Raw genomic sequence first — 144,179 nt, forward strand, 5'->3', positions numbered from 1 at the left:
GCTTTCATTTAAACACCTCATGTGAAGGGAAATGGAGTCAAAGTTGGACTTTTTGAACATGCTCGTTCTCTTCTACCAGCAGAGAGCTGCCATGAACTTCATGAATGTGAGTATCACTGAATAAAAGATAAGCTAGTGCTGCAAGCAGCTAGCTAGCAGCAGCTCTTTGGTAACTGAGACAGAGGCTGTTTGTTTATTGTCCTGTTGACAGTTGAGTGTTGTTGCCTCCATCTTGTTTTTCTGGATCAAAAAAAGTCGTTCCCTTCTCAGTAAAGTTCAGTTTTTATTTTACCTTTCAAGGCATGAAAACCCAAAGTCATGTTTTTGAAAAAATAAGAGGATGCCCTTTAAACCCTGTGCATCAGTATGTGCAGATACTACACATGTTTATATGTGCCAACTCATGTGCAGTCAGGCTACGTGCAATCACATCAGCATTTTAAAGTAAACGTGCAATTTACATCACTACTTCATAATCATGTGCAATACTGAGGCACATTATGAACGTTAACTGGGAAGGTCTTTTTTTTTTATCTTGGTTTGTTTTTTGACTCCAAAGGATTGTAAGATCTTCCAAGATTCCTTAAAGCTGCTCGGGTCTCATATTATTATATTAGGCATAGATGATCGAACACATCAGGTCCCTGTTTGTTGATACCTGCAGTCCATTCAGTTTAAAATGACGGGTGATAACCCTGACCGGGTGAAGTTTCTAAAAAATAGCCGTTGGTGAAGATGAAGAGCACGGCTTGTATCTCTGCTTCTTAATGATCTGCTGGTTTATTGAAGCGATCCACCAGCGGCTGACGTATTGATCCCGCTGCAGAGGGACACGGCCTTCGACTTCACATGAAATCTTGCTAATAGGCGGTGAGGGGATTCAGCCCAGGGTCTCGCTTAATGGATACGAGGAAATGTCGCTGAAGAAAGGCGATCAATGAGGCGGTCGATGGGAATTAGATCTAACCGGGATCGCTCTGATGTAAGAGGCAGCAGAAACCAACCAACAGACGCTTCATCCTCAGCAGTCACATTTTAACAGACTCTGGATTATTTATGCGATTCATTCAATTTGTTAAATCCGTCAGTATTTAAATTCACAATCAGTCCGACGTTAACGATGCCTGTTGACATCTTCAAGGGGGAAACACAAACGGAAATCTTAATGTTTTGTTCATGATTTGTGAAGTTCAGTTTTAGCAGAAAATGCCTGAATTAGCAATAAATACAATAAATCTTTCAGAGCATCTTTATCCATTAATACGTTTTCAAAAATATTATGTAATCATCCCATGAAATAAAGATCTCCTCTCCTCATATTCACCTTTCATGTTGCCAGTCTGTGAAACTGAGTAGCTTTACATGATTTCCAGCTAAAAATAAACTCCTTATTTATCTTTTATACTGGCGTCAGTAAAAACCCTCATTTCAGCCTTTGCCTGAAACGCTTTGTTTCAGCTGCTATATCCCCCCCCCCACACACGTGCCCACTTTTTTCTGATTGGCCAGCTCTCTGGAAGCCTTCCAAGGGGGCAGAACGCTGCAGGGCTGCCAGGCTGCCGGGGGAGGGCTGCTCTCCAGTACTAGGAGAAGAGAGCATTGTTCTTTAACCGGGGCTCTTGTTGTACATAAATGATCAAAACATAAGAGAGAGCTTTACACCAGCAAAAACATTTTACTCGTCTATGTCTCTCTTGATAAATGGCAGATGGAAAAAGACGTGAATGCGATTTGCTCCCTTGGGAGCCACAGAACGTTCCAGTGACTCATGCTTTGGTAATGTAGTTCAATGCTCTGCACCAACTGTCTGCAGGGGGACAGAGGGGACTCCCACTACACAAGCACACACGCATGAATGCACAAACACAGGCACAAGCAAACACACAATAGAGATGTTCATGCAGTAAGGTCTTTAGCATGGCCTTTCATTCAACAGCTGACTTAAGCAGAGGATGGTGTAGATGATGCACACTGTCATATCTATCATGCAAAAATTGGGACATATCTGAGCAAACAAAGGTCTTTAAAGGGAACATATTCAAAGCAGGAAACAGACTTTAGAAACTGTAAAACCCTGTAGCAATTTAAAAAATAAAGATAAAAATGAGCCATGCAATGTAACACGGGAGAATTAAGAAAGTGATCTGTCTGTGTTTCTGGATTTTTCTTCTGAATCGTTGCTCTGCATGGTTTTGTCGGTGTGACTTTGAACTCACCACAGAGTGCGGTTTGGCCTCATGTTTCTTGCGATAAATTCTGACTATAGCGATGTGATTGTTGCAAATCCTTTCATTTGAATAACGATGTAACTGCACTTACCTGCCCAGCCCTATAGCCCACCCCGACCTATGTTTCAATTTTGTTCTTCTTAAGGAAGGTAATTATGATTCCAAAGAGGTGGAGAATCTCAAGTCCCTGGGGTCCCACCTCCGTCAGCTCCTGGACCTGCACAAGAAACACAACTGCAGACTTTCAGTCTTTGAGAAGGTGTGTCTTTTATGAAAAACCCATTTTACGATATACAAGTGTGTAAGAGATGTTACAGGAAGACTCATGATGAGCTACGACTATTCATATCTACTTCTAACAGTAAAGTAGTCATGGTGTAATGTTTAACTGTATAAAGTCACAAAGTGACATTTGTTCCCAATTAACATTGTTTACGTTACTTTCATTAATGTCATAAGTGCCACTGTGGGGATGCGATAAGTTATATTGGCACGAATTAGTATGGTGATATATTTCTCTATCCATATTTAGTACCACTTTTAGTTTACAAGTTTTATTTAAGAAAGGGAGATAATCCATGAATTAAACTGTATTGGAATATATCTTTGCTGCCTCGTCCATCTTATATGTTTATCACTGATGTTTTTCCGACTGCATTTTACAGCTGTTTTTGGCTTAAATCGTTCTAATTGAACTGACTTTGACAGGGAAGTTTACAGAGTGTGGCGTTCTTCATGCTGGACAAAGAGCCGGCTCCAGAGCTGATCGCCGCCACAGTGGAGAGCAGCATCCTGCCTCGTGACGAGCTTCTTCTACAGTATATCAAGGTAAAACAACAACACTGCTGGAACATTAACCCCTGTGCCCTCCTCAAATGTATTTACATTTTTCTGCTGTGAAGTTAGACAACTTCTGACTTGCTCAGAACTACCAAACATTTAATTATTTTCAGGATTGTAACCCTTTAAATGCTAGGTTATGAGTTGAATAGTGATTAGAGTCTTGGATATGTCAAAGACTAGCAACAAAGTTGATTGATTGCATTAGTTTTTTTTCATTCTCCCTCTGGACAACTTCATGGCCAAAATGTACACGCAAAATCTGCAATAAAATCATCAATATTTTCTTTTGTATAAATTGCTGTTTTTTCTGCTTTTGACAGAGGGAAAGACTCGTGCAAGAGTTCTCCCTCGCCCCCGGTCTCAGGTGTCGGTGAGAGACAGGGTGCTTTGGGAGAAATCTCACGCGAGAGTTCTCCCTCGCCCCCGGTCTCAGGGGGCACGAGTGTTCTCCCTCGCCCCTCGCCCCCGGTCTCAGGTGTCGGTGAGAGACAGGGTGCTTTGGGAGAAATCTTGCGCGACAAAAAATAGAAAGAGGAATGGAAACCACAAAAAATGTATATAATTGTATATATTCTTATTATAATAATACAAAATTAATAAGTAAGGTCAGGTTATAGCAATGATTATAATATTCTTCCACAACATCATCATTTTTATTGTCACCATCATTATCACTACCAGCAACAACATGCACACAAATGAAGAAGTAGAGGACACGCGCTTCACATATTTTGCTCAAGTGCTCAAGCCTTGTGACAATGTTCCATCCCATGTGCAGATAAGCACAAATAACAGCTGCGCATTCTGTTGAACTAACAACAGATGTCTCTGCAAGCATGGAGGGTTCACCAGAGTTCTCCATTTTTCAAAAGCATCTCCAATATTGATCCTAGTTTGAGCACGTTTCTGCTCGTGGAGCTTATTAGAAACATGCAGAGGCTTTTTAGGTCGGGTACAATCACTTCTATCTGAACCACTTCTCTTGCCCGCTTCCATCGCTGCAACACCTGTTGGTTTGACCTGATAACTGCTCTCATATCTGGCAAAACGAGGGGCGTCCAAAACGGCCGTGTGGGGGTGTCTTAAAAACCGCCTACCTTCTCTGGTCCAAACAAATCCAGAGCATTCAGGACCAGAATCTAAAGTTAGAAGGAGGACATACTGGCTGCTGCATTGTTGTCAGCATTTTTCCTTAATGTCTGATCATATATTATCGTCATCTTGTGATTTAATTCAGTAGATATCTAATTGGTCCTTCAGTGACACCCCATTCAAAACATTTTTTTTTGTATGACTCCCTGAAATGTTGTACTCTATAAAAGGAGCCTTACCACCCAGAGTACTATTTCCTAAATGTTTTGTCAAACACACAAACTGTAAGTAATCATATTTAACTCTACTATCATTCTTACACATTCCTGGAAAAGCCAGCTGCTAATACAGGCTAATATGAAGAGTTTGTATTTACTATTATTCAGTCTGTCTGCGCTCTTACTGCCCTTTAGATTCTGCTCCGCCCGTTCACAGTGAGGGAGACCCAGCTGTTTGTTAGCATCGCTGTGGCCTCGGCCCCCACAGGAAGGCAGACCTGGGGTCAGCCTGTGAAGACGCACAGTATCAGGACCTTACATAATGGTCCCATTATGATACATGTTGTTCCGCAGTAGACTCAGCACTCTGGCTGCTATTTTTAGCACAGAGGGCGTGATGTGGGCTACAATTGATATATGTGCTGTGCACTGCTGTCACAGTCTTGGTGGTGACAGTGATGGCTGCCGAGTAAGAGGAGGATTTTATTTAGTCTCAGAAATTGTAGTTTTGCTTTTTATGTTTATTGTAAAACATGTCTGCAGAGGCTGCTGGGAGTCATACATACGACTCTTTGTTGACTCTTTCCACAGGCTTAGAAAAAAAGCCTGCAAGAGAACCGCTAACAGCTGACGATCTGTATCCGATTCATCAGGATTTACTGTGTTTGTGCTGGTTTGGTTGGAGTGGGCCTAACTATATTGCATGGTGACTATTTTTTTAAAGTTTCGCTAAAACCTTCAGGCATTCAAACTAAATCTGTGTGAATAACAAAATGTGGTTTCTCTTCATACTTTTGGAGCTTTCCTTTTGCTCTGCTGTCCCATTTACACTTATATATGGTCTCAGCTACGTAAGGCCCAAAAACTACCCGTCTACTTCCCCCTTACAGCAATTTTCAGGAAGTCAGGACAACAAAACAATAAAAATCAACAGTCAGGACAAACAAAGAGAAGTCTGCAAAAAATAATAAATTAGGGCCCGACCGATATGAGATTTTTGGGTCCGATACCGATTTCAGGGAGAAAAAACTTTCCAATATCAATATATCGGCCAATATCTTTCTTAGCTCTATCTGCAATCTTTATGGATAGATGAATAGATATACACACACGTCTCTGTTGTTTTTTTTCTGACACTGAGAGACTGAAAGCTCCCCATCTGCTGACATTCACTCCAAGACAAGTGAAGGACTTTACAGATGGCCATACATTTCACTGAATTCATGCATACATTTGAATTCTCATTGTGTGTGGGTGATGCAGTCAGTTGCCAGGGAGTGTACTCTGACCGGCCTGTGGTATGTCTGACCCACATGCATAATGACCTCGAGAGCTGTGATGATGATGATGATGATGGTGATGATGATGCAGGTCTGATGCACTCAGCTGTGACAGGCTGACGTGCATCCTCTTTGTCATCTGCATAAAAACACAAGAGAGGTTTTAGAGTGTAGTCACAATAAACTGCATATGTCAAGAACGAGATGTAGTACCTTCTCTTCATTATAAACGTCAGCACAACAAAACCCTCAGAAGTGAGTCATCGGTCATCATGGGAATCAGTGTTCATAGTAACGTCTCATATGCATGGAGTGTGTCATGTCTTAATGCTTAAAGATAGAATTGAATACGTAAATGAAGGTTGAATAAATGTGCAACAGTTGAATGACATGAGCTTCCTTCTCACAAAAGATACGTTTCTGTGCAGCTCTCTTTCTCAAGTATGCAATCCCACTACCTACTACTGGGCAGCTGTGGTTCATTTGTGGTCATGAGGACGCATGTCTCAGCACTTTATACTGGTATATTGGTTGCACCAGTATAGAGGACACAGACTACTTTTTAGATAATGAAAAACAGGTATTAAAAGTGTATAAATCTGTTCAACTTTACATATAATTTTAGCTTCTTTTTAGCTCGTTTCAGATTTTTTCAGAGCCCAACATTCATGTTTTGGTGTTATCTCACTACTCCAATGAAGTTCGCATGTTATTGCTTAAAAGCTAAAAAAAACAAAAAACAAATAGCAGAATGGCCGAGTGAGAGTCCAGCTGTGTTTAGCATTTAGCAGCATATTTCCCATCAGGACTTAAATGAGACCCATCAGAGAGAACGGAGGAAATGAATATTGGACTTAAATTTATCAGGATGCCAGAAACGACACTCCAAATTAATACTAATGTTGTTGTGCGTCTGCTGGATGTGTAATGAAACAATCGCTTTCCATCTCACTCACCAGTAAAACTTTATAAAAGGGTAATTTGTCGGTGATGTGTCTGCTCCCTGAACAATAAAGCAACATTTTTAACTCACGTGTTTGGACATAATTCAAGCATTTGGTAGTAGTTAATAGATGCCGGCTGTGTGTTAGCAGCATATATTTGTAACACACACTGACAGTCACAAGTAAAGAAAATGTCAATACCTCAGTTGCCTCTGCCTCTCTCTCACACAAATGTAAACGACCACATGACCTACACAAAGAGCCTGGAGGCAGCGCTAAAACACAAACGTTATTGGCACACTGGTCAGTCACCTCCCACACAAGCCCATATCTGGGTCATTGCTCGATGAACGATCCGTCATGAAACTCAATACGTGCTGATGGGTCACATTAAATGGTGGCTGATGTAGGCGGGAGGCTGCGTTAAAGGTGCATGCAGTGTAAAGGTTATCTAAAGGTGGGCTGCTAAATGAATTGAAGTTATTAGGTCTGTTCCAAGAAGCAGCACGCTCCAAGCTCAGGCCTGCTTTACAACTTTGTCTAAAAGGTAGAACAGCAGGGTAGAAGCTGTTATTGAGTAACCTTTTCTATGAACTTGTGCTCTACCAAGCTAGACATTTATTCTGCACAGTGGCTCCACTAATGAAGCAGGAGGTTAGAGTGTCTGCCTCATGATTCTCCAGAGATTTGTTCCTGCAGAGTGGAGAATATTATTCATTTATTGGTCAGACAATACTCTGCAGAAAGTAACTTCAGGAGAGGAGGCATGGCTGCTGTTTGCATTCAACAATTTTAAAGATTTAAGAAACGTGTGAATGCAATGTTATACAAGGCTCAAGGCCCTGTAAAATATAAAGTGGAAAGAGTTCAAAGCACAATACGAGGAGATAACCCAAATGTTTGAGGCTCTACACAAACAACTTGTAAGACTTTTGTAATATTTTGCATGTTTGAAAGCGACCTAAGGGGAAGACTTAATCCTTAACAGGAGTGATGTTTGGATTCATCAAATTAAAGGTGTTCTTATTTTTGCATATTGATGTTTGTAATGCTGTTTTTTTATAACTGGGTAACTTCCTATTTAGGAATGGTGCTCTATATATACAACTGTCTTGCCTAGCAGCAAATTAAAGTATGCATCATCTTGTTTGGATTTGACTGCTCATTGAGGCTTTTTAAAAGTAGTAAAGGGGGTATATAAACATTGAGACTGAATCCTTTGGAGTTTTACAAGCTGGGATAGGTGAGCAAAGTTTGGACTTCTCAAGACAGGTATAAGTTAACAAAAAGTGATTTAATTAAATGAACATTAGAACCAATATGCAAAAAAGTAGAACAAAAATCTGACATCTTCTCACAATTACATTCGGAGAACCCCAGGGCATCATCCTAGGTCCCTTATTGTTTACTCTTTATCTTCTGTATATTTAATTTGCAACTGTGCCGTAAAGCTTCACCTGTATGTATTCACCAGTCAAATAGCATTTAAACTGAGTTTCATTGTATTACACCAGCAGTTCCCTGTCACCAGCAGGGGGCGCTATATGGATTACAATGAGCATCATAACTCTCCAGAGTGTTGAGCGGTGATGCACGCAGGTTACTTTCCCGTTGAGTGACCATCTTGTCTTCATTATATATCTTTTCCACAAGTGTTTGATAACTTCATTGGAGGGATCAATGCAAAAACATTTGTACATCGAAGTCTATATTTACAGACCACACATAGATCAAACACATATGTCTGTATTGGATTTTCTCTCTTCCTAATATCAATATTAGATTATCTAATCTAATCTAATATCGGTATCAGCCCCAAATATCCAATATCGGTCGGGCCCTAGTGCATATCAGTCTTTTTTAAAGAAGCTATACATGTACACTGTGGCTTTAAATCGACCTTCTTCAAATGATCATTGTTTCCTTTGATTTGTTTTTGTCTTTTATTGGTTTATTTGAAAATGATTCTTAATCTTTAAATAGACTCTGTCCTGACACATTTTCGGAAACTCATGGAGATCTGACATCTTTCGTTCTTTTTCTTTGCCGTTCACTTTTTTCATCCTGTCTGATGCCTCTGTGCTAAGCAGAATGATTTCTACATCTAGTGTGAAGATGCTGCTGCTTCTCTAAACCCCTGACTTCATTACTATTGATTGTTTTTTTCACTGAGCCAACCCTCGAAGCTGAGCTCATTTTCACATGTGCACTACTCTTCGTGCATCTCTCTGCATAACAGCCGAAATGTGTGAAATGTCAATGACACTGTTTGGGATTTCAATGACGGCTGAAAACATTTGTCCTCAGGCGGCTGCACCTTCATTTAAACACAAAATCATACAATAGAAAGGTAATTTAATCCACACAGGGATCTTTTAAAACTGTCAAATATAACAGGAAAAAAAATCAATTAAAAGGAATCATCTCTTGTTTTCTTATTTGCCAAGCAATTATTTTTTCTTGTTTTCTACTGTGAAGTCAATGAAACATCCAACAGAGGGCGATAAACATTGTTAAAATGCTTTATTGTACGTCATGTTCTCCAATATCCAGAAGACTTACGGCCATATTGGACAATTGCACACCTCCAAATTTATGTCCTCTGCTGTTCTGGGCCAGTGTGGGCATGGAGCATATTCAGCTCAGAGCAGATGATGCAGGAACATTAAGTCCTGTTTCAGACCTGCAGATAACACTACTTTTTCAAACGGAGGTGGACGATCTGTTTAAGTGGCATCTCTGTCACGTTTGTTGTAATTCTATTTACTTTCCACGTCAGCTGACAAAAATAAATGCACTGCAAACAAAGACGGATTGACATTTCCTCTCCACATTTATACCATGCTACAGTGTATAGACATCCTAACCCCAGCTTTCGCTAAAGTCACATCAAAGTGACCGTAAATGAATATTTAACTGCAGCTGCTGCAGGAATTAAAAATGCATTTGCATGCGGAATAACATTGCCGTTGCATTTTTCAGTAATGAAGAATTTTGCCCAGTCATCTAATATCAAGCACATACTACATCTAACTCTACTCCCTCTAGTCCCATGCAGCTTGGAGTGGCCGTTATTACTATTTCATTAAGTGCTCTTAGGGGCATTTTGTGTCTCAAATGGACAGTAAGAGGACTGAGAGAGAGAGCGAGAGAGAGAGAGAGAGAGCACAATTCTGAGCAAATTGCACGCACCCAACCAGGTTAGCTACAGGGGGGGCCCATCAATCAATCCATCCATCCATCTATCCATCGTCTTTATATTATCTTCACATTCAGACCTAACCGAAACCTCCTCGCTGTAAGGTAACAGCGCTAACCACTGAACCAATATGCAGCCCTACATAGGCCTATTTTTCTTTACCCACATTTAAAATATACATTTAAAGATCTCAGCACATTTTGTCCATTTCTTGGTTGTGTGGACTTACTAGCATGACTTCTTTATATGTATGCTTCAAATCTAATTTATGTTCGGACTTTGTGTCCCCAGAAGAAAAGAAAAGTAAACCAACCTGCTCCACTACCTCCTGTCCCCTTGCATAATCTTCACCCTCTCTTTCTATCCGTCACCTTTCCTTAGCTCATCTCTTCCCTCCGTTTCATCATCTTCATCCCCCTCTCCATTTATCTTAACATTCCTCGTCCTTTCTCCTCCCCTCTCTGTGTGTTCATCTCTCACTTTTCCCCTTCTTCTGTCAGGCCTGTCAGGAGTACATCCCACAGGTTGTTACACTCACCGGCCGTCGCGTTGAATGCTAATGGAGCCGGGATGCGTGCCACAGTGACCTGAGCAGAGATGGCTTGAAAGGAGCCGGAGGAGGAGGAAGGATGTAGAGAGGACTAAAGAGATACAGAGAGATCAGAGAGAGAAAACATGGAGTGCAAAGAACCTCAGGGTTTTTTTTTTAACGGGAGGGATAGAAGGGGGGTGATGGAGGGATGTGACGTGAGCGAGCGGGAGTATGGAAACTGATCATTGCAGGCAGAGCTCTCTCTCTCTCTCCCTCTCTCTCGCTCTCTCCAGGCTCTGCCAGAGAGAAACAAACATCCACATACTCATACACTGACATGCAGCACAGAGAGCCGCTGCTGCTGCTGCTCGCTCCTCCTCTCTCCCTCATATACACACCGTCTCACACTCCAGCTAATTACACACACACTCACACTCTCGCCTTGCAGCTGACACAAGGAGAACCCAGAGGAGGACAACCACAAACACACACGCACGGGGCACAGGAATGTAAGTGAGGAGCTTTCATCTGGAAACATCTGGCTGGTGGACTCCTCCCTCGTCTTCCCCCCCGGTGACTGGACTCTGCAGCAGGTGAGCGGCGTGTTGATTTCATGATGTGTCGCAGTGACCACTACATGCTGGAACATGTGACATTCTTGTCCGGTCTTTCGCCGCGATCTTCTCCTTGTGAGCGTCCTCCCTGCACTACTGGGGGACGATGAGGGAGATCTGATAACAGTGTGTAGGAATAGATTTTTTTTTCTTCAATTGGTGAGGAGGTTATGACGGCTGAATCTTGTGTGAAGGTGCACCGCAGTTACAACACCAGGAAGAGAGAGGAAAGGAAAAAGGATGATTGTGTTGCAGAGCGCAGCAGGAACACGCTGCACACATCCCCACTGTATCACAGATGGCATCACTGTGTTGGAATTCTCTGCAGATTTAACACCAATAAGAATCCCGTTCAGCTCTCTGATTCTCCTCTGTCTGTGCTGAAACATTAAATAAGACGTCGCAGAGCGTTTGTAGTTTGTAGCTCAGGCGGCAGATCAAAGTTTATGCGAGGGAGGCGGATTCCCACGCACCCAGCATGTGAGCACAGCAGCCCCGGTGCACGGTGCTCGTTGTGTTGACGGTAGATTTCTCTTTTCTTTTTCTTTTTCTGAAGCCCATGCAAAAGTAATGATTTGGTCTTAATAATTAACGCAGCTTTTGTTTTTGTGATGGCCTTTTTTCTTGTGCGGTTAGCGTGGCACCACATGCACATGGATGCACACTTGCACGAGTTCAAACATTTAAACGTCACAAAAAAAAAAAAAGAACATCATTGTATATTCATTGCACGCTCATCCTTTCTCCACATGCATGAACACGTCCACTTGTTGATCTTAGGGATTCAGTTGAGAGGAGTTGGAGAAAATGCTTCCATGGCGATGTAACACTCACCCACACAGATGCCAGACCGACACCTACACAGACATCCAATTTCACACACGCTCGTTATGTACAAACAAGATTGAATGCAACATGTGTAATTGTTCACAGCAGAGTCATATGGTTGTACCAATCAATAGAGCTCTGATGGTGACTTTTTTTGTTTATGTGGTTAGTTATCATGTCAGTCTATATTCCTGTTCAATCTTTGGTTTTACCAAACAAAAAATATCCCTCAGCAGGGTGTCATTAGGGTGTTCTCTGACTCATGCTGCTCATCAGTACCAATTCTTGTCGACACTACTTTCCATTTTTTGGTTGCATGCTTCTCCGTCCCAAAAATTGGAAACGCAATCTGATTTGGTCTTCACCCTGCGCGACTCCTCGAGCGTTGATGGCTTCTCAAAAGCCGTTTTCACATATGCACTCCGGATAATATCTAGATAATTACAGGAGGACCGCTCCGGAGATTCTCCCGACCTAGCCGTTCACATATGCTCCTCAAAAGGGGGGGGGAGACTATCCCTGTCAGAGGGGAGGGGGGTCGGGGGATTTCCCGACGTAAGACGTGATGTAGAAAAACAACGCGGAAGTAGCGGCCGAAGCAACAGAGTCCGCTACACAACATTATAATGAGAATATTTGCCTTTACATCAATGCTATGTGTCGTCCAATGGAATGACAACATCCACAAAAGAGAGGAGAACAACATACTGAGGAACAGAAAACAGAATGCAGCCGTTTAATTACGTGCACCGAGATCGTAGTGGTCGCGTGCAGACACTACGGCACGAGGCAGTCACTGCATACAAACATCATTCTGTTCCCATTGGCTCGAGTTGAAATCTCCGGTGTATATGCTGCCGTGTTCAGACATCAGCTCACTCTGACTTTCTGCGGAAAAAATGCTAGGGGTCTGGCCGGAGAAATTCGGGGTAAAGTCTACGCGAAAAATGCGGCTGTTTGTGTTCACACATAGCCTAAAGCCCCTCCGGGGAGCCAAATCTCTGACATTTCTTAGGAGATTTCTGTATGTGTGAAAAGGGTTAAACTGAGGAGGAACTAGAGCCACCCTTGGATCTGTCTCCTGCTGCCTGAGCCGGTCGAGCTCAGCGCACTCACCGCTCTGAATATGTAAGCGCCTATTATACAACATTATGGCTGCAACCACATGACCAATCAGACAACATTTTGTAATTTAGACAGATGTTTCCAAACATCCCAACTTGAGCCAATAATTGTATGATTGGTCGACCGTTACTGCCTGAGAATTAAAGGTGAAAAATGGCTTACCGGGTACAACACAACGGGCCGAGTTCTCCGGTCTTTTCAGGTCACAGCTTTATGAAAGGATCGTACCATTATAGTGCATAATGTATGTCTCCTCATGCAGTGAGTGACTCGATCAGGAGATTTGACCAGAGAGGTTTTGATAAAGCAGCGTGGTGAGGAGGCAGATGTTTCATTATGGAGAGCTGTGTGTTAATGACGCTGTTCTTTTCTTTACCATATAAAGACACTTTGAGTCTGCAGGGCAGCTCTTATACTTCACTGATGGTCCACAGAACTGTAGCGGAACATCAGGCTTCATGATCAAACATAGTTTTATATCACGTCATCTCTTTAGTCCATAATGATCGCTCGGTCTCTCTCTGCTGAGCGCAGGATGACCTCTCTCTGCTGTGAGGTCCAGATCATGTTCTTTTATCATCATATAATGGGTTTTTTTAAAGGATGAGTTGGGTGAACGAGGGTCGGCTATTTTAAAGAAATATGACATTAAGTTACCGTAAATACTGCATGGATGACTTTGGTTTCTCGATGCCTTTAACTGAGATGAATTAGGTTTGAGGGAATGTATTCCAATCTGCAGAGAAACATTTTGACGTCTCTTAAAGATTGAGTTATGTTGATGTGTCTTAAAAAAAGAGAGCAGAGAAGGTGCCACTACACAGTTTACAGGAGTTGCAGGTTTTGGTAATTAAGTCTTAAGTCTTGCTCTGGTATCAAAACAGGTTCACGTTTAAATTCTGGTATAATGACAGCCACAGGAGAATATGAAATGATAACAAGAACCCAGACACATAACAGTCCATACGAAGAACACATTAATGTGAACACACAATTTATGATTAAATAACAAGGTGAAGTGATAGAGTCAAAGTTACTGTAAAGGTAGATTTAAGGTGCTAAAGTCATTCGATTGCACAGTCCTTTAGAGGTTTTGTCCAGGTCTGATAGTTGTGTAGAAAACGATGTAGTGAAGTTGTTCTGCAGAAACACTGACGCCTGACGTCTGATGCTGTTGCTCATGAAACACGAGATGTTGGACTCAATGTTCAAATGCAGATTCAGCTTGAACTGAACAGTGTTGTCAACATCAGGATGAAGCGAGGTGATGAATGAAGAGCAGCACCAGCTCAGCTCTGAAAGCCAGAATCAGACTTTTAGTTCACACAAAGACCTTTCTCTTCACTTGCTGAAAATACTTCACATGATATGCCACTCCATCCTCAACAGGTGAAAAGTCCGTACACCTCTATCTTACCATGCACAGATAACCCTGTGTATGTGACTGAGCTGTGAGTTTTATAATAGAACATATTCCCACTGCAGCCATGTTGCCGTGACGATTGAACCGTTATGAGACAATAAGCGTGGAGCTCGAAGAGAGAGTACACGTTAGTGTTTGTAAAGTTGGAATAGTTCCTGCTAGTTTTACCAAAGGCTTATAAAAATGGGATTAAGGATGGTGTCACACTAGAGACCAGGGCCCAGATATGAGTACGCTTGACCCCGAAGTCCAGTTCATTGGCTCAGTGTGAACACAAACGTACCGTGCCAGAGTCCGCTTGAGTACGGCCCGTGGGAGTTGTGAACGCAAACGTGCTCAAACAAGGAAGTGGACCGCTATGTGACTTAATTCTGAACGGCTCGTGTCGCCTTTAAAACCATCTTATCTGCGCAGCACAGGTCCATTTTGTTCTCTGAGCTGCACTGTGGATGTGGAGGTAGGAAGAGGGTCGTTGTTGGAGTCCCAGAAATAACAAGCACATCTTCAGTTAGCAGGACGGAGTCAGCCTGCGATTGGTTACCATGTTGGCGGATTTGCATTCTGCCACCTGCTGTACCTTCCTGTGAACATGCTCAATCGTTATGTGAAGGCAGATCGGCGAGGGAGAGGGGGAGCAATCGTGCTGGGATACAGTGCGAAGAAATGGTGGAGCCCGTTGCAGTTTACATGAGGTGACAGGCGGTGGCGGAGTACACCCTGGACTGGACTGGTCACCGGTCAATCAAAGGGCTGACATGTAGAGACTAACAACCACTAAAACCACGAGCAGTTTAGCCCCTTATTGTCTTTGTCCTGTTGGAGGAAGTCGGAGTTCCATGCATGCTCGAGGAGAACGTGCAAACTCCACACAGAAAGCTCCTGTCCCACCCATTCAAACCACCGACCTTGCTCCTGTGAGGGGACAGTGCTAACCTGCACCACTGTATACCCCCCATCACAAATCAAACCTACATGCACATAAGTCTGGAACTTAATCCTTATCCAGGCTCCCGTATGTTTCATAAATCTCTACATGCATTAGCAGAACACATGTAAATCCTGTCTGCCAATAAATCCATATAATCCACCGTCTCCCCTTGTGAAACATTTTTTTACAATGTGATTTTAACAGTCTGTTGTTCCCATCTTTCAAAAGGTCTCAATCCATTTCAGATGAAGGTTGATTTTGTGGCCCGGCTCTGTTGAACATTAGCTGACAAACGTGAATGTCAATGCCTTAAATGTCAAGTCCCCGCAACAATATCGGGAAATAAAACGACCAAGAGACAAAGTGGACATTTGGGCTGTCAGGTTGAGAAGACGAGTAGGAAAATCAGAGAAATATGACGTTTTTATGGGTCCAAAATATGTCCTCTTTGTAAATATGTTTATATTAATACATCTGCAGGACTAATTCACTTTGAACGACTCAGAAACAGACGAGTGTCTCCAGCTCAATCAGCCTCATTTACGCTCCATTAAACCTGGAGTCCTAAACGTGTGCAGCTGTTAACGGGACAGGTGTTGTGATGTGTGTGTGTCTTTTGTTGTTTTGCAGTGTGTGTCGCCCCGCTGAGTGCTGCTGCTGCTGCTGCTGCTGTTCGGGGAATGCTCGGCGGACGCGGAGACGAGGTGTGAACACGATGAGCAGCCTGCAGGACAAATGGGTCACACTGACCCCAGCTGAATTCGCCCTGCTGCAGGAGTACACTCAGTGTGAGTAAACAGGCTCTCTGTGTCTGTGAGGAGAAGGGTGTGTGTAATGATGTTACTCCTCGAGAGTCATTTACCAGGAGGGCTTAACGGTCGGGCTCTCTCTGGCAGCCATTACAGTCACTCAACACCAAATTGAAACTTTTAATATAACTTCTAATTCTTCAGCTGGTTATTATCAGAGAAAGGAGGATTACTGTCTGAGATGTTTTGATTTACTCGCTCTGCTCTAATAAGTGATGGTTTTAACCAAGCGGCAAAATGAAGCCAGTGAGGAAGTGCAACATCCTGCAGTTCCTCGAGTGTCCACTGGAGGCTGGCTCCAGGAACACCGGAAGTCACACGCACACCCATTCTAAAAAGCCTGTTTTTACAGCAGAAATAAACATGTTTACAGCCTGGTACAAAAAACAAATAGTTCTGATTAGTTATTGTCATCACTGGAACACACGGTACGGGGGGGGGGATTTTTTTAAGGGCTCCGTTTTGATTTTAAAAAAGATACCTGCTACCCATAGTTAGGGGTGTAGCTGACATGATTGACAGGTGTGCGTGATATAACGGTTCGTCAAGGGGCTTAAAACCCGCCTCAGCTCCAGCTCTCAGCCTGTCGTTAGGTCGACTGAATGTTAGGCTGAGACAGCATTTCCAACATGGCGGCGGCTGCTGCTGATGAGCCTCTGGAGCCCCCTGCAGGAACAGATGGGTGTCATCACTCAGGCTTCATCCATTAATATTTACAGTCTATGGTTTTAACCAGCAGCAGCAGGAGAGAAATCTGTGGACCCTTTCTTTTTTGCGTTACCGTAACGGCGTCATGTTTTCAGTTACTTTATGGTTCAACAAGTTTTCATTACCTTTTTATTTCAACTCAAAATATATATATCCCCATCAGAGAGTATTGCCTGTTCGAGAATCAGTGAAACCACAACTCGTCAAACTCTGAACATAGCCTGGCACCGAACAGTTAGGGAGCGCAGTGGAAGTTGCCATGGTGATCTAGCCAGGTTTATATTGAGCCGGCTTCCTGACACTGAAACTGAAACAGACCTGTCTGACTGATTTCTGGAGCTCTGCAGTGACCCTTTCTGGTTAGAAAGCAAAACAGGGGCGCCAGATGGCCTAGCGGTAATGACACACGCCTTTTGTACACAGGCATTAGTCGTGGGTTCGAATCCGGACTCTGCCCTTTGCTGCATGTTATCCCCCGCTTTCTCCCCCCAACACTTCAGCTGTCTTATCTCATAGTATGTCACAAAATGTTGGAGTTTTCCTCTCCTGATCACTGCATGCCCGTCTTGTCTTTTCCCTCAAAAAGGAAAGTGTCATGAGTTTTGACCTGATGCGAATCACCCCGTCAGTGTTTTAATGAAGGTCTTATTGTGGTCAGATATCTATCAGTGTTCCTCCTCACAGACGGAGACGTGCTCTCTCTGATAACATCAAATCACCGGGCAGAGCGTTCCTCTGTATATCTGCTGTAAACGGCTCTTTGATTCCTCCCTCTTCTTTGGTAAATCTGAGACATCTCTGGTGTTTAATGATAAAGACTTTGATATAGTAAAAGCCGCCCGCGCTGCATGTTCATGCATGCTGATGTAGAAAGCTTTGAGCCGCTCGAGCGTTTAATCTGTTTGGTGGCGTTTCAGCTCTGAATGATTCATTTCTCAGACCGACTCACGGCTCCTCGTTCCCCGGCAGACCGAGCTCTGGATGCCTGGAGTTTATGTTACGCTCCGAGATGTTGACACATTTCATCTTTTTTTTTTTTTTTTTTAAACGGTACCAGCGATGGAAAAAGTGACGCCGCCTGGCAGGCTAACTGAGGGATGCTGTGCGCCGTCCACACTCACAGTTCTGGACAGACTTTAGAAGTCAAACACTGGAGGTTACATCATGAAACAGTTGATAGGTGTTACACTTTATTTTTAAAACATAGCACTTTATGGATACATCTTCAGAGCTCTTTTCAGCCTCTAACATATTGGAAGCATTTAAACCGCTGCATCTTTAATTTGCTGCTCTGAGCTCCGAGTATGAAGCTGAATAATTAATGCTTTCAGCCGGGATCTTTTGTGTACCACTGTTTCACTCGTAATGACATTTCTCTCTCCAGTCGCTCTGTGCCCGCCCGGTTACAAACATTGTTTTCTTACCCTGAGGATCTCCGCTGATCTTTCTATAATGACTTCTCTATGGTGAAAACAGAAGTGTTCATGTGTTTCATCACTTTTAAAAGCAAACATGAAAATAAAAAACGTGGAAAGAACAGCAATGACACCAAGAGAACAAGCATTGAATAGACAGCCTGTTTAAGAGAATAGAACATAGATGACAGCATGAAACAGAGGTGATGTAATCACTAACGAGTGCAGTGCTGATCTATGTAACTGTGTAAACAAATCAGAATGTCTTGAGCTGTTTAAATCTGATCTTATAGTGTCAAAATTTCACGAGAGAAGGAAAAAACTTTTTTAAATTTTCATCTTTAAAGCCAGCAAAAAACAGCAGAGTGATCCCCGTCCCTCCGGTCACTCACTGAGGTTTACATCTCTTTAGTCTTTATCATGCTGCAGGAGACTCTGAGAGGACGTGCTCACAGTCTGTTGATGCACACACACACAAATGAATCTCCAGCTGACCTTTAACCTAAGGTGTTTGTCATCTGCCTGTCCAACAGGAAGCAGACCAACTCCACGTCCACGGGTAGAAGCCAACACAAGGTTCACCCTCGTTTTAGAACGAGCTTTATCCGCTCGGTGTTTCTCCTCACTGTGATTATATTTTCTCTTCTTTGCCGCTACGTCCACATCCGCCATATTAGCCAGTTTGGTTAGCGTCCAATCAGTGAATAGTATCCACTCCTAAACTCACCTGCTGCGCTGTCATTGGCGGGAGGAAACACACCGGCTCCCCGCCCAGAAACGTCCCGAGTCAACCAGAACAAAGCAGAACAGTAAAATCCAGTCAGAGGACAGAATCTCTGCAGACACGGTCAAAATGCTACTGACTGGGGCGCTGGTGGCGCAGGGGTTAGTGTGCACGCCCCATGCATGGAGGCTGTAGTCCTCCAATTGGGCGGCCCACTTGTGGCTCCATTCCTGCATGTCATACCCCACTCTCTCTCCCTGATTTCCATCTACTATCTCTCCATTAAAGGCACAAAAAAGCCCAAAAATAAATATTTAGAAAATGCTAATGACTGTATCTTTAACATATTGTAATTAATGGGAAGCGATATGAAAACACAGAAGTTAAGGGTTAAATGTATATATTTTGTGTTGTTGCTATGTCTCTCCTCATCGTTGGATCTAGAGTCCCTCGATACATTGTGGAGTCTTTTCCTCACAGCGTGTAGGATGATGCTCTCTTGGGTTTTATTTCCATTCATTCAGTCGGTGTGTGTGTTTTTTTTTTTTTTTTAAAAGAGACTGAGGTCAGATATCCAATAAACTCCCCGCTGCTCTCTCTGAATCACTTCAGAGCCAGAAAGTTGAGCTTCTTGTTTTTTTTGTCTTTTTTTTTTGTTGCAAATATTTCCTTTGTGGGAGGCTTGGAAGGAGTATGTTGAATTAAAGAAGAAAACGTTTCAAAGATGTGAGGCCAAACGATTAAGCTTGAAATGAAAACAACGTGGGATGAAAAAAAAGAAAGAAGAAGCGGAGATGCAAAGGAGGACTAAAGAGTCTTAGTGTGTGTGCATGTCTGCGTGCAGGCGTGTGTACACGCTCGACGGATCGGGATAATCATGTTTCAACGAGCTGCGGGCGTCTCTTTGTGCTGCTAAAGGTTATAAAATATCCCGTTCTGTGTGCGGCAACAATAGGCATCACCTTCCCTCCTCATTCCTCCCTCCTACTGTACACCTCTCCTCCTCCTCATTAAAGCGAGCTGTGCACACTTTCATAACATTTTTAATAGCTCTGTGGCACGTCAGGCCCTTAAGATCCGCCTCACAACAATTAAAACTCATCTTCATGCGAGCTCGTTGCTGTTGTGCTGCAGAGTGCAGCGGCTTCACCGAGGGGGAAATCCTTTTTACCTTTCAGAGTGAATCATTTAAAAATGTGAAATTAGCGCTGTCCTCCGATTACTGTGTGCTGCACGACGCTTCAATCATTTAGCCCGAGTGAGAAAAGAAAAAGTGTATTTCAATTTATGGGGGCCTGCTGAATGAGACGGGCAATCTGCAGACACATAATCACAGAGCAGACGTCGTGCTAATAAAGATGGTCAATAATGAAGACACACAAACACGTGCAGTTCGGTGTGAGGCGTTTGTTTCTACTCGCTGTTTGTGAAATTTCATCTTGAGAAAATGAAAGAAGCAGAGCCATCGGTGACCGAGGCGGGAGGATGCCACAAAACTACAAAAAGCTGATCAGAGGAGTTCAAATGCAAAGCTCAACAGACGCAAATGATCAGCAGCTCAGTCTGTAGGGACTGTAGAGGGTCACTGGTTCAAGTCCCGGTGTGAACCAAATCTGGACGTTGGTCTGATAGCACCAATACACCAAGTCAGATTCCTTGTATGTGTAAATGTATTTGGCAATAAAACCTGATTCTGATTCTGGTAGCTGGAGAGATGCCAGTTCACTTCATGAGCACTGCTGATGTATCGTTGAGCAAGGCACTGAACCCTCACAACCAGCTCTGACATCTCTCCATTATGTCCTGTTTGTGCATGTGTGTGTGTGTTTCAGCCTGTGTGTGTGTGGCATGTTCAACAACAGAGAGTATAAATGAATTTCCCCTCACAGGATTAATAATGTTTATTGTTTTCTTCTTCTGTCATTATTATCCTACAACACCTGCAGTTTGTAACCGTGAGGTTTGCAACTGTTTGCTTCACCTTGTTGTGTTAGAATAAACGGGGAGATACAGTATGTATGTGAACATGATGCATTGTAAAGACGCTCCATGTTGAAATCATTCTCCCATCACAAAGCCACTAACTGATCCTCGTCGTGCGTCCTCAGACTCCACCAAGAAGCTGAAGGATGTGCTGCAGGAGTTCCATGGAGACGGTGTGTTGGCTAAATACAATCCAGAGGAGGTATGTACAGTTTACACTCCGTTATACAACCCACAGTTTATAGTCTATTAAATACAGTCCTGACTGAAGCTCCCTCATAAAGCATCCCTCTCTGCCTATAAACAAAAAACCAAACGTGTTCATTTCCTTCCGCTAATCCGTCTGTTTTTGTTGCTTTCTGTTTCAAATCTTAAAATCATTTCTTTAATGTGAAGTGAGTCCCCGAGGTGCAGAACACACAGTATACTACTGCTGCCCTAAGAGGACATGCATCTATACATTTTATTTTACTCCAATTTCCTGTGAAATGGAGAACATCTTTTGTGATATCTCTGGATGCTGGTTTTCCTGTGATCATGAGTCAATCTCAAGCGTCAAGGTAAACTGAAATGTTTCAGTCGTTTTCACTCAAGATCTCAAGAAGTCAACTTATTATCACGGGGGAAAAAAACAGCACTTTTATTAAATCAGGTAGACGGCATCTGAGGCTCGCATGAAGGTCTGCAGGTCACACCTACACATTCACACACTGATGGTAACTGTCGCTATGTAGTATCATCCATCAGAAGTAACTAATCCACCTTAGCAGCGGGAGCAATTCGGGGTTCAGTGTCTTGCCCAAGGACACATCGGACATGTTACCCAGTGGGGGATCGAACCCTTAACCTTCTGGTTGAGAGACAACGACCGCTACCAACTGAGCCACATCCGCCCCCATAAGTGTGTGAGGTCACAGGAAAGCTAAGAATAATCCTGACTCGAACTCACAGTTGCACATATCTGTATGCACACAAATACAAGATTACCAAGTGTTTATTTATTTTATTTGAAAAGAGAACGAGAGAAAGAGAACAGTGTTTCCCACAGAATGACGCGATACCTTTTTGGTAAAACCGCTCTCTGAAATTTACTCGCCAAGCGGAAAATCTACCCACATTCGGCGCTTGGCGGGTGTTCATTTCAGAACCTGGGAGCAAGGCACTTCAATCGGTGCAGTGGCCCTTCTCGCTCTCTCTCTCTCTCTCTCTCTCTCTCTCTGAAGCTGATGTGATTCTGCTCTCTTGGTTTTGCTGTGTCTTATCTCTCCTTGCACACACCTGGACTCTCGCTCTCTCTCTCTCTCTCTCTCTCTCTCTCGTTTTATGAATAAATTAAAAATTAAATAAAAAACAGGTCAGATATATACTTGGGCGGCCCGCCCAGGTATTGCTATGTGTGGGGAACCACTGGAGAATGCATGTCAGCAGAAAGTCCCAGGAGCATCCTCCACGGTGTTAATTCTCTATTTTCATCCTCTGTGCATGAATGACTGTTGCATTCAGTCTGATTTGCCCCGACTCTGCCTTCAGCCCACATCAGCAAACATTACAAACCTTCAATGCAGTGACGATAAATCCGGAGTATTTCAAACTGAAAGCATTAACTCTAATTTAGAGAACTTAGAGAAATTTTTAAGAACTGTCATTAATCTCATGTTGAATGTAATGACGTTATAACATCTGTGATCATGTTGGGTTTCTTTCTTTCTACAATGCTGCCGGTTTAGAAGCAGGAAATCCTCTGCCAGGTAACACCTGTCTCCTGTCTCTTCTCTCTCTAACTTGTTGTCGGTGTGTTTTGCAGAGTGCTCGTGTTGTTTCTCCCTGAATAACTCGACTCTCTTTGTCGGCGGTAAAAATAAGTGTGAAATAAGAAACAGAATGACTGCCTTTCTGGAGGAGGGGCGACCATTTTCCATGGAGAGATTATTCCTCCAGAACATCTTCTCTGAGGTGTGTTTATGGGTGAAATGTGGGAAATTCAGCTCACAGCTCAAGTGAGACTTACAGTTAGAAAAACAGAGAGCGGAAAGGATGACAGCACATGAACGGTTTGCAAAAGATTAAAGCTGTAAAAAGTTGAAAACCTTTCTGAAACGGCTTCACCGCCCACAGCCTCGACGACACTTTGACACTTGGATTTTTAAAAAAGCAGAAATCTGCAATGTGGAATAGTCAAAAGATTTACCTCCAGTGGAAAAACAAACCAACTACTCTGTGAGGCTCTTTATTCCCTTGAGGACCTCGAAGGCAACACCTGCAGCTCATTCTCTGTTTCTGCTGTGATTTTGTTGATTTCAGGAGATTGACTACGAGGGCTTCAAGGTGTTCATGCAGACGTTCCTGGAGAGCGAGCTCCCCGAGGAGTTCTGTCAGCACCTCTTCATGTCGTTTAGCAACAAGGGACCAGAACCCAGTCCATCATCTTCTGACAAGCCAAGGGTGTCTGGTGAGTGTAGAGGGTGTCCTAAACACGGATTGTTTTCGGTCGTGTGCGTAGTTACTGTCGGCTGCTGCACGCCATTACCTTACTCCTGCAGCTTCTTTAAAAACCGCTTCTCAGATCTTCTCCTGCGCGTTACTTTCTTCAGTGAGTAAAAGCTGCATCATTTCTGTTTCTGTTGAATGCATCAGATAAAAACAGATTCCCTGCCAAGGCCGGCCCGGTGGTACAAAATGTAAATTGTAGTGCCGAGGCTGCCAATAGTCTTGGCAGTGCTTTTTGTTTGTTTACAACGTTTTGTACTGATGTCTCATGCTGGTGTGGTAATGGGTTACACATATTAAAAAGGTTTATGTAACACATCAGAGCAGTGCTGTTTGATTCAGATTTCTTCCTACTGTGACGGTTGGCTTCTCGTGCGTTTGACTGCCTGGATTCTCAGGGAGAAAATAACATCTCATTTAAGAACCTCTTGATTTAAAAACGACTTTTTGTGGTATCAATGAGCAGGGACTCATGGGGCTAAAAAAAAGGCCCTGGGCTTTTTCCAAAATTTAGGCCCACAGTCCATACACGATTTCAGGTTTAAATAACCACTTGCCAGCATTTCAAGATACTATACCACAAGCCTACTAGACTGAAGATATTCACAGATTATAACGTTTCACAATCAATGATCATTTCTGAGGTGTTTATTTATAACAAAACAAAAGTATTTCAGAACTCTCTCAAAGAAGGTAGTCTCCCTGTCATCTTTTGAGATGCAACTATCTTCAGCCTGAATTAACAAATGATTTAAAATATATATATATATAGCCTATATATGTTGTTAGGCAGTATACATAGCCAGTTGATTGTATAACATCAGATGCTTAAGAATTACCCTTAAATAATCTATTCAATATTTCGTCAATATCAAAACCCTAACCTTTAATAAATTAAACTGTCCAAGTATGAGGACAATGGCTGTGCCTAGGCTACTTTTAATTAGGCTCTGTCATTTTTTAGAAAAGAGGACAAAACACAGTATTTGTGTGTGTGAGAGGGAGAGAAAGAGAAAGAGGGCGAGAGAGATAGACTACTAATAGGCCTACGTTCCCTCCCCAAAACGCAATTATTTTTTGTGTCATCTTCCAATTTTTCTTATCAATATCAGAAGTGACACTGGAAACTAATTAAATAAAAAAATCACGAAATGACGGTGTTATTTTATTATTTTCCATATTGCGTTATTGGTTCGTTCGTGACATTTCACGCATTAACTTTGTCGGCCACAAACACGTCAGGTTGGACTGCCCTGAGTCGTGGTGAAAACTCGACGTTCATAGCAACATAACCCAAATAAATAGGTTAGCCTATTACAGCCTGCTTATGTACTGCTTCTGCAACTTACCAGCACCTCTCGCTCTTCTTCGCTCGTCTGTCCCTGCACCACCGGGGGATGCTCTGTCTCAACCTCCTCCTCTTGGCCGCCCTCCGCAGTCTTGCGTCGCTCAATAGGCCTATTAAATATCTCAGTAAGCTTTTTACATTTTGATGCCTCCGCCTCTAATGATTTGGCCCTCTCCTCTTTCAATTTCTCCCAGCCACCTTTCTCCGTACCTCTGTTGTTTTGACGTTAATATCCTTGATAATTTTTTTTTCTTCTGATGAGCCACATAGGCCACATAAAGGGACGGCCGTTCTGGACTTGGACAGAACGTCCCGTTGGTCGGTCCGCCCCTGTCAGTGAGTCCAGCAGAGCGAGAGCTGTTCTCTGTTAAGATCTGCACTCCTTGTCATTGTTCTACCTTTTAATCGTCTCACAGATATGAAGACACAGTGGTGTATTCAGTGGTGTAGTGGTGGAAGAAGAAGTGGGTATACTTAATTTCCCCCTTAAATGTTTTTAGGTGACCTGTCTATCGGAGGAAAAACTGCCTTTGTTATTAACAGTGACATGTGAGACTACTCTTGCTCAATCATTTAGTACATACTAGTCAATCGGAGACAGAGTAAGGATCCCTTCACCATCTCAGGAAGAAATTGCAGCAAACTACTGAATATTGTCAATCAATGGTGTGAATCAGAGGAGAAGTGGGTATACTCTATGGAGACTGAAAAATAAGTGGGTATACCCTGCACTACACCACTGCTTGCATTTACTACATAAAAATATGTATTGTGAGAACGCCGTTTGCAGGATTGGCCGTCATTTCCCTCTGAAATCACAAGCTGTTGTTATTTCATACTGCTCTAATCTGTGCAAGGCGAGGTGGAACAAGCCAGAAGAAGCATGCAGCACATACTGAAGACACATTAACGCCTCTGCAGAATATCTTCAGTTGTCCCAACAGAGCAGCCACCAGAGGGTAATCAGGTTCAGGAGTTTATTTTTAAAGTTATCATGTTGAAACCGCATTGAAGCCTTCCACCAAAGACTGTGACACTAACAATTAGTTAGCTAACATTAAAATAACTTTCAACATCGAGAATGCTGCCTCTCTCTCTCTCTCTCATGTCCACAGCACGGCCCGGTCGCCTGTTCACTGCAGGTTGTAGCTTTGGCAGCGGGCGGAGGCCATCTCCCGAGAGGTATGACGACTGTACGGCACTAGCTAAAAACTGCAGATACTGTTTGATACAACAGCTGAGGCCGAGAGGACGAGGATGGTCGCCCTGGCAAACCGTCCTGAACTGAATCCGCCCCTGCCTGAACCTGAGCCCGTAAACAGCTCATCACTGCGCATACAGAGGGCGCTCTATTACGCAACAATATAGACGCAAACACGGGTCAAGAAGTGGTGTTTTTAAGTCATTCTGTACTGGGAGCATTATTTGAGAAGGGGATAATTGTCCAATCGAGATACGCTTCCCCTGACATCATAAAGAACCGAGTACTAAAACTTTCTCCCCATAATTAATATAAAGTAATTTTGTTCTGGTAGCATTATTTGACAGAGGATAAGGATCGCCTCTGCTGTTGTTTCACGCTATAAGAGGTTGGCATTTTTTCAACATGGCAGCACAACTCGACAGAACACCGGCCATATCTAATAAAATATAAAATAATATCAAGAATTAAAAACAACAAGATCAGTTTGAAACACAGCGCAGCGTTTAAACATTTAATCCAGAGTAGTTTTTCTGTTTTTTTTTTAAGCAGACGCCCCCCCACCGCTGATCGATGCGTCTGTATGACTCATGTCAGGCGTCCTGACCCAGCAGGTTGTTGGGCTAACATGAGAGGCGGTGTGGAGGATGTGTTGACCTTTCCTCTGCGTCTCCCCGCAGGGCTGAAGCTGATCAAAAGCAACTCTACCCCTCTGAAGACCCCCGCGCTGCCCAGACCTCTGGATATGGTGCAGCTGAAGGACATCGTGTGTTACCTCTCGCTGCTGGAGGGCGGGCGGCCTGAGGACAAGCTGGAGTGTGAGTGTCGCTGAAATACCACGAGTCTTTGCTTCGTCTGCTGATGTGCAACAGGAGGTCTGACGTTTGGCAGAATGTGGAAGGAGAGATATGTCCTCAAGCCAGGTTTTTGAAACCCTTAAAAAACATAAATAAGAAGATTAAAAACGCGGTTTAACCTTGGAGGGTGATGAGCAGGTATCAGAAGTGAGACTTGAGCAGAAAGATTAAAAAAAAGGGAGGGAAGAAGGTAATACCGTTAATCTGTTACTTAGAAGCTGACCTTTCAGGTTTTAACAGCTGCAGCAGCCTTAAAGGGACAGTTCAGTATTTTTGAAGCGGGGTTGTATGAAGTGTTTGTCAATAGTATATTAGCCACCGCAGATGTCGGTCAGCTCAGCCCCTCTGATGAGAAAACGGCTAAAAGAGCTAAAAAAAAGAACGTTGGGCTAAATGTATGCTATATTGAAAAAATCACACTGGTTTACTTTTCCGCTGCTACGTTGCAACACAGCCCAAAAAGTTGATTTGAACTTCAATCGTCAGTCAATCCTTCCTTTTAGTCCTCTCGTTCCTGTTGTCCATCCTTCCTTGCCGCTGAGGTGGAGGTCGGAGCAGGCCGTGCATGAATGAGGACGGCGGTGTTTGTGAGGACGACCTAGTCTGATGTTGGCGGCCAGGCGTCGGGGACGTCGGGTGGTAGTAGTGCCCGATCACCTCGCTGAAGGTTAAATCATGCCTTCAGGAAGGCAAATAGCCAATCATAGTTTGGTATTTTGGTGCAGCATCTTGGGTGGCCAATCAGATTTAATTGGGGCCCCCGTCCCCGTCCACCGCTGGACGTGCCCCTGCTCCCGTCTGTGCGGGAAAATCTCCCACTCTGGGGTCGAGTGTAATAGATACACGGATGACCATGATGACGATATTCAGGATGTTTTTAATGCTGATTAGAACTCTCAAGAACAGCTGTCGATGTTGTGCTCTGCCCCTGGTCACTTCCTGTCAGCGCCTCTGGTCACTTCCTGTCAGCACCTGTGATTCCAATCAGACTTAAAGCTGTTTGTTTGCACTTCCTGATGTCAGTTCCTCCTCTTTACTTGTGTTGTACTTACTCTCTGATGTACGTCGCTTTGGATAAAAGCGTCTGATGAGTGAATTGGAGAAAAGGTTAAACTCAGTAAAATGTCAGGGGGGCGGGCTGTCCAGAAATCTAATAGAAGTTTTCAGGAGTGCATGGATGAAGGGGCTTTAGGAATTCAAAGTCTGGCCTGATGAATTAAATGTTCCTCTCTGCTGGTCGGTGATTTGAATCCTGTGTGTGGGTCTTTTTCCTCCCTCTCTCCAGAATTAATCAAAGTTGTTATTTCTTTGTTTTTCTGTGAACTTGCTGGTTCACCTGGAATTCAAATCCAAGGTTGGAAGCGCTCCATATCCTGCTACCTCTTCATTTAACAGGCCGAGTGTGAAATCTACCTTTTTGAACTTGGACTACACTTTCTCTATCGAAAGTTTTGATTTCCTTCAGAAGCGTTTCCAAAATAAATTAGATAAATGAATCCACTCGTGTGAAACACAAAAACAACTATTCTGTCCAGCTGCCGAGTCCAAGTATCTGCCACTGTGTGAATCATTATCTGTGAGAACACCTGCACAACACCTCTTTATCACACCGGGAAATTGATTGGCTCCACGCTCGTAAGGTGTTTGTAAAGGACACAAATGAATAAAGCATCTATTTGTCATCCCTCTTTTTGACTTCTCACTACTCTCTCTGTCAAACAGAGTTCTGAATATGTGATCGCACTTCAACTTCTTATCCGAACTAATAAGGTTTTCATTTGTCGAGCTTCTTCTCGCCTTCAGAAACATCGAGCTCTGAGAAATCCAGAGTGTGAGGTTAACATGACAGACTCGAACAAGCACAGAGTCTCGATCAGACAGCGTGTTCTTTACAGGCTCCATTAGAGGGACGGACATCAGGTTTTTCTATAAGCAATACTACAGATCCCAAAGTCTTGTATAAAGTAAATGAACTCGAGCTTGTATATTTCTTTTCTAGTCCTCTGACTTCTTCTCAAAGCACTTTTACACCGCAGGTCACACCTACACATTCACACACTGATGGCAAAGGCTGCTGAGTAAAGAGTCCATCAGAGGTTATTCAAGCAAGTTTCAGACGGGTTTGAAGTCAGTTATTCTTATTCTTCTGTCTTTTTAGAGGCGGTTGTCATCCAAACACCTTGAGCAAGGCATCTGACATATCCGTTTTGGACGCCCCTCGGTTTGCCAGATATGAGAGCAGTCATCAGGTCAAACCAACAGGTGTTGCAGCGATGGAAGCGGGCAAGAGAAGTGGTTCAGATAGAAGTGATTGTACCCGACCTAAAAAGCCTCTGCATGTTTCTAATAAGCTCCACGAGCAGAAACGTGCTCAAACTAGGATCAATGTTGGAGATGCTTTTGAAAAATGGAGAGAGGTTAGAACGCAGAAAGGTTTACAGACCGATGCAGAGCTGGATAAACACTGAAGCTTCAGTGTCCACCACATGGCGACCTGCGTGAGCATCGACTCTAGAGAGGAGGGGGCGGGGGGAGACAGCTCTCTATGATGTTTTGAATTTGGACTGCAGTACCCATTTTAAACACTAGGTGTCAGAGTTCCATACTGCTCCTTTAAGATATAAAAGATTTTTCAGCCGACATGGTTTCTGTTCTTTTCTAGATTCAAAGTTGCAGCTTGTCTTCATGTTGATCTTCTTCATCTCACTTCTTAAGAACGCCGTGTCTGTTCCCACATCTCTTAACTGCATTTATCACATCATTTATTCACAAGGTTACACAGCTTAATTGGACTTCAGGTTGTAGTTGTTTTTTCTTGTCCATGTGTTGAATTATTGATCCGACCGACGCTCATTAAATGAAGGAATGACTAAATAATTCAGCCAATGCTGCCTGCGTGTGAGCACATCATGGATTTAACTATAGAAGTCTTATTGAGCAGAGTGTCTCCTTCCTGTACTCTGCTGTTGTTTCTGTGGTGGAGGCCTCCCTCTGCTGGACAGTTCAGGAACTGCTCTGAATACAATACAGCCTTCTGTGCTGATTTTTCTCTTTCAACATAGCATGTTTCCTGAATGTCTGATCATACAGTAAGGTCACTTTATCATTTCACTCACTACACATCTCACTGATTGAACCTTTAAGAGTTTTTAAAAAGATTTAGTTTTTGAGCTTTTGCGTCGAGGCTATTTTCGACCGGACAATGGACAGAAGAATATACCAGGGAGAGATAGTGTGGAGCAGGAAAGGAGCCCAACCCAGGACCCCCTCACCTGGAGGACCTCAGCCTCTGCAACATCAGCACCCCCATACATATTATATTACTCAGTTTCCCCTTAAAGAGTAGTTTTAGGCTGTTTTCTCGAGATCACCACTTGAGATAACAAGGACAGTAGTCCCAGCAGAAAATGTTGACCTCCGTCTCACTGTCGCTGATTTACATGCAAATAATGAAATGCTGTTTTAACAATAGATGGATTACTTGACGAGTCCTGAGCCCTGGAAATGGCTGATCTCTTTCTAAATTGATTGGGTTTTTCTCACGCTTGATTTAAGATTTTTATTTTTCTCTCCTGAGTCTCAATCGCGGAAGGTTTTCTCCGTCCAACACGCAGCAGATTGAACTGCACTGCACAACAAACTCTTTCCATCTTTTGCACTTGAGTCCGTTTAACGGGGCGTCTGACCTTGAGTAACCACAATCACCTCCTGGTAACACCATCACCATAACTCCCCTCCTTCCCTTCTCTTTCGCTCCAAAACATCACACCCACACAGGAAACTGGCAATTAGCTCCTCGTTAGTGGGGCTGACGAGAAGCCATGTGACGTCCTCATGATGTCAGTAACTACCTTCTGCTGCACCTCCATTAGGTGGAGGTGGTGTGAGCACCTTTTGAGGCTGGTGATTATCATGGAAAGGTTTTTGTTTTTCTGTGGTTTACGATTCTTTTACGTTGAGACTTCATGAATCAATGGGATGAAAGAGGACGAGCCAATCACAGCTGATTTGTGGTGACACATTTGCATTGTTGCAGCATTCAGCATTCTCTGCAGAGATTGTGTGTTTGCTTTGTGTTTGCATCATGCAGTGAAGTACACAGTGACATTAACACAAAGAGAGGAGGGGTCGGGAGGGGGAGGGTTGGGGTTGTGCTGAATGGAGAGCTGTTGCCAATAACTGCTTTTAATGTCTACTTCAGAGCTTTGGGAGGGTGCAGAGCGCTGCCTGACATTTTGTCTTTGTCTCCACAGTTATGTTTCGACTCTACGACACGGATGGAAACGGCTCTCTGGACAGCTCGGTACGTTTTTCTCCTGTTTAAAGAAAACTTCCCCTCATTTGCAAAACTGCAAAAAATGTTTTCACACATGCACGCCTGGAAAAATTCCAGAAAATTGTTGGGCATGGCTTCCCCTGAAACCTTTCTGAGCTGCATTGATACAAGAACCAAACTCCTGAAATCGTTTTCAGGGTGAGTTGCATGTGTGAACGCAAACAGCCAAATATTTCACACAAACTTTTTACCCAGAATTTCTCCTGCCACGCCCAAGTTAAAGTCAGGGTTGGTAATTTCCTCCAGATCCACTTTTTAAGATTTTGGTAGAAATTGTCTTTAGGTCCTGACAGAAATGAATAACTCATGTTCTCTGAAAAAAGGAACGAAGAAAATCCGTCATCTGTAGCAGTTTGTAAGTCCGTAAAAAACTTCGACCAATGTCTGACACGAGGTACCAATCTGGTGAACCAATCAGACGCCTCCCTGTCTCCCTGCTCGCTCTCTACCTCTTGTGTTCACTAGCCCACACTCAGCGCGTCACCGATGACAGAGTTTATACTGTGAGTTTACTTACCGCTGAAGGAGACATGAGGCAGAGGGAAGGGGGGCGGGTGCAGACGGAGCACTGAGGGAATGCTACTTTCAAAATCATGCTAGTTTTTCAAAAATGACCAACCCTGCCTTTAAGTTTAAACGTGAAGTCGGGCTGAGCTGACGTGAAAACAACCAGTTGACTGACTTTCAGCTCTTTGTGTTTGCGTTCCTTATTTGTGCAGGTTGTACTTGAAACCATCGAGATAACAACATTAAACTGATGCACAATCAAACGACATCATTGTAAATGAGGGAAACCTCAATGATTTTCGAGGCTTAAATGATGGTTGATGATACAAATAAACAAAACCTGCAGGAGAGAAGAAAAATAGAGGACATTGGTAACAAACAGAATGTGCTTAATTTATTCAATGTACAGAATTATAGCTCTTATAAAAGTTACTCAGTATTATCTACAGCATTTATATTTGTCCAGTTTGTATTGAAATGCTGCTTCAACGTTTTTAATTCATGCGATCGCTGCCAACACCAACCGACACATGATAAAGATATGATGACAGAAAATAGATGAAAGAGAGAAATAAGTGTAGCCTGGGTTTATTTATGAATGAAGGAGCTGCAGTGCTTATGTATGCGTGTTCTATGTTATATAGGCGTGTGTGTGTGTGTGTGTGTGTGTGTGTGTGTGTGTGTGTGTGTGTGTGTGTTGGGGGGAGTTAACGAGGAGGGTGGGGTCTGAATTAGAGGGTTAAGAGGGCGACTGCGAGGTGAGAGTGGGCGGAGGAGGTTTTGAAATGAATCCCGTTATTAGTTTCACATTATTGTCTCGGAGGGCGGAGTGGACTGAAACAGAGGAGAGAGCGTACATAATGACGAGGTTTACATTTATACTTATCCATCCAACGTTTATAGGACTTGTTTAATAAAGAACCTTTCATTTGGTCAAAGATCTTACTGTAAGGACAGAAACATTCAAATCTAAAGTATAATCTAAAAAACAAACAACCCAGTGAAAAACAAAAGAACTAAAAAGAAAGAAGAAATAGTTTTGATAGGAACAAATGAGTTAATTGTTAATAATAAGGAATAAATGGTACAACAAAATATGACACAATAATACCAACTATGATACAGTGGTTTGATATTATACACTACGGTACGATATGAAATGTTACTGTAAGGTACAATAAGATAGAATTTGTTATGGTACGATAGATAAGGTACGACATGGTATGATTCGGTATGTTATTTTACGATATGATACTGTACAATACAGTACTGTACGGTCCACACACTCAATGAACTGCAGGATTTTGCACTTATGCACTGGCTTCATTTAACTAGACCCGGAGGTTGCCACTTGGTCTCGCCCTGCCTTCGTGGTCTTGGTCCTGGTCTTGATCCTAAATGTCTCGGTCTCGGAGAGAGCTCTGGTCTCGGGTATGTCTTGGTCTCGCTTGGTGTGGTCTTAACAACAACACTTCTTCATAGTTCAAGTGTTGCCCGAGCTTTTTTGACCTCTTGGAAAAAAAAAAGGTTGAACATTTTAGTTCAGAGTTCATGTTTGTGTTTTGCTCATTAGTTACCTCATTTCTCCTCTAGCACTTCAAAAAAGTCTGCTTCTTACCATATCACACCGATTTATTCCGACAAAAACACTCGTTCTGTTTTATTTGATCTCTTCTCTGTCCGTACGTTGTCTTTCACATCACGTTTTTCCTCGTTTGTGTGACATCTTGTAAAACATGAAAAGACGCTCCAGAGGATGTCAGAGTCTATGAGGTGTTTGTAAAACCTCCAAGAGTTCGTACTGAATCATTAAGAGACTTTAAACAAGGAGAAGAACTCCCAAATCCGTCCTGAAACTACACTGGGGGAATATTAAACAAAGCCAGGGTGCAGCATAGTGATTCGGTCTCTCGTGATAATAATGTCACCCTCCTCTGTCCCCCCAAAAAAAGCAACCATTGTAATTAAAGCCTCAGCCCCGGAGCTCTTCCCACGCTGCCTTTTGTTTCTCCTCTGAGCATCTCTAAGGACACGAGCGAACCAGCTATTACTCGCTGTTTATCGCTCTATTCACACCACACACATCCAGTGACATCAGCGAGTGCAGGGCTGCAATATCCACAAAGGTAAAGACAGTGTTTGTGAGCCTGTAATGACGAGTGTCTGCGCTGTCGCCACAGGAGCTCGAGCACATTATCTCCCAGATGATGCACGTGGCAGAGTACCTGGAATGGGACGTGACCGAGCTGAAACCAGTAAGAACTCACGCTGCAAACACGTCACAGAAATCAGTACTCAATGGAGTGTGGGGTAATTATTCTGTCACGCAAATTCATAGTCTCTCTCTCCAAGCAGTGGCATCTTTGCAACTTTATTTCTAAAGCAATTTGGACGTAATAACAGGGAATGCAAATTATTTAGAGATTTGTGAAATGTGTTTTTTTTTAAACCCACATGGATCCAGAAGCTTCTAAAATATAAAAGTGCAGGACTGAAAACGTCCACCTCTTCTTCTGTTCTGTGACGTCTGTTTTGTTCATACCTCAGATCCTGCAGGACATGATGCGAGAGATCGACTACGACCGCGACGGCACGGTGTCACTGGAGGAGTGGATCCAGGGAGGCATGACCACCATCCCTCTGCTGGTCCTGCTGGGCCTGGAGACGGTGAGTCCCCCTCAGAAACCCACACAAATAGAGCTACATGCATAGACTGTAAATATTACTGGAGGGAGCTTGAGTGATGTCAGCCATCAGTCACGGCAGGGGGGCTCTGGAGGCTCATCTGCAGCAGCCGCCATGCTGGAAATGCTGTCTCAGTCTAACTTTCAGTCAACCTAACGACAGGCTGAGAGCTGGAGCTGAGGCGGGATTTAAGCCCCTTGACGAACCATTATATCGCGCACACCTGTCAATCAGGTCAGCTACGCGCCTTAGTATGGATAACATGTATCGTTTACAAAATCAAAACGGAGCCATTTAAAAAAAAAAATTCACCCCATGTACAGTCGTGTGTATGTGACATCAGTTGTTCCTGGAGCCAGCCTCTAGTGGACAATCGACGAACTGCAGGATTTTGCACTTTCTCATTGGCTTCATTTTTCAAGACCGGAGGTTGCCGCTTGGCTACAAACAGTTTTTAATAATGGATCATTTTTTTAGTAATTTTCCAGGAAAAATGTCAAATAAATTCTGGTTTCAGAGTCATGCATGTACAGTGACGTTGTTCCTGCATATATCCTTGAAAAAAATCCAATTTGAAGTCCCCAAATTAGGAAGTTGTGATCAGAGGTTTTCCCTCATGCATACTGCAGCTGTGTGAGTCCCAACAGATGAAAGTCGCCTGCAGTTCATCAAATGTCCACTAGATGGAACCATTTGACCAGTTTCTGCAGAGATGCACACCAACATGTCAGATTTTATGAATGAGCATTACCTCGGTTTTACCAAATCAGGACAACAAAGCAAAAGGAAAAAGGATCATATGTGCACAGGACAGAGGAGCAGTGACTCAGACTGTGACTCTCATCGTCTGCTCTGTTTGTTGCTGCAGAACGTGAAAGATGACGGGCAGCACGTGTGGAGACTGAAGCACTTCAACAAGCCGGCGTACTGTAACCTGTGTCTGAACATGCTGATCGGCCTGGGGAAGCAGGGGCTCTGCTGCTCGTGTGAGTGATCCTCTGACCGTTCAATACACACATCCATTTATACACAGAGGGGCCGACCGAGCAATGAACTGGGCCAACGCTGTCTCCTCATGAGTTGTGTTGTAGACATTATGAATGTTTTTTTCTCTGATCAGATTTAAACACAAAGATGGAGATTTGTTTTTTTCTTGAAGCCAAAGTGGAACGTTTGTAGTTATTGTGAAAATGTCTGATTTTACAACATAATGCACCTTTACAGTTTCAAGTGAGGAAAAACAGGTGCAAGACAAATTTATTTATCAATCAATAATTATTAGTATAGCACCAATTTAAAAAAACAAAAGAGCAGGTTATAGACCTTACTCATTGTTCTGAAAAAATGGAATAAGGGGGAGATGGGATAATATGCTGGAAGGAGTTCTCCTTTGTGTTCCTCTCGTTCCTGTTGTCTACACTTCCTCTCCTCTGAGGTGGAGGTCGGAGCAGGCCGTGCATGAATGAGGACGGCTCAAAACTCAAAGCTAACCGAGTGTACTCGTCATATTTCTGGATCAAAAATATTAGCCTTTATTTTGTAGGCAAAATTCACCTGAAAAGTCCAGATAAAAAAATCTATTCAGGATATAAAACATAAAAACTGGGGGTCGTAGTCATAGGGAAGCATGGCCACAATGGTTTGAACATTTTTATTGATTAATATACTGCTTCTTTCTCTTCTTGTCTTGTGTTTTGACGTCTGCTTCCATTGAGAATGCCATTCTGAATTTCGTTGTAGACGACCATGATGACAATAAACTTCCTTATGATGAGCTGTGAGTCTAAATATCTGCCAATGGGGAAAGCACATTTTACTAGTTAAGGGTCTGAAAATGACCGCTTACCAAATATTGTTAGACGTCTCATCACATGACGCTCAGCGGGTAAAATGTGTTCCCTGCATTGGCAGATATTTTAACTTCTTACATGAAAGTCGGAGAGAGAGACGGAGAGAGAGGAGAGAGAGGGGGGAGGGAAGAGAAAAGGGGGAGGGGAGGTGGTACTTTGGTACGGTGGCCTTGAGAGGGAGAAGAGAGAATTGAGAAAGGTGTTGATGTGTGTGTTCATGTTGTGTAATGTTTCTGTTGTGGGATGAAGAGGGTTTGGGATCAAAGGTCAACTGTCGCTGATAGGAGGGGGGCAGGGGCGGGGGGGGGGGGCTGGTCCCACAACAGCAACTTGTGATTTTCAGGACCCAGCATTGAGATGATGATAAATACACCTGCTTAGATTTCATTGTTTGCAGTGAAGAGTCTGTCTCAAAGTTTCCAACTGCGTTTGTCTCCCCCCTTTCCCCAGTCTGCAAGTACACCGTCCACGAGCGCTGCGTGGCCCGCGCTCCGCCGTCCTGCATCAAAACCTACGTGAAGACCAAGAAAAACACAGAGGTGCGTCCAATTGGAGTGTTTACCAGTCGGCACGCTCGGATCAGCGATGCTGCACGGGGCTCAGGATGAGAGTTTTTCTTCTTCTAATGGAATTAAAAACAGCTCAATCTGCTGCTAAGCATTGCTAACTAGCAGAAAGCATCAGGTGTAAAGACACAGACAGCATCGTCTTTCTCTCGTTCTTACTTTGTGTCTTGTTTATTTTCCTTCCTCCTCCTGCTCTCTTTTTAATTGTCGTGTCACTTCTGCCATGTTGTAAATAAAATCTTGTTTTTCTAGCACCGTGTTCCCTCTTCTCACTTCTTCCCCCTCGCCGTGTGCCGCCTCTGCCTCTCTCCGCAGGTAATGCATCATTTCTGGGTGGAGGGGAACTGCCCCACCAAGTGTGACAAGTGTCACAAAACCGTTAAGTGTTACCAGGGCCTGACCGGGCTCCACTGTGTGTGGTGTCAAATCACGGTAAGAACACCACCCGAGGAGAAGCAGCCACCTCCTCGTTAGATCCCCACTGCCTTTTCTACTTTACTTTTTGTTTTAGCACCTCGGATACCCTCCGCCAATTTACACCCAGAAAGCGCTTGTTTGTGGCTGAGAGTTCATGAAACATAAAAACCTCAGATACAGACATATGTAGAGCAAATAAATCATATAAATAATGACATAAACATGGACTGTTTCTGTCACACGCTGCATGGTTAATAACCGTTCTTTTTTAAAATTTAATTCCAAAATATAATCTTTGTAAAGTCTAATTTTTTTAATTTATTTTTAATAACCTTTCTTACTTCTCCTCCAGCTCCATAACAAGTGTGCCTCCCACGTCAAACCAGAGTGTGACTGCGGCCCCCTGAAGGATCACATCCTGCCCCCGAACTCGATCTGCCCCATCATCCTGGTAAGACTTTCGCTCCTCGCCGGTCGGAGAGAGTCTGACCTTGTTTGACTCCGAGGATGCAATCATCAACCCCGTGTTCTCCCACTGAGCTCCGTTCAGCAGGAGAATGATTATTTCAAAAAAAAAAAAAAAAAATCCCGAGTCCATTTCAGAGGGAAACGTTGTGAAACCTCAAGAGTGCTCGTAAAGTTTCTCTAAAAACAAAGATGATCCTCTTTGTGTTGTTGATTATTTTGGCTTCCTCAGCTCTGGTTTTGTTTTAGTTTTGTTTCACATTAGACACACGGAAAAAAAAAAATACAAGCAGCATCAAGAGAAAGAGGAAGATATGCCCGCACACCCAGTTTTTCTTTGGGTGATGATTTTTTTTAAAATTAGGTCATATCCATTTATTTAGATTTGTATGCTGATCGGCTCATGTGGTCAAACATTCAAAACGACTCGAGATGAAACGTTTCTATAACAATCATTAGGTAAAGATTAATCGTGAGGCATTTAAAAATCCATTCAAAAGATTCAAATCGGTACTCTGAAAAATGAATCACAATAACATGGTGAGCGTCAGCAGCTGCAGAGCAAGATTTAGAAATTGAGGTGTGGAAGCATTTTGGCTTCCCCAAGACAGAAAACGAAAGAGGTGAGAAGATAACAGACGAGACAAAAACTGTGTGCAGATATTACCGATATTATCGTATCGTGAATTGAGTGAATCGTTACATCCTTAACAATCATCCTTCACATGATTGATTGATTGTATTTTATTTACCTGTTGTGCACAACCCCTCTTAGCTTTTAAAAGACCCCATACATACATACATACATACATACATACAGCTGCAGCGGTTCAAAGCACCATTACTAAGTTTAACGCTGCTTTTACAGCTCAGTCTTAAATAGTGTATTCTGCCTTTTCTCCTAGGTGTCTAGATCAAATCTTAAACCATAAAGGCTTCCTCTTCTAAAACACAACTCACGTTTTTCAATATGCAGAGTAAAAATACATCTAAAAATATTTAAATTCAATTAAAGAAAAAACTGTATTTGTCCACATGGGGGAATTTAAATGCACATAGGCCAATTATTAGACAATAATTGGACAAATTCAATTTTTTTATAATTTGGTGTTATGATTATTTTCTTCCTGTACGATTTGTAGGAGCTGTAGAATTATCCTATGAAACATATTTTTTTTTAAAGCTCCTCCAAGGGACTCACGGTTTGACCTTTAACCCCCCAGGAAAGGCAGACGACGCTGAGGAAAGACTCGCGCTCGAGTCAGACGAGCCGAGGGAAGATGCAGAGAGCGAACTCGGTCACAGTGGACGGTCAGGGTCTGCAGGTGAGGCTTGTGTGACCTCAGTGGTTACTCTTTGTTTTGGGGTTAATCTGAGCCACTCCAGTGTTAGTGGGAGGCTTTGTTTACATTCATGGTGGACCGGCAGTCATAATAATTGTTTTAGGATTCCCCCTGCGTTTCCTCTATCCTGTTTTAAAATGATCCTCTGCCGTCTGTATGTGGACATATGACGGTTCTCTGCAGGCCCTGATGGCGCTCAGTGCAACGCAGCAGAGCTCCGTTCAGTCTGATCCTCGCTCTGTCAGCCGGCACGCCAGCGATGGAAACCTGCCGCTGCTCGTCTGCGTCTGAGCCGGGGAGAGAAATATGATGAATCATGTCGCCCAGCACATCCATCTCTGCCCCCTCGTCGGCTAACCAGCATAATAATCAAGATTATTATTTATAATTACAGGAAGTAATGGATCACTCCGGACCGGACAGGGCGCTCGTTAATTCACCCTCGGCCTGCTGGGATAGCAGACAGGGGGAGTTAAGCGCTTCATCTGTGTCAGGGAGAGAGCGCAGGGCGAGTGAGTGCAGGGAGAGGGACGCAGCGTCAGAGCGTTGTTTATGTGGCTCTTTGTGAGATCTGCAGGCCGCAGTTTGAACGCCACGCAGAGGAAGCTGGGATATCAAACCGCCCGACAACGTGTGAGCAGAGACAAAAACATGTTAGATATGAAGAGTGAGTCAGAATCTGTCTTATTGCCAAATAGGTTTATAAGTTCAAGGACAATTTTAAGGTGTTTTTGTGCAGAAAAAATTAAAACAGAATAAAAATAAAATTATTAAACAGACGATCTAATACTGTTAAGGAAGAAGAGTAAGATAAGATCTGTCTCCCCCCGCCCCGCCCCCTCCTCTCTAGAGTCAATGCTCACACAGGTTGCCATGTGGTGGACACTGAAGCTTCAGTGTTTATCCAGCTCTGCATCGGTCTGTAAACCTTTCTGCGTTCTAACCTCTCTCCATTTTTTCAAAAGCATCTCCAATATTGATCCTAGTTTGAGCACGTTTCTGCTCGTGGAGCTTATTAGAAACATGCAGAGGCTTTTTAGGTCGGGTACAATCACAATCACTTTACACCGCTTCGATCGTTGCAACACCTGTTGGTTTGACCTGAGAACTGCTCTCATATCTGGAAAAACCGAGGGGCGTCCAAAACGGACATGTGGGGGTCGCCTTAAAACCGCCTACCTTCTCTGGTCCAAACAAATCCAGAGCATTCAGGACCAGAATCTAAAGTTAGAAGGAGGACATACTGGCTGCTGCATTGTTGTCAGAGAAGCCAGCACTTCAACATAGCATGTTTCCTTAATGTCTGATCATATAGTAAGGTCACTTTATCATCTCAGTCTCTACACATCTCACTGATTGGACCTTTAAATCCTAGTTTTTATTTAGTTTTATTTTATTTTATTTAGGATGTGAAACCAAAGCCTGATTGATTCATCTTGTTCTCTGTCCGCTCACAGTTTCTTATTTTTCTTGTCAAAAATAAACAAATGATTTGTGTTCATAAGCCACTGAAAATAGTCCTCAAAATCAACTCTTGTTACTCTTCTTTTGGTACCTTTGGCTAAAACTCAAAAAGTGCACGGCTGTGTTTGGAAAATGCCGCCTTTAAAAAAAATAACAGGAGAAATTTCTGGCATTGACTTGAGGCAGCGCTGAGTGACACAGACGTGTAGGGAAGTCAACACATTGATGTTCTGATTTTGTTTTAATGGGATTTTTGCCACAGAAGGAAAATTGAAGATCCTTTTCCTTTGAGTACAGTTTCTTATTAGATCCAATAATCACCTTTAAGGGAACATTCATGTGATTTATTTAGCTTAAGAAATACCTTTTTACCTTTATCACTGCTCTGCCTTATAATTAGATTTTATAATTAACTCAAGATTAAATCTGAGCTCAGGTAAAGAAGAGACGAGCGCCCACTCTTTGCCGTAGCCAGGTACCACTTGTGTGTCTCTGCCACCGAAACAGGAAAAAGTGCAAGATAAACCCGGCGGCTTGGAAGTGCCGTGCACACTCGATGAAGCGTCTGAGGGATCTGTGTTGAAAGTGAATTCCTGTGAAGCATCCTGCAGTCTCCAAACACCGACCGTTTGTTTTGACATCTCCCATTCAGATCACAACAATAGAGGGCACTCATCCTCTGCTCGTGTTTGTCAATCCGAAGAGCGGGGGGAAGCAGGGCGAGAGGTAAGTACACAATCTGTCTCAACATGCTACAAGAGGCCTCTGAAGCGCCCATCCTCAGCCGCTCCTCCGACCCGCAGAGGGGCTGCAGCGCCGCCGCCGAGCTGCGGGGCTTACGTAGTCAAATAAAAACACAATGACATGAACCTAAAGAACACACACACACACACACACACACACTCACTCTCTCCCTCTCTCTCTCCCTCTCTCTCTCTCTCTCTCCCTCTCTCTCTCTCCCTCTCTCTCTCCCTCTCTCTCTCTCTCTCCCTCTCTCCCTCTCTCTCTCTCCCTCTCTCTCTCCCCCCTCCCCTCTCTCTCCTGGCTGTCACGGCCCCCGACTCGTCCCCCGTTCTTTAACCCAGAGCTAATTGGCTTATTACTGAAACATATTCATTCACTCCTTATTACGCCGGCTCTCATTTGTTTAAATTATGAGATCAAAATACGACTTCAGCCAGTTGATATAATGAAATTGAAATTAAAATGAATTAGTCTTTCTAATGGTTTCACCTCGGGGGACGAGGGGCACGTCCCACCCCACTGCCCAGTCCACTGCAGAGTCACGCTCTGATTGGACGCTGGCTTATGACTATACAAAATGTCCCTTTTTTTTAAAAATATACTGTATAGTGACTTTATTCAAGGTTGATCTATTTTTCAGTGAGTGAGTCGGCCAACACAGGACAAGAAACAAAGTGTCAAAGTGACAGTGAAGATAGAATAGTCGTTTGTCCCTGGTGTGTTTCTGAAGTGACCCGTCTGCCTCTCTCTGTCCTGTAGGATCTACAGAAAGTTCCAGTACCTCCTGAACCCGAGGCAGGTGTACAACCTGGCCAAAAACGGACCCATGCCGGGGTACGTGGACAAACGTCTTTGAACTATTTTCAGGTGTCTATTCAAGGCTCCCGGTCATGTGACCGACGCTGAGGCCCGGAGGGATAAAAGAGTTTGGATGATGATGATGTTTAGGATGATGTGACGCTGATTACATTTCCCATGAGAAGCTGTAGATGATGACGACAATATAAATATAGTTTTTAAACCCTGGTCACTTCCTGCCGGCACCTCTGGTCACTTCCTGTCAGCACCTCTGGTCACTTCCTGTCAGCACCTCTGGACAAATGAACAGCTTTAAGTCTGATTGGACACACAGGTGCTGACAGGAAGTGAGCGGAGGTGCTGACAGGAAGTGACCAGAGGCAGAACACAACATCTACAGCTGTTCAAGAGCGTTATAATCAGCTCAGCATCAGAACAATCTGAATGGTTGATGAGTCATCGTCGTCACCAACAATGTCATTAAATTCGTCCAGGAGGTATTTAATGCTTATTAGGGACCAGTTAAAACACGACGACCCAGTACAGCAAGTAAAAAAAAACAAAGGAAATGAAACAGTAAATGACTGTCATTAAAATGTCTTAGTTCTGTTTGAAGACAGGTAGAAACATGTGAACCTGAACTTTAAAAGTGTTTATCTTTTTCCTGTTTTTAATATTTTTAACCAAAGATAACAAGTAACAACTTAAAAAAAAACAAAATAAAATGTATTTTTTCCGATGCACTTCTTCAGATATCTCGAGCACACTGAGATTTAGCTTCTAGCCACCTCAGACTTTTTTTTAATATATGTCGTAATGACCTTAGTTTTTTTTTTCTTTGTGTGTTGGCATCAAAACAAAAGAAAGACAAAGACAGACAGGAGGCGTACCATGATCTGGTTGCTCACATATAATAACCAGCTTCACATGCAAAGAGAGGCCTGCGGTATTAGAGCCTTCAGTCACTTCCCTCACTCACACAGACACACAAATGAGGTGAGTCCTCCACATAACCAATCGTGCAGACGACGGACTCATGCCGCAGGCTTCATATGCATAAGCCGTATGTGAACGGCGAGCCGGTGACCACGCAGATAGAGAGGGGTGAGCCCGTCGCCATACACACATGTGATCACGCATACAGACGAGGAGCCGGCGCCCGCTCTCTTATGGTCCACATCCACGATTAAGAGAATGAGTGCATCATTTACATGCAGCGGGGGGCGTCGAAACGTACAGGAATACCTCGCCGCCGTGCTGCATGGTTGTTTGGCTTTGATTAGATCTGAAAACAGAATCTTTGTGGCTTATAAAAAATAAATACACAGCGGCACACGCAGGGGACAAAAAAAACTCCACGGGGCTCAGATTGTGCCGACGCAGCTCCTACTTTTCAGAGCTTGACCTTCCGTCTGATGTTTTTTTTTTTGTTTTCTTGTCTTTGTTGCCGTCCCCACACGAGGCCTTTAAACATCACCTGGAGCTCCTCCCCAGAGCTGCACACACACACACACACACACACACACACACACACACACACACTGCGGTGCACATTAGCGAGCTGACCGGTCACCGTCGGACACTGCAGGCCGAGGCAGCCGCACGCACTGCTGTCAATTAGCTTGCCTCGCTAATGCAATCACTGCAAATTAAGTGTTTGTTTCTTGGTATTTAAACATCCCCGAAGTTGCCTTTCATGTTGGCGGCCGTCTGTTTTTGCGTTTAATAGGGTTTGTGGTCCCAGTTGGAGAGTAATTGAGCGAATCATTTACCCGCCATACGAGGCCGCGAGGCTGGCTCATTCAGTTAGCGCTCAGTTATTGTGAAGGAACGGAAGAAGTTGGACTGAACATTGCCTGTCATGATCCAATTAGCCGTCCAACAGGCAGGCTAGCTCGCTGATGAATAATTGTCAGTGCCACATGTGTTATTTGTTGGATTAGAAGGAGGTTTGCAGCGAGGCGACCGGCTCAAAGTCGCTCACAGTCTGTGACATGAACACACAACGCTTTCTCTTCTTGTCAGGAGAGGCTGCAGGGGGTTCGCCGATACGTCTTAATAACATCCAGATCTTTAAACGCCTCATCAAAATTCATTTCTGGAGCAGAAATAAAAAGACTGAGGGCTCATCCTTTGTTCAAAACTCAATAAAATACGACATTAAAAATCTTAATGAGCAGAAAACAGTTGAAAAACAAGAAGGAAAGCTGCTGAATGATGGTACACAAGGCTGCAGAATGTCATCTTCAGACCTTTTAAAAGAGATATTTTAACTCTTTCATCACCTCCAGAGGGCTAATGGATGGATTTTAATTAATTTTGTAAAATGTATTTTAATCTTAAATTTGAAATACTGCAAAAACTCAAATCTTACCAAATGTATTTGTCTAATATCTATTGAAAATATCTCATTAGACATACTATAAGTGACATTGTCCTGAAATGTCCAGATAAACATTTTATATCAAGATTTTACAAAAGAAGGATAAGGCTTGAAATGCTTCAAATTAGTGAAAAATATGTGCAAACATGTTACACTTAAATAAAGCATGAAATCAAGTTCATCCTCACCAGGCTCATCGGCAACACCCTGGCAACAAGAGAAACCAAAAATATGAAGGAAAGAGGTGAAAAATTACTCATTTTAAATCAAATAAAAACACATGAAAATCAATTAAAAAGGTGATAAAACGCACAACACTTCAAATGTAAATCTACACTTTTACACTGATTAATTAAAGGTCAGTTTACATGCAATGTGAAGCTCCGAGCTAACTGAAGAGCGCTAACATTAGCATGCTAACACAACATTTTTATTGCTTTCTAGAGTATATCTGCTGCTACTCGAGCAGGTACTCAACGGGAACCTCAAAGCTTTGTATAAGACACAGACAAAGATGTGACTGATATTTTTGACCTGGGATTGACATTCAAACACTCCAGTTGAGAAAGCAAAGTTGTTGTGTAGCAGCGGTGTGCAAAGATTGTGTTTCTGTCTGCAGGTTGAACTTCTTCAGGGACGTTCCAAACTTCAGAGTCTTGGCCTGTGGAGGAGACGGCACCGTGGGCTGGATCCTGGACTTCATAGGTACATTTTAAATTCCTAACTGTCATTTCATTTGATGTCAGACCTTCCTTGAGAAGGTTTGAGAAAAATGTATCTGACATGTCCGCCTGCAGAAATGTCCGGGCCGCTAAAAGCCCGATGAACGCACACTCCCAGGATTAGGTTAAAATCGACGGTTGCACATTCAATCAGTACTGTTGGCGCTAGCCTCCTGGCTAACATTAGCTTCCTCAGCCTGGCTCGTATCAGCCTTTGACGCCAAACGAAATAAGTCTGTTAAGAAGTTCTTCTTTCTTTCTTTTCTGGTGTCCTGACTTTGTACGGGTCCTGGAATGGCTATAGGCTAACTGATATCTGGTGTGACAGTTGATGTCACTGGGCCCACTTACATCAGTAACATTACAAAAATAAAGGCTTATATAATTTTAAGAAGACAGGGTTTCCATTTTAAAACAGGCTTTAAGAGGGAATTGTGAGTATTTAGTGGCAAAATGCAATTGATCATTGTTGCTTAAAATTAGGATGGACCAGTTTTTTTTTTTTGCTGACCTCCTTGGTCCATTTCCTTCCCGTTAACATAGAGGAGGCGGGGTTTATGACCTATACTGCAGCCAGGCAGCGGGGGGAGCTCTAAATCTTTTGGCTTCACTTGAGGCGAGGTTTTTTATTGTCCGTTCTTCATACAGTCGCTTCTCCCAAACCTCCATTGGTGTAGCTTCTCACTGCAGCCCTTGTCTTTGTGCAAGAACAAGAAAACAAAACTGAAACACTTTATTTCATTTTTTGCCAGTATTAAATCTGTTTCTATACATTTTTAAATCCAATATAACTCTTTTTGATGAGCCTGTAAAATTGTAAGTGTAAGGTTTGTATGTAAGCACTTTAATAATTGACATGCCTGCTTGTTCAGCAGGGGTAAAGTGCTTTGATGACATGAGTTAGAAAACAACAAACAAGTCATCATTTGAGAAAATAAAGAATCACCTGTGTGTCCTCCCGCGTCTGCTCGTGAAGACGTGCGTCTTGTTGTGGCGCTCTCAAAGATTGCCTCAATTTTTTATCAATCAAAAACAAAGAGAGGTAATAACTGCTGGACGAAACATGTCTCTGGAAATAGACGGTTCGACTCCACATTCATGATGTTCTGTAGTTGTTGTTTTTTGTTTTTTTTTACAAACAGGGCTGCAGAATGGGTTTGATTCTGTCTCTGCAATGATTTGTTGTTGTTGTGTTGTTTGGCCTTGTTTCATGTTGTGTTGTGATTTTTGTCCCGCTGCTCCAGATAAGGCCAACCTGGACAGGAACCCCCCCGTGTGCATACTTCCTCTGGGCACGGGCAACGACCTGGCAAGATGTCTGCGCTGGGGAGGAGGTACTGACAGAATTAGAAAAGAAACATGACTTCGTGTATGCAGTATTTCTCCAGATATAAGCACAAGTAGTTGTTTTTTTTGGTTACTTTTTTCTTTAATTTTTCCGTTCGAATGCTCATAAAGTGTGAAATAAGTGTGAAATAATCACATAAAGAGTCATTATTGATGTTTGTTTAGGAAAGGAAACAGGGGGGGGGGGGGGGTCTCCTGAGGTAAGATGTGACGTAAAAAAAAAAGTGCAGACACTCTATGCACCGTGCAGCAGCAGTATAGAAACGTCACTCCCCCTCCTATTGGCTCGAGGTGAATTCTCCTGATTATGTCCTGCTTCGTTCTCACATCAGCTCACTCACGGACAAACTACTAGAGGTCTGGCAGGAAAAACTCCGGGTAAAGTCAGAGAGAAAAAAATTGGCTGTTTGTGTTCACACATGCAACTCCTCCTGCAAATATCAGTATTTCAGGAGTTTTTCAGGAATTTTCTGCAAGTGTGAAGCACTATTCTTGTTGCAGCTATTTGCTTTCTGTTTGAAAGGTTTTTTTTATTTTTACAACCTCATGGTCTATATCTGATATTTAACAACAGGCCAAAGTCAGTCAGCGAAACTACTTTAGTGATGCACATTAAAGCAGGAAGTCCTGTATTTATACATTCTATATTGTCTGTGTTTTTTTTCCCTCTTGAGGCTACGAGGGCGAGAGCCTCCTGAAGATCATGCGGGACATCGAGAACAGCTCGGAGTTGATGCTGGATCGCTGGAAGATCGACGTCACGCCGACTGACAAGGACGAGCGAGGCGACCCGGTGCCTTACAGCATCGTCAACAACTACTTCTCCATCGGAGTGGTGAGTCTCCCCGTCCGTCTGTCTGTGGTCGTCTCTTTGCCAAGGGAAGATATTCAGTCTCAGGTTGACAAGCGGGGCAGTGATGCCTTCTTTTCTTGTTGATGATTTTAAGTTTGCTTTTGGCTTCGTTCCATTAATATTTACAGTCTATGGTGGAAACCTTTTGAACGTTTCTGATCAAGTGCTACAGTACTTTCTTTGGATCCTATCTGAGAGGAGGAGTCCACTGAATCATATATTTCTTTTATTCAATGAGTTCTTTTTGTAGCAAAAGGCTGCAACAAATACAAACGAGAAAAAACAGGTTTGCTGATTGCATGTTGTCTTGTGAAACCAAGACGCCTCTGACTACAAAAGAAAAAGATTGCACTCAGGAGCTCTGGGATTCTCACTTTTACAAGTGTCAAATATGGCCGACACCTTAATCAGCTTTTTGTTCACATTTTGAATAGTTAAATCTTCAAGCTGAAAGCAGTGAGTTCTAAATACTCTACAGTTTTTTAAGAAATCCACCAAGACAAATGATGTCAAGGTTACTCATTAGGTGCACTCAATGCAAACAACGATATGACAAGTCACACGTCAGGCAGTGCACTGAGACAACTTTTAAGACAGAGTTTGAGGGTTATGTAGGTGTAGGACTGTAAATATTATGCCTGAGTGACGTCACCCACCTTAACTTTCAGTCAACCTAACAACAGGCTGAGAGCTGGAGCTGAGGCGGCTTTTAAGCCTCCTGACAAACCGTTACACCGCACCAACTTGTCAATCAGGTCAGCTACATGCCATATTGTGAATAACTCTCATCCTTCATCAAATCAAAACAGATTAAAAAAATAAAAATTCACCCCCCGTACAGTGTGTACTGATCAGACAATAACTAATCAGACCTATTTGTTTTTTTTAACCAGACTCTAAACATGTTAATCTCTGCTGTAAAAACAGACTTTTTTGAATGGGTGTGTATGTGACTACTGGTCCTTCTGCAGCCAGCCTCTAGTGGACACTCGAGGAACTGCAGGATTTAGCACTTCCGCATCAGCTTCATTTTTTGTCTTCAGAAAGGTTGTCAATATAATGTCACCCTTACAAGTCATAAGAAGTACTCCCCTCAAAAGTGAGCTTTGCCTTTCTGAATCCTCTAATTCTTTCTTCTTTTTTTTGGTTTGCAAAAAATGCAAAAAAATCCTTCCCACACGAATGCGCTCTGAACCATGAACACAGAGAAAGAAGAAACCAAACCTGACTGTGGAAGCAGGATTTCAGCTCACAGCCGGAGAAAGAAGCATATAGCACCTTTTTTTTTTAAAAACCACACTAAAGTTAAGTTTAATTATCGGGACAATCGTCTCAGTCACAGGATGGAAAAGGTGCCAGTAAACAGCTTAACCTAAAAATAAACTTAAACAGAACAAAGATGCAATCTGCTCGTGTGCTGTGCACCGACTCACTGATTCGACTTTGCTAATATCTATTTTTATGAACAGGACACAGTGCTGGGGGTAACAGCATAACAAGTCAATTTGTTTGTTTTGATCACATTCGTGTTAGGCCTTTATTGAGATGTGCTCAAACCTGAAGTGTGTCTGATTGAGAAACAGGCCGGGTTATGTGTTTTCACGGGGTTACGCAGCTTCCAGCATCCCCCTCCCCCGTCCATCTCCACCATAATGACACTGATTTTACGTAGCTCATGTTAGCCATTACTGATAAATGTCAGGGGGGAAATATGGTAATTGACATTTGCAGGTGGTAGAGGAGGGAGCCTGTGGATGTTGTGAGTTTTCCTGCAGACTGTGGCAGGGACGTAAGTGATGCATGGCCTCTCAAATGTTAGTTGAATAACACCTCCAGCCGGGGCCCCTAATGGCCGCGTTAGAGGATGTTAAAGGACAGCTCTTGTTAACATTGTGATAGAGGAGAACAATGGCTGTCATCCGTCTGCAGGGATGAACATATGGGGACGTTGTTACAGTGTGACTCGGAGTGATGATCCTCGTGTTTAAGTGCATTAATTCCACGGAATAAATGTCAAAAAACAAGTTAGAACTATATTCTCCGTGTTATTTATTGTGACCGGGGAGGGGAGGCCGCTTGTCGACAGCTATGTCTCTTTAACTTTATTTAAAACCAAGTTTTTTTAAAGATTTATTTTTGGGCCTTTATTTGAGAGCTAGGACAGTGGATAGAGTCGGAAATCAGGGAGACAGAGAGTAGGGAATGACATGCAGGAAAGGAGCCACAGGTCGTATTTGAACCTGGGCCACCCACTTGGAAGACTACGGCCTCCATACATGGGGCGCGCACACAAACCACTGTGCCACCAGCGCCCCTAAAACCCAGTTTTTTATAGTGTAGACAGAATCTTTATACGTCTTCCCACTCCTTTTCGAACTTCTAAACTTGTTTGGTGTTTAAGATTGCAGATCGAGGAAGGCTCCGACTTGATGGCGAGCAGTAAAGTAATCCTATCGACGCCACACACTTGAATATTATGTAGACAAATAATCAACTGCGACAAGCTGCGAATCAGACCACACCCCCTCTGATCGTTGAAATGGGCAAATCAGGCCCAGAATCTTGTTTTTGGATGTTGATCAGTGCTCGACGTTTTCTCTGCCTCCCAGAACCCTGTTAGTGGAACATGATGGGAGGGGCGGGGCAAGGGAGGGATGAAGGAGGTGTGTCTGAGGAGAGCATTGTTTGATCTGAAAATCTGCTCTGAAAGTCACAGCAAGTCTCCAATGAAAAAATTTGTTTTTTTTCCACAACAAAGACGAGACATCGACGAGTTAAAAAGTTAAAAGTTGATATTTAAAATGCATCTAATTAGATGAGACAAGACAAAATGTTGGTGGTGGTCTGATTTTCCCCCCACTCTGCATCTTCAAAGGAGAGAGGAGAGGTGTGACCATTAAAATGAAACATCTTTGGCGTGTGTGTGTGTGTGTGCTGCATAAAGTCATTCTAACCCCCGTTGTCTTTGCACTGTTAGCGGGATTAGCGCCCTGCAGGCGTGATGATGACAAATGAAGTTGTTTGTGGGGGATTAAGAGGACTTTGAGCTCTCTATGGATTCAAGTGTGATATAATATTTTGTGACACATTTTTGCATCAGATTTTTTTTTTGCCAACGGAAAGCAAAAAAAAAAAATTACAATAAAGATTATGAGACAAGTCAAGCTGGTAATTACCTCAGAGATTATGCAGATGGAGAGCAGATTGTTTCTGTAATGACACCGACGAAAGCAAAGCATCAGCAGTAGCAGCCGCCACGGAGACGAAGCGTCAACACCAATGTATGGAGACGTCAAAGGACTTAACATTAGTGTGTTTGCAAATGTTTCCGTACTTCTCCGGCTGCAAAACTTATGTCCGCATTTCAAGAAGAGACGAGAACAGCAAAAGTTCATTTAAAAAAACGAGAATCCAGGTGATTCAAAAAAAAAAGATTCAGGATCATTTCTCGGTAAATTCTTCCACCCTAACCTTCTGCCACGGCCCCCGCAGGATTGAGAATTAATGTCGCCATCCCTTTGGGAGGATGTGGAAGTGACGTGAAGTGTAATGATCTCAATCAGGGCCAGGGGTGAGAGACAGAACTAATCACAGAGCGCACCCCGCTACCATAATGCAGTCAGTCGCCCTAATGACCCCGGCGCTCCTGTCAAAGCCATTATTCTCCCCCGTAGTGAAAGGCACATCAAAGCGCTGGGGCCCACTCATAATTGGACTAAACTTTGAGCTATGGGAGGACATTACACATGTCCTGTATTAATTTGGGTGCCAGAGTTTTACATTGGTAATTATTCGAAGGCAGCTAGGGGGAGAGAGAGAGTGAAAAACGCCCCGCTGCAGTGAGAGGGTCAAAGCCTGAAGAGGTGAATTTGTTCTACGTGTGTTGATACTTTGACTCACTCATCCTCTTTTAATTGGTTTTGCAACTTTTATCAAATGCAAGCAGCAACCTCCGGTCTTGAAAAATGAAGCGCAAAATCCTGCAGTTTCTCAAGTGTCCACTAGAGGCTGGCTGCAGGAACACAGGAAGTCACATACACACCCATTCAGAAAAGCCTGTTTTTACAGCAGAGATTAACATGTTTAGAGTCTGGTTAAAAAAAAAAACAAATAGGTCTGATTAGTTATTGTCTGTTTAGGGTGAATTTTTATTTTTTAAATTTGTTTTGATTTCATGAACGGAACCTGTTATCCATAGTTAGGCACCTAGCTGACATGATTGACAGGTGGGCGCGATGTAACGGTTTGACAGGAGGCTTAAAACCCGCCTCAGCTCCAGCTCTCAGCCTGTCGTTAGGTTGACTGAAAGTTAGGTTGAGACAGCATTTCCAACATGGCGGCTGCTGCCGATGAGCCCCCCTGCAGTAACAAATGGGTGACATCACTCAGGCTTCATCCATTAATATTTACGGTCTATGATCAAATGACACACCATATTTGCGGCATGGGTTCCAGTTTGACCTGTGGCTTCCTTCCCGCCTGTCATTCCGGCCTTGCATACAACACATTACAGTACGAATACAAAGGAAAAAAAGACCAGAGTATGTTCAAACAAACATCAGGTCATTGCAAAGTCCTTACACAGACACTCACTCTACTTGGAAATATATTGTGCTTTAAAAAAAAATGATGCACAAGTAGAGATGTGGTTATTACAAAAGGAAAAGATACAGTAGGACGGGGGGGCACTGAACAAAGGGTGTGTGTGTGTGTGTGTGAGAGCGTTGATGAGGGTAATATAATCATGTAAATACTTTCTATTCTTCCGGACGTGGATTTCTGCCCGTATCGGTGTGAGGCCTCTTTATTGATGCACTTAAAGCGCGCGCTGCTCGGCTGCAGAGTGACAAATTGCCGTACTCACTCGTGACTGCTTGAAATCGGTGTTTACTGTTGCCGAAGCCGCAGCTGCTCTTGTACAGATCTCAGATAATAGAGCTCAAACCAAAGGGGAGACAACCTCTGCTGCTCCCGCTCTCTTGTTTGCAGCTATTGTCCTGTTTGTAAGAGAATCAAGTTACTACACTCTCTCAGATACATCCATCATCTCGCCTCTCTGGCTCGCGTTGGAAGCGTGAGGTGAGTCTGCGGGGATCGGGAAGGATTCTTTTGGTCTTCTGCTTACAGCGTCTTGAAGAGACATCAAGAGAAGCTCCATTGATTTTTTTTTTTTCCTTCTTCCCCCTCCTCTCTTTTGGCTTTCCCCCTAAATGTGTGTTCAGAGAGCTAGCAGGGGGTCCTCCCTGTACGTGCAGTTTCAATAGTGCCACTCAAAACGGAGCGGGTCAAAACAGATTGCTTCAGTGGAAGTGGGGGGAAGAGGAACAAGCCCGAAAAGTTTACTCCCAACTTTGTCTCACTCTTTCCCTGAGATGTTCAGAGCCGGACGAGTTTGCTGACTTTGTCGAGAGTTTGGTCTCTCTTTTTCCTGCCAGCGTTTTTCCTGCTGACTCCGACTTAGAAGTGTAAATTAAAGGAAATTTCAGCGGCGTTAATCTGTGTCGTTCATTACTCCGAGACTCTGCAATCTGTTGACAAAGTCCTCTGCATACTTTACGACATAACGGACTTCATGCATATTGAGTTTAATTTATAATAAACACCTTGTATGAAAGGTGAGATTATACTTTTTGTTTTAATAAGGTTCTACAAAGACAAAAGTTTGTGTTCCTGTGATTTGTTTGAAGAGCTGAAATTATTAACATGATACAGAAAAGTTCAACTCACATCGATGCTCAAAATGTCAGCGCTCATGAAGAGACAAAACTTTGTTAAAATCTGAGCCGAGTAATGAGTTAGATCACCATAAAAACTCTACTTGGTTTTGATTGAATATAACTAACCAATAAGAATGATCTTTACCTCAGACTTATTTTCTGCTTGGTCACCGAACAATGTTATCTAATTATCTATTATCTAGTTATCTATTATTTTTGAATAATAGATGATCATTTTGTAACATTACGTCGCCTTTTTCTTTATTCTGACCGTTTGATTTCATATTTCGGTTTCCTTTAAAAAAATAAAATAAATCTTGGGGCACCGGTGGCCTGGTGGTTGTTTTGTGCGGCCCATGTGCAGAGGTTGTCGTCCTCAGCAGGCCCGTCTGCAGAAATGGCCGGGCTCCTGAAAGGCTGAAAGTTATAAAAAGACTGTTTTGAGATGCGAGCGTAAAGGTTCCAGTGCATTTTAAAAAAAGTGAAAATAGACATTTAAATAATTTATTGAAAGTTTTTAATCAATGTGAGCGGTAAACATGAGAGACTTCAGACTTGATTTAAAAGGTAGCCTGCTGGTCTGTGCACGTTCCCCATGTACAGAGGCTGTGGTCCTTTGGGAGGGCGGCCTGGGTTTTGGTCCAACCTGTGGCTCTTTTCCTGCATGTCGTTACCTCTCTCTCTCTCTCTCTCTCTCTCTCTCTCTCTCTCTCTCTCTCTCTCTCTCTCTCTCTCTCTCTCTCTCTCTCTCTCTCTCTCTCAGATATACAGAGCATAAAAACTTCCCGCTGCTTCTCCATGCTCGTAATTCAAAGTGCTTCACTCGAGACAGCAGAAATATCACAAGAAAGGGAAAGAGAAGAACATTAAAAAGAGGACATTACAAAATAATGAAATGACACATTTGAAAATCAAATGAAACAGTGACAAAAAATACGCTCTGACCGCAATCCTTGCGAACGTCGAGTCGTTTCATACTGATTGCAGGGCGCTCACGGCTCGAAAGAATGTACTTCCGGGCCCTGTAGCCAATCATTGCTACTCGGTAGGCGCCAACCCATCCTCGCGCCGGCCGCGATTGCGCAATATCGCCGCTCTGACAGCGCCGACATCACGAAGCAGGAATCAGGTTTCAGGCTTTACACACAAACGTTAACGCACATCCAAATGGTTAAGTACTCGGTGCTGGACAGAAAGCAAAATGGAAGACTTGAGTCTGCACACCAGAAGCTGCTCCAATTGGCTTTGAATGAAATCTATCACCACCCGTGACGTCTCGGGCCCGAGCCCTTCATGACGTGTCTGATGTGTTGGAGGTTTTGTGGAATGGTTCCTTGATTTCAAAGTGAGCCACAGCGGCTGAATTCACAGCGACCATGAAGGTTCAAAGTATTCTCTGTTTTATTGAAACAGTATTCATTGTTTAAGTTCACTCCGGGTGTACCTGACTGTGTAAACTCTCGCCTACAGGCTGAGTTGGCGTTGGCGTTGACGTACGTGGTGAGGCGTCGCTGTCGGTCACACCATGAACATATGTTACATGAACTGTTTCACGTTAGCGCCAACAAGGCTGCACTTGGTGCCGCGGGTCATGGGGAGGGGGAGGGGGAGGGGTAGGGGGGTCGAGGGTGACATATAGAGAAGCAGAGAGAGGGGGGAGGTTGGAACATCTCGGTTGCCGTGGTGTCTGCAGCATCCTGTAGGTTAGCTTGCGAGCTGTGATTACTCGAAATGTGTGTTTAATTAATTAGCCGGTGTGGAGACGGCGTGCTGTTCATCAGGGCGTCTGTCAATACGTCTCCATCCCGGCCTCAACCCACGGCGCCACCTCCTGCACGCCGCTGTTTTTCTCCTTATAGAAACGGGACTCTGGGGACATCAAGGTGTAGCAGCGCTGAGAGACAAGTTTGCAAAGTTAGCTAATGAGGAAGAGGCGGTCCTGGTTGTTATGAGACGATTCAGTTATTATCAGAGGACTTTGAGATGTGAGAGTGCGGCTAACGCTGACCTCCCAATGTGAGGTACAGTAAAATCCAGGTCCTGTTTTTTGGAAGTCTCTCATCAAAGTCCAGAACATGGCGTTTCTGTGCAGCTGTGTAGCTCTTTTAGTGCCGTCTGTTTTCACCACTTGAAACACGTTTTTTTGTGTGCGGGCCTCTCTTATTCTTAAGTGATGTGCATATAACGTATCTCTTTTTTCTAAAGACTGTGACCCAGCCTGGTCTGCTTCTCTATGTACTCCAGCAAGTTTTGTAAAGGGGCCATTTGAAAAACATGATGATTTGTCCAACACACTCTTAACATGAAGTCATGAAATGTTTTCCTGTGTTTTAAATAGTTTACCTGTTTTGTAACAGTGTTTGTCATGATGGATGTCGATCCTGCTGGCTGCAAAGGAATCTACCTACAGGTACTAATAAAGTGAACCTGAACCACACCAGCTGACCTGAAGATGTCCATCTTGTCTTTCAGGACGCCTCCATCGCACATCGTTTCCACGTGATGAGGGAGAAACACCCGGAGAAGTTCAACAGCAGGTATGTCTGTTTGCTCTGTAAGTAGGTGTGGTCGTGGTTATGTATTAACCCAACGACTCCTAAATGAGCCGTCCTCAGCGTCCATAAAAGCATAAAGTCAGCCAACAGAGGGTCCGATTAGTTCAGGTCAACTCGGGCTACCGCACACAACAGATAAGAACCAGGGCAAGGGGACGGAGATGTGATGAAGTGATGACAACTTCTTTCTATCTCTGTTCTCCTTTCTGACATTCTTTTTGTGTTCCTCCTTTTTGTCCTTTTTACCCTCCTTTTAACATTTTTTTAAGGAGCAGGAGGGCAACATTAAGGGGGGGAAAAGCGAATAATAGTCATACATTTAGGAGAATGAAGTTGTAATGGGGGGAACCTTACGAGACAAGGAGGGGATGAAAGACTTTTGAGTCTGTCTGTGGAGTCCTATAGACTGGAAACTTGAACGCTGAAGTTTCTTGTTGTTTCAAGAACACAGAAGCTGGAAGTGATTAATCTAGATCAGGGATGGGCAACAGCAAGGGCCACATTCATTTAATTCTCAAAATTGTAGTATACAAAACGATTACAGTCAATTGTGTCTCAAATTTAACTCGACATATACCAGTGATCAAATATTATTATGGACATATTTCTGGTTTTTCAGGATTTCATGGCAGATTTTTTTGTCATGTTTTCTTCATGGTTCCAATTCATGTGTAAAAATTGACCTGAGGGCCACGTTTAGGGTTGATGGGGGCCGCCAGTTGCCATCCCCTGATTTAGATCAATCCTGGGAATCCTCCAGAATTTAATCCTCGGGTAATGTGCATACATGTCGTCCTGTCTGTAGTCTTCATTTAAGTTCAAAATCACTGCAGTCTCTAAAGAAAGACGTCACTTTTCTCCCTTTCTGCACAAACAGAGTAAATGAAGAGCGACTGTGTGTCGTCTCCAGGATCACTGAATGTATTTGTTCTGCAGCTCCGCATGATGAATGAGCACGCTTCATATTCAGCATGTGTGATGATGCTGCGGAGATGCGTTCACCTTTGCAGATGAACAAATGTGGCATCTTTGTCTCCATCAATATTTAACGTCTCCCATATGTCTCCACTAACGCCAGGGAGTAATTGCAGGCCTAATTGAATTGTGCTTGGCTAGTTTGACATCCTGGATCAGTCAGACTGATGACACACAGCCTCCTAATAATCCCATTTGTACTCATTATCATATTTTACCCCGGTCTTAGTACAACATTTAGCCAACTATCAGTCTGCTGGTTGTTGCTCCTGCATGTAGAGAGAGCGACCAAATGATCGGATGTTGAGGAGTTGCATGAATATATGTAGGCCTTGTTGTTTTATGGAGGCTTTGCAGACGTGTAGGAGAAATAAAAACATAAAAGAGAGGCTGTGAAGTTAGCAAAGCTGATTTTTCTGATAACAAGAAGACAGGGTATGATGTTATTGTTATTGTTCACCAGAAAGTAGAAAAGTCAGCACACTGCATGTCTTTAAAAGGAAGAATGTGCAACTTTTTGATCCAGTAGATGTCGCCCTTAAAGCATGAAACCAAAACAAGCTGCTGTTTGGCCACACCTCCTCCATACTGAAGCCTCCACTCTCCTCCACTCGTCTTCAAACGATGGACTTTGGTGCAAGTGGTGGACAAAATTGTCCTTTACTCAAGCTGCAATCTCCTGTGTCCTGCGTTGTGGTGTTAGCATGCTAATGTTAGCACTCTGTAGTTAGCTCATAGCTTCACATTGTACATAAATTTACACAGAATGAGCGTGATCTAAAAACTCTTACTAACATCCAAATAATCAGTGAGTATGTTCTTCTCTCTAGTCCTTGACTAAAACAGCTTTTATTCACAAGGGGAGGAGCCGGCCGTCCCGTCCATGTAAACACGACTCTGACAACAACACAGCCAGCGGGACTCGAGCTTCTCACTCATTGTAGACAGTCAGGACTCATTGAGACATTTACTGTACACAGGATAGACTGGATTTATGATTTATTTATGTTGCACATTCTTCCTTTAATGTCTTTGCATCGGGGTAGAGCATTACAGTGAGTTCTTAACAGGCCATGATGACTTAGAAACTCTAAATTACACACTTGTCTGTATTATCTGATACATCATCTTTGTCTTCACTATAGCGGCAACCAGGTAATTATTCAAATGTAAGCACTCTTTATGAGTCATTATGGTTTTGGAAGTTTGACTTTACTTAGAAACTCTTTTGATATTCACTTTTTTAAAGGTCCCATATTATGCTTTTTCTGGTTTTATATGCTCTTTAGTGTGTTTTCCAAGTGTCCTGTGCATGTTTAGGCACATCTATGTGCAAAAATTCAAAGTCCACGGAAACGCGGCTTCTCCTACCTCCTCCTGTTAGCTGTAGCATTAGCCACATGTAACGCTCGGTTCTAGCCCCCCCTTGATAAAAATTTGTCAGTCCGACGTCTTTGTCAGTGTGAGATCACTGATCTAAGCCCATTGGCTCATTGTGGCAAGCCCTGCAGCTCATGTTGAAATTTCCAAGAAGCGTGCTGAGCAACTGACCAGTAATGACAGAGCGGATCGGCAGACCAATCAGAGCAGACTTGGCCCACGTGGGGTCTAACAGTGGGGGCTCAACAGAGCGTAGCTGACGGACTCAGAGCGTAGAGGGAGCAAGGAGGAGCAGTACATGAAAACAGACACTTTTTTCGGACTTTATCTATTGTGAACGTACAAAAGTAGGTACATAGATTAAATATACAAACCCCAAAAAGGGCATAATATGACCTCTTTAAGTAAAGAAGCATTTCAGAATAAAAGCACCTGAGGCAGAGGTGGGCATAAGCACTCTACAGTACAGGGGGCGCTATGCTCTCGCTCAGGTTGTCCACAGTCCATCTTTGCATGTAAGAGCGCAGTTTGAACGACAAGGGAAATTGAATTTACCAGAAGTTAAAGGTGCAGATATTTGTTTTTTTTAACTGACGTTTGCCAAACTCTGCGTGTTGACGATCCGCTCCCAGAGGACACACAGACCGCATCGCTGTTGTTTTACTCGTTTTTTTTTTTTTTTTTTTTAAAGCCGTTTGATGAAAAATTATAGATAAGAGATATTTAAAGAAAATGGTTCTGTCTGTTATTTGAACCCATGAATAATTCAGGAGGGGGAATGGGTTTAGGATCTCTCTATTACACACTATCCTTGCCGCTTCAATAATGCATGATTATAGTTTTTCAAGGTAGCAGAGATTTTGTTGGATTTGTCCAAAGGGGCTTGGTGTCCATTGGGAGTGTGTGGAGGACTTATCACCGAGTCATTTCCCTGCCGCTCCGGGCTCTTTCTCACCAACTTCACTGACAGTGGAAGAAAAGTGCAGCGTGTCTCAAGGCGGAGTCTTTTGATTTCACTCTCATCAAGTCGGCAATAAGAAGGCCTCTGTCTGGAATGAGGGAAATTATTAATGAACAATAGCAGTGTTTTCTGAGGAGATTTTAACAAGCTCTAATCAGACTGAACATATTTCAATATCAGTAAAAGCAGTGAGAACTCAAGCTTAGCCATGTTGGTACAAATAGACTTAAAGGGGACATATTATGAAAAATCCACTTGAACAGTGTTTTTGAACATATATTTGGTGAGTGTCTACAGACCCACAAAATGTGAAATAAACCCATCCAGTCCTTTGTTTGTGGTCTGCATAAGTCTTACAACACAGAGAAAAATGCTCAGTTTCTAATTTGCTCTCCTTGTGATGTCACAGTGAGATTCTGGTTAAAAAAAAAAAAAAATCCCCTCCCCTCCCCTCCCCTGATATCTCCACCCATGGACTCCACCCCCAGCCTAGAAAAAAACTTTTGGGCAGGTCCGCCATTTTTATTCTCGCTACAGAGGAGTGATGTCTGTGGGGAAAACTCAGGGGGGGCTCATTGCATTTAAAGAGACACACACACCAAAACGGAGCGTTCTGAGAGAGCTGGTTTATACAGGGTCACAAACCTCCTCTGGTGCTTGATTCATGTTATATTTTGACTAAAGCACAGCACAGATGTTTCATTTAGACCACAGGGGACTGTTTGAAAAGGTGGACAAGGGGGATAATATGTCCTCTTTAAAGAATAATTAGTAGCAATAGTTATAATTGTTTTTCTAAGTACTCAGAGACGCTTAACAAAGAACAACAACAAAACAAAACAACGAAGAAATAGTGTATGAGAAGGACAATGAGGGCAGAGTTTGTTAGTGACTGTAAGCGATGTTGAAGAGGTGAGTTTTTAGGGATTTCTTGGGTTTTATTCTGAAATCGACTGTTCCTTGTGTGACTTCCTGTCCGGGTCGTTCTATTCTGTCCAGCTTGACGCGTGCTTGCAGCGAGCTCCGTCGAAAACAGACGTGCAGCGTATTAGCGCACGAGCAAGCGCTCTGTAGTGCGCTGCGCTGACGGACTGCGGCGTGCACGGTCTCTGTGGAAATTGGCAGTTCCACCCCTCGTAAAAACGGTATAATATCTGAGACGCCTTAATTTTGAAACTCCGTCTGCGCTCTCTGGTCAGTTTCAAAGTCAAAAACGGATTCATCAACTTGCACGTTTTCTGTGCGACTTGGATTCAGAGACAAATGTCACATTTTGAATCATGAGGTTTTAATGTGACAGCAGTAATGTCTGCTCACTTCCTATATGCTCCAAATCTTTACATGAAGTCGCCGCGTTGACCTTAAAGAGGCTGAATATTTAATCAGCTTTAATTACAATCTAAATAGCATCATGTAGCTTTTCTTAATGATGAACTGAGGATGTTGTTGATGAAACACGGGGTCATACACTCCCCCCCCCCCTTCATTCGTTCCTCTCGTTCTATCCATCTTCTGTATTTGCACCTTGGGGTGATTACCCGGGTGGAGGTGTGAAGATTTGACACTCGGCAGATAGATTCATTTACTGCCACTGCCGGACCTGGAGGTGATAATGAGGTTGAGGATTAAAAGCAGACAATCAGTCGGCCCGTGACGAGGTCTACACGCCACCCCCTCCCCCATCGAGCGCCTTGTTAAAATACACTACTCCCCTTTTTTTTTCTCCTCGTTTTTTGCTGATCTCCCATGTAATTACAGGCTAATCTCTGACTCTGAGGGGAGCAGACGCAGAGAGACAGAGAGAGAGAGAGAGTGAGAGGGAGTGGGGTTAGAGAACGGAGAACTTTGTGCTTTCGGATTCTTACAAACTGTTTGTTGTTCCTGATCGGCAGAGTTGTAGATTTTATTTCTTGGCTTTCTGCCTTTATTGGATAGAGTTTGAAACCAGGGATAGAGAGTGGGGAATGACATGCGAGAAAAGAGCCACAGGCCCAACCTGAACCCAGGCCGCCGGTCCAGAGGTCCAAAGTGTCTGTACATGGTGCGGGACCCAACTGCCAGGCCAGCCACGCCCTGTTTGTTACCTTGTTTTTTCCACAGTCTGGGGCGATAGATGGTTTGGGTCTGACTGGCTCAATTCATAAACAGCACACTGTGTTTTTTCAGTCGATTTCAAGACGTCTAAAAGTGTAAGCATAATCAGAAGCATAGCTGAGTTGACCGACAGGTGGATGTGTTGAAGCTGTTTGTCAGGAAGCTAAAGGCCTCTACTCTAGCTCTTTGAATGTTTCTAGATCGACTGAGACAGCATTTTCAACCCGGCAACCGCCATCGTTCTGCTTCAAAAGTGTGCTGGGTGATGTCACTGAGACTGCGTCCATGTTTTATACGGTCCATGATCTCTACCTTCGTCAGGTTGATTCAATCCTGTTTTTCTTTTCTTTTCTTGAACAGGATTAAAGGGAGCTGGATTACATAATCCTTGGTAGAGGGAGAGTGGATTTTCATATCAGGATCTTGTTTATCTGGACTAAACCTTTTGAACAACCGGGCGCCAAAAAAATCAGTCGTGGACATTAAAGACTGCTTAATCAGAAGACCTCCGCTCTGCGAGGGAGATCATCAGATTCTAGTCCTTTCACCTGCAGGGTTAAATCTGCTCTGGCTGCACCGGCGATGTTTGTTTATTCTGTGGCATCAATCATGGCGCCTTGATGTTCCCATGATATTTACTCTGCATACACACGTCTATTTTTGGTCCTGAGACATCTAACACCGTCACGGCGCTCCCCACGAGCCGCTGTGCCCCCGCGCGGCCACAGGCTCTCGCTGTGCTGTGTAACCATCCCGAGTTAACCTTTCCTGAAGGCACAGGGAAGCCCAGGCATGGCGCTCTCTTTAGCATAATGAGTGTGTTCATCAAAGAGCTGCCACGTGCTGGATGGAGCCGCCGGATTCACCAACACACACACACACACACACACACACACACACACACACACACACACACACACACACACACACACACACATCAACACACACATGCTAATGTACGTGTGTGAGAGCTTCCTGCTGAGCTGGGAACAGGGCCACAGGTGACGGCACTCTAAATTACACATGCACACACACTCATTTACACACACACACACACACACACACAGATTCACATGCATGGTGGACGTCGGCAGCGGCCGCCCTCGGACCTCATTTGAGGATGAAATCGTTTCTGTGACCAAAGTGTCATCTATAATTAATGACCACTTGTGTGTAATTTAGAGAGATCTCACCTGTGGCCCTGTCCCCAGCACAGCGGGAAACACACACACACACACACACACACACACATGTACACACACAAGCCAAGCAGTTTAACTCAAATGAACTTAGACACACAAGGCTGTGCACAGATAGAGGCAGGGCGGAGCGATGTGAAAGACGGATGGTAACGAATTGACAAAGTAACCCTGACATTCATAAACTGAGGAGCATGTCCAACTGAAGATGAATTCAATTCTATCAGATTCACAGCACACAAGAGGGCTGAATTACTTCTATTTATATTTAATTACATACTCAAACAAACACCGTGTTTCGCCCGCATGGCTTATGAGGCCATACAGGCCAAATTGTCCCTCTTGGAGACCCTTAGAAAACAGACTGCGTCCTCTGTACAGGTGTGACGATGTTAAGAGGGTGCATTGGTAAAATAGGCAAAGGTCACAGCACGCTTCCATTCTGCTCGTTACATAGACAGAGACGCTTTGCAGAGCTTCCACTCCTGAGTTAAATAGCAAGGTAAATGGACCTGAGCTTGTGTGGCACTCTTCTAGTTTTCTGACTACTCAAAGTGTTTTACACCGACACATTCACACACTGATGGTAGAGGCTGCTGTGTAAAGTGTCCATCAGTATGAACTCATCACATTCATTCACATTCACACACCGCCGTCAAAGCAGCGGGAGCAACTTGTGTGGTTAAGTGTCTTTCCCAAGGACACATCGGACATGTGGCTGCAGGAGCTGGGGATTGAGAGATGACCAACTCATGTGATGATACTATTTAATCAAGGTAATCGGACACATCCTAAGTAACGTTTTGCTCTAGACTGTGAGCTCTCGATGGTCCTAAGTGCTGTTCTTAAACACTGCTGTTAACGACCCCATCTTGGCTACCTGCAGTGGGGGCCTTTGTGCATCACTGCTCGACTGTAAACTTCTGTATTTTTGCTGGTGGTGGTGTCAACATTTGACAAATATGTTAAACTCCCCATGTGTGGCGATGACGCATTTGACCTCCTCGCTGCTCCAGCTCGATCTGCGACTCATCTTGGTGTCCGTTGTCAATATGTTAACCAGCTAGCTAAGTTGGCGTCCTGGAGCCGTCCCACAATGCAAAGTAGATAAGCATGCATGGCATTTGCTTACCTACAGTGGGGACAGGAAGCTGGGACTTGATGGCGCAAGGACAGACCTGTGCTTTTGTTTTCTGTACAATATTGCAGCATGGACCTGAAATAACCCAAAAGGAGAAATGCAAATATGTAACGCTTCTTCATCTGATGTGGAACAAAGCAAACGAGCCACTGGTGTGAAAGCAACCGAAGATATACAAAAGCCCCCTCAGTCAGAGGCTTCAGTCTCAGACATACCTAAATAATCTCTCTTACTCAGGTAATTTATAATACATGTGAGATTCAGCCCTCTCAGTGAAATCAAAACAGATCACTGTTGACTCCTTTCTTCGCTCTCCAAAGTTCAAGGCTGAATTGGTGTTGCTCTCCCTGTGGAAACTACCAGACTAAAACTCAAACTAACTTCCTCTTGCTGATGTGTGACTGGAGGTGCCAGACCTCTGATAAACGCATTGTTCAAACACCTCCAGCCTTGTACACAAAATGAAATCACTAATTAACAGTACTCCTTTGTTAGCATCACAACAGGTTCCCAAAATGAATGATGATCTGCAGTCCCTGGCAGGTTGATGACATTTAAGAAAACATTAAAAAGCATACATGCAGCACAAAAACATAGACACAAGAACACATAAACATAACAAATAAAACAACACAAGTGTTAGTTAAAACATAACACATACGCATGGAAGCAATTGATAAAGCAGCACACAGACATAAAATAAAAATGTGTAACAAATCGCACATTTAAATACATGAGCATTTAAACACAGACAAAAAAGGTTGGGACTCCATGTTACACCTGAACTTTGCTTTTTTTGGAGGTTATTTTGGTTTTTAATCATCCAGCATTTCCAATATGGCGACCGCCTCCACAGAAACAAATGGGTGACATCACTGAGACTATTTATACAGTCTAGGGTTGTACCCCTTGGGGACCTTTGAATGTTAGAACAGCAGTATGTGGAAATGGCTCATTTCTGTGGTGCAACATTTCATTATTTAAAAAAAAAAAATATATATATATATATATATATTTATATATAGCTCTGCCCCCTGGTGTTTAAATCATGAATTACAAGTATTTTCATGTCCTGGTGCCCAAGTACCTCAGACAACTTTTAACACTGTTGTATTATGGTGTGTATATGATTTTACATTAATCTCTGTGCTTATGAAAATTAATTTGCAGTCCTGGCTTGAAAAGTATATTTGGCCAGCTTTATTATAAAAGCATCTGTATGTCATTTCAGCAGTTATCTGTGCGTCAGTGTTCCTAACGCTGTTGGATGTTTTAAGGCGGCATCAACAGGATTTAAAAAGATAAACCTTGTGCAGTGTAGTGCAACAGAAACAAATACATTTTTCAAACGGCTCTCTGCAGCTCTGAAGGCAACACCATGCAGCTCGGGTCGTTTCTCAAACCTGCCAGTGTGAGCCGCAGCGCTCCAGGCGGTGTCATGTTAAACAAAACAGTGCATTGATGCAATGCACAAAGAGTTGGTTATGTCAATGCGATATTTATCACCTCTGATCAAGAAGAAATTAGTGTGAAAATAAGGTCGTAGATCATTGTGGGTGAGATTAAGTGTCAGAGGGGAAGAAAAATCAATGGTTCTGGTTCCCTGCCGTTCAGTGTGGCCGGTGGAAAGAGCATCTGAAGCTGTGGCCTCAGGACAGCGACGCCGCGCTGAAGCTTATCGTGTCTGACATCCTTTAATATGGTGACCGACCAGCACACGGCTGATGAACGTGAGTGCATTGTACAGATTCAGGCAGTCTTTTTCTTTGTTATTCATCGTGTTGTCGACAGGTGTTTGTGTTTTTCTTTTACTCAACCGTACAGTTTGTATATGTCCCCTTCTTTCTCTCTGATTTGTTTGTGCAAATATGATACACCTCTGTGGCTCTGGGAACCTGAGCCAGTGTTTTCTTATGATGTCCGAGCAGTGACTTCTACAGCTCAGGTGATTGCCCACCGCTAATGTTAGTATTGCGGTGCAATTTGCATTGATACACTGCAGGTAGAAAACACAGCAGAGGCCGACACAGAGAAATGAAAACCTACAGCTTGCTGCTTCCCTTTCTGAAAATACAACTCTGCTCTGAAAAGGGAATCACCTTCTCAGCTGCACTGGAGCTTAAAGTCAGGCAACAGTTAAATAAAATGGGCACTTTTATTGCACTGACTGTAAAGAGAGGTTCTCTTAATCTACCTTATGAGTATCTTATTCAGACGGACTAATCATAGGTCAAGCTGGCCTCTGTTGAAGACGCTCCTCGCAGTCAGTCTGTCAGAGGAGTGGGTGTTTAGCTTCAGTCTGCAGATAACAAACGACAATCCAATCCGGCCAATCAGAAGCTCCTAATTACCTAATGAACAGGGACATGAGGTGATTTGTTGCCATGGAGCGCTTGTTAGGTTAAGTGGTGGAAATCGACAGGTCGGTCCGATGTGCCTCTTACTGTATCTGATCTTACTGCGTGCTCTAGTTTCATGACTTTTAGCTCCTGATGTCCCAAGAGCAGCTTTGGTTCTGCTGTTCGATAAAACAAACCCGGAGCTCTCTGTCAGACGGAGGGACCTGGGACTGTTACCTTGGGTTAGAAGAGATTTTTTGAATGCAAATCAAGTAATTATTTGACTCAAACGAGGTTGACTCGTAAAAAAGATACACGTCAGACTGGAGACTGCACTTTAAGAGTATTTGCCTTCATTTATAGGACAGCTGAGGAAATGTGGGGAAGAGAGAGAGGAGAAGATAGACATCACAGGCTGGGAGTCGAACCTGTGACTAATGCATAAAGGATATTAGCTTGTGGGGCGACTGCTACCAACTGAGCTAAACCAGTAACCTGAGGTCATTATTAAAATAATACTCTAAAGATTTAGTAATGCATTTATACAACGCTGACATTGGGCAGTTTTGAAGAATGTTTCTGAATTCACCTTGAAGAGATGTCATCTTTTAATTCTGCACATTATTATTGTTCTGCCCAAGACATTTTAAAGGTCACATGTTCTCCTCCTCTTCAACCAGTTTAAATAAGTCTCAGAGCTCCTCAAAACATGTGTGTGAAGTTTCTTGTTCTGAATCCACTCTGATCCTGTATTTGATCATGCCTATAAACCCCTCTATTTCAGCCCTGCTCAGAACAGGCTGTTTCTGTTTCTGTACCTTTAAATATGTAAATGAGCTGTGTCTGACCACGCCTGCTCTCTGGAAGGGCTTGGGTGAATCGGGCTTTCTCGCTCCATGTCCTATTGTTTACGGTGAGAAGGCAGACTCAGAGGGCAGAACAAACACCTAGCTGTGGGAGTGTCACCCACCTGGGGGAGGGGCTACTGCCCTTTGTGATGTCATGAAGGGAAAATCTCCAAACGGCCTGTTTGAGCACACATTTTCTGAAAAGTGGAGCAGGCAAAAGACGGAGAGGATGGACAGACTAGAGACACATAATAGTGTTAGAGAAACATGGTGAGGTGGATCTTGCAGAATATGTGACCTTTAAGATGCATAAAATGAAGCCAGGACGCTGCTGGATAACACACGTTTTCTTTCTCTAATGTTGGCATATTTTGAACTCGTACTTTTTTTTTGTCACATGGAGAGAATCCATCTCACTCATGTTGAGTCTCCTTCAAAACGTCCATGGTGATCAGTGGAAACATAACTTCTGAAACACAAGATCAAAACCAGCTTCAACTAAAGGGTCAAGCTATTCAAAACACTGCACGCACTTAAACTGGCGTCATTCTCGCTCTCTGAATCATTAACCACCCGTTTTGAATATGTTTTTCAAAGTAGCCACCTTCATTTGCTTGTTTGCAAAATTGCCCCGGGCACTCGTTTGTGTTCTCTTCTGACTCCTGAGCCTACAGACTGATGAAGATGAGGATGAAGATGGGTTACAACAAGCAGGGATGTGTTGTTGTGGAAGCCTCTCAGCATGGCCCCTGTCCCCCTCCTGCCCCCCCCCCCCCCCCCCTCTCTTATTGACCATGTTGCACATAATAAATCAGCTATGAGTTGGGCTACCTTGCAAGTACCCTAATGAAAGCTCATTTATAAAGTGGCTAAATGGTCCTGACAAAAGTCCTAATGAGGAAATCAATAATTCAGTGATTGTTACTCTTCTTACACTAATACGTCCCTCTTGTAGCGCTTTGACTCCAGCTAAGAGAAGCCCATTTGTTGTCGTGTTCAGTTCTGCGTGTCAGCAATGTTGTAGGTTATTTTTTTTTCTCTACTTGAAGCTGTGAGATAAATTGTCTGTTGTTGTCTGTTGGTTCTTGGAAAGATAGAAAGCCTTTTTTTTTTAAATAGGTGGTACTTTGTTTTGGTGCTTCAGTGCCTTGACGTTGCTTCACATGATGCAGATTTTATGCTGCCTACGCTTTCTCCCTCATCAGTGTTCTGTTTTTAAAGAGGACATATTATTCCCCTTCTCCACCTTTTCAAACAGTCCCCTGTGGTCTAAATGAAACATCTGTGCTGTGCTTTGGTCAAAATATAACATGAATCAAGCAGCAGAGGAGGTTTGTGACCCTGTATAAACCAGCTCTCTCAGAACGCTCCGTTTTGGTGTGTGTCTCTTTAAATGCGATGAGCCCCCCCTGAGTTTTCCCCGTAGACATCACTCCTCTGTAGCGAGAATAAAAATGGACGACCTGCTCAAAAGTTGCTGGGGGTGGAGATCATGGGTGGAGATACCAGGGGAGAGGAGGGGAATTGTTTACCAGAATCCCACTGTGACATCACAAGGAGAGCAAATTACAAAATACAAGTGGATTTTTCAGAATATGTCAACTTTTAAAATCTCTTAACCCTCTTCAGTCATCTTTCTTCTACATGTCTTCTTTATATGTCACTGTCCAAAGGTTGTACACAACATGCAAAAGTAAAATATTGTACAGTGGTTTACAATACAATTCAATGCGGTACATCACATGTAATGTGATACGCTATGATACACCAGGGTCGTATTATCTTCTTTGTTTTTTTAATTCTGCATTGAAGCAAATTGGTATCTATCTTTTTTGACCCTACTAACCAGTAATATGTATTAACCTAGCATGTTTTCTTCCGAGCGCTCTGCCTTATTTGTGTGGCCGCTCCAAGCGCTTTCAGAAAGGCGCTGTTGACGTCCCCGGCGCTCTTTTCCAAATGTGTAATTTTCCCCGTAGTTTTGCCTCCTACAGATCGTGTCTTGTACCCTCATCCTCTTTAATCTCTGTCTGATCGGGGAGATAAACGATCTCAAATATAAAATATGCAGTAAAAAGTAATGGAGCAGTGTCGGTCATACAGCGGCCGTTGTCAACAGCCTGTTGTCATAGAGACAGGACGGACGTGCAGCGCTTTCTTCATAGTCATGCAAGAGCTCCCGAGCGCACAGCCAGCGCTTTTCTACCCGGAAAAACGCTGGGTAGACACGGGGTCGTAGTTTCCACTTAATTCCAAATGACCTCTTTTCTTTTTGTAAACTTGGATTGTGCTGTCCCGTATACATCAGTTAGAACAATTTTCATACAAGACTAAACAGATTGCTGCATCACATAACACTATAAAATAATGAAGATCTTATAAATGGGATGCGACAAAGGATCAACACTCCAAAAGAAGTAATGGTATCAGTGGAGAGAGTTGATAATACAGCTTAGCAGTATGCAGACAGATGGTGACTCAGCCGTGCGAGGTCACTGATCATCAGCCTTAGCGATGGGAGTTTGTTCTGTAGGAAGCCGGAGAGCAGCACCCCAGTCCTCTGTTAATTACAGGGGCAGGTAGATTACCCTCTCACACCCCTCACTGGGCCCTAATGTCGGGCATGGGTACCCAGAGTCCACCTCGTGTGCTCCCTCAGATGCTTGTTAACCAGCTTCAGATTCATCATCGTGCCTCAATGTGTGATTAACGAGCCACATTATGAATTCTCTGAGAGATTAATGACTGCATGGTTTGGTCAGCGGTAAATATTCCAGGTGTATTTCCTGTGGAGTCCTTACAACTGATTTTATTTTCTTGGTGTTGTGATAACTTTTTCGACTTTTAACGTTTCTAAAACCAACAACTAGACTTTGATTTGAGACGTAAGAGAGAGGCAGCCATGGAGTGCATCGTTCAGTACTGTTAAAAGTCATGAGGAAGTGCAAAAGCCTGCAGTTCCTCGAGTGTCCACTAGAGGCTGGCTGCAGAAGCACAGGAAGCCACATACACACCCATTCAAAAATACATATATATTTATTTTTACAGCAGAAACTAACATCCCGCCTCAGCTCCAGCTCTCAGCCTGTCGTTAGGTTGACTGAAAGTTAGACTGAGACAGCATTTCCAGCATGGAGACCGCCATCGATGGGACTCCAAAGCGCCCAGCAGGAACAGACGGGTGACGTCACTCTGTGCTTACATTCCCTCAAATATTTACAACAGTTATTAAAGCCAGATAAATCCTTCATTTTATAGTTGTAACGGGACGTGTGTCTTGTAGCGCCATAAGATACATGACATGTTTATCATTGCCGTGGAAACACCAGATCGCTGAACTTGAAGAAAGCTGGAACTGCTACTGAAATCTGTATGTGCTGCTGTGATAGAAACGTCAGGCAAATTAAACTTGAATATATTAGCTTATAAACATATGACAGTCAACTCAGGGTTCGTTTTTATCGGGGGTTGGGTTGGGGAGTGGAGTGGAGTTTTTAAAATGAGTCACTCCTTTGATTCACCGTCAGCCTCGACATAATTTTTTGCAGTTGTTTTGATTAAGAGCCCCCTGGTGGTGGAAATTACATTTTTGCCTTTATTAAATAGCACAGCTGTAGAGAGACAAGAAATTCTGAGAGGAGAGAGTGGAGGGGGAGGGGGGGGGGGGGCAGCAAAGGTCCGAGGTCGGAATAGAAACCCATATCCGCTGCGATGAGGACTATGCCCTGTGTACATGGCGCGCGTCATAACCGCTAGGCTATCGCCGCAGCTAAACATGTGAATTTCCTCTGTTGCCATCAGGACGTCGTAATGTTTAACCTGGGAGATGCTCTAAATCGTTCATCGCCTCTTCCTTAACATTACTAAATGATCCTGAGGTTTTATATTTTTACTGACTTTTATCCTTTTACTCCCACAGATCAGTTTCTTTTTTTATCCTTTTATGACTGAACGTTTAATTGTTTTTATCCAGTCTGGTTGTTTACTAATCAGCGTTTAACATCGGGATCTGCTTTCAGGTCCTATTTCATATTTTCAGCTCTTTAGTATCATTTGTCTTCTGTATGTCACTGTGTTTTTTATTTCGGTTTATGTCCAAGCTGCTCCTAACCAATTGCCCCAAGAAGCATTAATAAAGTTGTTTAAATTGGATTGAAAGCATGAATCAAACGCCTTTTAAAAAAGAGCCTTTCTGTCTCTTTCTTCTCTTAAAAGCGCAGTGTGTAGGGGGCGAGAGACAAAGCAGGAGAGATGCTACGGCTGTACAGAGAGGTTCACATTTTGATGTGGAGAAAACACTCCTATGTTTCCTCTCTTCTCGGTCCCTTTGCAGTTCCTGTTGTCTTTTTTCTTTCAGAACAAAGAATAAGCTGTGGTACTTTGAGTTCGGCACTTCGGAGACCTTCTCAGCCACGTGTAAGAAGCTCCACGACTTTCTGGAGGTGGAGGTAAAAATCTAACCACATGTTTTTTTGAGCTTTTTCGAGCCGTGTAGAGAAGAAACAAAAGCAAAGGGAAGATTTCTCTTCTTTTATGACCTCTTATATTGAGATCCCATGCTGGCTTTTACAATCTGAAAACCTCATTTCACCATCTTCAAATACAAATTTGTAAGAATAACTGTGTCACATAAAAGCATTCTGGTCAACCCTCGATCCATTAATAGCTCAAATTTGTACTGGTTTCCACTCCACCCAGACAAAGTGTTGATGTGTGAAGGCTATCCGCGCACCTCCCCGCCCGTTTCTCACTGCACCTCAGTTCAACACACAGGTAATTAGCCCTACATGACCCTGCTGTGTGTGATATTGAGTGATAATGAAGATGGCGTCCGTACAGTTCATCTTCCCCCTTCTCAAAGCGATCGACACGGTGCAGAGGTCTTCATTAATTAGAGCTGGTTAAGTACCCACAGAGCCGGAGGGGGCAGGTGTAAAGATACATACTGGTATAAGAAGCATTTATTTAGAGTATCAGGCTTCGAGGGTATCACCGGTCACACAGCAGACGACTTTAGAGCTCCTTAATCTGATCAAGCTGACAGTAATGGTGGCTCCTAAAGCAGGTTTAGCCTCAGAGGGAGAAAGAGGTTCATGCTAAGATCTATAACAAAGGATCAGAAGGTCGGGACGGATTACTATTCAAACAGGCACAGAGAGAGAGGCTAAGGTTGTTAGAATAAAAAAAATTGTGTAGTTTGAACATACAAGGAGAAGGCTCAGATTGAGGAAAACGAATTAAAGGTTGGATTATGCACACACTAAGAGGAATATTTAGGCTCAAAGGAGTGACGTACAAACACATGTTCAAACTCATACAGGTTTAGGAATTATAGAGACAAAGATTTGGAATCTGGGGAAAGGAGGTTTTGGCCAAAGCTGGTTACACACTAGATGTTTTTATACGATTTTTGTGGCTAGGCTCAATTCAAGGGTTGGAGCGACCAAGCGGCAACCTCCGGTGTTGAAAATTGAAGCCAATGTGGAAGTGCAAACTCCTGCAGTTCCTCAAGTGTCCACTGGAGGCTGGCTGTGGAAGCACAGGAAGTCACATACACACCCATTCTAAAAAGTCTGTTTTTACAGCAGAGATTAACATGTTTACAGACTGGTTCAAAAAAACAAATACATCTGGTTAGCTCATGTCTCGATCGACGCACACTGTACGGGGGGTGAATGTTTTGATGACTCAACTGTTTTGATTTGATGAAGGATAAGAGTTATTCACAATACGGCATGTAGCTGACCTGATTGACAGGTGGGCGCGGTGTAACGGTTTGTCAAGAGGCTAAAAACCCGCCTCGGCTCCAGCTCTAAGCCTGTCGTTAGGTTGACTGAAAGTTAGGCTGAGACAGCATTTCGAGAGCGAAAGCATATTTGGCTGTGGGAGATTTAAAATAAACTTTATTGTCAGGACATAAAACATCGACAGGTTCAAGCTCAACTCAAAGAAGAGAAACAGATTTTCGGGTCTGGCTCAGACTGGCAAGCTAGTCTTTGTTCAGACAGAAAGACTGTTATAGGCTCAGATTCAAATAAAGAGACAAAACTCAGACTCAGACCAAACAGAGGTTCAGATTGAGGATCAGTGGAAGGTTCAGGCTAACTCAGAAAGCAAAGTTAAGATTCAGAGAACGGTTTTGACATATTCAGTCTTCTTCCTCTTCCTCCTCTCTAAAAGTGTGATGGCGTCACTCTGGACCTCAGCAGCATCTCTTTGGAAGGCATTGCCATCCTCAACATTCCCAGCATGCACGGCGGCTCCAACCTCTGGGGCGAGAGTAAGAAGCGGAGGGGAAACCGCAAGGGGGGGAAAAAGAGCCAAGACAAGAGGACGCCATTGTTGGACCCCAAAGAGCTCATGTTTGCTGTCCAAGGTATCGTAAACACCTTCCATTACTTTAAATACATTTATGGCTGTTTTACTGTTATTTGTCGGCATAATCTCTGCAGTAATCGAACCTAAAGGTCAATCAAGTCTGAAATCAGATCATGAAACATGTCATCTTTGGCCTAGAACATATGTGTTCCCAGAGGATAAATCCTGATCACCCTATTATTACCCTCTACCATTTTTTTTTAGTTTTCTGCTAAATTGCTTACAGTATATCTCATGCTAACACGATGGTGAAAATCATTAAAATTACATGTTTTTTTATCACCCTGTTAACATTATCAGTGCCACTTTGCAAAGCAGCAACCTCCGTTGTTGAAAAGTGAAGCTTTTACAGAAGTGCAAAAGAACTGCAGTTCCTCGACTGTCCACTGGAGGCTTCCTGCAAAAGCCACGGAAGTCGCAGAAATAAACATGTTTACAGTGTGGTTCAAAAGACGGTTTAGCTCTGAATAGCTCACTGTTTATTCATGCACACTGTACAGGGGGTTAATTATTTTATAACTCATCCATTTTGATCTTATCAAGGCTATGAGTTGTGCACAATTAGGGGCGTGGCTGATCTGACTGACAGGTGTGTGTCGTAGGCGATCGTCAGGGAGGCTTAAGTCCCGCCTCAGCTTCACCTTTCTGTCTGTCGCTAGATGGACTGAAAAGGTTGAGACAGCATTTCCAACATGGCGACCACCATCGTTGGGCTCCAAAACGCCACTTCAGAAACTGAGACTGAGGCGACATCCATGCTTTTTTTTCAGTCTATGGTCGATGCCCATAGAACAGTCGCAGACGCTGGCTCCTAACATGGAAACTTGTGTGGTTTGTGTTTAGCAGACTCAACACATTGTGGGAAAATGGTGAGTCATCCACAGCACTTTTGAGGCCCTGTGTATACTGCAGATCACATTTGGTGCACCCTAATGGACAATATTACTGTACATTAAACAGGTCTGACAGGGTAGGTGTCCTTGCTCCTATCAGGTAGATCAAAGACTAAACTTTAGACCAAACTTTCCCCAAGTGCATGAATATTTCACCGACGACAAGGTGAATCATAGCTAGCAGGTTTTGTTTGCAAAGAAGTGGTGCAATCATGTCACTGTTTGGCACTGTCACTGGTGTATTAATGGTCTGTGTAGGCTCCAGTGGACAGGTTCAGTTAATAAGAGCGGACTGAGGGGGGTGCTGGGCAAACCCCTGAATCCATTTACGTCAAAAGGAAGCCCGTCAATGGGAATATATGAATGAATTGAGCAGAATGAGTCGACTGTTCTGTGGTTACAGGTGAGGCGTTGTGAGCCACTCGAACGACTTAAAAGCAAAAGTTGGTGGAGGAAGATTAAACGTGCAAACACATCGACATTCCCAACTCTCCTGCTTCTGTTGTTTACTTTTTATTGGTAAAGAAAATCAGTGTGCTACAATTGTTGTTGTAAGTAGGTATTGTCATGACCGGCTCAAAGGTCGTTGGAAATAAAGGGAGAGACACTTAATTCAGCTGATTTATTTACAAGAAGATAAATTAAACTGCATAAAGTGAAAAGGTTTGGATGTGGGAGGAGTCAGTAGTGTAGGTGAGTGGGTGTGTGAAAAGTGAATTGTGCATGTGTTGGATGGAAACAGAAGATGAAGCAGCCAAACAAGGCGCCTGCTGAACGTCTCTCAGAGCAGACTAAGGCCTAGTACACATGTAGGCGGGTATTTTTGAAAATTTAGGTTTTTCTTCTTTTGTACTGAAAACGCACCTTCTGTAAAACTCCTTCCAGGGTAAAGATGTTCAGAATCTTTGTTTAAGGTGTTAATGTGTAGACCATGTTCTTATAACGTCAAGCTGTGCGCCGCTTTCTCCTCCGTTTGACGTCATCGTGCGACGCTGTCACTTTTGTCTACATGAGATTAGTGCGATGGCATACGTAACCAAGCTAGCGCTGGAGCTAACGTTCGCTAACTAAACGTGTTGACGAGCAGAGACGACCTGAAGGGCCTACGGAGGTCACTGCTGCGTCATACAACACTCTGACCACCAAAACTACCCCGACAACGTCTGCGGTTTTAAGACGAGACCCGGTCGGACTTCGGCTTGGTGAGACGACTTTGAGAATGAAATGGTCACTGCAGAGAAATAGCCAGAAAACAGCCGCCCAGATGTCAACTTTTTACGTGTTTCTGCGTTAACGCTGGTCACTCCTCTCTTCCTGTCTGAGAGCAGTCGAGTCAAACACCACTTTCAGCTCGTAAATCTTTAAACCACAATGCATGCTGGTATTTATTGCTTGGATTGTGACCATTGGTTGTAAACTGCTTTTCCCAATGCATTGTGGGATACTCTGAGGAGACTATAGAATTATGGAAATTATTAGGAAGTCAGGACAACAACAGAACAAACATCAACAGTCAGGACAAACAGAGAATACAAAATAAGAAAAATACAAAAAACAGGAATAAGAAAGATAGAACAGGCAGCTATCAAAATGCAGTTAAAGCTACAAAGCAGCACGAAGAGGGAGACGACACATCGGGTAAGATAATGCTCAGGAGTATTATAACTTTTCTGATGTGATGATGATGAAGGTACAGGTTGACACAGAGGACGGCGGCCTGCGAGGTAGATAGTTGATCCATTTAAAGCCAAACCTTGCTCCGATGAACACTCCATTAATCCCTGAATAAAAATCAATCCGTTTTCAGATTGTGGTTATTGAAAAAAAAAACACCGTCTGAACCAGGGAAGGCACTTAGTTTGAGAGGGGAGGCCACTCTGTGTCGGTGTGTCTGCTTATTGATGTGTGTGTTGTGTGTGTGTGTGTGTGTGTGTGTGTGTGTGTGTAGGGGGGGGATGCCCTTGTGCAAGGTGCCCCTCAAGGTGAGCAGCCTAACTTGTCAGATCAAGAGAACAACGTATTTAGAGGTAAACACAGGAGTGCATTAGCCCAGAGGGGGCACCGCCGAGCATGACGCACAGATCAAACTGTTCACAGGGATTATTCTGTGTGTGTGTGTGTGTGTGTGTGTGTGTGCGTGTGTGTGTGTTGTTGTTGTTGTGGGGTGTGGGTGTGTGTGTAGAGGGTGGGGAGGGAGGCTAGGGGATAAAAAAAAAAAAAAAAAAAAACCTCCTGACCTTTCGAGAGCTGTTAAATCGTCCCGCTGGTGACGCCAGGAGACAAGCCCCTCAGGTGGAAGGGAATGGCTGTGGAGTGAATTATTTAGAATGGGACTGAGGTTTTTGCAGGGGAGGGGGGGAAGGGGAGTGATGGGGGGGGGGGGGGGGGAGTCCATGCGTGGGTGGAGTGGTTGATGCTTGGGACTGATGCTCCATGACAAGCTCCATGAAGCTTTGGTTGGAGAATCAGCCTCCACCTCCTCCAGACATCCCTCTTTTCGTTTAACTTTCAGCTGATTGTCACCTCGACCTGCCACCATCCTCTTTTTTGTTATCACTCTTTCACCCTGCTGATCTTCATGTGTCAGAGTGCAACCGCCGGCCAAGACAGTGACGAGGACCAAGTTTCTTCTTCCACGCTGACAGGCAGACGTTCCTGAGATTAGAGCCACACTGTTGTGTGCGGGATTTTCCCATATGTAGATTTACTCTTACTACTGTCACTCTGCGTTTAGCTCCTGTGCGCTTAGTCCATTGGCTGTATATAAAGATGGACGACTCCCATTCTAGCCCCCTGCAACCTGCGCTGACATGTTGCCAAGCAGCAACCTCCAGTGTTCAAAAATAAAGCCAATGTGGAAGTGAAAAAACGCCGCAGTTCCTTGAGTGTCCACTTGAGGCTGGCTGCAAATTTGACAACAGTCGTACATTTATATCCTGAGGCCTTTATTGAAATCATGTGTCTGCAATTTATTGTGTTTGAATATTTATTAAATATTGTGTCAGGTTAGGTAAAAATCACGAGCAGTGGGAGGAGCTTCCAAGTCTTAAAAATGATGCCAACGTGATTGTAAGTGATCGTAAATCTCTCAGAGAGTCTGGTCCAAGGACTCTTGGGTATACTAAATGTTTGCAGCCCCAGGCAACAAGGAATCCCTATCGCCATGGTGACGCCGTCCATCATAGGTGTCAGGGAGAGCCAGTGTGAGCCGGTTGCACTAACGTGAGAAGTCAGAATGGGGGGGAGGGGGGTGGGGGTTTAAAGCTCTGTGTCAGGAGGTCAACCTGCTGAGCATGTACACACACTCGACGCACTCACAGCCCGGCAACCAGATAGGGTCAGACGCATGTCTGTCACCATGGTGACAGCCGGACAGCACAGCTCGTCAGCAACAACAACACCTCAGGACGGAGGCAACATTACCTGCGACACTCCTCCAGGAAGCCGACTCGGCTCAGATAAAAGTGACAGCGAGCTAACTCTGTCTCTCTCACGCACCGAGCGACTAAAAATGGGTCTTGGTTTCAATTAGAGTCTTTCGAGCGCCCAGCAGAGAGGCAGCAGCTTCTTAATTTGTGGAGGGACGATTCGACGGAGAGTCGGAGGCAGAGCAGGCCGCGGAAACAGATGGGCCCTGCGTGACTCTGGGCTTCCAGCAGGGGCAAAATCAATGCTCATGACTGCAAAACAGAAGAAATTAATAATTATATTATCACAAGATTGCTTTGCATTGCCGGTGCAATCTAATTAATAGCTGTTGTGTTTGTAGCCTGTTGTTCTTGGTGCCTTTTTCTCTTTGTAACTGGGACTGTTGAATGTTTAGAAGAAGAAGAAGAAGAAGCAGAGTCTGAAATAAGGAAGATAACATCATGTTTCTCTTATTGTAGTTTTACCTTCCTCCCTTTCTCCTTCATCCCTCATCGTACCTCTCACATCGTGCTGTGAGAGTCTCCTGCTTTCACATTAGCAGTGTTTAAATTTGGCATACTTTATGAATCCACACTCTGTTACCGAGAGAACTGCTTCTCACACACATGCACAAACAGGACCTGTGGACGTGCATTAATGGAGAGATGTCAGAGTGGGGCTGCTACCCGGGGAGCGCACCTCAGCTGTTGGGAGTTTGGTGCACCTCAGCAGTACTTGGGAAGTGATCTAGCACCTCTCCAGCACCCAGGTCCGCACCAGGACCTCCAGCGACCTTCAGGTTCCCAACCCAAGTCCCTACAGACTGAGCTACTGCCACCTCAGAAGTGGAGGAATGATGAGCAAAATCATCATGTTGATCGTTATTGACTGATTTATCTTAAACATTTTAACATATTTAACAGCCCCAACAAATGACTGAAATCTCAAATAAATTAAACATGTTTCTGGCCTTCATACAGCCACAAATGTACTTTTTTTATTTCCTAGCTTGTGAACATTAACCCTATGAACTCTGTGATAGAAATGGTCCATCAGTGCCTTTAGGTGCTGTGTGCACTGTCACGCTGTCAGAGATTATTTTCCATTAGAGTTCAGCATCTTCACCATTTTCATTTCTCGTCCAAAGCGAAATTTCTAGCAAATATTTTTTGTCATTGTGCTCATAGCGCGCTCTCAGTTGAAAACAATTCAACTTTTGGAAAACTGCTGTCCTTGTAAATGTCACCTCTCCCCCTCGTCGACCAATCAAAATCAAGAAAGGGCAGGATTTCAAAGATCATCTTCATCAACAACAAGGATGGAGAAGAAACTGATACTTAAAAAGCAGGTTTACTTGACTTGTAGTGTTGTTAACGGTGTGTTGTTGTGTGTTTCAGATCTGTCCGACCAGCTGCTGGAGGTGGTGGGTCTGGAGGGAGCGATGGAGATGGGTCAGATCTACACCGGGCTGAAGAGCGCTGGGAGACGTCTGGCTCAGTGCTCCTCTGTGACCATCAGGTCTGACTTTTCACTTTTTGAATGTGTTTTAGTTTTTCTTATTTTACATTTGGCTGAATTAGATGAGTGTTATTTGATCAAGCCAACAAATCACAACAATCTTTTTCGCCCAGAGGCTTAAACAAGGAACAAAACAATACAATGCAACTTTGTTATCTTGAAGACTTTACATGTAAAAGTATTTGAAAGTTTCCCATCCTGTCAGTCAAACATCAAGTTATTGTGTGCAACATCTGAACATAAAATATGTTATTATAGATATGATGTTTTTTGTCCCCGACAGAACCAGTAAATCTCTCCCGATGCAGATTGATGGTGAACCCTGGATGCAGACTCCCTGTACTGTAAGTCATTAAATGTGTTCACTGAGTGACTTTATCAGGTATTTTAAACCAGATAGACTTCAAACAGGGATAGAGTGACAAAGTGACAACTGAAAAAAAGCCACTTGAAGTCATTTCCAACTCGTGGTAGTTCAAAGGACCAATCTGTGAGATATCAAAGTGCAGTGCCAGGTGTTGCAGCGATGGAAGCGTTCAAGAGAAGTGGTTCAGATAGAAGTGATTGTACCCGACCTAAAAAGCCTCTGCATGTTTCTAATAAGCTCCACGAGCAGAAACGTGCTCAAACTAGGATCAATATTGGAGATGCTTTTGAAAAATGGAGAGAGGTAAGAACACAGAAAGGTTTACAGACCGATGCAGAGCTGGATAAACACTGAAGCTTCAGTGTCCACCACATGGTAACCTGCGTGAGCATCGACTCTAGAGAGGAGGGGGCGGGGGGAGACGGCTCTCTATGATGTTTAGAATTTATGTACAATAAGAGCCCCTGTTACAGAAAAGTGTAAAGAAAAATAATCCATTTAATTGACTCTTTGTGACCAAACAAAGAAAATTGAGAGATAACATCATATTTAGAACATAAAAACAAACATTTGACAAGGATACTATCTGGTATGAACTGTACTATTTCAGTTTGCAGCAGTTGATTCAGACCTAGTTATCAAAGCGGCAGTGACACGTGAAATATGTCGCTTTAAAATGCAAATGGATTGATGGTGTTAAATATGTTATGCATGCAGAGGAACTGAGCTTCATTTGCATATCTGTTGTTGTTAATATTTAGTGGGTTAACATCCCAACAACTGTGATGTTTTTGTATCATCATTTAGCAGGTCGTCTGATTTTAAATTCAGCTCTGACGGACAGTTTGAATATCTCATCTTGGATATGACGGCCTGTCAGATCCTCACTCTGCTCAGTGGAGTTGTGCCTGCAGACACAAGAGCACTTGCAGGGTACTCGTTTGGTCATGCTCTGTTCTTTTTCTTTTTTTTTTAGCTTTTCTCAAGCGATCCAGATGTAAATCTCAGCAGCACTTCATCTGTGTTGTAATTAAAGCTAAACACAGCCGTAATCAACACAAAGTGAGGAGCTTCATTTTGAGAAATGAACATCATGGACAGAGGGAAAAACACTCGACGGAGAGCGTGTGTGAGCAGGAGACGGCAAGCGAATTATCAGGCTGCAAAACAACACAAACAATGATCTGTAAGAGAGATACAGGGACAGAAACTACACTACACTCCAATCTGTCTTTGATTTTAAGACCGTTTTAAAGGTCGTAAAAATTCAAAGCATTTAAACGCAGGTTACCTGAAGCTTCAGTGTTTATCCAGCTCTGCATCGGTCTGTAAACCTTTCTGCGTTCTAACCTCTCTCCATTTTTCAAAAGCATCTCCAATATTGATCCTAGTTTGAGTTTATTAGAAACATGCAGAGGCTTTTTAGGTCGGGTACAATCACTTCTATCTGAACCACTTCTCTTGCCCGCTTCCATCGTTGCAACACCTGTTGGTTTGACCTGATAACTGCTCTCATATCTGGCAAACCGAGGGGCGTCCAAAACGGCCTACCTTCTCTGGTCCAAACAAATCCAGAGCATTCAGGACCAGAATCTAAAGTTAGAAGGAGGACATACTGGCTGCTGCATTGTTGTCAGAGAAGCCAGCACTTCAACATAGCATGTTTCCTTAATGTCTGATCATATAATTAGTAAGGTCACTCACACTCATCCAATCAGTGAGAACTGATTGGATTTTTATTGTGGCATCTTTTAAACAGAGCTCCCGATGTTTTTCAAGTACTCCCTCATATCTTCCTCCTAAAAGGTTATAATATTTTTTCGTGTGAATCAGAAACGTACAGATCAATCAGGTCTAACGATCGCAGAAAGCCTTCAAAAGCTGGTAATTGCCGCCGAGTCAGAGTGCAAGTTCAAGAAATGGCAGCTTCCCTTTGAAGAGACCCTTGTCCCCTTTTTAATGCATATGGCAACATTTCCTCTCCCCATTACTGCGACTCTTTAATGCAACAGTCAAATGAACGATGTGCATAATAAGACGACCCTTGATGGTTTATATTTGCTTCTTCATTCATCTACAAGCTCGGCCTTTAACGGAAACGGTTCAGATACGGGATTTAGTCTGATGTTATACCCATTAAGACCAACATAATGTATGTAGCCATTTGTTACCAGAGACATTAAAGACCCTTAAAGAACCCTCATAATCTAACAGACCCAGTTTAACAAGAACACATATGGACCCAGGACCCTTTCAGGTCTTGGAGGTCGTTTATTTTGTGGCTTTTGGCCTTTTTTTTTTATTTAGACAGGACAGAGGATAGAGCAGGAAATCGGGAGAGAGAGGGGGGGGTATGAAGTGGGAAAGGAGCCACAGGTTCGGACCGTCCACCTGGAGGACATTTTGTTTGTCAAGCTGCAGCACTTCCTCTTCCTTCCTCGATGCTCATCCACGTCCACACCAGTGACAGGAATGTGGATAGAATCAGGGACACTCAAATAGGAATCAATGGAATCAAGCTTATTTTGTTTCTGATAATAATCACATAATCCATAATCACTGCTCCTCCTGGTGGGCAGATTAATAATTGCAACTAGTTTCCACAAGTGAGGTTTAGGGGCGTTACAAGTCCAGGGATCTCATTACAGTCACGGACTCTGCCAGGTCCTAGCACGGACCGGTCACGGCACTACCACAGAAACACGGGAAACTTAAGGTGGCTCCATCTGTACATGCTTTTTGTGACTCTGAACTACCTCCACACTTTGCTATCTCGCTCCCCTTATGCGACTGTCTGTGACATGTAACATGTGCTGAAATCTTCCCTCTTTGATTCTCCCCTACCTCCAGATCGAGATCGTCCACAAGAACCAGGCGGCCATGTTGATGGGAGCGCCGCAGGGCCGGAGCTGCTTCTCCTCCATCGTCAGGCGAACACGCACCGAGAGCAAAGACTGACCGTTCACAGTCCCAGACCTTTTAGAGTCGGTTCTATTCAAACACCTGCAGATCAGCGGACACACGTTGATCATCACTCGGCCTGTTTGTGAAGGAGGTGGGAGGGGGGAGGGGGGGGTCTTTGATGCCTGTTTGGTATAAACCCAGCGTGAGCGTACAGTAGCAAGATGTAGGTGCAGCGAGTATTTCCTGCAGCAAAGAGACGTCACCGAAGAAGGCCTCAATTAATCCAGACTGAGGTGTGACGCTTCAGTATGTAGTGTAGTCTAGCTCCAAAAATACTGGAGCTATTTCGGGGGTACGGTTTTTATAAAAGTCTGTTTTTATTTCTGCTGTTGTGATCCGTGCCATGTGGATGAAAACCCCCACAGAAGAATGTGTTTTGTGAAAAGATGTATTTATTTATTTATTCATATTTTTGCTGCTATTGATGTTTTTTAACAGTTTTTTTTTTTTTGCATTTGCATACCCCTGATGCATGATGGACGCTGAACGAGGACGCTGCTGTTGAAGCTGACATATCTGGAGTTTTTTTTTTGTTTTTTTGTTTTTTTGCAGATGATCTTTTCCGAGCATTTAGAAAGAAGTGAAGTTTCTTTTGCTCGACGTTTCGTCAGCGCTTCACTCGAGAATGGCTTCAAGTCTCGGAGTTAAAAAAAAAAAAAAAAAAAAAAAAAAAAAGAAGAAGACAACAGGATCGCTTTTGCTTTCTTTTACGACGGTTCCTGCGAGTCATCCTGCGATGTCATGTTTTGATCTGATGTGCTGCTGCTCCGTCACTGAAAAAGATTAAGAGCGATTATTGATCCTTGTAAAAAAAATAAATAAATAATGCATGACACTCTCTGTTTCGACGTCGCACGAGAGATTTTTCCGGACAGTTTTACCAACTGTGTGCACACTTTGTGTTGCATGAGTGACCGCGATCTGTTTTGACACTTGTGGAAATCGTTTTTTTTTTCTTGAATCTAAATCTAGAGTGCTGCTCGGTTTAACCATATCACACTTTATCTAGGAGACGGCTGCATTTTGATTGGATCCTGCGTGTATTTAAAGGTACTCAGGTACTTTTTTAGAGTTTGAAAAAAAAATAAAAAGCAACAAAAAAAATTAAAAAAGAGTGTAGTGTTCATTCGTGTCCGCCCGATGGCTGTACAGTTGGATATTCATGAGGAAGCAGTCTGACCTCCTGCGGTCATTGATTTGCTCTGATGTCTTTTGTTGAGTGTTTACAGCCTGCTGCACATACCAGCGTACATTAAACAATTAAAGCCTAAATACAAAATGACTATTGGCATATTGCACAAGCTTGATTTAAAGAATCAATACTGAAAATCAATCCCATCCTATAATTACAGTCTTCTGAGGCATTTCACAGCCAATCACGTCTGCACATGCCGTCTGTGACTCCTTCTAATATTTGATTTTTCTTTAAACTGCCTCCTTCATACACGGGTCTGCTGATTCAGATAAATCATATTTATATAGAAAATATTTATGTAGTGCGATTATAAACTGATATACATGAATAAAAGAGAGCTTTATTCTTAAAGGTCACTGTGGTGACTCGGTACATTTCAACACACTTCTACATTCTAAGAGTATTTATCTCGTTCAGTGTCAACACAAGATAAACACAGGACACAAATACACACCTACACACACCTGACACACACCTACACACACCTGATACACACCTACACACACCTGACACACACCTACACACACCTGACACACACCTACACACACCTGACACACACCTACACACACCTGATACACACCTGATACACACACCTGATACACACACCTGACACACACCTGATACACACACCTGATACACACCTACACACACCTACACACACCTGATACACACCTACACACACCTACACACACCTGACACACACCTACACACACCTACACACACCTGATACACACACCTGATACACACCTACACACACCTACACACACCTGATACACACCTACACACACCTACACACACCTGACACACACCTACACACACCTACACACACCTGACACACACCTGATACACACCTACACACACCTGATACACACACCTGATACACACACCTGATACACACACCTGACACACACCTGATACACACACCTGATACACACCTACACACACCTACACACACCTGATACACACCTACACACACCTACACACACCTGATACACACCTGATACACACCTACACACACCTGATACACACCTGACACACACCTGATACACACCTACACACACCTACACACACCTGATACACACCTACACACACCTACACACACCTGATACACACCTACACACACCTGACACACACCTGACACACACCTACACACACCTGACACACACCTACACACACCTGATACACACCTACACACACCTGACACACACCTACACACACCTGATACACACCTGACACACACCTGACACACACCTGATACACACCTACACACACCTGATACACACCTACACACACCTGACACACACCTGATACACACCTGACACACACCTACACACACCTGACACACACCTACACACACCTGATACACACCTACACACACCTGACACACACCTGATACACACCTACACACACCTGATACACACCTACACACACCTGATACACACCTGACACACACCTACACACACCTGATACACACCTACACACACCTGACACACACCTGACACACACCTGATACACACCTACACACACCTGACACACACCTGATACACACCTACACACACCTGACACACACCTGACACACACCTGATACACACCTACACACACCTGACACACACCTGACACACACCTGATACACACCTACACAACGTGTCGTTTTGAACAAAAGTGTACCCGTGCTCTTTTCAGAGAATAATTTTGGGGGGCTCGTCTGTTTTTCAGTCTTTTAAAAAGTGCCACCCCCCCGTGCAGACTGAGGTCTGACGAGTCTCTGTGTCTTTGCTTTGTACTGTGCGGCGTTTGTACAGTGAGCTTGTATTTTTGTACACAGTATCGTTGGTTTTATTGCTCTGATTGACTGTAGAACTCACACCGTGTTGTTCTGCCTGAAAAAATAAAAACTATGCCTGCAAATGTGGACTGAGACAAGTGATAATAAAAAGCTTTTGTTGTTTGACGTCGTGGTCTGGTTTTCTTTGTACGCTGATCTTTGACTCTGGGACGGCGGCAGCTAGAAGCCTCGGGTAACCATGAGACCATGCAGAGGTGCTGCTTGGCAGGCAGATGCTTGGGACCCCAGACCAGTAGGGGGCCCCAGACCTGTAGCCTCTGCGCGTATTTGAAACGGAGCAGATCGAGGCGGCGCTGCTGACATTTCTTTAAGCCGAACCAGAAAGTCAACTTCTCAGGAATAACGGTGAAAAAAGAAGGTCTCTTGATTGGCACTTTGTTTGTCAGTGTGTGTCTCAGTGTCAGATGGGTGCACACCTGCACTTGAACTGTGTTTCTTGGTTTGTGAAGGGGGGGGGGGGGGGGGGGGGGTTGTTCAGCAGGAGTGACACCCTGCTTCACTTCACATCCACCTCACCTGCCTGGTAATGGAACCCTGCCAGGATCCAAGATGGCACCAGCGTGACCACTGCTGGCTTCCGATATGTCCGTCTCTCAGTCAAGTGTTTAATGCAATGGTAAGGTTCCCTTTCCAGGGGTTATCCTAGATCTGACCCACACCACTGCAAGGAAATCTGAACTGATTGCTGTGCCAACACTAAGAACTATTCTCTTTTCTCTTTTAGTCTCCCTTCACGTTTAGCTGCTACTCCGGAGAGTTTTACAGATACACAAGCAATAAATATCTAGCAGACATTTTATTTGATCCTTTTTCTTCATGACAAGCTGCTTTCATTTTACTAACTGAGAGAGCCGGTACTTATAGAACATGTTGAGTCAGATCATGAGGCTTTATAGTTTTTATATACTTTATAATATAAAATCTGCATTCTTAAAAGTGATTTTGGAGCGTCATTAAATGTAAAATTAAAGTCTAAATTGAGTTATTGGGCTTTCATCTAACAATCATAATCTCACCAATTAAATGTGCTAACTAGACGCAGAATGACAAATAAGTGACTTTTTACCACCTGGATGATTTTAGAGGTTTTAAATGGTTAAAAAACTGTATGCTTTTTTGTTGTTTGTTTGTATTTTACGTCTAATTCATAAAACAGGTGCAAAGGAAAGTAATGCACAGTGTCTTGTGTGCAATGAACTGCCCATTTTTCGGGACCAAAACATTGCCATGTACAGTATTTTTGTACGTAAGACATTGTGCAAATGTTTAAATGTTGTTTAAATCGTGAATTTGAGGTTTTGTTTTGAACCAGGCTGTAAACATGTTCATTTATGCTCACTGTTTTTTTTTTAATGTGTGTGTATGTACAACAGCTGCTGACCAGATTAAACGGCAATTAGCAAACACTGGCAAAAACATGCTGGTAAACTAGGCTACTAGTTAGCTTGTAACTAGCCAACTAAACAGCTAAAGGACTTTCATCCTTTTAAATTTGTATTTTTAAGTCTTACATCTAAATCCTGATTTTCTATAAATTATTTTATTGAAAGTAAATACAAACAATGTGAGAAATATGACTTAATGCTGAGCTATTAGCAGACTGTTTGTACAGCTTTTTAAAAAAACTTTAATTGCACTAAACCAGCTTCAGGTAGGTACTGTCATGTTTTTGGCCATGTGTGTTAGTTAAGTTTTTTTTGGGGGGGGGCTGTCCTCAGATTTGCCTGGTGACCCTTGTTTTACTTCCAGGTCAGCGGGTCCTCGGCACTCCCAACAATGTATCCCTTACAGGAGCTGCTGGCTCTTCATCGGGTCCCTCTGGAGGCTCTAAAAAACACAGTTACCATGGACACAAACTTCACCGGGAGAGCAGTGTGTGTGTGTGTGTGTGTGTGTGTGTGTGTGTGTGTGTGTGTGTGTGTGTGTGTGTGTGTGTGTGTGCGCAGAGTGTGTGTACGGAAGGAGACGAAGACGGGGCAGGAGAGGGGAGGGGTGCAGGTGCAGTCTGCATGTGTGTGTTTCAACTTTAAAAAGCATGAAAACATAACGCTTAAGTTTTGCGCCAAAGTTGAAAAAGAAGAGCGCATTAAAACCTCCATCCTACCGTTGACTTCTGCGGCGCTCACCGCCTGCAGCCGTGCCTGATTGACTGCCAGCAATCTGATCCGGTGAAAGACATTGACAACCAATAGGAAGCGGAGTGCGGCTTGTTTCCATGGGAGGCCCCGGGAGGCGATGCCAAGCCGCTCGAAAGCGACACAGTGAGCGGGGAGAAGCGCAGGCAGCAGCCGGGACTGTGGAGATCCTGCAGCCGACTCTGTAGCCACTCTACACAGCGAGAATCGCTAGGTAACAGTTTTTTCATACTTTCTCTACATTAGAAGTTAAAACTGCGGGTTTAAAAAAACCAAAAAAAAAAAAAACCCGTCCAGCTCAGCGCGTGGCTCGTTTACGCACGACATTTACAGATTGTCAACTTAACTTTGCAGCATCGCCGGAGGTGTTGTCGGTAATTTCGGTCTCAAAAGAGTCGCACAAGGTTCCTGAAGTGTGTGTGAATGAATGAATGAAACTCCTCTTATTCATGCTCTGTTGTTTGAATACTCGCTCTGTTTGAAGGGTGACCGGACAGAAAGGAGACTCTGGGGACTTTGCAGAGAGCGGAGCAGGATGGATGGATTTCACGACCAGAGAGTGCCTTACTGTAACTCCAAAGTGAGTTATTCCTGACTAGAACAACTTGGAGGCAAATCAGACATCAGACGCAGATCTCTCACCTCATCTTTTATTGTTGTAAATGTCTGTTCTTCTCTCTTAACACTTTCTGATCTCGTCTCTCTCTCTCTCCCTCCCTGCTGGCTGCCAAGACTCATTCCTCCTCAGGGACCGTTTAAGTTTCATTTAATCATCAAAGATAAACAGCCAAACAAGGTGCCTACTGCTATACACAGTGATATTGGTTATGCACCATGTTACAGCTTGTTAATTATATCTGAAGCGCAGGGATCCTTTGCTCTTAGAAGCGTGTGAGGCATCAATGAGAGGCTCATTGAGGCTCTTTCAGTTGCACTTGAGCTGCAGCCAACAACAGAATCACTGCTCCAGCGAGAGAGAGAGAGAGAGAAAAAAATTGATTTCTGTGTCTCTCTTTTTTTTTTCTTTTTCTTTTTCAGAAGCTGCAAGAAAAGACAACGAGCTGCCAAAGGCAAGCACATGACAGAAAGAGAAAATTCATTAAGTCCGACCTGGCTCTGGACACCGAAGGTAGGCAGAGGGCAGAGGGAGAAGTTAATTTCACGGCTCCTAAACATTTAGCAAAATTCAATTGGTTTGTGGCCACCTGCGCTGCTAACTAGAGAATCTCAATTACAACACGGCGGCCTGTGATGATTCTCACAAGCCTCCGTCAGTGGTCAGACACACAAATTGACTTGTTATTAGCCGCTCTGAGCTCCAGCGGCTCTGACCGGGCATATCAGCCTGCTGTAATGAACTCAGCTGTTTTTTTCTGATGCTGCTCCTGGGCTTTGACTCTGTTTTTTAACTGCCTTGTTTCTCTGCTTCGTCCCCCCCCCCCACCCCACCCCTTTTTTCCAGAACTCTTCCAGGACCTCAGTCAGCTGCAGGAGACTTGGCTCGCAGAGGGTGAGTGTTTTAAATCTTGAGCAAAAAGAGAAAAAAGGAGGAGGAGAGATGGGTAAAAAAAAATGGTTGCAAGGGGGGGAGAAAAAAGCAGCCTGGAGTTACTTGCCTAGCGTCGCAGTCCAATTAAAAGCCTGTGTGGAAGAGGCACCTTGTGTGTCATGCATACATTAGAGACTGTGAGCGAGGGGTCTTGAGGGAGACCGAGGAGGCTCTACCCAGAGAGTGTCATCACAAATTACCAGGAGAAGGCTCTCCGACGCTCACTGTCTCTTCTGCTTTTGGCAGGAGCTAACACGCTGCACGCCAGCAGCAGCCGCCGCCACCTCCACCTCCACCAGAGCTCTGCTACCAGCTCTCTCTCTTTCTCTCTCTCTCTCTCTCTCTCTCTCTCCTCACTCACTCTCTCTCTCCCTTTGCTTCCTCTCAGCACACCTCTCTACCTTCTCCAGCTGTACCATCACCTTGTCTTCTTCAATTTCATGTCTTGGCGGCCCCCCCCCCCAAAAAAAGAGAATGGATCTATAATTTTTTTTTAAATCGCAGAACCTCCAAAACACCCTGAATCTGTATCCAACAGCAACTTTTTTTTTTCTTCTTCTTAAAAAAAAAAAAAATAGTTACCCATTTGGTTTCTTTTCAATTATTTTTTTTTTCCTCTGATGGCAAGACTTGCTCGTTGTGGTCTAACTGAGACGTGATGCTTCAGGATTTAAGCGCCAGTGTCCTCTTTCCAGCGTGTCTGCAGCACCGAAGTTTTGGTTAGTGGTGAACATTGCTTCCTCTTTGACTCTGACTCTGTTTTTATCTGCATGTGCATGTGTTACTCGGCTCCTGAGCGACACTTTTTAAATCAGTATCTGACTTTAAAAATAGAACTCGCTTTGAGTAATGCATGTGACCTTAAAGTTTAGAGTTAAAGTCTTTAGAGTTTTAGAGTGAGAAGTGGAATATCTTCAGAGTATTTGGAAGACGTTTTGGATTTGCTCTGGTGTTAAAAACAGAAATTCTTTAAAGTAAATCAGTGTGAGAGCTTGAAACAGCTCGGAAAGTTTGATTCAGGTTATATTTAATATATATATTTATGTGTTGTAAATCTGAAATAGAACAAATTCACAGTGTCATGTCTCCAAATGGACCAAAGTGCTGATGAAGAATTATATGTTTTAAAACGCTTTGCATCGATAGTAAGCGTCGACGTGCTCCTGCTGCGACATGTTGGGATGCATTCAGTGCAACAGGACAAAGAAAACTGAATTGTTTGATGGTTAAACTTTGCCTGAATACATTTACAATTATTTGAAAGTCTTTTTGACAAATTGTAGTGCTTTAGAAAAATCTCTCCGAGGTGAAAAAACGACTGCTGTGGTTACTTTTAGTCCTGTGATTCAAAACTGGAGGAGCTTAAAAAGATGAGAACTCACCGATTCAACTCCAGAAATGCAGAAATATCAACGTCTCAAATAATTTAAAAAACGCTTTTCAGTCTGATGAATATTTCAATTAAGATTTTTGTGTTTTTTGTTTTGTTCGTCTGTGACAGGCGGTGCGGCCGTCCAATGACAGCTCGCCCCCCTCGAAAAAATAACAGTAGAAAGAACCCGTGAGTGCTCTGGATGTGAAGCCATAATTCTTACCTCTAAACGAGACGTCTCAAGTGCGTACTTTAATATTTGGGATTGAGTCGTAAAAACATCACCTGGAAAAGTGTCTGGAGACGTTTTTTGGCTCACACAGGTGAACCTGAATCATTCATGGGCTCCATCTATTCTTTAACACATTTGAAAATGCTCGCAGTGCGAATCCAAAGCTTTTTAAAAAAAAATGAAACGTATGCTCAGAAACAGACACACACACACACGGGGAGGTGAGCCGCGGCTACATTATGAGATTGGCGCCGCGTGCACCGCAGGGCGTGTAAAAAAGAATAAGACACGATTTAAATATTTCAGTATCCAAAGTGAGAGAAGAAGAAGAAGAAGAAGACGGCTGATGAGAAGTATTACTGTTAAAGATTACAGTTCTGCCTGTCAGGGATCAGTGTGATGATGTGCGCTTCAAGATTGTAGATTTAATGAATGACTTCCTGTCCATTAAGATGAAAAGGAATACCTCCACCGTTTCTGAGATTTATTAGCTCAGGTAATTGGAACAAGAGGACGAATTATGAGAGGCAGACTGAATTTCCGTCTCGGAGAACGAGAAAGTCGAGGGGCGGGGGGGATGTTCATCTGCAAACGGACAAATTGTGACACCCAGAAACTCTCCACTCTGCTCTCCATTTCCATCTCCCATGATGCATTTCTGCCCCTTAATTTAGCTCCTGAAAAAGTCAGATTTCTGAGATTTTCACCTGTAACTACTCGCTTTTTTGTGCTTTTTATACACGTTATTGATATGTTCTAAATATCCTGGAGCTGACGACATCATTTAAGGTTGAAATTGCGGCATGCAGACGTTGAAATTAGTTTTTAAAAACTGTCCCACAGACTCTCAGAGTGTTGATCAGCCTCTCCTGCTCAGGCCTCGACTTACAACTTCTCCCTTTCCTTCCTCACTCCTTCTCTTCTACCTCCCATCTTTTTTTGTTTTGTTTCTTTTTTTTTTTTTTTTTTTTTTTGTGAATGGCGGCAGATTTCCAGCTCTGCCGTTCTCTGCAGGAGTTTGTATCAGGGATGAGCTGGCTCGTTCGCAGACAGAGGGCCAGTGACTCATCCATCTTGCTCTTACTTACTGTTTGGACACAAACGCACACTGCACCCTCTCTTCTTCTTTTTTTTCATCCATCTCTCCTCTCTTTGTCCCCGACAAGTTTTGTTTTCTGAAGTTTCTGCAAAATGGTTTCATGTTGTGATCATGAGATGAGAGTTCTGCTCCAGTTTTTTGTTGTATTTCTGTTGTGTGTGCAGCTTTAAAAGTCGTGGTTTTGACGGGTAAAAATGGGGAAAATATGATTCTTTAAACCTGTTTTTTTAGTCAATATATTAATTTAATTTCCATGCTAATGCTTCTGAAGAAAGCATGAAAGATATCGAGTAAAACACAAAGATCTTAACCGTTAATTAAAGGCGCTTTAATACAAAATGATATTTCAAAGTGCTGCATACGACGGCTTTAACCGGGGCGTAATCTGATGAGAATTAATTTCTCTCTCTTTGTTTGCTGCACTCTTCACCCGCTTGACATTGTTTGAAAATACGCAGCACTTCCTCGTCTTCATGTGCTGATTGTTTACTCGCCTCAATTCACACCTCCTGCGAGAGAACGAGAAAAAAAAAAAAAAAAAAAAGAACCCAACCAACCTCCCTCATCTGATCCAAAGTGACAAAAGTGGAAAAATCTGTGATTTCTGTGACGATCTCCAGCGTGTCGGGACATGTTACTGATTCTGTGATAATGAGGATCCACCTCGTCGTGCGTATAAATAGACGTGCTAATGACACATTTAAATCTTTCGCCTGAGAGTCGAACTAGAGGGACGTGGAGGGCCGCCGCCGAGAGTAAATATGTGTGATATTAATATGTACATGCCCTAATAGGAGTAGGCTTCATTATTTGAGCATTAACCTGAGTGCAGGGGCGTTGGAGGCGCAGGTGAGGACGGTGAAGCTTTGGAACAGACCCGGCTCGGTGGGTACAGGTGGATTCAGCGGTAGGGAAGAAGCCAATTAGATGCAGGTAACAATGGGAGTTTGGCTGCTGGCACAGAGATAGAGAGAGAGAGAGGGAGAGTCAATGGACGGGGCGACCTCAGGAAGTGGAGTTAGGAGGAAGGCTGAAATCCTCCGTCCCTCACGAGGCTGGGGCGAGCCGGAAAACACGGGGCGGCGTGCAACTTCTTCAGGAAATCATATAAATGGTGTTCTGCAGAACATGTCAGGGTCTAATTTTGTATATTTTGTTGCATTTTCTGGATGCTTACAGTATTTTTTTTAAATACTAAGTCATAGGCGTGTGATTTTAAGAAAAAAAAAAGGGATCAAATTTGCTCCTTTTTAGAATTATTTTAAAAACCAGCGCCTGGATTTTTTTCATTTTAGCTTAAAGTGGGTGGGATTGTCGCACTAGAATGAAAAAAAATGCATTAAGGTCCTGGGGTTTTAAAAAAAAGTTCAATTTTAACAAAATATTTTTGTCTCCTGCAGCTGCAATAAGAGACTGAAGCTCCAGAGCAGCTTTCAAACACGCCTCATGGTGCGCTTGACTTATTGCACAAAAAACAAACATTTTATTGATGATATTTTTAAAGAGATCCTCCTCGTTTTTTTTATTTTTATAAATTGGGTTCAATTAAATATTTCTCATGGGTTGAAACATTTAACAAAAGACAAGAATGAAGCGGTAACGGGAACATTTTCACCCTTCCATAAATGCACATTTTAAAAACAGCATCAGACAGCAAGTCCTCCTCAACCTGTTTTTTTTCTTGTAGAACATTTTTTTTTTTTCCCCCCGCCGTGTTCTTTAACAGACAAGCGGAGGCAAACAATGGCGGGATAGGCCGGGATTAGATCCCCGGAGACTGTTTGCCAGAGGAGTGTACGGGACTGCTGGGAGCGCTGATCAATGCTGCGTGTCCATCAACATCACAAACAATCACTCCCTTTCTTCTTCTTCTTCTCTGTTTGTGTCTGCAGCTCAAGTTCCCGACAATGACGAGCAGTTCGTTCCAGACTTCCAGACTGAAAACTGTAAGTACGAGAGCACGCCGCTCTTTTGACTTTGTCTGTGTGTGTGTGTGTGTGTGTGTGTGTGTGTGTGTGTGTGTGAGTGTGAGTGTGTGTTTTCATGATGTTAATACTCCTGTTTGGGTCTGTGTCAACATCTGTGGTGTGTGTGTGTGTGTGTGGGTCTTTAAGTAGCCTCACCTTTGCTCGCGCTGGTGCTCTCTGGAGAGCTGCAGCAGTCTTGCAGGTCTTCAGACAGGTGCACGGGTCGGGGGGTCTCTCTCTCTCTCTTTCTCTCTCTCTCTCTTTCTCTCTCTTTCTTTTCTCTCTCTCTCTCTCTCTCCCTCTCTCTCTCCCTCTCTCTCTCTTTTCTCTCTCTCTCTCTCTCTCTCTCCCTCTCTCTCTTTTCTCTCTCTCTCTCTCTCTCTCTCCCTCTCTCTCTCTTTTCTCTCTCTCTCTCTCTCTCTCTTCCCCTCGTTCCCCCTGCTCCTCTCACCACCTCTGAGATATTATTGCGCCGTGATTTATTTGCATAAACATCAAAATATTGTGGCAGTTTTTTTTTCAGGGTGTTAAAGTGATATTTTTATATCCTGCTAGGCCAAACTGCTGTCAAATGATGGCTGTTTTGATTTTTCTTTTTTTTAAATAAAATCTTTTTTTAAAAAAGCTCCCAGACGACCTCACCTTGAGGCTTTTTTTTTGTGCAAAACCACCCATCGTGGTTAGATTTTCTAAATACGGCGGGGTAATAGTAGTAAATACCAGATTTATCTCGTCTCAGCTGACGGCTCGTTGGCCTTCTGCTTCACTCCCCCGATCTTCAGTGGGGATTTATGCAGCACAAAGAAGCATCATGTGTCTCTTTTTTTTAACTGTAAGCGAATACAGCTAGTGTCTAAGAATACATTTTAAGAGTTTGATAAGCGAGCAGGCGCTCCTCTCTCAGCTATAAGGGACGATGCAGTGCGTCGTATTTCACCTGGTTGGTGCACGCTGGTTGCACACGGTGACTGGTGACTTGGCACGCTCCACTTCTGGAGGAAGTAGTTGCCAAGGTGGGGACAGAAATGGAGTGAGTGGAGCTCAGTGGGAACCTGAGCGAGCACATGTCTTTCAGAGGAGCCAAAACGCCCATAAAAAAAAAAAAAAAACTGTGAGAAAAGGCACAAAACAAAGTCTTCCCTGCGTCCTTTAACGCCCTTTAGCCCGCGAGGAAAAGTCGGACAAAATGCACAAGTTAGAAGAAAAAGGTCGCGAGGATATCTGCATCGTCGGCTGCTTTCTCATTTTTTTTTTAGTAATTTAAAAAATTGCAGCTTTTACAGAAAGTATGTGGTTCATATTTTTGAAAAAGTAGATCGGACATTGAGCTCCATCTTAGACCTTTTAACCCCGTGTGAGCCAAATCCCAATTTTTTTACACCTTAAAAAGTGAAACCAGAGGACCTGAGGCAGACAATAACAGTGTTTAATATCTCACTAACTATTTGTAGGAGTCTTTTGTTGTTTGTGTTTTTGAAGGAGGGGGGCGTATTCTTGTAAAATATGTTTTTAATTTTTAGAGCCAGATTTTTCAGCTACCCTTCCACCGTTGGGTAAATAATAGCTGTAAGGGTGCAGGAACATGTTTTCCCTGTCGGTGTATTTCCATTCTTCAGTAGAACAACCCCTCGGTGTGAATTAGTTCCCTTCTTAAATTCCAAGATGGAGGCGCGTGGCGGTGTGCAGCAGAGAACCAGAGGTCACAGAGACTGTCCCGTTGTCCTTCAGAGGTAGCCGGGGTGGGTGGCCGCGGTGGCAGGAGACTGCTGACCATCTGAATTGTCCTGTTGGCAAAGCGGCAGCAGACTGGAGAGGCGCTGACAGATGGCGGGAGGGGTGAGGGCACCGTGGTTGGGCGCTCGAGCAGGCATCCCAGCCGGCAGCTCTCCCATATGGGTTTCACCGAGCCGAGAGGTGGAGGGGAGGGGGGAGGGGGGGTGAAACAGAGAGGGTGAAGGATGGAAAGAGGTGTAGCTGGAAGTCGAGGAGGAAGAGATGAGTCTGAGTGAAGAACGTCGGAGAGGAAGTCAAAGTTAAACTGTTAAAAGCTGTTTTATCTTCAGGGACGAGCCGGGCAGAGAAATTAACGCGCCTCGTTAACAGGAAGTCGAGTGAGAAGAACAACCATCAACAATCAGAGCGTCAGTGATTCAGGTTCAAATCCACTAAACGTCATCATCGTCTTCCCTTTTAAGCTGTTTTTTTTGTGGCCAATCTTGAAAATTGAAGCGAAATATCTTTTGAGATGTTTTTGATTTTCAGACTCGTCTTTGAACGAGAGCGCTCGTCTCTCCTTTGTCTGATCTCACCGGAAGATAAAGAAGGCGTTCACTAATTTTTGTTTTTTAAACTAAAATAACTTTATTGATAAAAACAGATGTCTTCAAAGTGATCTGACGGGCAGATCAAAGGATGAACGCAGGAAAATAAAATATGAAACATCTTTAGCTCGACTGAACGAGAGAGTCGTCTGCAAAATTCATATTTTAGATGGACAAGAATAAATTCAAATGAAGGATTAAAGTAGAAACAAAAAGGTCTGAAAACGGTCGTTATGGTAAGATAAGTTGACTTGTATCGATATCGCCCATTCGGTGTAAATTTGGTTTTTACAAGACCTAAAAAAAAACAAAAAACGAAAAAGTAGCTTTAAAAAAAGGGAAAAACATCTTTAGAGTAATTAAATATAAGAAGAAAGAAACCGCAGTGATAGAAATATACAGGATCTACAGCTCTGGTTAACGTGTGTCGCTGATCATCTTATGTCTGCTGCAGTCGTCTGTTTTAAATAAATAAATAAGTCAAAGCATTACGATTGAAGAAGTGGAAACAAGAATAAAAGCAGAAATTGAAAACCATAGAAGAAGAAAAAAGATCAAATAACAACTGCAGCCTTTTTTCAAAAGTCTAGAATAATGGAGCCGCCATGTGAGTGTAAATCTGAAGTAAACTTAAAGGTAAACTCCGGCACATCGTCTACCCTAACTTCAACTTTCAAACATTTTTATGCAACGTTTCTGCCTGATGAAGATCTCGTACCTTTAAGTTAGGATGGACACATCGCTCTCCTACGCTCCCGTCTTATGAAACACATGTGCAAAGGTTTTTTTTTCTAAACTTAACTAAATAACTTTAAAAATCACACATACTGAGTCGTCTGGCTTGTTTTAAATTGTATCTGCATAACTTTTTTAAAATAGTAAACAGAGTTTACTCCTTTTTCTTTTTTTTTAAAATTGTAAACGGATGCAGAATCTGCTGAAAATTCTGAAAACTGTCGTCTGTCGCATTAGCCTTCTTGTTGCTAGCTGATTGCTACGTTTAAAAAAAAGTGGTGTGGCAGCAATAATAGATTTTTTTCTAGAAAATATATGAAATGAGTTAAAAAAAATCGAATTATTTAGGAAAACTTTATCTGATAAATATCAAATAAAACGTTGAATTAAAATGCAAGCTTTCAAAATAAAAGTGCTAATTTAACCCAGAAATCTTTGTCTTAATATCCGCCATGTTTAACTCCGATCTTTACACGAGTTGATTCTTGCATCAGGAGATTTAAACCTGAAGAATCTCGTCTTTAGAGTCTTTTTATTATTTTTAAAAGCTCACATATTTGCTTAAGTTGATCGTTAGCGGGAGAATTAGAGGTGGAAAGAGAAAGAAAAATCTAAAGACATGGAGGAGAAAATGTTTTTTCTGGTCGTGCCCTCAGATTTATCACCTCTCGGGAAGCTGTGACAGTTTCCCTCAATGTCGACTTCGCACTCTCCATCCATGCAGCACCGAAGCAGCATGTGAGCGGCCTCGGAGCGAAAGTGTCCTCGGGCTGAAGGAGGAGAAGGAGAATTTCTCTTTGTCTCAAACTCCGCCACAGATGCTTACCATTAGCATAACTTAGCAGGGAAGGAGAGGAGTAGAGGAGGTGTAAAATGAGGCCACACGTTACCGGCAGATCGCAGCCTCCATCATTTAACAGCAAAGGCGAGCACCTACAGTAGGTGAAAATGGAATGGAAAAGGTTTGACGCCGCTGCCAAAAGACCTGTATTTTTTTATGAATGGACCGGAGAAATATCTGCCAAACGTAGGCTCTCGGTTCTGCCAAAACACACGATTGGTACCTGAGAAAACAACGACGCTCGGGGGCCAAGAGATCTTTGATGATGTACCTCGAGGATTGGCAGAAACATGGCAGTAACATAATAAATAATTACAGCGACAATTTGTCGGAAAAATGTTCAGAAGACAGGTAAATGTTTCCTTTCATGCTCAAACAAAGAACCTTATTTAGCACGTATGACACCTGAGAAAATCTGACATGAGGGGCCAAGAGATCTTTGATGATGTCACACAGGGATGGCAGGAAGTCAGCGGTGAAATAATAATTGGAGAAATATTTTGGGGGGCATTTTGCCTTTATTAGAGAGGACAGCTGAAGAGAGACAGGAAACGTTGGGAGGAGAGAGAGAGCGAGGGAGGACATGCAACAGAGGGCCGAGGTCGGATTCAAACCCACAGCCGCTGAAGCAAAGACTACAGCCTCTGTACATGGGCCGTTGGACATAACCTCTGGGCTATCCTGGCAACCCCTAGAGCAACGTTTTTTTTGCAGGAAAATGTGGTTAGGTAAATCTTCCCTTTCATACACGACTCTCTGAAAAAAGTCAGAAGTCCTCTGTGCTGAAAGGATTTGTAGAAAATTTCTAGAACAAACATTGAAAATTTTGAGTGACTTTTGTAGAAAATGTTAAAGCATAATTTCTCCACCTTTCCTTGTGCACCTGACTTCTTAAAAATAAACAAAAATTGTATTAAATATTTTATCTGAGAAAACCGAACTTCAGGGCTGAGTGTACGTGGGAGGTGAATTTAAGAACTCGCTGCAGGATTGCAGAAACAAAATATCTAAATTAAATCAAATTTTTTGTTGCAAAATATAAAATTATTCAGTAAATATTTTTCTCGTATTCATGACTCAACTGAACCAAACAATGAATAAGATTTGTGACAAATTTAACATGTGAAAACGTAAAGTTTGGCGGTCGAGACTTCTTTGATAATGTTCCCAAATATTTCAGATGAATTAAAATACTTTGAAGCCGTTTTTTTGTTAGAATATTAAAAATGAAAAAAAAAAAACGACAAGCACACCCCTCAGTTAGTGCTGGATCCAAAAAAAAAAACACGAGTAGGTAAAGAAAAACAAACAAGGAGCTCCTGTTTGAAGGATTTATTGATGCACGCTCTTCCTCAGACAAAAACTATGAATGATGATGTCGCTGAAACAAACAGATTTATTTTTTATTGAGTAAATACCAAAGAGCAAAACAAATAGCAGAATATTTGATTTATTGGTGCAGAAAAAAAAAACACGAAGAAGAAAACATTTGCATTCAAAATAGAGCCAGTAATTGTTCTAAGTGCCTCTTCCTTTAAATACCCCTCCCCTCCTCCCCCGCCCCCCTCCCCCCCATCTCGGTTAATCAATACGTAGATAATGAGAGCAATCAAGCGGTGATGGGCATGACATTCTGGACTAAAAAGGAAGTCTCTGTTTTAGTCAGAGGCAATGCCCTCGCTATTGATTTGTGTACCTTGGCACCCCACCGACCAAATCCATTGTGACATTTCCATTTCTAATTCTGCTGCTGCACGCGCGAGGCCACATTGTTAGTCGTTTAGACGCGTTTTACAGCCGTTACTCCGACGTGTTGAAGAGAACTGTAATAACCAGGACTGTTGTATTGATTCAGAAACACGAGGCGAGCTGCTCTCTCTTCTTGAGGTGAACTCTCGAGCTTTGTTGTAGGAAAACAAACCGACTCTGATTGTGATCTGGACGAGCAGAAAATGAAGGTTTTGTTTTGACTCCGTAAGCTCTTAACGAGGCGCTGCCATGCCGCCGTCGTCAAAGGTCTCCCCTCAGGAAGTGTCTCTTTTGACCTCCGATCGATGACCCGGAAAGGTCAGGCCCCCAGCGAGGGCTGCGAACAACCCCTGAGCTTTGTCACGGCGGGCCCGTGTGGCCCGTCCCCCCCGGGGGGGCTCTGCTGTGCGTCAGATGGGGTGTTGGCAGATCGACCCCTGCTCGTACGGCAGCTGTCAGTCAGCCGTGAGAAAAACTCCCCCCGAAACATCCTCCTCCTCTCTCCAGCAGCCCCTCGCTGCCTCAGAGACCCTCCTGAGGAAGAAGAATCCCCCCTGACCCCTGAGATCCTGAGATCAGGCTTCTCTGGTTGTTGAATGTCTAAATGTTTGCACTAAAGCTCGACCAGGAGTTGAAGGATTTCCTTCCTCCATTCATGATTTTCTTATTTTCATTTTTTTTCTTCTGAATGCAGATTCAGATTCCTGTCTTCAGTATTTATCAAGAACTGCTTTAATCCCAGAGTGATCGAATACACACTTCTTTATCTACAGACGCTGTTCTCTTTTGTGTTTTCAATTTCTGAACCTTCAGTTTTAAATTCAGGATTGGGAACATTTAAAATGCGAAAAAGAGATCTTTTAAAAAAAATCTTTTTAGCCCCTTCAAAGCAGCAGGTCCTTGTGGCAGCTATATTATTTATGACTGTTGTGTTGTCTACTGTTTTAATGAAGAGATAACAGGTTGATTTTTCGGGGGGGCAGGGGGCTTATAAATGATGGTATCAGAAGGTTCATTAACTGGTGGATTTGATGATACCTGACGCTCTATTTGGGACGGTATCCGAGGCATTTCCTAATCGATATCAGTAAAGTAAAACTCTATTTTTAAATCAGTCAAAGTCCGTCGTTCAGCCTGAAACTTCATTCAGACATCATCTCTGTGTTGCATGACTGGCCTCTCTCTCTCATTTGAAAGAAGGATGTGGGACGGCCTCACCGCTGCTCTGTGTGCCGTCCGCGCGGCCAGACGGCGATGGTAGCTGCAACCCGAGCCCGACTTCATTCTGACTGACTTTTTGTCTCCGTCAGAGGAGCGGCCGATTGGATTAGCGTTGATCATGACTGGAGATGATGGGATGTTAATCAGGACTGATCAGGCACTTAACAGCCTCTCAGATGCACCGGGCTCGCTGTGGGCCCGTAGGTTAGAGAGCGCCATAGCCCGCCCCGCTCGCCCCCTTCAGATCAATGAGCCCCTTGTTGTTGTCGTCTGGACGTATTGACAGCCAGCTGAAAGCAGACAGAGACTTCATGAAGGGGCATCGCCGCACACACAGTTTTAGGTTTGTCATATTTCACTAACAGAGTCGCTGTCAGGAGCAAAGACAAGCAAACGAGACGTGAAGCGAGCGTCTTTGACAGTGTCTTAATAATTCAGCGCCGTGTTCACGTTCAAACTGCTACACGTTTTGTTCTCTGCAACTCTTGACGATGAACGTGCAGCGAAGAGTTAAAGACCGACCTGAAGAAGGTGCAAGCCGATTCGTTGTATTTTAAATGTTTTCTGTCCCCTGATTTTCAGACCCTCCTGAGTGTCTCTGGACCTGGATCATTTATACCCATGTCTTAAGTTTGCACCGTCAGTCGTGGGCGAGCGAGAGAGAGGGGAACAACATGCAGGATAAGAGCCACAGGCAGACCGGGCTCTACACCAAAATGACTTAGATCAAAGGGGGTGCAGCTACAGTGACCGGCAACAATAGCGTTGATGTTATGGGATCGCGGCGCCCCACATGTAGTCCGCAGTGAACGGACAGGTCACGTCATGCACATGTCGTGACCATCAGATCATGTGGATGTGATGAACACGATCTAAGTCACTGATGTCATTTGAAAGCCTGAATTTTTTATTGTTTTTACTTTTTTCATTTTTGGCATCCATTTAATTGAGGGTGCAGAAATTTAAAATGAGGGTGCAATGCACTGGCCACAGGTCGGATTCAAACCGGGGTCGCCTGCCTGTAGGACTACAGCCGCCTCATATGGAGCGCCTGGACAAACCACTACGCTACCAGTGCTCCCGGAGAGAAAGTTTCTAAATAGTGAATGGATCAAATGGATGATTTATGAGTGAAACGCTGACAGACTTCAACATCCTGAATCTGTAGACTCACTTCTTTGATCGTAGACTCCTTTAAACATGGCGGCTTTATTCCGGTGTTATTTATATTTTATTTCATTTTTGTTTTTCTTTACCCGCCTACAGTAACTTGCTATAAAAAATATTTTTAAAAAAGTTTACGTGCATTAAACTTTCTTGTATGTTCAAACAGAAATCACTTTTACTCTCTGACTGTTTGGAGGTATAATCAGCACTTCTTCTCTCTTTCTTTCTGCATGTAGTGGCTTTCCACGGACTGCAGCTGAAGATCAAGCGGGAGCTGCACAGCCCGTGTTCAGAGCTGAGCTCCAACTGCAGTCAGGAGCGTTCCTTCAAGCTCCAGTATGGAGAGAAGTGTCCGTACAACGTCAGGTAGGAGGCGCCGGACACCCGCACAAAAACCTGCACACATGACTCACAAAAACAAAAGAAAAAAACACAAGACAACAGTTTCAACTGTAGGGCTGTCACAATGCATGAATTATAAACTTCGATATCTGTTTTATCACCATGGCAACACTGAAAACAAACCATCCCTCGCACTTTTCTTGCACACTTTATTAGAAAACAATCAACAAACGTTTCGGCCACTCGTTCTTTTTTTTCTTTTCAACGTGACACTCTGATGTCCTGCGATCCCGCTTCACGAGACAGCTGGATGTGCGACCACCTCCTTTAAAACATTGTTTCCACGGCAACAAAAATAGGGGTCTATAGATACCGAGTATTGGATGATTTTTTTAATAAATACCTCGGCAACGTTTTTGGATTTGTGCAATATAGACAAGAGTGCAGGAGTTGGATGGATCCATTCGTCTTCTACGCACCTTCTTCTGCAATAAATGTCTGTTTTTTTTTTTTTTTAAATCTTCTGCACTTTTCGATTAAAACAAAAGAGACTGTATCGTTTTCAAACACGGGATCGGAAAGTGTTGTAGCATCCAAATTTTTTACAACATTTCTACTGCGTGTTGTTTCTTTATTCTGCAGCAGAAAAAAAAAACACTTAAATACGTCTATGATGAATCCTGTCCGATTATTCATCTTTGTTTGGCTACATTTCCTCGTTTCGTCTCTGTGAGTAAGAGCAACTGTAATGACCTGAAGTCTCCCTGAGGATAAATAAAGTGTTTCCTTAATATCCAGAATAAAGGAAATTGCTGGAGCTCGCTACCTGATCACCTGAAGCTCACTGTGAACTTCAACACTTTTAAGAGAGACACAGAATCCTGGTTAATTCAGAGACAGATGTGTACTCATGTTAAAAATGTTTGTAGCTCTATCACAGCTGAATGCGTGTTTTACGGTAATCTACTGTACCCAGATTATTTTTTATTCACACAAAAGCTCTTCTAGGGACGAGTGTTGCAAATTAGCCCCCGCCATAAACACTCTTGATACTCGCATTGGACAGCTGTTTTCAGATTGTATTTGTATATTGTATCTGTCCCTACCTCACAATATGTCCGTAGAAATATGAATAAAATAAGGAATGTAAATAGGAGATAAAGCTAAGTAGGAGTGTGAGATATGTTGCAGGACATGCTGCCCTCTCAGAGCACCGGTTGATGAATCCGCTCCTGTTTTTTTGTTTGTTTGTTTTTAAGCCACTTGCATGTAAATCTAATGACCTTGTACGCAGAGAGAGCCATCTTGAAACGGTTCCATGTGAGGTGAATCATGTGTGTGATTCACTTCCTAACGAGGAGGTGACTCAGGCTCATATAGGAGACAGAAATACGCTCCTTTATGTGTCCGTTAGAAACAAGTCAGCATGCGTCTGAGCTGATATTTGATTTAATGGTTGCACTGTGGAGAGTATGATAGAAGCCCCATTTAAAGAAACATGTTTTTAACATGTTTTCAAAAAAAGGAACACTTTCGTTATATTGAACCTTGAAGAAATTAGTTTAAATCTGAGTTTTTTTTTATTTGAATCCGCTTTCCTCCAACATGGCGCTCTCTGGTTAAATAAGTAAAGTGTTATCAAGTTAAATAGGAAAAGAAAACAGGACTAGAAACTGTATTTTTTTTTTTTTTTTGTCCCATTTCAGTTTCAGATCCATATTTACTGTTTTTGTTCGGTTGCTATGGATACAAATTGACCTGAATGTTACCAACGACATAACCTGATTCACAACACAAAACATAAATCTAATCCCAACCAAGCGGCCAAACCTCCAGGGTTTAAAAGTGAAGCCGATGCGTTAGTGTAAAATCCTGCAGTTCATCGAGTGTCCACTAGAGGCCGGGCTGTATAAGCACAGGAAGTCACATACACACCCATTCTAAAAAGACAGTTTTAACAGCAGAGATTAACATGTTTACAGCCTGGTTAAAAAAAAAATCAAATATGTCTGATTAGCTCATGTCTCGATCGACACACATGGACGGGGGATGACTTTTTGATAAGGCATCCATTTTGATTTTATGAACGATACTTGTTATCTATAGTTAGCTGACATGATTGACAGGTGGGCACCATGTAACGGTTCATCAGGAGGCTTAAAACCTGCCTGTCGTTAGGTTGACTGAAAGTTAGACTGAGACAGCATTTCCAACATGGCGGCTGCTGCCGCCGATGAGCCTATATCAAGTATTTGACATATTTTGGAGGTTTAAAATGCTTCAGTCATATTTAACTCTCTTCTGATTCCTACAGTGCCTACGAGCAGAAGCAGCCTGCAGCAATGAAGCCCTCCAGCCCAGTGACGCCCCCCTGTAGCACCCCTGTGTCCCCGCTCCATCATGCCTCCCCCACGGCGGCCCCGACTCCCAAGCCAGACAGGACCTACGCCCACATACCGCCCTCGCAGCCGCTCGCTGACAACACCTACTCTATGGACCACAGGTAGAGCAATGAATAAACATTGAAAGAGTGATACATAACTAATCATTTAAATTAAAAGAAATGTGGCATTTATGGCCACTTGTCTGCTTTATGTATCACAAGTTTAAAATTCTACCTGAGCTATCATAGGTAGAATTGTTATAGATTTATTCTTGGGACTTTTGCCTTTATTTGAGAGGACAGTGGATAGAGCAGGAAACTGGAGAGAGAGAGAGAGTGAGGAATGACATGCAGGAAAGGAACCACAGGTTGGACTTGAACCCAGGCTGCCTTCTTGAAGGAAAACAGCCTTTGTAAATTTGGGCTCAAGCTAACCGCTAGGCCATCTATGCCCCTTAATTTTTACATTTTAAGCTGGTGGTGCACAGAGAATATCATGTCAGTTTTAAAAGTGTTGGAGCTTTCCGTCTAAGGGTACAAAGTGTTCACCCAACCAGTTATTTAGAGAGTTTTAAAGTGTTACGAGGTGGATTTTTTTTTTTTGTCTTTTTACCTTTGAATAGAGCCAGGCGAGGCAGTTTTAATGCTAAGCTAATCTAAGCGTCTCACGGCTTAAGATTTAAGGAAAAGATTCAAGATTGAAGAGCCAGTATTTTCATTTATTTTGGAATTAAACCCAACATAAGGTGATATTAAAGTTTAAAGTTTTCGCTGAATGAACAGCAGCTGTGTTTCTTCCACTGTCACTCAACCTCGCCTGAATTTTTCCACATTTGTCAATTAATTGAACATTTTAGGTTTCTGATGGTCCTGTCGAATTTCCTCAAATTGGTTATTTCTTTGAGTATGAGAGTTCAATCCTGACCTCTTCGATTTGTACAGAATCGAGCTAACTGAATATGTTGATTGACACAAACATTTCTATATCTTAGCTAAACTGAAAAAAAAACAACTTTAGTTTCAGCTTTTAATTGTCATTTGTTTCTGCTTTTCTTTGTCCTATGTTGAAGTTAAGGGGATATTTAAGGGTTTTGAAGCAATATGAAGATGTAAGGAGAGTTAGACAAACATTTTCCGATCATTAATGGTTCAAAAGAATCTATAATAAGGTGCATTGATGTTTTCTTTCACCTCTTAAAGTCTTCAATCCATCTTAAAATAAATCCTGCATCAGGGATTTTGAGTTTAAATCATTTTGTGACTTAATTCAAAGAATTTGTGTCGACGTTGAACGACTTCTGCCACGCAAACTTCACTCCTCCTGCAAACTGGGTCAAAGAAAGTCTCTGTCACTGCCTGACAAAGATTCTCTGCGATCGTCCTCAGGTTTCGCCGCCAGCTCTCCGAGCCGTGCCACTCGTTCCCCTCCCCGCCGACGATGGCTCGGGACGGCCGGCCCATCTATCACCGGCAGATGTCTGAGCCCAACATCCCCTTCCCTCCTCAAGGCTTCAAGCAGGAGTACCCCGACCCCCTGTTCGAGCACCCGGCCATGATGGGGGCGCCTCTACCCCACGCGTACCCCCCCACCATGATGATCAAACAGGAGCCGAGAGACTTCACCTACGACTCAGGTGAGCAAAGCTGCTGTGTGTCTCTAACCTCTGTGGGAAGTGAAAGAGCTTCTGCGATCATTTCAGGAATGGGAGAAGACATGAGAGAAGGTGGGGGGAGGAGTGGGGGGGGGGGACTGTTTATTGAGTTTGCCCATTATTAGAGCAGGGGATCTGGTTGGGCCGGGTGTCTGCGCCCGGTCGCCATTTCCTGTGGCGCTCTAATAGAAAAGAGTGGGTGGGAGGGGGAGAGGGGGGGGGGGGGGGATATGCCTGGTCACAATCCAAAAAAAATCCGCCCTCCCACGCCTGTCCTCTCCCTTTACTTAGAGAGCAGAGAGAGAGAGAGAGAGAGCTAATCATCAGCCCGCGGCCTCAGTGGCGCCCGAGGCTACATCACGACATGAATGAACATACAGCGGACCACCGGTTCATTCACAAGGCGGACAGAGAGGACCCAGGAGAGTCTGTGTGAGCAGTCAGGGAGAAAACAAGTCTCAGAGGGAATCTGTTGTGTTAGATTTTCTTTTTTTTTTTTTTTTTTTTTAAACCAGCAACTCAGTTAGGAGTCTGTGTTCCTCTCAGAGACTCAAAGAAACCATGATGTTTGGTGTTTGTTGTCACTTTCCAGTCGCTGGATTGTTTCACCATATAGATGATTCACAGTTTCAGGAACATGTGCTGTCACGCTAATGAATAACACCAGAATGTTTCAGGGTAAAAGATTGAGACAAACCTGCAGTCTCTGTCGCCGTCAGGTTGTAGCTCATTAGGATGGGACACTTTCGAGCTCGATTAGGCCGTTTAATTCAGCTACTGTCTGCGTCCCGGTACACAAGCACTGAGGGAGAACCGATTTGATATTTGGCATATGCCGCCTTCCTTCTAGCTCCTTTTGGACCTTCTTCTGGTTGACCTTTAACGTCACATACCAAAAGAATCTGCAAACAAATTAGTGAGTGACAGACCGGTCGAATGGTCAAACATCCGCTCTAGCCCTCCTCATGTTGATATCCTTTTTTTTAAAGATATATTTGGGGGATTTTTGTGCCTTTAATGTAGAGATAGGAGATTGGATAGAGTCGGAAATCAGGGAGAGAGAGAGTGGGGAACGACACGCGGGAAAGGAGTCACAGGTCGGATTCAAACCTGGGCCACCCGCTTGGAAGACCATAGCCTCCATATGGGGCACACGCACTAACCACTGTGCCACCAGCGCCTCGTCATGCTGATATCTTTAACTTGTTTTTCCTCACCGCTTTCCTCTACGTGTTTATGCCGTTCGACTTTGAGGCTGAAGCATGGCGTGGGAACTGGCCGAGCATGTTCAAAGACGATGAGGCTCCGGCTCACTGTCTCGCTTTATGCTGACAAAGGTATAGAATAGATGGTGGAGCATGCTCTGGACATATAGGCAGGTTTGTGGAGAAAACCCTGAAACGGAGCCAGTGGGGCAGGGCGTGCGCTGTACAGTACAGGACAGTCCAGTACAGGAAAGTCCAGTTCAGTCCAGTCCAGTCCAGTTCAGTACAGTACAATACAGGAAAGTCCAGTTTAGTCCAGTCCAGTCCAGTCCAGTTCAGTACAGGAAAGTCCAGTCCAGTACAGTACAGTCGAGTACAGTCCAGTTCAGTCCAGTCCAGTCCAGTTCAGTACAGTACAATACAGGAAAGTCCAGTTTAGTCCAGTCCAGTCCAGTTCAGTACAGGAAAGTCCAGTCCAGTCTAGTCCAGTCCAGTCCAGTTCTGTCCAGTCCAGTCCAGTCCAGTTGAGTACAGTACAGTACAGTACAGTACAGTACAGTACAGTCCAGGAAAGTCGAGTACAGTTCAGTCCAGTCCAGTACAGTCCAGTACAGTCCAGTCCAGTTCAGTACAGTACAGGAAAGTCTAGTACAGCACAGTACAGTACAGTCCAGTCCAGTTCAGTACAGTACAGTACAGTCTATTACAGTCCAGAACAGTCCAGTGTATGCTGATGGAGCATCAGGGCGTATTTATCATCGGTGCAGCTCGTTGACTGGAGCAGGCCTGTTGGGAAGGATGGGAGGGGAGCTGGTAATTTCATTAGCAGCAATTTCCTCCACAAGGCCATTACTTTGATGAAGTTCAGAGAAATGTTTATGGGCCTAGATGAAGGGCTTCAGTCTGTTTATTGAACATTCACTTTGTAACCTGTTTTTTTTATTTTTTTTATGCCTGTGTTGTGGGCGGTTCTGACATGTGCACTTAATGGTCGAGTCAATGTGACCTGCTGTAACGACAAGCTCATGTACAGAAGACGTTCTTAGGGAATGATGTGATTGGGCCTGCAGTTCAATGTCTTAAATCAGCGATAAGTACAACAAATGTTTAAGGTGTTGATAAAAACATTTCAACATGTTTATTAAATAATACAGAATGGTGTCTACGTCAACAAATGAAATGAAAGAGATGCATCCCCAATATAATGTTTACATTTCCTGAAAGTTTAGCTTCGTTTACTGAGTTAGCATGCTAATGTTTTCAACGGCAAAGATTCTCCTCGTTGAGTGACACATTCAACAGAAAAGGGCACGATGAAATTGTTTGAGGAAAAAAAAACGGACTTACACATTTACAGGACTAAATCAGAAAAGCGATAAGAGGTGCCGCTTTGGCCACAGGGGGCGCCAAATCAACACAAACAAAAAACTTCCTCATTGGAGCTTTACGTTTTTTTTTTTATTTGTGTTTTGGTGTTTTGAGTTTCAGTCATATTTACTGATGGAGGTTTGGCAATATAGACATCAAAACCATCCTCGTAATTTGATCACTAAACCCATAAATCCATCCATTATCTTCCGCTTAACCGGGGCCTGGTCGCGGTGGCAGCAGGCTAAGCAAGTTGCCGCAGACGTCCCTCTCCCCAGCAACGTTGTCCAGTTCCCCCTGGGGGGATCCCGAGGCGTTCCCAGTCCAGAAGGGATACATAATCCCTCCAGTGAGCTCTAAACCCCGCCCACTTAAAACCAAGAAGAAGAGTTAAGATGCAAAATATGGCAATTCCTCTGTTTCACAACGATGATCTGAGTTTAGCGTCTTCATGTAGGATCCAACTACGCAGACAGAAACAGGTTAGGAACATTTTCTGGGACTTGAAACTAGCTGTGAGCTAACGTGCTAGAGATAATGTCCAGTGGAAGAGTCAAAGAAACCAACACCTTCAGGTCCGTGTAGTTCTGATATGAACGAGAGAGTAAAATCTTAATCTTGAGCCGCACATTGTAAAAAAAAACATTACATCATGTGAGCTTGTGCTTCCACATGAGCCTCCATGTTTTAGTAGTAAATCTTCCTGTGAGTGGAGACGCTCAGAGCGAGTATTAGCAGTGTGGTACCGTGAGCTCGCCCTGTGGCTGAGAGCCATCGCGCGGCCGACCCCCCTGAGGGCTTGTTCTTTAATCAGAGCCAGTGGTGCATTGAGTGAACAAGCTTTTGACTGCTCTCAGATAACTCACAGTGTTCTTAATGCTGCCTTCGGGCCCTTTAACACCCACTCTCCCTTTCTTGCCTGGCTTTCAGCAGAAGTGCCTAGCTGCCATTCTGTCTACTTACGGCAAGACGGCTATCTGGCTCACACCAACAGGACTGAAGGTACCGACGACGATCCCACTGAATGTTGTGGTGATGCACGTTTGGATTTAAGAGGGATGTTATATCAAACGCTCCTTTTTTTATTTTTGTTTTGCAGGTTGTATGTTTGACAAAGTGGTGAGGCATTTCTATGATGACACCTGCGTCGTGCCTGAGAAGGTCGAAGGTGAGTCCTCCCGTCCTGTGCCTGTTTGGATTCTAACTCCTGCGCAGAAAAACGTCTCCCTGTGCAGTCGTGTTGCAGCTCCATGCAGTAACGGTGGCTTTAAAAAAAATTGTCCCGTAGGCGACATCAAGCAGGAGACGGGTCTGTACCGCGAGGGTCCGTCGTACCAGCGCAGAGGCTCGCTGCAGCTCTGGCAGTTCCTGGTGGCTCTGCTGGACGATCCGTCCAACTCGCACTTCATCGCCTGGACCGGCCGCGGCATGGAGTTCAAACTCATCGAGCCGGAGGAGGTGAGACTCTCGCTGCAACACAAGCCTCAAATTTAAAAATGACTTATCGAGCAGACCAATCAGCAGGCCGCCGGCGCCCCAGTGTGCAAAGACCTTTTCTTCCATTTTTGATGGATTCATTCCTCTCCTCTGAGCCTTCTTATGAAACAGATGTAGTCTTATTAACGTTTCTGTCCTTTTTTTCGATATCGTTGATCATTAAGATAGCAGAGACTGTGTCGTTTTAAAACACGTGGGATCAAAATGAATCGAAGTACTGATGATTTTGACGACCTTGGACGCAGCTGGGTAACAGTCATATCTGTGCCTCGTGGAGATGTTTCTCAGTGTGTTAAAAAAAAATAGGAAAAAAATGTAAAAATGATTCTTACAGGTTTAAAAATATCAAATTTAAAGGGTCATTTGAAGAGGTGTGATTTTGGTTATCTGTCCTTGAAGTGGCTCAATCAGGTCTACAATATTTGAAATATTTATTTTCCACTAAACCACATCCATCCCGCTGACCCTTCAGGCTGTCCTCTGCTAAATATTCCACAGGACGTATTCCTGAAAATAAAAACATGTCGACGGTTGAGCCTTTTGAAATGGAAACAGAGGCCGGGTCTGTGTGCTTGCCCCCATCACACACACACACACACACACACACACACACACACACACACACACACACACACACAGCGAGGCTCAGTCACTGTTGCTCTCTCTTTCGGGGGTGGAGCGGGGGGAGGATGCAGGGTGCAGGCAGGGGGGCTTGGAGATAGAGGGGTACCTGGCAGTGGTCCACGCAGCCCAGCAGAGCGTAGAGGCCCGGGCCAGCTGCAGCTAACAGGGGGGCCCATTCATGCCATCAAGTGACCAAACGTTCCCGCTTTGGGATGCCGCGGATATATACGTTAGCTAGCTGCTCTACGGGCCGTGCGTAGAGCCACACCAGTGTAGACATCTTCTGTATCTGCACATTTTCAGGATTATTTTTATGTTTTTGTTACCTGCTGAAAGACGGCAGATGTCGTTTAACATCCTTGCTAACTCTAAAATGTTTGTGCCAAAAGGGCAAAAAAATAAAAAGCACGGTTGAATTCAAACAGCAAGTAAAGTTCTCTCAGATTTAGACAGGACACACTTTCAAAATAAAAGCCCAACAATTTGTATTCTTAAATGCGGTATGTATTTAAACATGCGATTAAAAATGTGATTAAATGTGATAAACTTTATATTTATCGTCCACAAATTCTTATTTCGGATAGCTCATGCTACATATGCTGCAGTGCACAGATGATCGTAAATATGTCGCAGCTCTGTTTGTCATGGAATGACATCATTTCTTCAGTATTGTTTTCTGCATCATTTTATCATTAGCAAAAAATTCAAGCTGATATATATCTGTAATATATTAGTCATGATATCGGCGCACTAATATATCGGTCTATTTTGTTGTCTCCATTGTGAGTTTTAGTAAAGAGGGTTTTTTAGAAAAACTGATGAGTGAACAAAAGGAGGGAAGAGAAAGAGAGGAGAGGCGATAAGCCGAGTAAAAGCCGCGCAGGAGAATCTGAGGAGAGCTCCGTGGGGCTGTGGGTTGTCACTGCGAGGCCGGGTGGTGGGTGGTCTGGTAGACAGGTGCTGTAACATCTGCTGCCTCCTCCGCTGGGTGTGTGACAAGCTCCTAATGAACACATCCCTGGTCAGGTCTGCCCGGGCTGGACGCACTCTAATTACTGTTATTAGCAAAATATGGATTAATAAGTTTGTTTAACATTTCAGCGACCGCGGCGGTGTTGTCAGGGTGTCAGGCCGTGCGTGCGTGCGTGCGTGCGTGTTTGTGTCTGCTCTTTGACTTCCTGCTCTTTGTTTCTCTTCACTGACTGACTCTGTTTGTTTATCTGTGTGATACAAAGGTGGCTCGTCGGTGGGGGATACAGAAGAACCGACCAGCGATGAATTATGACAAGCTCAGCCGATCTCTGCGCTACTACTACGAGAAGGGAATCATGCAAAAGGTATAAAAAAAAACAATCTTTGAGGACATATTATACTGAAATAAAACACTTAATAAGATGCTTAAACAATGTTAGCATTCCCTTAATTTAGCTTTTCTATTAAGCACAAAATAATCAAAGTCAAAGTCAACTTTATTGTCAATTTCAAAATATGCCAGACATACAGTGGAATCGAAATTGCGTTTGTCTAAATCACCATTTAGAGACGACATTTTCAGCAGGTGTCCCCAATAATTGCCTGATTGATTCCACCTGAGCGAGTGCATGGGGCCTCTGCTCACTACACCTCCTATTTGAAGCTTGTAAAAAGGGGGGAGAGCAACAGATAAAGAAAGAGCGAGGCTTTCAAATGCTCCTGAGAGCGCGGCACTTTGTGTGTAACGGTGAACGTTTATCAAACTCCAACTTTAAAATGTCACCAAAAAGATTATCAAGGAATCTGAAGGTAGTTCTTTGTCTTCTGAGGAGGTCCCGGTATAGAGCTCAACAGTGAGCGCTTTTGGTGGCTCTGGTTCTGGAAGTAAATTTTCACATTCAAAATCCTCCATTGACATTTCAGAAAATCTGTGTATCTATATTTTCAATCAAGCCAAACAGCTTCATGAACAATTGTGACTATTAAACATTTGAACTGGTGCAAAAAAAAAAGGATTAGAAATCCGAGTACACACTGAAGTCGGAAGAACGACTTTACAACTCGGAAACTGTGACCATCCGAGGAGCACCTGAATGCAGCAATATAAACGACCTTCTTTCTCTATTTATATGATCTAATCAGGCCTAAAATTCTCCCCTGTGTTGACAGCTGTAGTCAACATAGTTTTGTTTATGGAGATATAATGACGTTACCATGGTGATCTGAAGACTCGCAGCTCCCACTGCTCTGAATCATGCATCAATCGAGTTCTGCAAAGTTAGAAGTATCTGCAAACTGAAACCCCTTGATTCATGTTTTTCTCGCCTCTGTCCACTCCGTCCCCTCGTCTCTCCGTGCAGGTCGCCGGCGAGAGATACGTCTACAAGTTCGTGTGCGACCCCGAGGCCTTGTTCTCAATGGCGTTCCCCGACAATCAGCGGCCGGTGCTGAAGACGGACATGGAGCGGCAGATCAACGAGGAGGACACGGTGCCGCTGTCGCACTTTGACGAAAACATGGCCTACGTGCAGGAGGGGCCGTACTGCCAGCCGCACCCCTACAGCGAGGGCTATGTTTATTAACGACAGCCCCACACACACCTCCTCCCTCCTCCTCTGTACACCTGAGACTGTCATGTCCTCTAACTCACCGTCGCTCCGGGAATAAGACACACACACCCACACACACACACATGCAGCGGAGCTCCCCCTCTCCCTCTGTCTCTCTCACATGAACACGTTTCTTTTCCTTTGCTCTTGTCTGTCTGACGTTGAAGCGGCACAGCAGGATGGAGAGTGCACTTTATGGACAGGACCGGCTCGGTGTTAGCCTGCCCCGGGGTCAGCAAAGCTACGTGGTTGGCTTTTTACAGTTGTTTGTGTTTGCACATTAATGTGGGAATCCTTCTGTTTTTTTTTTTTATTATTATTATTCTGATGATTTTGAGCATGTAGCGCCCTGCTGAGACAGGACTCACCTACCTGGACTTCCTGCAAAAGAAACCGTCTCATCTGCTGGAAGGATGATCCTTTTTGTCCTTTAGCCATCCCGTACTTTGATGCTCATTTAAAGTGCATACTGGCAGCGTATTGTATCTATACTTTTACGGTGAAGTGACTTGATTATAGACTTGAAAATGTGATAATAAAAGACATTTAGCCGCCTCGCCACTGAGTCTGAGCACAGCACCGCTCGTCTGTCCAATCAGAACTGTAGACCTCATCATGTAGGTGTTTTCTGCTGGATGGATCCATCGACCCGACGGCTGAGAAATCCTCGTGAAACTCCAGGGTGCGAGGATGACCTCGAATGGAAATCACTTCCTCCGGCTCACATGTGAACGGCGTCTGTTTAGGATAATCAATAAAGCTCCAGGCCTCTGTAAAATAACTCTTACGGTAATTCACTGTAAACAGACGTTTCCTTTTAGTTTTCTGAAAGACATGAAAGCAGCAGTCATTATTTATCTACCAGGTGTTCAGATGTCTGATGAATAACAGGTTGAGAGTGTTTGTACAGGGAAGTTGGAAAACAGCAGTTAACAGGATATTATTTGCATCCCTAAATACAGGAAAAAAAAGTGATTTTATTGGCTGAAACAATAAAAAGTGAAGGAAAAATCAATCATCAACTGAAATATTTCCCTGATTTTGTTTGTTCCTGTTCAGCTCCAGGTGAACACGACGTGTATATTTATGAGTTCTCATTGGCAGGGTTGCTTTTTGGTTAAAAAAAAACAAAAAAATATATAAAGATGAAAAAAAAAAACGAAATATTTAAAGTTTTTATAATGTGATGAAAATAGTGTTCCATTGTATAATTGGGTCGATGCACATTTTGTTGCTGCTTAAAATTGCTCGTGTTTTATTTTAAGGTAAAGAGAAAAAAAAAGAAAAGAAATGCAGCGGGTACGGAAATGCAATTTTTTTTGTTTAATTTTCCTTTAGTTTGTTTTTTATCGAGCATTAAAAGAAGAAGAATCTGGTCCGTCTGTTCATCAACCTTCACATGTGTATGGGCTGGGATTGGCAATAGCGAAACCTTGTGTAATAAAATAGCTCTGAAAAACAGTTTTTGCTACTTTTGCAGATGTTTTATGATGTCGTGCATTAAGTTTTATTTGCCAAAAAAATTATTTTTTTCACACAGGCAGCGCCATCCATGTAGTGCATTTGATAGAGAATAGAGATGCAGGGATTGTGAAAATCAGGGCCGATTGCTGATTCAGATTCTGATGTTTGTTTCATGACTTCTTTTGGTGACTCCAACAATTAGGGCCCGACCTATTTTTTGTGGCCGATATCTTTCATAGAACTTTGTTCGATCTTTAGAGATTGATAGATATCTATAAACATATTTATTGCGTTAATCCCTTAAATGCAGTTATCAAACTCTTGTGGAAAAGATGAATAATGAAGTCAAGATGGTCACTCAAGTGGAAAGTAACTGCACATGTACGTGCGTCATCGCTTGACACTGGAGAGTGATGATGCTTGTTGTAGTCTATATAGCGCCCTCTGCTGGTGACAGAGAACTGCTAGTGTAATACAACGAAACACAAATGAAATGATATTTGACTGATAAATAAATCGAGTAATATCTGCATATATCTGCCATAAAGTTGGTCAATACCGATAGTCACTGGATTGGCTAATATCGGCCAATATTATCGGCTGGACGATTTATCGGTCAGGCTCTTCCCACAATGTTTGACGATGAAAACAAGTCAGAGTTGATCCAACAGGTGACTTCTTCTGCCCAATAAAAACCCTCATCTCTGAATCAGTAGTTAGATGTCAAGATGTCAGCATTAAATTGATTTGGCACAACAAATCAACATCGGCTACTGTCACATTATTTGTGCCGATGTCTGTCAGCAGGGCCAATATCTGCCGAAATCGATTTTGAAACGATGTGTCGGTGCATCCCTAAATATAAAATGCAATACTGTGGTGGTTTTCATCCCCTTGCTGCAACATTCATCACTTTTTCCTGGGAAGAAACCAGCAAGAAGTCATTTTACATACTTGAAGTTACAATAAAAAACACAAACCAAGCAATGAGACTAATAGATGATGCTCTCTTGTCAATTTCCAGGTTGGAGAGAAAACTCCGGACCACAAAGCATTTAACCAAAGTGACACCTGAGAAAAAAATCAATGGCTAATTTAAGAGCCCACTTTCTCATGCAGGTGAATTGTTTCTGTCCTTTTGTTACGAGACTGGCAGTAATGAAAAAAAAAAAAACCCAAACAGGAACACTCCCTTAAAAGTTATTATTTCCTTCTGTAAAGTGTCACTACTGCTGAAAATCAATGACTAATTTAAAGCAGCATTGTTTAATTGGTTCCACTGATGGGAAAAATGAAAACGGATGTGTAAGTAATGAAAAAACACCACTTGCCTTAATTTGTCAGAGCAGGTTACAAGCCAACCCCATTACCGTCCCCACGCGTACGTTTTTTTTATTGATTGTCTGTAGAGGAGGGAATTGCCCTTAACTTTAAACACCTGATTGCTTCCCTGAGGAGATTCAACAACATCTAATCCGACATGTACGGACCAGAAAACAGCACTGAGGCTTTTTAATATGACGAATGAGACTTTCTTACTTACATACCGTAAAACTTCAAATAAAAGCTCATCCATATTTAAGACCTGGCCTGGTGTTTCTGCACGTTATGATGATAAAGGCGGCTCTTTATTAGAGGACTCGATGCATTTAATGGTGAAATAGTTCGTGGAGAAAAAGCAGCACAGCACAAAAACAAAGATGAACAACATCTGTCCAAGAGAGACAGATGTAAAAGTTAAAAATCTCCAGCCAGAAAACAGAATAAATATTTATTTTTACAGTAAATTAAAGCGTCCAACAGTGTATAATATAGATTGAATTAGCTTCAATAGACAAGGCTGTAGTGCAGAATTTATAGTTAAATGTTTGTAAAGTAAATGGACTTGAGCTTGTTTAATTCTTTTCTATTCTTCTGACCTCTCAAAGCTCTTTTTACACCGCAGGTCACACCTACGCATTCACACACTGATGGTAGAGGCTGCTGTGTAAAGAGTCCATCAGAAATAACTAATCCATTCACACACATTCATACGCCAACAATGAAGCAGCGGGAGCAACTTTGGGTTAAATGTTGATCTACAGTACAACACAGAGCCAACAGTCGTCTTTCTGAGAGTTTAATTCAGGCCTTTTTGAACAAATCTCCGTTCTCTCCAGGATGAAATGACGGAAAAGAAAGAGGGGCAGAACAGAGGATATGTCGGAATAAATACAGTGCGTTATCTTGACCTAGTTACACTTTGTCTCTCCTGAGACAGAAAGATCAGTGGTTCGAAAACAAAAGGATAACACATAGTGGTGATACGTCATTAGTCACAGTAAAATGTGAAATGAGAGACGGTGTGACTTATGATATGATTAAAGAGGGAGAAAAGATGTCGAGTGAGAATTCCCATCAAAGTGTCTTGCCCGAGGACACAGCAGACTTGTGGCAGCAGGAGCCGGGGATCAAACCCGCGACCTTCCAGTTGAGAGGCAACCAACTCTACCAACTGAGCCACAACCGCCCAGGACATCACAGCAAAATCTTATACTTCCACTTTTTATTGCCGCAGACACTTTGGTCAATGCCCTTCATCAGCGGCTTCAGACGAACACACTCAGACTGACGGGTCACTCGCAGGTAACACGTATTAGTCGGCTGATAAGAGTCTAGGCTGCTACAGCACATTAAGAATTCATAAATCAATACTTATTGTAGAATTATAAAACGGTTAAAAGGCCTGGGGACAGAGGATGCTTCTGCAGGTCTTAAAAAGGGTTCAATTAAATTCTGTATGCAGAACTTTCAGTTAAAATTAGTATTTCAGCATTACTTTAAAATATCTTAATGTTAGTCCTAACTGTGCTCTCCTGTGGTTGGTCTGTTCTGTTTTTATTCCAAAGGGTTAACAGCTAATTGGCGGAGGGGGGGGGGGGGGGGTTGAGTTCTCTGCCTCCAAACTAGTCTCGGTCACAAACTAGTTCAGTCCTCAGCGTCTGCCTGTGGTTTGACTTTTGCAGTTCAAATGAGCTTCACGGTTACCGAGCAGACACAAATGACTCTGGTTTTATTCAAACTCCCATCATTGAAATCTCATGCAAACGCCTCGCTGCTTTAAATATGTGGTGAGCTCTTCATGTCAGCGGTGAGCTGCTGCTGCTGGTTACTGCAGAGTTTTACACACAGAGTCTTAAGGTAGGATGTGGTTTGTGCTGCGCTCACTGCAGGGTAGGGCTCAGAGCAGGGGGGTAGTTGTTACGTGACCGAAAAGATAGTCAGGAAAATAGCTTCTGCCCCAGCACAATGTACATGTCCACTTTTAAGAAGAGAGCCCCGAGACGAGACGAGACGAGCAGCAGCAGAAGAAGAGGGTGTGTGTTCATGAGATCCTCAGGGCCCTAACCCTAAGCTTCGTCCAGGAGCTGCAGATCTCTAACGACCGCTCCACATGCACGACACACATTTCTGCTTCTGTTTTAAACTCACCCGGTACTCAAACTGTGGGACATTTGTGGGTCTTCACAAACTAAATCTCTCTGTGCGATGTCCCGATCGATCTGTAATCTAGAGCTCAGGAAAGTGGGAAACCATTTGTCTGGATCTGATCTGATTCTCCTATCTCCTATTGGACGCACGAGGTGACAGATATGTTCTTGTGCGGAGCAACACATAGACAATGAACAGGCTTGACAGCGGCGACCGCATACTATTTGAAAGGCCCTATAAGCCGTTTAAACATAATTCACTCCGGAGAATTCCGAGAAACTTCCGGCACATTGTTCACACAAGCGCCTCACAGCTGGAGGCTATCGCCGTCGACAGGTAGGGGGAGTTGAGCTCACGAGGAAGGACATGACATAGAAGGACGATACAGAATTGGCAAACGAAGCAACAGCGTCCGACGCTATGATGACAATTGTTGCCTTTATATCAGTGCTACTGATACACAGCGTCTGTCAGTCGCATCATTTAAACGTCTTCATCAGCCCCTCCCCCTCACCTGAATTTTCCTGAATATTTCCAGCTTCATTCCTTCATTCATGTAATATTTAGTAGGGGGCTGGCAGGAAAAAGTCAAAGTTAAAAATACGGCTGTTTCCGTTCACAGAATCGGCTCTTAAAAACTTCAGGAAGATTTCAGGAATTTTGTGCGCAAGTGTGAAAGCACAACTAAGGTCAAGTAGGCATTTTGTGACTCGTCAGAGGAGGAAAGTATACAAGAAGTTCAAAATTCTAAGTTAAGATTACAGGGTTTATCTTCCTGAATCTTTGTGCATTTTAACACAAACATCTGCACTTTTTCCAAACCGACTGCTCTCCGTGCATTGATTGGGATTATGGGGAATAGTGCGTGCTGCCTTCCATTCACAATGACACCAATCTCACCCCGAGTGGATTGGAAAATAACCACTAAGGTAAATAATGTGTGTCCCTCTGCCACCTCTGTTTGTCTTGCACCTTTTTGAAGACGCTGTGTCACTGAGGCTGAAAAAAAGTCACTGTGTAAATCCTGTTATCTGACCGCCCGTTCAGAGGATCAGGGCCTCGGCTATCAGCATATTCACCACTTATGCACATATGCTTTACATCCTGTGCTGCCGGCCAAATCCTCCCCTCCTCCTCTGCAGCACTGCCGGCTAATAATCGGACTATCTGAACTGTGATTCTGCTCCTCCCCCACTGTAACAAACAGATGGCCGCTTGATTCTTGAGTCATCACAAACCCATTACGGGAGTGACTTGTCCTCAGCCCGGCCGCCTCGAGTCCACGAGCGACGGCTCTCGCCGCTGTTTGCTCAGGCTCTTAAGTCATCGTCGTGCTCGGTGGCACGCCGTGTTTGCTCAGGTTAAATGGCTCGTGTTGCTCGCGGAGTCCCCCCTGATTGGCTGTGACATGGAGGTGTTTGACGAGCGAAATGACACCCAGCAGCCCCCCCCCACACACACACACACACACACACAACACACACCTCACACCTCCATGTTTGGCTGTTTGAAACAAGTTGGCTTCTAATACACCGTGTGTTTACACACCAAAAAGCACTAAGTGTGTTTCTATCTGTGTTGCCAGGGTCTATCAGGGGCCGGACCAGTGAGCATAAATCATTCAGGGGTAATTCAGAGGAACAACAGAGGCTCTAAGAGGAAAAAAAACGGGAAATTATAAAGCTTCTATAATGGAGGAACCTATTACAGCTGCTTGTCCAGTTTAAGACCCCCGTATAAATGGTTTTATTATCCGGGAGGCGCTATTTTCACCGGCCAACCAGTGCTACATTTTCCCCCCACAAAGCACAAAGTGAACTCTATTTTTCTTCACACCTCAACCCAATTCTGAGCTGTGATTGAAAACTTCCAAAAACATCCCAATTTTCCGTAGAAGTTACGGCTCCCAAATCACTTTCTTTTTGTTTTTCACCTTTAATGTGCTGTGGGACACGCACATGCGCACACACACACGTGCGCACACACACACACACACACACACACACACACACATACACACATACATGCGTACCTTACTAAGAGGGGACTATCAGTCTACACTAAAGTGTGGCCTTGTTTTTCTGGTCATTTTAAAAATACAAAAAACCACATTTACTTGTGATGTCTTCAATCATAATATTACTTCAAATGTGTTTCTTCTGTTTTTTAGAGAAGTACACACACACACACACACACACACACACAGACCAGGTTGTAATTGTCTTCAGCAGTTGTCACTCCTGCATGTTGATCAAAGGTCCTGCAGAAGCTGATGACTGCGTCCTCGTTGTATTCTCATTTAACGGGCCTGCTCCGGGTTTTAGCCAATTTCGGGCAACGCCACTGGTTCCCCGCCCGTTACACACTTCTTACTCTCTTGCTGATCATCTTCCTGCAGATGAAACACAAACGTCCCCCCCCCCCCCACCCCAACTCCCTCCAAAACAAACCCAAAGGCCCGATGACAGTAATAAATAGCCCTGTCTGATGGATGCAGGTTTAGAAAGCTGTGAAATTGGATATTGAGATGCTCTCCGGAGCTGCGGGTCGGGAGTAGTTTCAGACTAGACTGTGGGAATCGCTTAATCCGATCATCTGGAATGTAAGACAGGGTTAATCGCTAACGGGGCCCCGAGCTTTCGTGCCCATGGGGGATGGTAGTGGTGACTCATCACATGTTTCTTTTCACAGACATTTTTGTGTTTGCCTTAGTGAAAATAATGACACATCACATTTCTGTGTTTACTTTAGGACATCCGGTGTAAAGTTTTGGACATTTAGTGTCCTCACAAGCAGCTTTGCAGACCTTTTAGGATGGCTTTGTGATAAAAAAAAAAACCCTCTTCTGACGCAGTCAAGAGACAAAGGTTAATGAAAATTGCTTGATGTAAAGACAATCACGCTGAAGTTGTTTGTACTTCCATCGCTTGTAATTCTAACAATTATTAGAACAATGCTCGTGTTAGGCTGGAAACTAAGAAGATTAAAGGCCGACATTCAGGGGGGCGTGGCCTGCTTTGAGGATTGGTGCAACCGATTATGTGTCCAAATAATCCTTAAGTGTGTGTGGTGTCAATACGATTATTTTACCGTCCATATCAAGTCGGGGCCTCCTTGATCTCGAAGGCTGCCTCGATCTACTGTCAGGCTGCCTCTGATAGAATATCCACAGTAGCCAATGAGAGCGAGCAGAACGGGATGCCCGTGACTGTCCTTTCGTCTGCGGTCTCCCACGTTTTTTTAAATGGTTAAAATCTAAAAACAATCCAGAGTGTAGTCAGCCTTAAAATCTACCACAGGATACAGACTGTAAGCTAATGCACCTCCCTGCAGACAAACTTACCTCAAGCAACTGAGTTTGACTTTGTGTGCACAAATAAGGCAAAGAAGAAAAAAACTCAGACAGACATTTTTAAGTGAAACAGCACGAGGTGTTCTCATTTCTGTGACTCTATGCCTCATTTTGTTTGCGCAAACAGCTGGGATTGGAGCGTGATGAAACCTGATGGAAGCTGTTTGCGTTAATGTCCAGTCTTAATAACAGTCTCAGAAATGAGAACACAGCGTGCGGATACTTCACTTTAATGACAAACTGAATATTGGCTACTCGCAGTGCTCGCTGACGTTCACTGCTGATGTGATTCAGGCTTCTTACTCTCCGTGCAAACAGCGGCATGAGAACGACCTGTTGCATCAACTGTCAGCTTGATTTATTTTATATTCTGACTTTAGTTCATCACACATTCACAGGCGATATCTTCCTGGGCAGCCTTTAAATGATTTTCAGAAGCCCTCAACAGGCCATCAACCGACATTTGACCTTAATCATCGTAAAGAACAATGGGATAAGATGCAGGAAGGATTTCTCCTTTGTATTCCATGCGTTCCTGTTGTCCACAGGTGAGCTGGAGGTCGGAACAGGCCGTGCATGAATGAGGACGGCGGTGGTTGTGGTGATGACGCAGAAATGGCTTGACAGGTCAGAGAAGCTGCTGCTCTCTCAGACAACATTTATTCAATGTAGAAGAAATATATATATATTTTTAGTTTATCATGTTTAATTGCGTTGTAGGTACAGCGTTAGTGGCCCATGACGCCCTCTGATGCTGTTTCTGAGGCGCTCAGATCAAAAAACAAAAAGACAGCGTGTGATTTTTTTTTATTTCAGTTTTGGTCTGATATTCCAGATGTTTAACTCAACGTCAGCCAGTTTGGTCTAATAATGTCCAATATCGGCATCTTCCTCGCCTGCAGCCGTCACCCTGTCTCTCCCGATCCGCCCCTGGCACGCCACCCGTCTCCTCACCTTCCACAATGTCGTTTGATCTCTGCGTTCGCTGTCAACGCGGCGGATCAGCCTCACGACAGACCTTGTAGCCACAGCCACCCAGAGAGGTGGCCAACCATCTGTCACCGGGGCCCGGAGACCTTGGGCGGCAAAGGGCCCAACAAATCCTCCTCTCCCTCCCTCCCTTCTACCCCACCCTCGCCCCCTCCCAGCGCCCATTAGCTCTCCCTAATGCAGCCACGGTGGCTCCGAGAGGCTCCCTAACAGGCACAAAATGGACTGCTATTTATCCTCCTTAATTCCCAAATGAGTTCTCTTTAGCGTATACATAATTCATTTTCTTTGAGTCACTTACGGCGCCTCTCACCCGTTTAGCAAATACAAATCTCAGGTTTTTTTTCTTTATTTGATCTCGTCACACTTTCAGGTGTGTAAATCTGATTGCTGTAAACTTACAGAGAGATTAATTTCGTGTGAGAAGGGGAAAAAAGCAGACGAGTGCGGAGTTCGGAGTCATGCAATGTGATTAAAAATAGCCTGGAAAGAGCCGGGAAAAGTACACTAATGTAGTCAGATGAAGATAGATACTACAGGGGGTAAAATTAGACCACCTCACATTCATAATACCTCACGCCCTTTAAATAGGGCTTAAGAGGACGACTCGAAATAGGCTCGGATAATTCATTATTTTCACTAGATTTCCTCTTCTTCTTCTTGCTTTCTTTTCCACGGGCGTGTTAATTCTTTCTCTGCAAATACGAGGCAGCGATGTCAAATCTACTGAATAATGCACCTGTTAACGATACAGCTTAATTTATTGGAATTCAAAAAGGAGTGCACAGATTTTTTTTAAAGTGATGCAGAAGAGGCAATGATTGAGTCATATTTTTTAAATTTGGAGTCCCTCTGCGTTTCGTTCTATTGTCGATCTGAATATGTGCAGAAAGTCGAAATATTAAATGTGCACGCAGGCCGTTCACCTGACTTTGAAAACAAAAAGGTTCAAAGGAAAGATTAGACTTCCTTCTTTTTGTGGCCGTCTAAAGTCGCTCTCTGCAAATATTTGATTTCATAGATCGGGCCTTCGACGTTAAATAAAGACCAATTATTAAATAACTTTTTTTTTAAAAGGAACATATGAAAAATCCACTTTCACAGTGTTTTTGAATATTTATTTGGGTAACCTGAGTGTCTATTGACCCACAAAATGTGAAATAAACTCATCCAGTCCTTTTGTTTGTGGTCTGCATAAGTCTGACAACACAGAGAAAAATGCTCCGTTTCAAATGTGCTCTCCTTGTGATGTCACAGTGCGATTCTGGTAAAAATCCCCTCCCCTCCCCTGGTATCTCCACCCATGGACTCCACCCTAGAACAAAACTTTTGCGCAGGTCCTCCATTTTTATTCTCGCTACAGAGGAGTGAAACTCAGGGGGGCTCATTACATTTAAAGAGACACACACACCAAAACGGAGCGTTCTGAGAGAGCTGGTTTATACAGGGTCACAAACCTCCTCTGCTGCTTGATTCATGTTTTATTTTGACCAAAGCACAGCACAGATGTTTCATTTAGACCACAGGGGGACTGTTTTGAAAAGGTGGAGACGGGGGATAATAATAATAATGTCCTCTTTAAAATAAAGATTGTGCAGTTTGGACCCAAGATGGGGCAAAACAAACAGGTTAATAAAGCACTTTATAGGTTCTTTGACACAATTATTTTTACCAGGGAAACACATTTGTGACCCACTGAAAACAGCTCTCCGACCCACTTTTGAGTTCCAACCATAGACTGTAAAAATAACCCACCAGTTGAGAACCAATACTTTAAAATATAGTTAATCAGTCTCTTTTTAAACAGTCAAAACACAGTAAAGAGTGGTGACCAGAGGATCTCTGTGACTTCCATAAGAGATGAGAGGCTTTGAGAAACTTGTAAAAAAAAATAATATAAAGACATATTAACAGTTTCCCTGCTTATTATCGCAGGTGGTGAAGTGAAAACACAAACCTTTAAGTATCACATGTCTGCTCTGAATTAGATTTCATGTCAGTAAATACATACAAACAAAAATAAGCAAACTATTGTCAACAAACAGAAGGATTTGAGCGATTAAAAAAAGCCAGAAAAAACAAACAAACTGTGGCTGTGGCAAACGTTCAAATTTAGAGTCTATCTCATAACAAGTGTCAGAAATAGGAGCGACAAAGATATCTCTGGCTATCACGAAAAACCTGCAAAACACCCAGAACAAGGGCGCCTTTCTGCTCGTACGTCTCCCGGGAGACAAAAGGCGTAGTGTGATAGCACAAATGGAACAGATCCAGCAAGTCTCTCCGCAAGCCGCACGTTGAAGAGCAGAGTAAATACATTACACTACAGGACCCCACACACACACACAAAAGAGTGCAGGCCGAGGTGGCGAGCTGACCGGTACCAAAGCGCTCATGTGAGGAGAGATTCAGCTCCGAACACCCCCCACCCCACCCGTCGTCTTGTTTTGGCAACAGAGGGGCCGGGGGAGCGAGCGCTGAGCCAGGACAATATGTTTTTTCAAATGCCCCTCGGCCAATATTTATTTAGCTACAAGCTGGCACGTCTGAGGAGCACACTGCAGCCAAGACGGGCGCACAACCGTGATTTTCAAGATGTTACACACATCAGGCTTCAGTATGAGTCTGACCCTGCTAATGTCCATAAATTACAAATGAGTCCTGCGTGGAAATAACTGCAGCAATGCCTGTTTTTTGATGACGCATTATGAGCTGGCCGTGGGGGGCGAGGAACAAATTGGCAATTTAAAGATTCAAAGGGAAAATAAAATTGAATAAAACAAATAAGAAATTGGTTGGTTTCTTGTGTTTCATGGCGGCAGAGATTCAATAAAGTCACAGCAGTAATTGTGGTCGCCGGCTGGAGATTGCAATAAAGAGTATAAGGTGCGGGATAATAGCAGAGCTCTGCAGACTAACGTGGGGGAGAGAGGAAGCACGAGAGGGCTCTTTATTTATTTCTTTTTTCTCTTTTAAAACAGATGGTTCCTTATGTGCCGAGCGGAAGTGTCTGTTAACTCAGTTGGCTCACTATCGGTGGCTGCCGGCCAATGACAACAACGGGATCGGGGAGTGTGAGCAACAGTGCAGTTTGCTTTTCTTCAGATGCTCCGCGAACAGAAGGATGGCAGCCTGCAGATACTGTTGCACGGCCACCCGAGCCTGGCGGTGCCAGAGCCCGGCACCCATTGCACCTCGCATACAGCGGCACCCGCTCCTCCGCCGTCACTGCTGCAAGCGTGGGTAACAGGACACACAGAGACCGAGGGCTCACACAGTTCAAGTTGTGAATATTAAAGTGTTTCTAAGAGGGTGTGGATCTGAAAGGACTTTTTCTTTTTTTTGGCACCAGTTTAGAATTTAATTTCCAGTTAATTTCATAAAGTCAAGCGCTGTTTTATTCTACTGCTTCATTTGGCCCCAACTTTTAAACCCCAAGCCTGCGCATGTAGAGATCTTTGATTCTTTCTACATTTCCTGTCCTCATTAATGCTAACCTTTTCCATTTAGCAAGACGTGCCCGTAAAAGAAAAGTGAGTTTTTAATAACAATTTAAGACATACATCTGACATATCAGATCTTATCTTGTATCTTATCTGCTAAAGTTTTCTGTCCACTTCTCAGCAGGAAACACCTCCCTGAGTTTGACTCAACTTAGTGGAAAGATGTGATTTAGGTCCAGGAAGAACCCATTTTCATCTGACAAGAGTTGGGCTTTTTGTGGCTGGAAGAGAGAGAGAGAGAGTGGAGAACGATACGCTGGAAAGCAGCCACAGGCCGGACTCAAACCTGGGCCGCTCGCTTCGAGGACTATAGCCTCTGTACATGGCGGCATGCACCAACCACCAGGCCACCGGCACCCCTTTATTGAAAATCTTAGTTTAGTTAGTATTTGTACGAGATGATTGCAACATTGCATTCTTTAGGTTTCAAAACGAGTCTGAACTGGGGAAAAAGGCGTTTAGGTTTGCTGCTCCCTTTACTTGGAACACATCTGGCTGTAATGTTCTCCCTGATGTATTCGTGGATGATATTGACATTTGCTGTTCAGATTTGTTATTTGTGTCTTTTAATGTCTAATGATGTATTTTGTATTTGCATGTGTGGCTGCTTGTTGTTTATGTGAAACTCTGTTCATTTTGCTGCTGCCTGTCTTGGCCAGGACGCTCTTGAGATATTTTTAATGTCAGTGAGTTTCTTTCCTGGTTAAATAAAATTAACATTTTTTAAAAAGTCACAGTTTTAATGTGTTGAAGAATGCTGATGATGTTGTTTCCCATTGGGACAGTTTGCCTGGGGGCGCCGGTAGCGTAGTGGTTAGTGTGTGTGCCCCATGTACAGAGGCTGTGTTCCTTCAAGAGGAAGGCCCAGGTTTGAATCCGACCTGCGGCTCCTTTTCTGCATGTCATTCCCCACTCTCTCTCTCTCTCTCTCTCTGATGTCCGACTCTATCCACTGTCCTATCTCTAAAATAAAGGCACAAATGTTTATTTTAATTCTCTAAAGGAACTACAAGATGTTTCTGTTAACACTAGGAAAGATGAGATGGATATCTGACGAGAGAAAGTCTGGTGTCAGGTCGCTCCATAAACTCAAGCCCGCCGATGTTCCTCACTCTGAAGTGCCTTTGTGTTGGATAGTTACACAAAGAGAGATTCTTACATTTCCTCATCTGACTGTCAGAATAATTACATTACTGATGCACTCTATATGTCTTCACACCTGGAGGTCCGGGAGGCGTAATCAGCCTATAGGAAATGTGTTTAATTAACCAGCTGATTAATCAGTATGCTAATTAAACAATATAGAAACAATTCTTGCAGGTTTGGGGCCTGGCGAGTGATGACATCAAATCAGAGCAGTGGGACAGTTGCCGTGCTAAAAAGATGCATCGAATGTCTGGCAATATGCTCGTCCACACCACCAGCAGGGGGGAGAAAAAAAACACACAGAAACACGTCTCCGTCTATCCATATGGTCGTGTTTGTGGTGCATCTGGCTCAGCACGCCGTATACTGTAACCAACCTACATTTTCCAGTTGCATTTGCACCTCGAGAAGAAGCGCACAAAGTGAAAATTAAGGGCAGAAGGCTCGTGTTACGGGAATAATTAAACAGAGGCCAAGTGAAGTCACACTCCTCGTGGCAAACACACTCCAACCCTCAATTACTCACAGTGAACAAAGCAATTAAAAGGTCTGTCCTATGGAGCTACCTGAGACTGGATTGTGAGCCGTCTGCGGTGAAACCCCCGAGGGGCCAAAGGAGCTCCGCTGGGCCGGTCCACAGGTAGATAATTACTATTGATCAGCCGGCATTAGAGCATGTCAAGAGACATTGTTATTTTAGCCCGAGCTATATTTAAGGAGTCCTCTTCGACGGCAAGCCTGTCTGGTGGCTGAGAGAGAGAGAGAGAGAGAGAGAGAGAAGGAGATAGATACATTAGAACATGTAGTAATACAAATGCTATCCATTCATTTGAAATGGGAGTAATTTATGGCAAATAAATAGACTGCATGAGCATTTCTAAGATATATTTAATTGCAATTCATCTATTTTTAAAGTAGTTAATTTAACAGCAGTTAGCATTTGTAGTTTTGATGGCAAGCATTAGCATTTGAGCTAATATTATTTTGGATTTTAGTTAACCTTTTTTTTAACCAGGAAAAGTCTCATTGAGATTAAGAATCTCTTTTACAAGAGTGTCCTCGCCAAGACAGGCAGCAGCACAGTTAACAGGGTTTCAGACATAAAACACAATAAATGAATCACCAAATATATGAACCATTCAACAACAAGGTGATCAAAAAGGGCTGTACGAGTCAGTCAAAACATCTACAGTCAGATGTTTCTGCCTCCGTGACATTAAGAAGACCTTTAAAAACATCCAAGGAAACCAGCTCGCCAAGATTTAGAGCATCTCGCAACCAATTCCAAGAAGAGGGAGCAGCATACTTGAACGCCCTTTTTCCTAATTCGTAATATTTGGTAAATAGACGAGTGGTATCCGCATGTGTAATCTAAACGGCCAACAGGGAACCCCGTGCACAGGCTGCAGGAACAAACCATGAAAAATGAATCAATACACTGAAAATAACTTTACTGGATTTTATTGTGATGGAATAACGCGTTTCCCCTGTAGCTGCCTCGGGTTCGCCCATGTATATTAGGCTAGAAGTTAGTCGATGTATAGCATTAGAAGGCATGACCATTCGTATCGTAGCATACTGTATAAATAGCAGCGGAATTTGTGCATTAGTGCCGTTAGTTGATCTTCTAGTTTTTTCACCTTTGCAACTCTGACCTCTGTAGAGTTTATGCAACTAAAACACTTGATTAATGCAAAGAACCAAACATCCAGGGGCGTGTCCACAGGGGTGGCATGAACCCCCCCTTGACATCTTAATGGCCACCCCAAAAACCTTCGACTATTGTTGGCTATTTCCCTCGCCAGATGTGGGACTTATGTTAAAATCCACTCTTCAGGTTGAGTTGCAACAGGCAGCTCGTAGTTTCCAGCGTGCAGATGTTTGTTAGCCATTTTTAAAATACTTTAAATTGTGACTTTGGACGTCCATATTGTTTTTTTTGGTCCTTGAAGAATTAAGATTGTAGATATGTTGCCATTATCTTCTATTACTTAAAAGTCGATGTGATTAGTGGAGACTGGCGGGGTAAATAAATGCTCTTCACACAGACTTCAGGCCACCACTTCACAAGTCAGCGCCCCAGTTGGGCCACCCCAGTCCAAAAAAGTCTGGACACGCCCCTGCAAACAGCCATACTTCCACTTTGTTACATGAAGGATACACCACTTCCTGTATTCACGCTGAATGCTGGAATTGGACATAAGTCTTGAGGCGTTGGACATAAACCTTGAGGCGCAACATCATCCTATAGTGATGATGTCATTCCTCGGGATAAAGGACTAGATGCACGACTCAAACCCAGGAGTAAAGTGAAAGCTTCTTCTTCCTCTTCTGATAAGCAGATGTTCATTGTTCTGCCATTAGAGTCCACCATCCCACCACCACCTCTCACAGCTGTATGCATGCTGCTGTTATTCAGTTCCCTCATTGACTGTTTCTGCATCCTCCTGCCACTAACAATGCCCTCTTATTAACCCTGCAGCACGCCATTTTCAATAATCTCATTCACTCTCAGACTTCGAACAGTGGGCTTTTGGGACACGGTACGCCCCGTCACCGCCATGTCGTCCACCCACGCCTGTCCACACACACACGCACACACACACACTATATCCTCTCAGACATTTGATTGATTTAGATTGATTGCCCCAGTGTCGTGTTTAGTCCCGAGTCGGACCGAGTCTCCGCCCGGATCGCTCAGATGATGTTTACTCCGTTTGACTCGCTGACAGAGCCATTGTCTCATTCACACTCCCTCCTGAGTTATTTATTTTTTTTACACTGTCGCCCACTTCCTCTCTTTTCTCCCCTCTCTCTCTCTCGCTCTCTCTCTCTCTCTCTCATGTTGCCTCTCTTCACTGCGCCTCCCCCCCTCTCCTGCAGCTATTCTTAGCTGGGAGCTGTGTGCAGTCACTGTCTCTACCTCACAAACAAAAAACCCTGAGGGAAGAGTGATTAGAATACAGGTTCATACCTCAAAGCTCTGATATTTTTTTCAGTTTTTTTTTTTCAGAGACTCTAGCAGTCCGTCCACAAAGTGTCTGTTCTCCGGGTCCTTGGAGGCCTTTCAAAGTTTAATGTGCTGTAATTGAGACTCCAACAGAGGATCCAAAGAGTCTTCCAAGAAACGATCCTGCAGCATCAAACGCGCCGCCGTTTTCAAGCCTGACTTAACAAGATATTTACTTCACATGTTTTTTTTTGTTACTTCGCCTTTTTTGTTATTCACCAAAAGCTCACTGTAAGGTTTCCTGTTTGTGTTTTTATCTCAAAATTGTCAAAAGCTAAATTTCTTGTTTTTCAAAAGACTCCAATATGTCCAGGAAATACTTTAAAATTTTGAAAAGTAAGCACATAAACATTTTCTTTTTGTCCGTTTCCAAGGTCAAGAATGGACTTTGAAACGCAACTTTTAAGCTCAACATACACAAACGGTTTTATAAGATACTTTGTGATGTTTTTTATTACTTATCTTTAGCTCTGTGAGGGTTATCGTTTTAATGTGCAGGTGGTGGTCAAGAAGAACTACATGCTTAAGCCCTGTGTCCACCTGGCTTTTTTTTTCTGAGCGCCAGCGTCTTTTTTTCTGATTGCTCCGCCTATTTTTTTGTGCAGCTGAATGCTTTTCATCAATCAATCAATATTTGTACAGCACCAATTCATATCAAGTGCTATCTCGAGATGCTTTACAAAAAGAGCAGATGTGATAACATGCAGGAAGGATTTCTCCTTTGTATTCCTGGCGTTCCTGTTGTCCACACTTCCTTGCCGCGGAGGTCGTAGCAGGCCGTGCATGTTTGTGCTTTTTAGAAACATGCAGAGGCTTTTTAGGTCGGGTACAATCACTTCTATCTGAACCACTTCTCTTGCCCGCTTCCATCGCTGCAACACCTGTTGGTTTGACCTGATAACTGCTCTCATATCTGGCAAACCGAGGGGCGTCCAAAACGGACCGTGTGGGGGTCGCCTTAAAACCGCCTACCTTCTCTGGTCCAAACAAATCCAGAGCATTCAGGACCAGAATCTAAAGTTAGAAGGAGGACATACTGGCTGCTGCATTGCACTTCAACATAGCATGTTTCCTTAATGTCTGATCATATAGTAAGCTCACTTTATCATTTCATTCGCTACATATCGTACATGTTGATCCTCTGAAATTAATTCCTTAGATATGAAACATATTGTACACCAGAATACCAGAGCTACAAAACATTTAGCTCGGCGTCTTTCCTGTTCAGCGTCAGCACATCAATCAGAGAACAGAAATTAATTTATTGGATATCAGATTGAGTCAGAAACAGCTCGGCATCTGTTCTGTTGCTTCTGTGTGTGTGTGTGTGTGTGTGTGTGTGTGTGTGTGAGAGAGGACACGGCTAACGAAATCAAGTGTTCACAGGGAAGAAGGGGAAGAAAAAAAAAAAACAGGCTCGACTTCAACAATCCTGGTCTCAATTCTCATTGAAGCCCCAAATTGACATGTCTCCCTTGTGATCTTGACGTATTATTAAGATTTAATGGTGAAATTATGATCATTAAAACAACATGACTGATACAGGGGCCAGATGATGAGCTATTCATTTAACCTACTCTTCCTGTAATAATATTGAAACAGACAGTCTGCCAGTTATTAGATCATAATTAGCCGGTGCAATCTGTACAGAATCTGAGGAAATGACGCCAAGTTAGCGGCACGGCGGAGCACAGCCGGAGAGAGACGTGCAGACATCGGCAGCCTTTTTCAGCCCGTCTCACCAAGCAAACTGTTCAGAGGGGGAGGTGGGGGGGGGGGGGGGTCCGTGTTATACGGAGGAATATAATGAAACAGATGGTTGCTAACGAAAATAACTGGCAGCGTCTCTGAAACATCAGGCCTTGTTTTCGCGTGTTTGTGTTTTCTACTCTGCCTTTTTGTCCTCTGTCCTTTTAAATGTCTTCCTTCAAAACAATAAACACGAGACGCTCTGTGCCTTTTTATGCATGGCTGACTAACACACTCTGGCTCTCGGATTTCCATAAAACGTGTGTGTGCGCGTGAGTGTGTGTGTGTGTGTGCACCTACATCAACTGTGCCAGTTTAGCGATGAAAAATCTGCACCCTCAGCTGTTTCTGTCCTGTGCACAGAAGAGAGAGAGAGAGAGAGAGAAAGTGTGGCACACCGTAGGCGTCCCTCTGCCCTCACAGCGCCCCCCCTCCGGCATTTCTCCAGGTAGCGTTCACCAAAGTCGTCCCTATTAATAAGCAACATATTTGACTTTTCAATGTGAAACGCGTCGTCTCAGGCCCCTCCCCCCAAAAAAAACCACAGAGATGAGAGACGTATGGTCGGGGCAGAATTATTCAGAGGAGATCGGTGAGCGTGGGAGACCAACATGCTTCGGGTGGGTGAGGACGTGGATCTGAGATGCTCGGACGCCCCAGGCAAGCGGAGCGAGAGAGAGAGAGAGCACTAGAATATGCTTTAAGATTATAATCTCTCTGTGACAACATGAAGTGTTTACATCATGCGACACACAGACGATCACACTACAGTGTACATGGTTTTCATAATACCAGATCTTTAATTTTTAAAGGAGCAACAAGTAAGGTATCTTACTGGATTCAATCATATACAGACCTTGATACATCATTGGCTGTTTTAGACGCCCCTCGGTTTGCCAGTAAACCAGCAGGTGTTGCTGTGATGGAAACGGGCAAGAGAACTGGTTCAGATAGAAGTGATTGTACCCGACCTTGTTAATTTTTATATCATGTTACTAAAGAGCAGGTAAAAGGTAAGTACAATACAAGCAAGGATCCAGAGAGGAGGAGGCGACGTCAGGAAGTGCAAACAGCTTTAAGTCTGATCAGACACACAGGTGCTGACAGGAAGTGTCCAGAGGTGCTGACAGGAAGTGACCAGAGGCAAAGCACAACATCGACAGCTGTTCCTGAGAAGTCTAATCAGCATCAAAAACATCCTTAAATATCTTCATCATGGGTATCATTACGGTCGTAGTCGTTCATAAAGAGCTGTGTCTTTAGCTTTTTCTTAAAGGTGCAAAGGGACTCTGCAGATCGAGTTAAGTTTGGGAGTTCATTCCACCACCGGGGGTCGACAGAAAATACTTTAATCTGTGTTATATTATCTACAAAGACCCAACAATAATCAAACATGAGCTCTAAGCAACATTTAGCAAAGTTGCAGTGGAGAGGAAAAACATATTTTTAAGAGGCAGACACCTCGAGCAGAACCAGACTCATGAGCAGATATCTTCTGAAACTGGTTTGGGCTTAGAAAAGTTGGATACAGGAAGAAGGAGAAGGGTGAGGACAAACAGAACAACAATGAATTGCATGTGGCCATCAGTTAAAAGAAGAAGCCTTATGAGGTGTGTCACCTTTTGAATTGATTTGTATGTTTTTTTATTTTATAATAATGACTCATAATAACCTCTTTCCTTCATATTTTTGGTTTTCTCTTGTTGCCAGGTGTTGCTGATGAGCCTGATGATGATTACCTGTGTGATCTCCTTCACACCTGTTAATCACTGCCCCTCCGGTATGAAGGTGTGTGGCTTTCAGCTGGCTCAGTTTGACACTAAGACCTGAGACGTGGACTCTGGTCGACTTTTGCACTTTTTGGGGTCATTATATCTTGAGCACTGCTTTTAGAGTCGGCAAAAGTACAAACATTCACCCAGAAAGAGTCAAAGAGACTTTTTGAAAGAGTTAATAACTCAACTTCTCAAGATGAAAAAGTACAGGCTCTGAAATGCACTCACAGTAAAAAGTAAGAAGTATCCTTCTGACGGACATTTAATCTGTCTGTAGATGTACAAAGTGAACTGAACCTCACATATTTGCACTATGCTGCTCATGGCTGCACTCATGTTCCAGAAAAGGACCCATCGGGGGCAGGGCGGGCGCGGTCCGACAGAGCGTAACTGTGGCGCTGACGGACCGCGGCGCACATGGAGTATGTGGAAATCGGGAATGAGTTGTCCTTTAGTCTGTAAAGGGTTACGTTTCACTCCAACAAGACGGCTGTGGAACTCTCCAGTGGAAGCACAGAGGATGTGGAGACTCTAACGGGAGCACAACTCGCACATTTCAGAGACTATTTTCCCACAAAAGAGAGACGGCCGCCTGCTGCTCTGCCCGTTGCTGCCCTCTGTCAGGGAGTGGCGAGCGGCGGTGACTGCGTCCTGTGCTGATTACAGCGCTGATGGGCCTCCGTTTGTCACTGCTCTTGCTAGCTCCAGCGCCTGAGCAGCAGGGTTCCCTGATTACTTAATTGCTTGTAAGAGCTCATTAAAGCTTCCTATCCATCATAAGTCGTATGGCGAGTATCAATTTCAGAGTGAGAGAGAGAGAGAGAGACGGGAAGAACTCTGATGAGCAATTAGTGACGTGAAACGCCTTTTGAATTGTTGTGGTTTCGTTTCTTTGGGAAATATGTGAAATTCATCACATGGATGGATGCTGCTGTGTTACCAAGTGATAAACACATCGATAATTTGTCTCTTACACCTCCTGAAAGTTTTGGAGCGAGAAAAAGAAAACTGGGTCTTGTTTTCAGACATTAAAGGAACACGTTGAGGGAGGGGGAAACAAAGATATTTTCATCAGATTTGGACAGAAGCTCTTTTTATTTCCTGTCTGGCAGATTTATTCTTGAACTTGGATCGTATTTGTCGCATCAGGTTTTTTTCCCCTCTGAAAAGCTCCTCGAGCTAAATGCTCCTTTCACGAGACCTCTCCAGTTAAACCATCATTTTTAGGATTTCCACTCATGTTGCTCTCGATGGGTTGTGGACTTTAGCCATCGTTTCTTTCTGTCATGATCCCAAGATGGAGTGTGTGTGTGGGGGGGGGATGGAAATCCAGTAATTTGGATCCATAGCTTTCGAAGAGCTTTACAAGACACTCACAATCTTACCAGGTGCAAAATTAGAATTGGATGCTGTTCGTATTAATTGGTGATCATTTGCAAAGCGGGTGGAAAAAAACGTCTTTTGCCAAGAGCAAGTCTTACAAGCCCCCAGCTGGGGTTGTCAGGGGCAGGCTTGTTGGCATTGTGGCAGCATATGTTTGGTGCCAAGAACACCATTGATTTGCATTTCTTTTATATGAATTTTACAAAGCAGAAATGCTCTTTTGTGTAGAAGTGATCCCAAAAGTGAGTGTTGCAATTAATCACAAGTGAAATTTATCGGCTGATGAAAAGCCATAATTCTACTTGCAATCTTTCTTTTTTTTTTTTTTTTTTTTTTTTTTTAAGAAAAAAGTGGCAGCATCTGCAGCGCGCTCGCACTCGCTTTTTGATGAATGTGCCTTTAAAGCTGTGCAGTTTGGCTCCATTTAAAAACTGGCTTGAAGGAAGAAAAACAGCAGTGCGATCTTTGAGATACTGCAAACGCCATAAGTCATGAAAATAGTTCTTCTGTCTGCAAAAACAAGCGGTGCATAATGTCATCGAGTGACGCAAACTTGAAAAAAAAAAGTGCTCGCATGATTGAAGTGAGATTGGGACACGAGCTAATGGATGTTAAGTAAGATCTCAAACTTGTCTTGAATTGTCTCGATTTTCATTTCACAGAGACGCAAATACTCCTCAGCATTCAGGAAACCTGCACACAACAACCGCACAGTGCTGTCAAATATTGATTCATAATTATTTGATGCACCTACCGCACGTCGTCAAAACCTATTGGGACATCTAATTGATCCAATTAAGCAATTAATTCTTTTGGTAGGATTACAGACGATCAGCATCGTATGTGCAGAGACAAGACCGGCCCTGCCAAGAGATGGACAAGCTCCAGGTTTTTCACTTCATCTCCAAGATGGCTCCAGATGGGTTGGGGGGCTCGAGAGTCATCGGTGGCCAACTGGTCCAAACCTCACACTGAGACTCGCCTACAGTATCACAGAGCCTCGGTCCCCGAACAACGCTGTGCAACATATTCCTGCTTCTTGTTGTCAATATTGGCAAATCATGATTAAATGATGCATTCGCCCGCTGAAGTCTCTGCTCTGCGTTTTAAAGGTACCCTATGGAGCTTTTTGATGTGAACAAGCCGTCAGTGATTCACACCAAAACACAACACATATGTGTCCTCCAGCAATTAATACATGTGCCTCTTTATTAAACATTTGCAAAGACACATTATGAATGTTTTTTTTAAGCAGTAAAGGTTCAGTTAAAGCTCCTGTGAGGTGTTTTTAGTTGGTTAAAAAAAACAGACTCTAATTGGTACCAATGTCTCCTGATAAGCTACAAAAGCAAACAAGAACATCAGAATTCAGACTGACTTTTCAGGAGGATTAAAACCGGCCTCAGCTGCAGCTCTCAGCCTGTCATTAGGTTGACTTAAAGTTAGACTGAGACAGGATTTCTGAAGGTGACCGCCAGCGAGCCCCCTGCAGGAACAGATGGGTGACATCACTCAGGCCTCATCCATTAGTCTATAGGTTACACTCTGCGTTTAGACTCATGCACGTTACAAAGTCACATCGCCTACGACTGACCTGGCACGTATATAACAGTGTTTTTGGTTGTTTTTGCAGGGCAGATGTTGAAATTACCATCGTCAGAAAACAAAAAGTGGCTCTTTCGTTTTACTCTCCCTCACCGTCCCTTCCATATCTTTTTTTATTTTTTTATTCACCAAAACGTGCATACATACAATCACACAAAAAAAGGGGATACAAACAAGAGGGGAACTGTGGTACGGTACAGTTTTGCAAGCAGACTTAAACAAACAAACAAACAAAACAAAATAAAAGGGAAAAGTAAATAAAATGAGTGAGTTAGAAAGCGGGACAAAACAAATAAATTAGCAAATAGGATAAAGAGTACACAGTATAGTAACAAAATTATGTAAAATAAAACTGGTGGGTTAGGTTGTACACATGGCTTTTGATGTTATTTGTTTTTGTTTGTTTGTGTTTTTCCCTTTTTATGGGCGCAAACATGATGATTACCAAAGACCTTGCATATCTTTAAAGACAGCTTGAGGTTAGATCACTTTAAGAGACATTTTATAGGATAAAAAATACAATTATTGAGGTAAAAATGACAGAACAATGTGAACCTGACGATGTAGGACACACACACTGCAGGGCGGATGAGCGACAGCCGATCTTCTTCAAATGGCCCGACTGACTGAAAAAAGTCTTCCTGTTTGTAAAGTGTTGGTCCAACAAAGTTTCTCTGAGCTCGCTCCGTGTCCTCATAGAGATCCCCAGCGATCAATATTCAAGAGGGGAAGGACAGAGCTCCACCAAGGGCTCCGTAGAGTCGACTTCACCCCCCTCCCCCCCCCCCCCACTGGAGCATCTCTATGAAAGCCTTGAGTTATATTCCTGTAATTAGCTAAGTATCCACACCGGCTCCCTCACACACACACACACACACAGAGTCTCTGTCAGCTCCGTACACTCATCCCTGTAGATACAAGATGCAATCAGAAAAACAGCAACGAGGGAGGCGAAGGTAGAGGGGGGGGGGGGGGCAGAGTCGGAGGAGGAGAAGAAACAACGCATCAAAAAACAAACTTTAAACAACGACCCGACTTCTCCTGGGTAACTTTTTTTCCCCTTACACCTCGCGTTTTTCTTCTTCTGTCACGAGTGTAAAGGGGCCAGAGCGATGCGTCCTCTTTTTTTTTCCCCCTCTTCTAAGGATAATGATTTACAAAATGCCTCTCATCAAAGAATTCATTAACAACCAACGTTAATTAAAAAATAAATGAGTAAACATCAATATCAAATCTCAGCACTGTGGAAGGGAATACATTATGCAGAGTAATGATGTTTGAAAGGGGCTTTAGCACCTCTGTGGGACTCTTTTAAACCCCTTACCTCTTAGGCAGTTGCTTATTTTGCAACCCTTTGTTGTTTAACAACAAAGAGAATGGGCTCTCATAATGTTATATTAATCAGCGGATTAATATTTCAATTTGATTTGCTTTATAGTTGAGGTGCTGTTGGCATTTCCATTTTCCCTCCATATGTGCAGCGATGTTAAGTGGTATCATTACCATTTTCTACCTGGGGGTTCGGGGAGATAACAGGCACCAGTGATAGCTCTATTCTGCGCAGGGGAGAGAGGGGAGGTTTTCAGGGGGGGCGGGGAGGGGGGGGCGCTCATGCATTTTTAACGGCCGTGTTTGGTGTGCCTTCACATCCATTATTCTCCGATGTTGCATGCAAACAGCTGAGTCACAGCCTTTCTGGACGCCACGGGACAGCATGAGACAAAAACAAGGGCCTGAATTCAGCATGAGAGCGTCCCGTGTGAAGGCGTCTGCTGAGGTGCGGCCACGGAGGGTTTATTTATTCTGAACGAGGTTTGACAACTTATTGCCCCCACAGGCGACTCAGATAACGTGTTTGTGACTGAAAAGGACGCGGAGAGGCGACCTGAGTGCATCACAAACTTCTGAGGCCTTCTGTAGATCAAGTGGCTTTTATTAACTCTGTGTGTCTCAGGTAAGAGGAAAGCGATTATTTATGATCATTAAAAACAACAAATGGTTCTGAAAAAATCAGAGTTAAAATCCTCTGCAGAGTAAACTGTACCTGCTACACACACACAGAAAAACACAAGACTGGACATTTAATTAAACCTTTAAAACAAAACTTCAACATTCATGTCTTCATATAAAATATCTGTTTCTTAATTTTACACATGTTCCCATCCTTCAGTTTAACCAGCGTGCTTTACGGGAGTATTTTGTTTGTAATGTAAGATATTTGTTTTATTTTTTTTATTCTTTCTACACTTTAAAGCAGTGGTTCTCATCTGGTGGGTCGAGCTGTTTTCAGTGGGTCACGACTGAATGCTTAAAAAAAAAAAAATGCTGTCAAAAAGTCCATAAAGTGCATTTTAAACATGTTTTCTTGTTCTGTATGTTTGTTCTGTCACATGTTTTTAAACATCTGAGGTGCAAACTGCATCATCTTTTATTAAAAATAAATCTGATTGGTTGAAAAATATCAGAAACTTGGGTCGCGGCTTTCATGGAGGAGATGGTGGTGGGTCCTGAGGCTACACCGGTTTAGAACGACTGCTTTAAAGTGTACATAGTGTATCTTTCATCTTATATTTAATTACTGTAAATATGTTTGTTTTTAACTTTTTGCCATTTCTGTGGACTCTATTCCTGTTGGTGTTGTAACAACTAGATGTCCCCCAATGTGGGATCTATAAAGTTTTATTTTCTGATCTTAAATTTGAGAGTTTTTCTCTGTGCTGTCTTGTGGACTGTCTTTTTATTTCTTTTGGGATGGCAGCAGCAGTTAAAAAAAAAAAAAAACGGATTATCTTGACCAAAGGGTCTGGGCACAAACACCCACAGCGTGTGTGTCCTCTACGGTGGCTGGGAAGTGCAAAACAAAATTACAAAGTTTGAGACACATTTACATCGGGAAAAACATTTTTTAAATGTAATAAAACAAAATATGTTGGGTTTTTTTATGTTCATTTTTGTTTTGGACAAAAGGCTGTATTATTGTTATATGGTAATAACATGCTTATGTATAGCTAGTTATAGTCCATTTATTTTTCTTATCTTGTGTATTTAATGTATTGTGTGATTTCAATTTAAATAAACATTTGATCAAAAACAAAACACTTTTACAAGATGTGAAACACTTTTACAAGCGCTGACATTTTTTAATTTGCAAATGGCAGAATTTTGACAGAAAGGGAAGTGACCCTTCAATGTGAATGTAGCAGAGGCGTAATGGGGGGGGACAAAGTGATCCCCCTCTGTACCTTTTTCAGAGGTAGTAACAGAGGCGTTCAGAGACAAGGTGGTTTCAGCGGGGGCCGCAGCGCTGGGTAAAAGCGTCCACAGGTGACCTGTAAAAATCTAATTATTGACTTCTGAGTAATAGAAGTTAATGAAAAGTTAAAGCACAGGATATGTGGCAACACATAAATTGCTCCTGATACTTAAGACAATCAATAAAGGCGGCCCAGTGCTGCTGAACATAACGTGTATGATCAGACTTTTACTCTCAGTCTCCAGCTAATCACATCCTATCAGCAGCACACGACTTAAGAAAAACAGACAAGCAATTAGGACACGGGTTATTTGTCATACACACCATTCGCTGCCATGCAAATGCAACATAATTGCCCAGCAGACCTTGAGTGACAAGTCATTAGATGATTGTTCACGACGGTTGATTACGATATGACAGGCGTGTCTCACTCCGTACTTAAGTGAAGTAAAGTGTTGACATCTTTTAAGGCCTCTGCTCGTCACTGACAAACCTTCAGTAAACAGTGAGGTTAGCGCCCGCACAAACATTTCCTGCTTTGTTTTATTAGTTTGGTGACGTTCATGTGAAGCGGTGTGTTGTGTTCAGTTTGATTTAAAGGGGACATATTCTGAGAAATCCACTTCTACAGTGTTTTTGAACATATATTTGGGTAACCTGAGTGTCTACCGACCCACAGAATGTGAAATAAACCATCTAGTCCTTTGTTTGTGGTCTGAATAAGTCTTACAACACAGAGACAAATGCTCTGTTTCAAATTTGCTCTCCTTGTGATGTCACAGTGGGATTCTGGTTAAAAAAAAAAAAAGAATCCCCTCCCCTCCCCTGGTATCTCCACCTATGGACTCCACCCCCAGTCTAGAACAAAACTTTTGCGCAGGTCCACCACTTTTATTCTCTCTACAGAGCAGTGATGTCTACGGGGAAAACTCGGGGGGCTCATCGCATTTAAAGAGACACACACACCAAAACGGAGCGTTCTGAGAGAGCTGGTTTATACAGGGTCACAAACCTCCTCTGCTGCTTGATTCATGTTATATTTTGACCAAAGCACAGCACAGATGTTTCATTTAGACCACAGGGGGACTGTTTGAAAAAGATGGAGAAGAGGGATAATATGTCCTCTTTAAGAACCTGATCATAATGGTCAAAGTCTGGAACATGAACTTTATGCATCTGGACATACATTTGATTTGACTGTACACTTAAAGGCAGACACTCTTGACTATTAAGTGCTAATACGGCTGCAGAAGGAGAGCATGGCGGCGATGCACATAGAGACAGATTTAACAGTTGATGAACGGCATGTTCTATGCTTTAATGCTCTACTCTGTACTGTAAACAGGATAAGCGTCTGTTCAGGGGTAGTGGTGGCTGAGTGGTTAGTATGAGCGCCCCATGTACAGAGGCTGTCGTCCTTGAAGCCGGCGGCCCAGGTTCGAATCCGACCTGTGGCTCCTTTCCTTCATTCCCCTCTTTCTTTCTCTTCCAGATTTCCGACTGCTTCCTCTGTCCTGTCTCAACAATGAACTCACAAACCCCAGACTAACACACCTAAATAAAGCGGTCGTGGGGTAATACGGGGTCCCGGGGCTGTTGCGTTAACTTGGAAGTGGAACGGCATAAATGTGTAGATTACAAAAAAGCTGAGAAGACAAAGGCGTCATCATGGTGAGTGCTGGAGCGAGAACGACGCATTTATTTCACATGCAGCAGCTTTCTGCAGTTTTACTTTGTTGTGCATGTAAACAGTTTGTGTTTTCTTTCTTTATTCTGAAAGTCAAAGTTTGTCTGAACTGACACAAAGTGTCTGTAAATTGTCGCTCATCACTTGACATAGTTTTTCTTGTCGAGTTTTAAGTGTACTTTAAAAGGCCCCTCGGGGTCACCATCACATCATTCTTCCTTAGTATCATGGTGACCTTTGTGTCTTCATCTTTGCACGTGTGTGTCTGCATGTTTACACGCCTGTTTACATGTGTGTGTGTGTGTGTGTGTGTGTGTGTGTGTGTGTGTGTGTGTCTATGAGCACGTGCATTGCTGCCCTTCATAATCAGGGGTCTGAAAGAGCCTGCACTCTGCCAGTGAATTGCTCACAGCTGCGGGCCCCTTGTCGCGCTGGCAGCCTCGGCCCTGTCATCGCGCGTCCGCCTATCTGACCTGCTAATTTGGAGCATATGTAAGTGCTCTTAAAGTGGCGGGCCTTTTGACATGCCACAAACAGCAGCTGTGGCAGCTGCCCCGAAGGAAAGCTTTATTTAATTCAATTACATCTTTTGGAGATATGTAAACGAGGAGCTGAGGGGGCTGGGAGAGAAGAGGAGGAGGGGGGGGGGAAAGGTGGGTGACAGGAGGGTGGTCTGTCCTCCCCTCCTCTCGTCGACTACCTATCCTCTTCAAAGCCCTCCAGCTTTCCCTTCTCCTGCCCCCAAAAGACCCTCCTCAGCAGCAGCGCCTCCTTTCCAACTCCAAACCCCCAAAGTGTCGAGGCCCAGGTGGCTCGATAGGCAAATGATTGGGTGAGTAACTGTTGCAAAAAACCCTTCACCTCCCCTCCTCCCCTCCTCTCCTCCTTCTCAGACCCCCTTCGCCCCCCCCCCCCCCCCCCCCCCCCCCCGCTGCTCCCTGTCTCTCCGGTGGGGGGAGTCTGAGGGGGGATAATCAGGGTCAGGATCCTCTGCCACACTGATCAGTACGTCTCAACCCCCGGGCAGCCCTGCAATTAATGCGCCGTTGAAAGGGAGCGAAAATATTCACCATCTGGCAATTAGGGCTCATAGGCTCCCTCTTTCTGAGTCTCCTCCTCTCCTCTCCCTCTCTGGGCTTTAAATGCAATTGTGATCTTATTCTTGTTCCAGCTCCAGCGCCTCGCACTGGCCCAAGGCCCATTTTGCCGCTCCGAGAGCCTATGCAGGAATGAACGAGCGCAGGATCGCAATCCAGGGCAATTCAGAAACCCCTCTCAGTCCCAAAATGGAGACATAATAACGACTCTTCTTGTCATTTTTTCTCTCCCCCCCCCCACCCCCCCTCCCCCCTCCTCACTCTGCTGGAGGATTCATCCCATCCCATGCTCTTCCAGCTCCAGCTGCTTCTGGCCTGAAAAGGGGGCTCTAAAGAGACTGGTGTCATCATGATCAAATTAACTCTTTCTCTCTGGATGGGAGCAAAGGTTGTCAATGGTTCTGTCGGCTGTAGTCGAACACATCAATGATGTTATGATTAGTCATTTTGCTGCCGACAATGGCCGCCAAATGCGCGTGAATGCCCTTTCCCGTCAAAGAGGAGCGGAGGGGCTGGTGAAAGACATTGATTTTGAGAGAAGTCAGACATCTTTCCCTTTTTTTTCCCTCCCCCCCCTCCTCCATCCTCCTCTTCTCCACACACTCATTGTGAAATTCAAATCTAGGGGATGACAAACAGAGTGATTACATCTACCATTGATGTGGCTAGTTTTTGAGTTGCAAATGTGCCACCTCCACATTTGGCTAGTGCGAAGCAAGGTCTCAGGGACAATGGAGAAAGCAAATTTGAGGAAGTAGTCGGTTTACCACACACACACGGAGAGAGAGAGAGAGAGAGAGAGAGCCAAGTGAATACCAAAACAGGCCAAAAGGGTTTCCCTTTAATCCAGAAACACGTTTTTTTTGTAACATCAAATAGTTCGGATGTTGGAAATGTTCAAAAGAACTAAAAAACCTTGTTGCTCTTTGTGCTTCATGTTTTTCCCAAAACGACACCTGTAAGGTCAGCGACTTTCCTCCGCACGCTGACCTCAATCACTTTTTTAATTGCTACACCACCATCCCTACAGCACGCCGCCGCTGCCGCCGCCGCCGCTGCCGCCGCCGCCGCTGCAGCCATTGTGCTTTCCTGTAAAGCGATAATTACACATATTGAATTATTAAGAGTCATTATCAAAGCTTGTGCTTAACTTGTTTTCTTGTAGTGTGAGGTTCCTGTGATCTCGGGCAGTCATTACTTATTCACAGACTGGATACTTTTACCCCCAGTTGCTGCATGTCGACGCATGGCGTTAATGACGCACTCTTCCTGTTTGCCCCCGCGTTCCAGCTCCGAGTCAACGGCAGATATAATATTGGGGTTACGCGGATGAAAGGGGGGGGGGGGAGAAGGTTGCAAAAAATGACTATTTATTGTGCCCAGATGAAATCATTATCATAAAGGGAAATTAATTAAACTAGTATTTAGAATAAACTGTTTACATAGCAAAGGAGTGGTTTTTATACGGGCCTGGGTGAGATTTAATGGCGCCATTTCTTCGGGGAGAAGCTGGATTTAAGCGAGACGGAGTGACGCCGTACTGAACTGTCAGAACTGCTGGGATCAGACTGAGGCGTATTGGACGGATTCACGATCGGCATTAAGAAAA

General features: G+C 43.5%; 2 protein-coding genes and 1 long non-coding RNA gene across 9 annotated transcripts; 2 read left to right on the forward strand and 1 right to left on the reverse strand.

Moving 5' to 3' along the window:
- The first annotated feature begins 10,613 nt into the window (after nucleotides 1-10,613).
- Nucleotides 10,614-83,115, forward strand: dgkb (diacylglycerol kinase, beta). 2 transcript variants are annotated; one of them, XM_061049816.1, is made up of 26 exons: nucleotides 10,614-10,929; nucleotides 15,885-16,042; nucleotides 21,019-21,095; nucleotides 22,621-22,641; nucleotides 23,195-23,342; nucleotides 26,610-26,747; nucleotides 31,040-31,089; nucleotides 33,810-33,884; nucleotides 34,177-34,296; nucleotides 35,183-35,300; nucleotides 36,615-36,703; nucleotides 37,046-37,162; nucleotides 37,500-37,598; nucleotides 38,836-38,937; nucleotides 41,072-41,145; nucleotides 41,923-41,997; nucleotides 44,964-45,049; nucleotides 46,311-46,400; nucleotides 47,088-47,248; nucleotides 55,456-55,520; nucleotides 70,833-70,923; nucleotides 72,656-72,851; nucleotides 78,552-78,672; nucleotides 78,956-79,016; nucleotides 81,890-82,114; nucleotides 82,145-83,115. In XM_061049816.1, exons 2-25 carry the CDS (start codon nucleotides 15,970-15,972, stop codon nucleotides 81,995-81,997), a joined length of 2,355 nt encoding a protein of 784 aa, XP_060905799.1. In that variant the 5' UTR covers nucleotides 10,614-10,929; nucleotides 15,885-15,969; the 3' UTR covers nucleotides 81,998-82,114; nucleotides 82,145-83,115. The 2 variants fall into 2 exon arrangements, with proteins under 2 accessions (XP_060905799.1, XP_060905800.1); XM_061049817.1 differs by lacking the exon at nucleotides 22,621-22,641.
- A 411-nt stretch (nucleotides 83,116-83,526) lies between these two features.
- On the reverse strand, nucleotides 83,527-84,938 carry LOC132983495 (uncharacterized). Its single transcript, XR_009674847.1, has 3 exons — nucleotides 84,834-84,938; nucleotides 84,207-84,238; nucleotides 83,527-83,652 (listed from the first exon to the last, which is right to left on the reverse strand). It is a non-coding gene; the product is annotated as an uncharacterized LOC132983495 (long non-coding RNA).
- A 2,105-nt stretch (nucleotides 84,939-87,043) lies between these two features.
- etv1 (ETS variant transcription factor 1) lies at nucleotides 87,044-114,100 on the forward strand. 6 transcript variants are annotated; one of them, XM_061049834.1, is made up of 14 exons: nucleotides 87,044-87,393; nucleotides 87,664-87,759; nucleotides 87,912-87,975; nucleotides 88,218-88,308; nucleotides 88,642-88,689; nucleotides 93,324-93,377; nucleotides 101,669-101,798; nucleotides 104,089-104,277; nucleotides 105,544-105,791; nucleotides 109,316-109,384; nucleotides 109,482-109,550; nucleotides 109,671-109,840; nucleotides 111,739-111,840; nucleotides 112,837-114,100. In XM_061049834.1, exons 2-14 carry the CDS (start codon nucleotides 87,719-87,721, stop codon nucleotides 113,056-113,058), a joined length of 1,497 nt encoding a protein of 498 aa, XP_060905817.1. In that variant the 5' UTR covers nucleotides 87,044-87,393; nucleotides 87,664-87,718; the 3' UTR covers nucleotides 113,059-114,100. The 6 variants fall into 6 exon arrangements, with proteins under 6 accessions (XP_060905817.1, XP_060905816.1, XP_060905818.1 ...); XM_061049833.1 differs by having other exon boundaries at nucleotides 87,045-87,393; nucleotides 109,313-109,384; XM_061049835.1 differs by lacking the exon at nucleotides 87,912-87,975 and having other exon boundaries at nucleotides 87,047-87,393; nucleotides 109,313-109,384.
- Nucleotides 114,101-144,179: the final 30,079 nt, after the last annotated feature.

Source organism: Labrus mixtus, chromosome 11 (assembly GCF_963584025.1).
Source record: "Labrus mixtus chromosome 11, fLabMix1.1, whole genome shotgun sequence".
NCBI classification, from domain to species: Eukaryota; Metazoa; Chordata; class Actinopteri; order Labriformes; family Labridae; genus Labrus; species Labrus mixtus.

Coding starts and splice junctions, on each gene's coding strand:
- etv1 (XM_061049833.1), top strand. CDS start 87,719: ATGGATTTCACGACCAGAGAGTGCCTTACTGTAACTCCAAA. Junction 87,976..88,217: donor AAGATAAACAGCCAAACAAG/GTGCCTACTGCT, acceptor TTTCTTTTTCAG/AAGCTGCAAGAAAAGACAAC. Junction 109,385..109,481: donor TCACACCAACAGGACTGAAG/GTACCGACGACG, acceptor TTTGTTTTGCAG/GTTGTATGTTTGACAAAGTG.
- dgkb (XM_061049816.1), top strand. CDS start 15,970: ATGAGCAGCCTGCAGGACAAATGGGTCACACTGACCCCAGCTGAATTC. Junction 21,096..22,620: donor CTAAATACAATCCAGAGGAG/GTATGTACAGTT, acceptor CTGCCGGTTTAG/AAGCAGGAAATCCTCTGCCA. Junction 72,852..78,551: donor GCTCATGTTTGCTGTCCAAG/GTATCGTAAACA, acceptor TGTGTGTTTCAG/ATCTGTCCGACCAGCTGCTG.